At 41.2% G+C, this 144,179-nt stretch overlaps 3 protein-coding genes across 5 annotated transcripts; 2 read left to right on the top strand and 1 right to left on the bottom strand.

The window, feature by feature from the left end:
- Nucleotides 1–3,399: 3,399 nt before the first annotated feature.
- LOC142103585 (putative oxidoreductase YtbE) lies at nt 3,400–7,177 on the top strand. The gene is made up of 2 exons (XM_075187660.1): nt 3,400–3,476; nt 4,602–7,177. The coding sequence occupies exons 1-2, from the start codon at nt 3,461–3,463 to the stop codon at nt 5,459–5,461; spliced, it is 876 nt and encodes a 291-aa protein (XP_075043761.1). The 5' UTR covers nt 3,400–3,460; the 3' UTR covers nt 5,462–7,177.
- Nucleotides 7,178–13,366: 6,189 nt separating this feature from the next.
- On the bottom strand, nt 13,367–26,440 carry BAD (BCL2 associated agonist of cell death). Its single transcript, XM_075187659.1, has 5 exons — nt 26,149–26,440; nt 25,239–25,404; nt 17,314–17,486; nt 15,478–15,628; nt 13,367–13,934 (listed from the first exon to the last, which is right to left on the bottom strand). The coding sequence occupies exons 2-4, from the start codon at nt 25,402–25,404 to the stop codon at nt 15,503–15,505; spliced, it is 465 nt and encodes a 154-aa protein (XP_075043760.1). The 5' UTR covers nt 26,149–26,440; the 3' UTR covers nt 13,367–13,934; nt 15,478–15,502.
- Nucleotides 26,441–83,383: 56,943 nt separating this feature from the next.
- Nucleotides 83,384–140,405, top strand: KCNK4 (potassium two pore domain channel subfamily K member 4). 3 transcript variants are annotated; one of them, XM_075187656.1, is made up of 7 exons: nt 83,384–83,843; nt 85,376–85,695; nt 104,585–104,702; nt 107,975–108,135; nt 114,220–114,406; nt 138,470–138,609; nt 139,066–140,405. In XM_075187656.1, the coding sequence occupies exons 2-7, from the start codon at nt 85,507–85,509 to the stop codon at nt 139,558–139,560; spliced, it is 1,290 nt and encodes a 429-aa protein (XP_075043757.1). In that variant the 5' UTR covers nt 83,384–83,843; nt 85,376–85,506; the 3' UTR covers nt 139,561–140,405. The 3 variants fall into 3 exon arrangements, with proteins under 3 accessions (XP_075043757.1, XP_075043759.1, XP_075043758.1); XM_075187658.1 differs by lacking the exon at nt 83,384–83,843 and adding an exon at nt 84,172–84,229; XM_075187657.1 differs by lacking the exon at nt 83,384–83,843 and adding an exon at nt 84,240–84,354.
- The last annotated feature ends 3,774 nt before the right edge of the window (nt 140,406–144,179 follow it).

Here is a 144,179-nt window from a genome sequence, read left to right as displayed (position 1 = left end):
AAAAGTCATCCACATTGTCAGGGATAAGCCCTCTCTAACCATTCCCTGATTTCATATCTTATCATATATTCAAACAGTCATACAATATATCACCTCTATTTTGTCAAGAAACTGCTCCTGATCCCCTTTATCTGTCACAAATCACCTTCTGCACACTTGTGAATTGGAAGCTTACTGTAAGGGAACACACAGGATTCCAGCCTAAATCTCACGCTCACCTCTTTCTCTAAGGCTACAGATTTACTGGTCCCTTTCCCAACATGGATACCCGCTTTCACACCTCTCCGCAAACTGCCACCAGCCTGTAGCAAAGCTATGACTTAATTATCCAATTGCGCTTTGGTCTCCAAGATTCTCACCTAGGCATATGGCTCTCTCTAATTTACACCTAGTGGTTCTTTTGTGTTTACAATACCTATTGAAAGGAAGACAATTAGGAAGTGGAATACTTTATCAAAACATTGGATGTCTACGATCTGCATATCTTAAGCTGGTCTCCTCACAAAGGGTCTGCTCAACCTAATTACCTCCTAATGGGCTAATTGACCAAATGTTTTAAAAAGGAAACAGACATTTATCTGAGGGGAAAATCATGTTCACTTCTATCTATTAATACAATATTTTAATTGGGCCCTGACATTTAATATTCTGTTTCATCATATCAGATTTATGCTCTTATCCTGACAAACATAGATAACAATGATGAAAAGCATACCATCTATTATTTTGTGGTATAGACAGTGGTCAGACTCTGATCGTACAAAGTACATATCAATCAACATAGTGTATAGCTTGATGTACCAACATTGAACACTTTGCATCAAACCGCACAAAGATTTTTTTTTAGTAAACACTCTTTTCCTTCCTGAAACATGTTCTCATTATAATGCTCTGGAGGCTCCATATAGATTTCCTCAACTAATTCTCCATTTAAGAAACCAGCATCAAAATATAACTATAAGAGCAACAAATCATGCAACATAGATATAGCAATAACTAAAAGAAGTACTGTACCTTGCCACTGATGAAAAGGTTTCCCCGTAATCAATTCCGGACCTTTGAGTCAATACCTCTGCAATAAGACGAGCTTTGTAAAGGGCAATCGATTTGTCTGTATTTACCTTTTTTTTACAGAAAACCCATTTGTTTTTAATAGTTTTATGATGGCTTGGCCTATTGATACCAGTCCAGGTTCCGTTTTCATGTAATTTCTTTATTTACGGCTGATTTCCAATATTCCAATTCTTCAATGAATTTTGCTTCCTGCAGATTTAGTGGTTCTGAGAACGCAATATTGACATATTCCTCTCCTTGGAACTTTTCCTTTTAATACTTCTCACAGAACTTCTTTTCTCCTGCTCACTGTTAAAGTTTAAAGTCTCTGAAATAGATGTATTACTATATATTCTTGAGCATCACATTCTATTTTTCTACTGGGTGATGCTGTTTCATGAAATAAGATGTCTCTGGATTTGATAAGTTTCTTGTCTACAATGTCCAAAAGCCTGTAGCCTTTACTTTAAAGACAATATCCAGGCAAAATATAGTCTTGTGATTTAAAGCTAACACACAATAATTGTGGTGTGCAAGTGCAGTAGACATATCAGACAGACCACATTGCGTTTGTGTGGTAGACATCCAGACTGACTGGACGGCACCATGGACAACATGCAACACTTATGCATCTAAACACCAACCATTACCACTCATCATTCCAACAGTAGCACCAGTCACTAATGCCTGCTGCATTATTGGTGGCTTATAATCCTTCTGATATACAGTAGCCACAAGCACTTTCCCCATTAGCAGCTACAGTTGTTATTCTGTATCAATGGTTCCCAACACCTCTTAGGCTGTATGCACATTATACAAAATTTCTCCCAATGCAATATCCTTAACAATTTTATCAAGGACTACAAAAACAAAATCAAATTCCCAATCAGCATTACGATTCATGTGTACACACTAAACACATTTTACACGATTTACCTTCAGATCTGTGCTCTTCATCTGTCATAACTATGGGCTGAGAAGATTGTGACTCTACACACTCCCCTAGAGATCTATGTACACTGCTGGTCTGCAGTGCATACACACTGCAGAATCGGCACAACATCATTCCAGCATTGAACGAGATTTTCAGTCGAGTTTTCAAATCAAACCGAACGATACAATGTGCTTTGGAATGTTAATCGTTCATTGTTGGAGCGAACACTCCAATGCAATATCTGGCCAACAGTCATTTCTCATGTGATTGGCCAGATAATTGACTGAAATCCCTCTAGTGTGTACCCAGTCTTAGGGGCATATTCAATTAGCTTTTGGATTTGCGGTAACGCGCCGGAACAGCCGCGAAACGTAATACACGGTACCGCAATAACATGGATTTTCGTTCGCCGCCCATAGGGTTGCGAACGAAAATCCGCGTTAATGCGGTACCGTAATACCCGCAAGAACGCCCACTTTTCGCGGCAACGCGCGTTACCGCGAATCCAAAAGCTAATTGAATATGCCCCTTAGATTGTAAATTCTTGTATGCAGTGCCATCTTTACCTTTTTCTTCATGCCATTGTACAGAATTTGATTGTAAGATTGGCTCAATGCACTTTGACGTGTAATATAGTGGCGCTTTATAATTAAAATTAAAATAATGGTATCATGGAAGTGTATTTTTCATATATACATATTGTATTCAATATAGTATTAAAACAAACTCATATTTGTCTTGCTAAACAAAATGAACTTCTCATGACAATTTTTTTTTTAAATTTTGTTCCTGTCATCCACAGTGACTGGCAAACTGTGGCCGGGGGTGAAGGGGCCCACCCGTCACACACTATATATATATATATGTATATATATATATATGTATATATATGTATATATATGTATATGTATATATATATATATATATATATATATATGTATATATATATATATATATGTATATGTATATATATATATATATATGTATATATATATATATATATATATATATATATATATATGTATATATATATATGTATATGTATATATATATATATGTATATATATGTATATGTATATATATATATATGTATATATATATATATATATATATATATATATATGTATATATATATATATATATATATATGTATATATATATATATATATGTGTATATATATATATATATATATATATATATATATATATATATAATGTATATATATATATATATATCTTTGACAGACAGCCGCCTTGCTGGGCTGCACAGATCATTGTAATTCGATCTATCGCGCGGCACAGACCTGAGCACAAAGGGTTAACAATATACGTCATAGCCCCACCCAGAGGCGGACTTAAATGCTATTACCTCAATCCCTATTGGTCAGAGGTCATGTCAGCGGCAATGGAGGCGGGGCTTTGCACTTCAGCCGGCTCATGTGACTATCTCAAGTTTAGTGGTCAGGAGGAGAGATGGAGCAGCACGGAGGTAAGGCAGGGTATGGGAGCGTGTGGTCGGTGCCCGGTGCCCGGTGCCCGGTGCCCGGTGCCCGGTGCCCGGTGCACGGGATGTGGTTACTGATGTACTAGGTATAGTTCAGTACTACATGGTGACCATTGTATCCACAGCCTCATACCTCTGAGTAACTTAGTGTACACAGGCATCAGGTTACTGGGGCTGCAGTTACATGTCCTGTATGAACACTGCTTGTGCCTTGTTCCATGTCTTTTTAAAACTCTTTTTGGTGGGAGTCCAAATGTTACCACTGATTGTTGTGTGCTTGTGTTCTCCCTTTGGTGATGTAGCCCAGGTATGGGGACATTTGTCTGATGCAGATGTTATGGAGTAAGAATGGTTTGTCTTTGTACAAAACTGAGCTGCAGCTTGCTGATGGCAAAATACACATTACTTGGAATAGGAATGATTGATCCCTGTGGGGTACATATCAAACTCAGGGTGAATGTCCATCAGAGTTGTTAGTTAAAGAATTAAAGTGGGGAAATTACTCTGCCCTGGGGAACTACATGTGGCACTTTAACTAGTTCCTGCTCATAACTGGCCTAAAGGATCACAATACATTTTATTTTACAACTATTAATATTTTATAAGCATGAGGTGCTTTGTAAAGTTTATTTATTGGTTCCCACTGTAACCGTATTGCATGCTCAGAGAACTTGCCATCGAATATGAATAAAACCATACGTTCATGTTTTATTTGCATGGCCATATCCCCAATTGGGAGGATGATGATTATTACTTTTAATCTTTGACTATGGAATAATATATGTAATTAATCATCAAAGGGTTGAGCTCTAGAAAACAAATAACCAGCCAGTTATTAATAGAACATGTTAAGAATGTGAACTAAAAAAGAACATACTAGAATAATCTGAATGTTAAAATTTGGGAGTTTAGTGGCCTTTGAAGGCTCTTTAGTCTATCTCTGCGCTCTAACTGTATTGCATAAATGCAGGAGAAATAGCTCCATATAGATCATCATTTGTTATGTAATACTGATAATTACATGTATTTGATTGGACCAAGAACTCAAAGTAAAGCATCAGGACCAGTAGATGTTTAGCAGTAACTAACTCTAACTCTCTCTCTCTGCAGTCCTACAGCAAACTGTGACTCTTAACAATGGTGTGACCATGCCCCTCCTTGGTCTGGGTACATTTCGCTTGAAAGGACTAGAAAACCTGACTCGTGCTGTAGATGCTGCATTGGAATGTGGCTACCGTTCATTTGACACTGCCTCTGTGTATCGCAATGAGGGCGATCTGGGTCAGGCTTTACACCAGCTTTTACCTAAATATGGGTTAAGGCGCTCTGATATCTTCATTACCAGCAAGTTATCACCTGCTGATCTTGGCGAGGGGGCAGGTAAAGCTTGTTTGAGAAGCTTGACTGAATTGGGATGTGACTACTTTGACCTCTACTTGATTCATTGGCCAGGGAAGCAGGGCTGGCGGAGTGATGATTCCCGTAACAGAGCCGCTAGAGAAGAAAGCTGGAAAGCCATGGAGGACCTGTATCAGTCTGGCACTATTAAGGCACTGGGGGTGTCTAACTATACTGAGACTCATCTGTCACAGCTGCTAGGATCATGCCGTGTACCACCTGCAGTGCTACAGGTGGAGTTTCATCCATTGCTCCCACAAGCGGCCCTTCTCAGCTGGTGTAAACGTAATGGGATCCACCTGCAAGCCTACTCCTCCCTGGGATGCGGGGACCTTTTGGAAAAGGAGGAAGTGAAAAAAGTTGCAAACGTCTATGGGTGCACACCTTCCCAGATATTGCTTAAGTGGGCGCTCCGGCAAGGTGTGGGTGTTATTCCCAAAGCCTCTGCACCTGAGAGAATAACAGAGAATTTTAGGGTGTGGGACTTGGAACTGACTAACAGTGAAGCTGAGGATCTGAATGGGGATGGCACAGAGAAGAGGTACTGCTGGGATCCTACTGGAGTGGCATAGCTTTCTATCTTGATGACATTACCAAGCTGTAGTAGTTGGCATTCTATTATCCACATGCCAATTTATAAGACGTACAGCACTCATTTTATTTTGTTGCCTTAAGTAACATACTACCCTTGTTTAAGCATCTTTATCATGCTCTTAAAAGGAAAATAGTCCTCAAAACTTGTTTGTTTTTAACAAAATGAATAGCAAGTGAAAGTTGTAACTTATTTAACTACAAAAAAAAACATTGTTTTGGATATTGCTTTTGGTGTCACTCTAAGATTATATCTTTAGCAGCTCTTGCGCTGGGCCGTGGGTAGAATAGAGAGCCAGAGACCAAGAGGAAAACATGTAGCTAAATAGGCCCTCAGTTAGGCTACTTATTTATAATGGATACAGATGTTCAGCTAATGTTGCCAGCTTGCAAAAGCTGTGACAAACCTCTACCTGTTTATATGCCATTATTCAGAGAACAGATTGGATTTTCATAATTTCTTGTGCTACTCCAAAAGGATCAACGAGCCCAACCATGTGGTTGGTCGATAAGCGATTTGACAGTGTGTGGTCATTGGCTGATGTTAGAATTTGGACCCCATAAAATCCAATCCGCTTGCTTTGTCCAGGTTGGCTGTACGTTTGTGGCCAAACTGGAAATTGATCTGATCAGTCTATTGAATCTGCCAGTGTATGGGTACCTGAAGCTCGTTTCACGTTTAGATGTTTTGTGATGAAGGAGATTTTAGTGTGTGGGTCAGATGACTATGACTATAATTTGGGAGTACTTTATAGTGGTAGAGCCACTTCAAAGTTTTAACTCTGGCTCAATACGTAGAAGAATAAATATCTTTATTGATGATGCTACAAACCATGACACCGGCACATTGTAAAAATTTCTAAGGTAGAAGAAAGTATCATAATAAATCATTACATTTAATTTAAAATGATGCATTTTGTTACTAGTAAAGTTTAATTATATAAGGTATATTTTGATTGCTTCACGTTAAATTGCAGGATAAACATGTAAACAATGCTTTTGACACCTTTCATCCATGTTGTGTACCGGCACATATCTCCCACATGATCATCTTCATAGATCGAGCTATCAAAATTAATTTTACAATCTGTCATCATGTAAGCTTGTGCAGAAAATATTTAATTATTTGGATGACATAAGATATGCAAATGTGTGAGTTAGACAGACATTCTGTACTGCTTACTTCCCCATCCCACTTCCACTAATACTAGTCTTGAATTGCTCAGTATCATTCATGGTGTTTTATTAAAGTAGTTCACACTGCAGGATGCCCTGAGAGAAAATGTGACACTTAACTACTATACACAGCTCTCCTTTCATCCGCTCTTTGTGGTAACCCTTTCAGCACCAAGGATGATGTGCTCACTTCGTAGGCCAGACGCATTTTACACTTTCTAGCATTGCGTTGGTTTCAGGAATTGTCTTCTCCATAAGTGAATTTTCCATTGTTTGCACTTTTTATATACATTTTTTTTTTATTTAATGACTGACAGTACTTGGTAACATAGTTTGAAAGTGCCATTGGCTCATCCAATTTACACTTTGGTCCCTCTGGAAGTGATGAGAAGCAAACATAAACTTTGTGTGACAATCGAGTGTTAAAGGGTATGTCCAGCATTTCTACCCTTTTATGAATTCAGGTAGACCCAAACAGTAACAGTAGAGTGCCTCACATATTTCAGCCTCCTCTCCTCTCCCTCCTATTGCCATATGTGCTCTACATTCATCTGGTCCCCAGTACCACATCTCCTGGTGTCAGCAGCTTTCAGATTCCCAGCTGATCGTCCACCTGGTCCTGATGTAAAATAGAATATGTATACACACTCAACATCTTACATAACGGATGAAGACTGTTTAACGCTACATTCACCATTCTGTCAAAGGAGCGCAAAGCAGCATGAGATTTCAGTCACAGGTTACACCTCTTCCTAGAAAGTGGCAGCAACATCCTAGACACCCACACCCTGTAAATGTAAAAATAAATACTAAAAAAAAAAAAAAAAAGGGGCGAAAGTAACAATATAGATTATATAATAAATGAATGTAATAAGAATAAATGTATAACTAGCTAATAGTTTTGCTATTAATCCTGTGATAAACTACTTTTACTATGAACAGTAAGTCTAAAAATGCTTGAAAACAAATGCATTCTTTATATCTTCATTAATAATGTACTTTTAATGTATTGTACTTTTATCCATCGTACTGGTAGCAGACGTTAATAAATAGGGCCTGTTGCGTATTAAATTTATGAACACAATGGTGGAAATGCCAACCTTTTTAATGCACTATTCATGTGTTTATCAATATGGGAAAAGTGGCTAGAGGGAGCCTGAATTCTAGATCTGTATTGGCTTACTTCAATTGAGTAAACAATATGCATCTAACGATACTTTAACGTAAACAAAAAAAATGTTCTTCATTGTACCTAGTTACAGGGAAATGCTTGTTCATATACAGCCTGATTCAAGTCCGAATGCAAATTGGACAACATGTACGTGGTTAGAAAGATCATGCAAATAGTGTGTAATTCTGCTGTATTCAAAGCAAAGTGTTTATTAAGATACTTTAGGTTTTGAATATGGGTGGAAATATGCTCTGTGTAAACAGTACATTCTCCAGGTTTGCGCACATAACGGAATGAAGTATACACATTATCAGAATACAATTATCAGAACGCACATCCATCATAAAATAACAACTGCTAACAATATAACAAAGTATTGCAAATATATATATATATTTTTAAGATTAATACGTTATTTTACATTAAGGAACTAAAGAACGTTTCAATGCATACAGTGCATATAATGCATTTGAAAATTATTTTTAAAAGCACACAGTTCTGTGATTACCACTGAGCCTCATGCGTAATTTTTAAACCGTCTTGGTTATCACTATCATCCGGCATTTACACCTGCCCTGTAGCAGGTGTAGAAGAAACAGACCTTGCGCCAATGAACTCAAGTGCATGCAATTAATGTCTTAGGAGGCGGAACAGGGGAGGGAAGAGGCAGATGAATGTAGGCCATGTACAGTAATAAGGGCATGATGAGGCAGATGCGGCAGATTCAAGTCCTGTGTGTCTCGTAAATACTACAGGGCAGGTGTAAGTACGTATGTGTGCCTATACGTATGTATATGTGCCTATACGTATGTATGTGTGCCTCTAGCTAGCACAGAACATGTGAATGCGAGGAAGATGGACTATATTATACTGTTAAGAGTTGTTCATTTTATTTTATAACGTTCCATTTTTTTTTGTATTTGTTCTGATGACCTTTTAGTGAACAGACGTTTGTGCATATACTGCAGTCTGTTGTGTGTAATAACATATGGCAAATAACGTTTAGGCAGAGTTTACTTTCAGATCGAAACATGTTGAGATACCTTTTGGATTTGAATACTGTCGCAACCACACCCAAGTTCTGTGCTATTTATTTAGTTTTATGAAAATCTGAACAAGAATCGGGCCCACAATGTCAAAATGAAACATGGCTTTTTTGTTGCAATTTTAATAGCTACATTTACACCCACTGTTAAATTATAATACACATATGTGCACACACATTGTCAGAGTCTTGCTTGGGTTGTCAGTTTTTGAAAGACTGAATAAGCAGCAGCTGTCTCTATCCTCCTTGCCCATTTTTCTTTTCTGTGCCAGGCTCCAAATCGCTGCTCAAGTGCCAGTAAAAGGCCTGGTTTTAAGAATAACTTTGCTTTGCACATGATTGTTAGTTAGTGAACTGTTTAGTTAGAATGGCTCCATTCCTGACTTTCTATCACCATGAGGTGATAATGGGTATTATTTTTATTAAATATGAAAGCACTTTGTTTAATACGTGGTTTTAATATGCATAAATGCATTTACTGATTACATCAATAGGCGTATAAAAGAATGGTACTTTTTTAATATAATACGCTCTTGAACAAATGTATAAGCTGATCACACACACTCCCTGTGCTTATGTCAGAGGACGCACCAGGGCAGCTAAAGGATGCTGTAAGTTGAGGATGGGTTCTTCCTTTACTCCCAAGTGCAGCAGCCCCCGCTAAAGGGTTGGAGGCCTTGAAAAACATTTTCACTCTCTCCTGGGTGCCGGCAGGGGCAGGAAATGTGCTGTTATGTGCCACAACTGGTGCATCGTTGGAGCCTAAAATCATAGCTGCCTACTCTCCCGGAATGTCCGAGAGAGCCCCGAATTTTTAGGAGTTCTCCCGGACTCCCAAGAGAGCAGGCAAAAATCCAGGATCCAGATTTCCGCGTTGTTGAAGAGGGTGGGCCAGTGCTGCGATTGGCTAAAATTGCCTGAGATTGACAGAGGCGGAGCCTAACGGTGCCCCCCCCCTCGCTGGACCCCCTCCCGGAAAGCTGCCTGCAAAAGTAGGCAAGTATGCCTAAAATACACTCTAGATAAATTGTCTGTTCAAAATTTTCACATGACTTTATTTGTAAATGTGTTCTCCGATATAAATATAGGACACATTCTCTCATTAAGTAATGCAGTAAAAGAAAAAACTAAGCTTTGCAAAACTAAAAATTATGCCAAGTAATACCGTACATAATTATGTTTTTACTTGCATGCCGTTTTTTGAACACTATTTCTTCCACTTCAGCTGGTATTGAACTGCTTGACCAATAACTAATTGTCCTGTAAAATCATATATATAAGTGTGTTTTTGAAGTAAAAAAATAAAATATAAATATTGAATGTAAGGACATGAGGGGTTAATTTGACAAAATTGCTACTAACTGTAGTCAATATACTTTTTAGTTCTTTTGTTCCCTAGATAAGTGGGTACCAGCAAGGTCAATTATTATTTATTTACATACAGCCACCATATTCTGCATCACTGTATAGAGAATATTTTTTTATTCACTTCTGTTCCTCATTGAAGAAGTCTATTTATGAAGCTGGGAAGAGCCTATAATCTGTCAAAAGTGCCAGAAAAAGGCGTTCACCGATTCATCCCATTTAACAGGCTTAATTCTGAATTCTCAGGCTTTAAGCAACTTTCATTGGTTTAGCACCATCCTCGTAGACCTCTCTGGGGATGGTGAACTGAATCAATGCATGAAGCGGTGAAAAGCTTTTTACCTTTTGCACTGAACTTAATGCACAACTTACCTTTCCAATGGAGTGGGGTCTCGCTGGAGAGGATCTTCTTCGCAGGCTGCATGCTCCTCCCCTTCGTAGTCCAGTAGTTGGCATTACTCAGCATGCATGACAAAACATCTGTGAATGTGCAGTAAGTCAATTCTGTTCCTTCAATGAAGCCAGATCCTTTCGCAATAACAAGACTTTCGTTGCAGAGAGCATTTGTCACCACAGATCACACTGCATGTATGTGTTCTTGAATAGCAGTGGTACATCTATCTGCATCGCTGCGAGCAGCAGTGATACAGAGCCTAAAGTATTGCTGCCCTCTCATGATAAATAGACCCCTAATTTCCCTTACAGACGAGGGTCCATTTTAGTCAGCAGAAAATTAGCCAACTCGTATGTTTTTGGAGATTGTGAGGAAACCTAATCCACACAGATAGGGCCATGGCTGGAATCGAACTTGTGATGTCAGTGGGGCCATGACTGGAATCCAACTTGTGTCCTCAGTGCTGTGGAGCAGCAACGCTAATCACTGTTGTCTGTCAATGATGGGTAATACTGTCGGGACTCATTCTCCCTAGGATATCCCCAGTTATATGTATTAAGTACAATTTAACCATTTTGTGTACCTGGGCACCATCTTTTCAGCCTAGAACAGGGTGAGCTCAGCCTGTCCCAGTGCTGTGCTAGGTCCAGCCGCTACCGCTAGCTGGGTCAGAGCTGATTCCAGACTAGAAAGCAACCATCTACAGGTCGACAACTGAGGAGTTAGCCAGAGAACGATCATCTGCAGACCAGTACAAAGTAAAAAGCAACAGAAAACATAAGGCCTTCCCATTTCAGTTATCTTGATCTCCTCACTCACACTCAAGTGAAGTGAATCCTTCCTGGAATTACAGGGGAGAATTAAGTGGCACCTGTAAAGTTAAAAAGTACCAATTTTGTCATGTGAATTGACATATTTTACTCATATATCCTAAATTACATGCCTATGTGTGAGATGGACAGTTGGTCACTTTTAGGTACTATGCCCAGCAGATTATTTAAATCTAGAATGTACAAATTACTGATTAAAGTCTACTAGATGCAATGAAAAAACATTTGCAATTACAGAAACATTGAGCTCTACCACTATTAACCCTTTCAAGGTTTTGCTTCACACCAGGCTGGAGGGGGTTAAGACTTACTGGTAGATTTACTAAGCCTAAAAAACACAAAGTGAAGGTGTTGCCCATAGCAACAAATCAGAGTTTAGCTCTAATTTATCTAGTACATTCTAGAAAATATCTAGAATCTCCACGTTTCCTAGGTTTTACTAAAGCTGCTCCTTAGACTGCAGTGCTCAGCGACATTCTACTTTTTATGATTTAGTTACTTATATCATAGTCTAAGGGAGATAATGTCCTGCTAAAAAGGTTGTTTTTCTGCCAAATTTGTTTTTAGCAGACTGCAACAAGCTGACTTACAATATTTCCCTATACTTTTATTTGATGATGCCTTTTATTCTACCAAGATCCTATTCCTGAGAATCATTCTCGCCTTTCTTCGTTGTCGGCATATAGTTTAGGGGGAGTTTGATGCTTGGACCACACACATCTATCAGTACCATTTTGTAAGTTCAGATTTTGATAATCATTCATTAAAAATGTTTTTACATTTATTTTCTTGGAGGTAGTTTTTAAATCAGATATAAGCAGAAATAAAAATGTGAAAGCTTATTGACATCACATGGAATGTACCTGATCAGTAAACTGTGCTCTTCTCACAGCAATGGATCTGGTGTATACCACAATAAGACAACACTAACCCTTACAGCTCTATCACCAATCTGCTTTATCGAGCTGTAAGGATGGATCTAATTGGGTTTTCACCGTTTCCTGGACTTCCAGTTGATGTAAAACAGCAGACAAAATTAAGGCTTTCCCAATTCTCCAGTGTACCAATTGCAATTTTTTCTGCAAAACCTCAGCCTTGGGCATTCTGAAATGGTTTTTTCTGCATCAATTTTTATTAGGCTGTTAATTTTCCGACTGTAGGCACTCTGTTACTTTGACAAGCAGTGTGAGCCGTTAAGGCCCTTTTCATCATAGGTATGTCGGACCACAACTGTAGATCTGCTTTGAAAGTCTAGGTGCTGAATATAATATATTAGTTATTCCACACAAACAAAGCAATGTGATGACTTATGTATAGGGCAAAGGTCACACTAAATATTATGATCCATATTCACAGGCCCAATACAAGAAACAGTTCTTGAAGGGCTACATCTAAATCCAATGGAAAGTCATTCTCTGATGACATGACTGACACAAGTATATGTCAGCATATCATTATCTCGGGCAAGGATATATATTCAGGCAAGGATTTAGGACTATAGGCCATTCTCTCTCTTTCATCTCATCAGGCTTACAAGCGTCAACAAGTTTCTCCATCACTTGATTATTTATGTGATTAGTACTAAACATGCAGTAGAATAAGAATCAATATTTGTATAATAGCACTGGTCCAGCGCCGGGAGCAGAGACTAGCCATGTATCATAACAGATTGTAATAAGTATTGTATCGGGGACATTGTAGATGACCATGGTATACCCATTATAGATATACTACCATATTAGATTAATGCACAAGAAGCATAGCTAGGATCAGGCTGAATAATGAGTCTGGAATGGACGTGATCATTGGTGTGGATAAACTACAGGACAACATCGCATACCATGTCCACATAAAAATAAGATACACAAAGAAACACTAGTGTAAACAAATATACACAACCATGAATTCAGCAAATTGCTTATTTTTATTGTTATTTTATCAGAGCACCACAATGGGCAAATAGGTTATGTGGCAGAGCTTCATATAGCAAGAAAATGAAGTCTGACTTGTGTCTATGGCTCAGCTGTGTCCAAGTATATTTTATGTTATACAAAACTATGATTTTTCCCTTATTGTTTTAAAAAATAAAAAAAAGTGTACTTAATAAAATCGATGAGTTAATTTCAAATGAAAACAATAAAAAAAAACCTAAGTCACATTTCATTGTATAGTTCCCTGCACCTACTTTTAAAAATCAGTTTTGTTCTTATAGCATCCCCCGCCCCCACCCCCCCCCAGAAAAAAAAAATTGTAAATATCTTTTTAAAAAAAGTGGCACATTAGATTCAAAGACTTCAGGGTATGTTCTCCAGTGATATCCCCCACAGTCTTGCAGACATCGTGCAAACAAAGTTCTCATTTAGTAGTGCAGTCCATATTCTGTTCCTTAAAATGACAAAGTGCAGCTGTTTAAAATAAATTGGTTGCCATTTTGTGTGGAGTAGCAAAGAAGAGCACATTCATTTTAATGCAGCTGTAAGACAAAGGGGAAAAAAAATAAAAAAATACTTTATTATTGGTACAACCGACACGAAACAGATTGCGTAGGTAAAAATGAGTATTTTCTTTACAAAATCTGTACATGGAATCTGTAATGCTGAACTAAAAGCACCCTGCCAGGCTGTAAATAAACACCCAATACACTCGCTCGAGAGATACAGGGGAGCATATCTTCAATGTGCTTTTCAGGTATGTTTTGTTTGTGTGCCAAATCAGATTATGATTGGCTCTCATTCTAAGCTCACAGGTTGTCCTAATGCAGCTGAGAAGGTAATTGGTGGAAACCCAAAGAAGCTGACTTAGAGTTTGTTCAATATGTTGTACTGCAAGAGGTGCAGAAGCAAAAAAACTATTTTGCATGCAGGGCAATTACTGCAAGCTGCCCACAAATGTTTGCCAGCTTGATTTTTACACTGTTAGGCTGTACCCTTAGCACAACTGTTTTGTGCATTTTAAATATCTCTTTTCAAAAGGTTTTCCCCATGTTCACATTTTGCACCCAGTACTTGGATTTGCTCCTAACTCACAATCAGCCCCAAATATAGCAGCATCTATTTCCTCCATGTAAACACAATGTTATTATCATTTATTTCTAAAGTGCTGACATATTACACAGCAGTGTACATGAAGGGGCTCATAATACAAACAAATGACTTACAATGACATGAAACAGAAAGTAAAGATGTTCCTGCCCAAATGAGCTTACAATCCAAGTGGTGTGGGGAACAATTGCAGCTAATGGTGAAAATAGTGCACGTGATTACAGTAATGGAGAAGAATTATTTGGCATAATATTATAGCAGCCATTGGCGACTGACATTTTTGGGGAGTAGCAAATTCTCAACACGTGGATTAGAAATTGTCAAATTAGGTTTTAACAAATCTATGTTTGCAATTCGGTATGGCATAATGATAGGGTTTGTTCTAAATGCTACTTTTCACAACCTTAAATGTTTTATGTGGTATATATCTAGTAATGGAAAGATGGACATGCTATTTAAAATAAAATATACCAAGGCTTATATAGTTGAACTACTCCTACATCTTATAATAGTAAGTTTACTGTAAAAATCCCCACCACAAAAAGTAAAAGGAAAAAAATAAAAATAAAAAAAAATCTTCCTCTGGTTTCAAAATGTGTCCCCCATATTCTATTTTTGGAAAACACAAAGGGGTATATTTACTAAACTACATGTAAAAGTGTAAGATGAAAAAGTGGAGATGTTGCCTATAGCAACCAATCAGATTCTAGCTGTCATTTTGTATAGTTTGCTAAATAAACAATAGCTAGAATCTGATTGGTTGCTATAGGCAACATCTCCACTTTTTCAAACCTGCAGTTTAGTAAATATACCCCAAGGTCTCCTGTAAAAGCAAGCACACAAGCGATTGGTGTGGACACTGCACAGAAAAATTATAGATATTGAAGTTGGAATGTATGCATAACCAATGTAATTAGTAATTCCACTTTTAAAAAAAAAAAAAAAAAAAAAGTGTATAACACCAAAGTGACATACCAGATTTTGTTCTGCCACAAAAAGCTTAATGCGTTTCGTCTTCACTCCTGTCTTTACTTTTCCGTCGCAATAAACTCATAAGCATTGCTCCGAAGCTCTTGCTTTCGGTCATCTTAGCTGCTGCACCTGCACTCTTAGGACGAGGGAGACCCTGTAGAAATGTGTTATCAGTTTGACACTTTAATAGATAAATCAAAGAATAAAGATTTACAAGAGTTCAAATAATTAGATGGAGAACATATAAAAACAGTGCACGCATGGAGTAATTACATCATTTTACACTAACCTGTTTTATTAACCCACTTAAAAGAAAGCCTAGCCACACCACTTCTAGAATTATAATTCAGGCTTTGTTCCCATTTTATATAGAAAAACACAAATCAATGTTTTACAGATTTTGTATTCAGTATATAATCAGTTTTAATGATGTAATTCTAAATAGGTTTGTCTATGTACAAGTCCTCCCACTTACTTATTATCTGTTACTTTGTATGATGTCATTTATGATTGTGGGAACACAAACTGCTTACTACACCTGCATCTATTATAGGATTTATCTGCACCTAAGGGAGGATTTCCTTCCAGAACTGGAAATCCTACAGCACTATCCAGCTGTTTACACTGGTCATTGACATTATTGACACTTATGCCATTTATTGCTATGGCGACTATTGTGACTCCGTTCACTATGTGATCATATGTATTTTCTCTGATTGTCATCTGTTTTATGGGTCTGGCTAGACCACGTTTTTCTGTTGTGTACCAATAAACACACTATACATTTTATGTTTTAGCGCCGAGGTACTTTCTATTATATCCTAATTTGTCTAGGGATAGGGGTGCCCTATTTCCCTCTGGCTGCTTGCATTCCACATCTGTGTTGCCCTATACTTTCTATCTATACATTGTAATGTTTTATCTATTTTACAGTGTGGTTTTCCCCGGGATTATCACTGTGTTATTCAGACACCTCCCCCTTACTGGCTATGCAATAGTTACTTTTAAACATTTGTCCAAGATATATTGATCATGTAAGTTGATCCAGTTTTCTCCAACAGTACAAAAACATACTGCTCAGTTAACGAACTGAAAAGGAATCCTCGCCTCCTGAAATTCACATTGTGCATCAGATAAGTAGAATTTTAATTATCTTTTGGTACATGGTGACTCATTATAATAAAACGTTTACATATTACACTAGGTTTGGCACTTCTGTTTTTTTGTTCTATTCTCTAGGTATTGCACTGACAAACATGTACTTAAAGGATAAGAAGCGGCCTTATTGTATGTTTAATTTCTAATGTTTCTGAAATGCACTGATCTCTTGGGTTATTTACTAAGCACCTAGAGCGTATATTTTCTATTTATATGTCCAACATATATCTATCATGTAAATTGATCCAGCTTTCTCCAACAGTCCAACAACATACCCGTCAGTTACTGGTGGAGTGTGTAGGTTTGTTAGTGTGGTAGAGAATTTGGTCAGTATGCTCCACTGGGGCAGGAACTGATACGAATGATTGGACATTCTCTGTAAAGTGCTGCTTAATTAGTTGGTGTTAGATAAATAATGGTTAATAATGAGATATCTGGGCTGTAAACACCCCAATCAGCTACTTAGTGGTAATATAGCCATCTCAATTAACAGCATGGTAAAAACGAAATTTTATTTTCAGCTTCATCTATGCAAACAGGATTCACTCAGCAGTGTACTTTGATTTATGTGGAAAACGAGGAACTATAATAAAGTCACATTTTCTTCCAGTCCTCATTTACAACTGACAAAAGTTTGGTCTACAGACAATGGTGATACTTAGCGGTGCAGGAAAAGATTACCGTGAAGATTTGGTCAAATTCGTCACTCATTCGCCTTAGCTCTCGTCCGTAGCGGGCAGCGACCATTAGGGAAGATGGAGCAGAGCGAGAACGTGAACGGAACTGGAGTTCACCCACATTGTCAGTCTCCAGGGCTTCTGAAGCAGACTCTGTACGAGGGCGAGGTTCAATTCCTGTAAGGGGAGGATACAAATACTATAGATTTCAGGTATTTCATATCTATATTAATAACAGAGATAACAAGGAGGACATGCCAATTTCTTGCTGATTCAAAAAGGAGTTGAAGCAAATTCAGAGATATTACAGGGCCAGGAAAGAAACACTATATCATCATCATCATCATTTATATAGCGCCACTAATTCCGCAGCGCTGTACAGAGAACTCATTCACATCAGTCCCTGCCCCATTGGAGCTTACAGTCTAAATTCCCTACTATAGACACGCACTCACACACAGACAGACAGACAGAGAGAGAGACTAGGGTCAATTTTTTTTTTTTTTATTGCAGCCAATTAACCTACCAGTATGTTTTTGGAGTGTGGGAGGAAACCGGAGCACCCGGAGGAAACCCACGCAAACACAGGGAGAACATACAAACTCCACACAGATAGGGCCATGGTCGGGAATTGAACTCATGACCCCAGTGCTGTGAGGCAGACATGCTAACCACTACGCCACTGTGCTGCCCATGCCCACTATATATAAAATACACCATAGTGGTTTAGGATGCCTGTAATACTCCCAGCTTCAAATACGCTCCAAGGAAGCAAGATGTGTTTCAGGTACAGCTCTCCTCCACATACTCTTAACAACTTCTGCTCACTACATCAAATCTGCTAAACATGGAAGTTGCCTCATTACCACCGCACTTCCACTATAGCCTGCAGAGAGTAGCATTCCTGGTAGGGCATCAGACTGCCCGTAAAATATGCAGGTCTGCAAATGTTTATCATCCGAGCCAGTGTCGGACTGGCCTGCCGGGGAGCCTGGAAATTACCCGGTAGGCCCTGATGTCAGATAGCTCTGCCCTCTTAAAAAGGTTGGGCGGAGCAAATTACAGCTGGATCCTTCGCTCCCTCCCTGGTCTATCGGATTAGATATCACATGGGTGCACGGCATGCGACTAGTGCTGTCCCATGTGAACAGAGAAGAGAGCGCGACTAAAAGGTAAGTGTCAGGGCTGCAGAGGGGGGGGGCTGATGTCTATGGAGTGTGTGTGAGGACAGGGAGGGCTGATGTCTATGGAGTGTGTGTGAGGACGGGGGGGACTGATGTCTATGGAGTGTGTGTGAGGACAGGGGGGGGGAGGCTGATGTCTATGGAGTGTGTGTGAGGACAGGGAGGGGGGGGGGCTGATGTCTATGGAGTGTGTGTGAGGACAGGGGGGGGGGCTGATGTCTATGGAGTGTGTGTGAGGACATGGGAGGCTGATGTCTATGGAGTGTGTGTGAGGACGGGGGGGACTGATGTCTATGGAGTGTGTGTGTGAGGACGGGGGGGACTGATGTCTATGGAGTGTGTGTGAGGACAGGGGGGCTGATGTCTATGGAGTGTGTGTGAGGACAGGGGGGGGGCTGATGTCTATGGAGTGTGTGTGAGGACAGGGAGGGCTGATGTCTATGGAGTGTGTGTGAGGACAGGGGGGCTGATGTCTATGGAGTGTGTGTGAGGACAGGGGGGGGGGACTGATGTCTATGGAGTGTGTGTGAGGACAGGGAGGGCTGATGTCTATGGAGTGTGTGAGGACGGGGGGGACTGATGTCTATGGAGTGTGTGTGAGGACAGGGGGGGGGGGGGCTGATGTCTATGGAGTGTGTGTGAGGACAGGGGGGCTGATGTCTATGGAGTGTGTGTGAGGACAGGGGGGCTGATGTCTATGGAGTGTGTGTGAGGACAGGGGGGGGGGGGGCTGATGTCTATGGAGTGTGTGTGAGGACAGGGGGGCTGATGTCTATGGAGTGTGTGTGAGGACAGGGGGGGGGGAGCTGATGTCTATGGAGTGTGTGTGAGGACAGGGGGGGGGGGCTGATGTCTATGGAGTGTGTGTGAGGACGGGGGGGGACTGATGTCTATGGAGTGTGTGTGAGGACAGGGGGGGGGGAGCTGATGTCTATGGAGTGTGTGTGAGGACAAGGGGGGGGGCTGATGTCTATGGAGTGTGTGTGAGGACGGGGGGGGGGGGGGGGAGCTGATGTCTATGGAGTGTGTGTGAGGACAGGGGGGGGGGGGGACTGAAGTCTATGGAGTGTGTGTGAGGACAGGGGGGGGGGCTGATGTCTATGGAGTGTGTGTGAGGACGGGGGGGGACTGATGTCTATGGAGTGTGTGTGAGGACAGGGGGGGGGGAGCTGATGTCTATGGAGTGTGTGTGAGGACAGGGGGGGGGCTGATGTCTATGGAGTGTGTGAGGACGGGGGGGGACTGATGTCTATGGAGTGTGTGTGTGAGGACAGGGGGGGGGGGAGCTGATGTCTATGCAGTGTGTGTGAGGACAGGGGGGGGGGGGGACTGATGTCTATGGAGTGTGTGTGAGGACGGGGGGGACTGATGTCTATGGAGTGTGTGTGAGGACAGGGGGGCTGATGTCTATGGAGTGTGTGTGAGGACATGGGAGGCTGATGTCTATGGAGTGTGTGTGAGGACGGGGGGGACTGATGTCTATGGAGTGTGTGTGAGGACAGGGGGGGGGGCTGATGTCTATGGAGTGTGTGTGAGGACAGGGGGGCTGATGTCTATGGAGTGTGTGTGAGGACAGGGGGGCTGATGTCTATGGAGTGTGTGTGAGGACAGGGGGGGGGGGGGGGGGGCTGATGTCTATGGAGTGTGTGTGAGGACAGGGGGGAGCTGATGTCTATGGAGTGTGTGTGAGGACAGGGGGGGGGGGGAGCTGATGTCTATGGAGTGTGTGTGAGGACAGGGGGGGGGGGGGCTGATGTCTATGGAGTGTGTGAGGACGGGGGGGACTGATGTCTATGGAGTGTGTGTGAGGACAGGGGGGGGGGGGAGCTGATGTCTATGGAGTGTGTGAGGACAGGGGGGGGGGGAGCTGATGTCTATGGAGTGTGTGTGAGGACAAGGGGGGGGGGCTGATGTCTATGGAGTGTGTGTGAGGACAGGGGGGGGGGGGGGAGCTGATGTCTATGGAGTGTGTGTGAGGACAGGGGGGGGGGGCTGATGTCTATGGAGTGTGTGTGAGGACAGGGGGGGGGGCTGATGTCTATGGAGTGTGTGTGAGGACAGGGGGGGGGGCTGATGTCTATGGAGTGTGTGTGAGGACAGGGGGGGGGGCTGATGTCTATGGAGTGTGTGTGAGGACGGGGGGGGGACTGATGTCTATGGAGTGTGTGTGAGGACAGGGGGGGGGGGGGAGCTGATGTCTATGGAGTGTGTGTGAGGACAGGGGGGGGGGGCTGATGTCTATGGAGTGTGTGAGGACGGGGGGGACTGATGTCTATGGAGTGTGTGTGTGAGGACAGGGGGGGGGGGGAGCTGATGTCTATGGAGTGTGTGTGAGGACAGGGGGGGGGGCTGATGTCTATGGAGTGTGTGACGGCGGGGGGGATTGATGTCTATGGAGTGTGTGTGTGAGGACAGGGGGGGGGGGGCTGATGTCTATGGAGTGTGTGAGGACGGGGGGGGGACTCATGTCTATGGAGTGTGTGTGAGGACAGGGGGGGGGGGGGGGCTGATGTCTATGGAGTGTGTGTGAGGACATGGGAGGCTGATGTCTATGGAGTGTGTGTGAGGACGGGGGGGACTGATGTCTATGGAGTGTGTGTGAGGACAGGGAGGGGGGCTGATGTCTATGGAGTGTGTGTGAGGACAGGAGGGGGGGCTGATGTCCTATGGAGTGTGTGTGAGGACAGGGAGGGGGGGGGGCTGATGTCCTATGGAGTGTGTGAGGACAGGGAGGGGGGGGGGGCTGATGTCTATGGAGTGTGTGAGGACAGGGAGGGGGGGGGGCTGATGTCTATGGAGTGTGTGTGTGAGGACAGGGAGGGGGGGGCGCTGATGTCTATGGAGTGTGTGTGTGAGGACAGGGAGGGGGGGGGCGCTGATGTCTATGGAGTGTGTGTGTGAGGGACAGGGAGGGGGGGGGCGCTGATGTCTATGGAGTGTGTGTGTGAGGACAGGGAGGGGGGGGGCGCTGATGTCTATGGAGTGTGTGTGTGAGGACAGGGGAGGGGGGGGCCGCTGATGTCTATGGAGTGTGTGTGTGAGGACAGGGAGGGGGGGGGGCGCTGATGTCTATGGAGTGTGTGTGAGGACAGGGAGGGGGGGTTGATGTCTATGGAGTGTGAGTGAGGACAGGGGGGGGGCTGATGTCTATGGAGTGTGTGTGAGGACAGGGGGGGGGGGGGGCTGATGTCTATGGAGTGTGTGTGAGGACAGGGAGGGGGGGGTTTGATGTCTATGGAGTGTGTGTGAGGGACAGGGAGGGGGGGGTTGATGTCTATGGAGTGTGTGTGAGGACAGGGGGGGGGGGGCTGATGGTCTATGGAGTGTGTGTGAGGACAGGGGGGGGGGGGGGGCTGATGTCCTATGGAGTGTGTGTGAGGACAGGGAGGGGGGGGTTGATGTTCTATGGAGTGTGTGAGGACAGGGAGGGGGGGCTGATGTCTATGGAGTGTGTGTGAGGAAAAGGGGGCTGATGTCTATGGAGTGTGTGTGAGGGCAAAGGGAGCTTGTAGCAATGGACTGTGTGCAATGGCAAAGAGGGCTTTTGGCAATGTAATTTGGGTGTGAGGTAGGCGTTTTCCAATTAATGAGTGCTATTTTGCTTGTGGGGTGATAATGTGGCAATTTAATTTAATAGTGGGGCCTAGTTATTTATGATGGGGTGATTTGGAGGCTTTTATTGAATGTGGGGCTTAATTTGAGGAGCATGAGGTCTATATTAAATGTGAATATGAATTAGTTAATGGCAGTGACGGTTGTGGGAAATTGGTATATTTATTATACGTAAATGCTATTAATCTATTGCTGGGGCTGTTTTGCGGGAAGGAAAACAGTATTCCCATTTAATAAATAAACCTATTACTTTAATGTTGGGGCTGGAGGAAGTCCGAAGTATTAATCGTGGGTCATATTGATTTAACGCCAGGCTGGTTGGAATTTTCTAAATGTACCTATTTTTTTTTTCCCCAAATAGGACCCCCAACATTCCAGGATCCAGACAAGCCACAACTAAAGAAACCAGCAGCCACAGGTGGTAAAAATAACAAGAACAGGTAGGACAGTCTGTCAAATGTTCTGATTCTAGTGGGAAAATCACGATTTTTGGTGCCTGTTCTACCCAATCTAAGGGGCAGGTCAAGACTGTGTACTCTTTATATACACACTACATTCCTTATATACACACTATGGTGCTAGCTGTCCTTCTTGGGCTGACCACTCCCCGTCTAGTCTCTGGTCTCGCCACTATGATATCTGGCCACACCCCCTCTGGTGGGACCTTCATCTCCCAGTCCGACATTGCTCCGAGTGCTGCAACATGCTCCGATGCCTGTCTGTTCCTATTCACTCACATTGTTTTATCCAGTTTCAATCTCAAAACCATATAGCTTATTTAGACTGTGTTTGCCATATTTAAGTATGTGAGGTTTTGATACAGTGAGACATACATACACTAAGTTACCAAATACTCTAAAGGAACTATAACAGATGAAGGAACAAACAGGAAGGTCTAGGAATAAATGTAAACCACAGCTTTAACACAAAATGGCTTCTGATTGGCTGTTTGCAACAGTGCATAAAACTAAGATATATGGATAGGAAGACTAACATATACAAAACAAGAAGGACTGGAATGTGCAGTTGGTCACTATAGAAAATGAGCACTTCCAGTATGGAATTCATACTAAAACTGAATTAATAATATTCCCACCCAAAAACAGAAGCTTCCTGCCTGACATTTCTATTTCTGGTGATAACATGATCATAAATCCCACCCCACAAGCTCGCTGCCTAGGTGTCCTTGACTCACAACTATCATTTATTCCCCACATTGACTCTATATTTAAATCATGTTACATAAATCGAAACAACATTTCCAGAATACACACATATCTGACACAAGACACCGCAAAAACCTTAATTCATGCACTCATCATCTCCCGCATCAACTATTGCATTTCCCTCCTTACTGGTCTTCCCAAAATCAGACTCTAGCCCCTACAATCTATTTTGCACGCAGCGGCTAGATTGATTTTCCTTGCAAACCGTTCTTCCTCTGCTGAGCCACTCTGTCAGTCTCTACATTCGATTCCTTTATTTAAACAAATCCAATATAAAATTTTTCTACTAACATACAAGGCAGTCAACAAAATTTCACCGACATACATTTCCTCACTTGTCTCAAAATATCTCCCCACTCGACACCTCCGTTATGCACAAGATCTGCTTCTCTCTTCCACTCACATCACACCCTCCCATTTCCGGTTACAGGATTTTTTCGGGCTGCACCCACTTTGTGGAATTCCCTCCCTCACACAGTAAGACTTTCCTCTAGTTTTCAAACCTTCAAGCGTTCTCTGAAAACCCACCTCTTCAGACAAGGTTATGATATTCCTCAACCAGCATCTTAATCTCCCTAGGTTACCCTATTACCACCCTCTACACAGCTAACACAAGACAACAACCCTCTGACCAACATTGCTGTGTGACTGATCACACAGCCCACTGAATACTTTTTACCTTTGCATTCTATCTGGACCAATGTGCAATATGATGTAGCACATGCCCTTGTGTTTCAAACTCCCACTGTCCCATAGATTGTAAACTTGCGAGCAGGGACCTCTTACCTCTCTGTCTGTATGTATTACCCAGTATTGTCTTATAAATGTTTGTTCCCAATTGTAAAGTGCTACGGAATTTGCTGGCGCTATATAAATAAATGCTGATGATGATGATACACACCTGGATACAAATGGCTAAATGGTTGCACAAACACACAGCAATACATCCTTTCATTCTTACAATACAAAAAACAGCCGCTTAGGACACATTTACAGACAGTTCTCTACACCATAGTTTAAAACAACTTCCAATGTTCTCCCTTCAAATTTGTGCCAGTCGGGTGGCATTAACAAGCAGCGGGGTGAGGGCAGTGTAATACTTTGCAATAATAATGAAAAATGCTGAAGGTTATTACCCACACCTGCCAGGACTCGTCAGGCTGGTGGTCAGTGGTTTAACACACACTGCTGGCTGTAGTGCTCACATAGTGGCTGTTATAATATAATATGAGAAAAAATGGTTTATTCTAATAGGACTCTGTTAAGCTCCAAGTAAAAACAGCCAGGTGAAGCACCCTAGAAATAGGTGCCGAGAAGAACACTGAATTTCACACCAGGCAATTGCTAGGTCACTTTTGTTACTGTACTATTAGAGAGAGGAGAATATTAAATAGCTTATAGAAAAACCATACAACATCCATAAACAATGAAGTACAATTATGGGATCTCATCCAGAAAGTCGAGAAATATGGGAAAGACAAAAAATAAATTATTGGTGTGTGTGTGTATTATTTGCAGACACCACCAAATGTGTTTTTTTTTTTTTTTACTTTTTGTTACTTTGAGTACCTCTGCTAAACAATTTAATGGATAATTTAATAAAGAGGAATGCTTGGACAGTTTGGGGAAGGACATGGTATTTTAGGCATGGTGCTCCAAATTACAAAAAAAAACAAGTCATCATCATTTATTTATAAAGCACCACTAATTCCGCAGCGCTGTACAGAGAAGTCACTCACATCAGCCCCTGCCCCATTGGGGCTTACAGTCTAAATTCCCTAACACACAGACTAGGGTCAATTTGTTAGCAGCCAATTAACCTACCAGTATGTTTTTGGTGTGTGGGAGGAAACCGGAGCACTACTACATAAGAGCATCCACGGTAATATTTTATTTTAATTGTGTACCTCTTGCAGCTGCACGAGACTTAATTTTGCTCAGTCTCAGGTTTGGAGAACTCTGGTGTTCTGTTGCTCCCCGTGTAGATGGAGGATTTGTTTCAGGGAGAGTTGCTCCTTGTTGATCTTGGGGGAACTCTCCTATACTAAATATAGAGTGAGGAGAGTCTGCCATCTGCATAAAGGTAAACAAATAATTAAAAACTTAAACACTATTAAGCTAAGTGTAATCAGTTTTATTTCTTCTATCTAGTAATGTAACATGCATGTGAACTAAATGAACTGCAGCCATGAAACCTGTACATGTCAAATGCGTCAAGATTAGTACTCATCTGCTAAACTTACCCACAATAAGATTTTGATCACTACAAGACTGAGGTACCTCACACACCAGAGGCACCACCTGAAGTGGGCTTCATATATTCCTAAGCCTCACAGCACTGGGGTCATGAGTTCAGTTCCTGCACATGACCTTAACTGGAAGGAGTGTGTATGTTCTCACAGCGTTTGCGTGGGTTTCCTCTGGGTGCTCCGGTTTCCTCCCACACTCCAAAAACATACTAGTAGGTTATTTGGCTGCTATCAAATTGACATTAGTCTCTCTGTGTATGAGTATGTTATGGAATGTAGATTGTCAGCTCCAATAGGGAAGGGACTGATGCGAGTGAATTCTCTGGACAGCGCTGCGGAATTAGTGTCGCTTTATAAATATCTGATTATGATATATTGTAAAACATATTTCTCAATCTATCACATTGATGTTACTCTTCTCAGTGCAACCAATTGTATTCCTAAATATTTATTAATCACCTCCTATATCACATTTTCATCACCCCCCTTCATATTTATATACAGCTCTTCATCCCTCCCAAGTCCAGCTTCCATATTCTATGTACCACCCACCAGACAATGGCTTTACCTCTTGAGCAAGTCACTGTCTCTCCAGCCGAGCTCCCTCTTATCTGCCTTGAAATGTGACCAGCACTTGGCCCCTTGTGTATATTGCAGCAGGGATCACTTGCTCTGTGTCTTCCGTCCAGTCAGCACCAGTACCTCTTAGTTCACCCCCCTGGTACTGAGCAGACCCCGGCTGACTGTCTGGGGTCTTCGCCGCTCCCCTGCCCCCCACAATCTGTTTATTTTCTTCTATCCTTCCGGAGTCCTCCTGCAAGCCCCGCCCTTTTGCTCTGTTTCCCGTGTAATAGTTACTTCATCAACCAATCCCTGCCTGAAGCGCCGCAAAGCACCGCCCACCAAATCCGCAGTCCGCTCTACACACGTGACATGTATACAGTCCGTTTCTATGACAACGGGCTGCCAGCTGTCCTCTCTGAACGTCAGAGTGATGAGATTTCCCGTGCAGCTCCGCGCGACAGTTACGCAACGTGTGTATCCGATTCCCAGAGGCAACCATGTGTGAACAACAAGTGTGACCCTCACTGCCCGCACTTCAAGACGCTGTATCTTTATTAGTCATGTTGTGAACACACCAGTAAAGGCCGGTCACAGTCATGTGGGAACAGGCAGATACACTAGGCTGAGGAATAAGAAAGTCCTTGCTGTTATTTCTTGGCTTGTTTTCACGATTTAAGCCACCATATTGCATTAATAATGGGTAGGACAACATAAAAGAGTAGGAAGTGTTCCACAGGAACTGGAGCATGTTACTAAATTGTGGCCACACGTGCAAATAGGAAATATTGGTAGTTGGCAACATTTTAAAATACACACAACATTTTTTCCCCCAGCACACTGCTATAGCCAGCAACAGATCTGCCATTTCTACTGGAGATAAAAATGCAAAAGTCTTTGTTGCACACATTTGCAAATGTATGTTAAAGCCACCCGCCACTCCATGGCGCTTTTGATAATAGGATGGTCCTACTCTAAACAATGAGAGTCCCTATATTTGGGCCATACATATGTGTTTTTAAATTGAGAGCTAACTTACCAAAGAGGTACCCCAGAAGCGTGGCAGGATGGCTTAAACATACATTTGCAAATGTGTGCAACAAAGACTTTTGCATTTTTATCTACAGTAGAAATGGCAGATCTGTTGCTGGCTATAGCAGTGTGCTGGGGAAAAAAAATGTTGTGTGTATGTTCCTTGCAGGATAACCCCACCCTTTCAGCACCTGTTATGGCCTATAAATTGATTTGAGCAACTTCCACTTTTGTAACATTTTAAAATAGTTACCATGTTGCTGCTGATCTGGATGAGTCTGAAGTTAGCTTCTTATTCAGACTTCAGCTGTATTTTTAATGATTAAATCAAGATGAATCGCTGATTAAACCTAAGGAAGAACCAGGCGGGTGGCGATTGGGGCAATCGCTTCCCCCCCCCTTAGAAGGGGGCGTCTTGTCTGTGGCCACACACTGTACAGGTCCGTGTCGGCAGAGACAGTCAGACAGAGAATCCTGCCCGGCTGCTCTGATTGTGTTTTAAACCCTTTCAAAACTAGAGCTGCTTGCTCAAAATGATACATTTGGGTGACTGTACCCACTTTGGGGCACATTTATCATTCATCGGCAAAAAATGAGAAATAGTTATCAATCCTTATCGCATGGATAAGGATTGAACTATTTCTCAAATTTATGAACAACGGATCACAGAAATAGCAGTTTCGAAAAACTGCTGTATCTGTGATTAAAAAAAAAAATCGTACTTACCCCCCTCTTCGGAAGTGCTGTCTCGGGATCTCCTCCAGGTGTTCTTCATCCTTCAACTGCGCATGTGCAGTTCGAAGAGCTGCACATGCGCACAAAGATCCCCTCTCTGTCTTTGCAACTATCGTTGCAGAGAGAGAGCTGTGAGTGACAGGGAGGGATCATGTGATCCCTCCACACATGCGCAGTCCAGTTCTGCTCTCCGGAGCAGAGCTGACAGCATTGGATTTTTTCATTTATGATAATGTACGCCAGCTCCAGCTGGTACATTATCAAGACAAGTTTCCGAAAAAAATGTTTTTTCGGAACTTGTTAGATTTGGGCTGGGAGCAGTCACCATACTGTTGAATGGTGACTGCTCCCAAAAACGAAGAGGGGTGCAAAGCAGCAGATATCCACGATATCTGCTGCGATGCACCTTTAATAAATATGCGGAGGACACGGAGGCACCTTAATTACCCGGTAAGAGCACTATCGTGCTTTCTTAAATATGCCCCTTTGTCACCTGATATCATGCCCAAAACAATGTTTGGCCAGGCAAAAAACAAGTGGTTTGCATGTAACTGACCACCCTGTGTTGATTCCCACTATCAAATGTGTGGCACAACGGCATTTAACCCTTGCAAAACTACAGCTTCTGATTAAAAATGGTAAAATGGGATGACTGTGCCCACTTTGCCACCTGATTTCATGCCCTAACCCATGTTGGTTCAGGATAAATTCTATTGCAATTTGTGTAAGGGAGCCTCGTTAGTGTTAATCTAATGTGAAATCAGTGATCCATCTTGATTTAATCCTTTAAAAACGCAGTTTTCTGAATAAGAAGCTGCAACCTGAATAAGAAGCTAACTTTAGCCTCGTCTGATCTGGTGCATCCAAACACATCATGCACAATACTTTTTCTAAGGCTCTTGGAGTACTACAATGCTCTTCATGTCCTTTTTGCTGAATTTGATTACATGTTTTATGTAAATATTTATTAGATTCTATAAAAATGTTTAAGGTAAAGAGAATAAAACTGGATGATAAAATTTGTGTCTTAACATGGAGAAAAATAGGAATTTAACTGCATTTGGTCAATATTGAAAAAGTGTGACATGTTCAGGGATATGTATTTAAAACCTGGGACTGTTTCTGGAAATTGGGTACAGTTGGCAGCTAGTTAATTTTGTTTAACACTGTCAGCCCTTAATATACAGGGTCTTAAGCTTGCAATGTAAACAAATTATAAAAAAAAATGTAACACAAGACTGTTAATTAAAAACATACATTTAATCATTTACAACTTGTATAACAGCAATGAAGATTAAAATAATATAAACCATCAGCCAATTGATGTATGTCTGATGCAGAAGATCTTGTTCAGTAAACAGCTCAAAATGTGTAATTTCCTCATTTGGTTATTTTCTTTCACCGTAATCATAGAATACAGAATTGGATAAAAGTGACCAAGCTATTTTAGTAAGGAACATCTTAGTCCCATCAGGTGAAAACATTTAACCTCACCACGTTATGACATGTTTTAAACCTTTCTTCGCTCTATGGTTTAAATTTGGCCCACATTTTTCTAGCTTGGCAGAGTTCAGAGGTGCTACATTAATGGAAATTCTCTAAAACATTCATTTTAGTGTGAACACAGTACAATCCAGAGGACCTCATTTTGGAGGCACATGCAGATATATTGTGGGGAATTGCTTTGGAACAAACACTTATTAGGCCCATGAAGGCTCACAACTGTAGAATAGCAAACTCTGCCTAGGCCTGGGCAAAGACACATTTAGTAAAGAAATTATTTCTGAGGCCTACACTTTTATGCTGCAAAAAATAAATAAATCTAATACTAGATTAGGAAACCAAGATACTTACATTCTTGTTCAGGGGCCTGTGATGGGCTGCCTGCCTCCTCCAGCAGGGGCTCCATGGGGTCCTCGACAATGACGAGGGGTCCCTCCTTGAACTCTTCCTAGTCTTACCCCAGGATTTGGGAAAGAGGTTGCCCACTTGATGTTGAGAGATCTCGGTGTATGTTACACTTTGGAACGCACATAGCTACTTCCAGTCTGGAGTGTGCTGTCCGCCCAACGCGTTTCATGTCACTATCACTTCCTCAATGGAGATCATGTGTGTTTTTTCAACTTACAACAATCTGCTGCTAACATCTTGGTGTCAGATACCATAGGACACCTTTAGACGTCTTGTGTAGTCCATGCCGTCACAGGTCAGAGCTGTTTTGGCAGCACACGGGGGACCTACACAATACTAGGCACGTGGTTTTAATGTTGTTGCTGATTGATGTATTTGTATGGTACACAGTGATGTGAATTTTTTTTTGCCCACTTCTTGTTTCTTCTATTTAAGCATATTTGTTACACTTAATTGTTTCAGATCAAAATTGAATAAAAGACAACCTGAGTAAACATAAAATACAGTTAAATAGTCATTTCATTTATTGAAGGAAAAGTCATCCAACACCTATATCGCCCATGTGAAAAAAATGAGTTGCCCCCCTAAACTTAATAACTTGTTGTTCCACCTTTAGCAGCAACAACTGCAACAAAACACTTCCGATAACAAGATCAGTCTTTTGCATCACTGTGAAAGAATTTTGATCCACTTTTTTTTAATTTAATTCAGCTACATTGGAGGGTTTTGGAGCATGAACTGCCTGTTTAAGGTCCTGCCACAGCATCTAAATTCGATTCAAGTCAGGACTCTGACTAGGCCACTGCAAAGCCTTAATTTTGTTTCTTTTGAGCCACTCAGAGGTAGACTTGTCTTGTGCTTCGAATTGTTATCTTGCTGCATAACAATTGCACATGAGCTTTAGATCACAGACTGATGACTGGACATTCTCTCTCAGATTATTCTGCTAGAGAGCAGAATTCTTGATTCCATCAATTATGGCAAGTCACCCAGGTCCTGAAGCAGCAAAGCAACCTGTCACACTTCTGTGCTAAAGGCTGGAATTGACAGCTATGGAGCCCAGAGTATAGTAAAAGCGTAACAATTTATTGAGTAGACATGGTCCAGAATAGTGCAGGAAAAGGTACAAACCAAATATAGCTGAGACTGAACAATGGATCTCTAGGTGAGGCTGAAAGCAGGTAAATAACAGAGAATCCGGGTGGTGCAGGTGAACTGGCTGAGTAGACTGAAACCAGGAACAGGGCTGTTGGCTAGCAGCTTTCAGTAGTCCAAGGGAACAGGAGAAGTAACAACAGCAACAATGAGAACGACAACATCAATAACCAGCAAGGTGAACTGAGAGAAGCAGGCATAAATAGGGAGAGAACAGGTGCAATAATTAACAGGAGCAGCAGGTTAACCCCTGCTAATGGTGGAAGAGACAAGGGTACAATAGCAGCACCTCTTGTGGGTCAGAGGTACTGCAAGGCACATACAAATAATATCAAGTCCAACATTGTCTAAGAGACAGGAGCTGCTGAGGTAAAGCAGCATCTTAAGGTGATGCTGCAGTACAAGCAAAGGCAGATCCTGACACAACCCCATACCATAACACTAGCACAACCATGTTTGACTGTTGGTATGATGTTCTTATTGTGTAATGCTGTGTTAGCTTGACGCCAGATGTAACAAGACCCATGTTTTTCAAAAAGTTATATTTTCTGACTCATCAGTCCACAGAACATTAGCCCAAAACACTTGGAGGGCATCAATGTGTTTTTTTTTTTGCAAATGTGAGAGAAGCCTTTATGTTCCTCTTGGTTAGCAGTGGTTTCTGCCTTGCAACTCTCTTATGGTGGAATCATGAACGTTGACATTAACTGAGGCAGTGGAGGCCTGCAGTTCCTTAGATGCTTGTCTGGGTTCTTTGGTGACTTCCTGGCTCAGTCGTTGATGCGGCCTTGGAGGAATTTTGGTAGGCCGCCCACATTTGGGAAGATTCACTAGAGTTCCAAGTTTTCTCTATATAGAGATAATAGATATGGTTCCCTTGAGTTCCAGAGCCTTAGAAATGGCTTTGTAACCCTTTCCAGACTGATATACAGTATTTCAATAACTCTCTCATTTCAACTGGAATTTCATGTGATCATGGTTTACTGTGCTGCTTGTTGAGACTTTTTAGCCAACTTCACTTTGCTGGAATGATTCTATTTTAGTGATGTTTAGATTCAACAGAGCTGGTAGTAATCAAGCCTGATTGTGTCTAGTCTAAATGAACCCAGTTATCAATTCAGTTTGATTCATTGGTTAAATAAGTAGCTAAGGGGGGAATTACTATTTTGCACAGGGCCAGTTGGTGTTGGATAACTTTTTTCCTTCAATAAATTAAATGATCATTTAATAACTATACTTTCCGTTTGCTCAGGTTGTGTTTGTGTCACGATTCAGGAGTATTTCTTACTGGTTTTGGCACTACTCACCAAAAAGGCGCGGAGTCTAACGTGGTCTAACAGCCAAGCTGCATAGGCTCTTCCGTGGAAGATAGGGGATTTTGAAATTGGGGGGCCAGTCGAGGGGTACATCTTGTAGAGGATCTCTCTGAAGTTCTCTCCCTGAAGCGAAGATCGACCCTGATACATAGAGAAATAAGAGAGTCCAGTTCCGAGGGGAGTTCTCTAGTGACCAGTTCATCTTTGATTCGGTCAGTAAGACCCTGCCAGAAGGTGGCAATGAGGGCCTCATTATTCCACCGAAGCTCAGAAGAGAGAGTGCGGAATTGTAGCTCATACTGGCCGACAGACATGGAACCTTGCCGGAGATTCAGGAGACTGGAAGCAGCAGAGGAAACCCGACCTGGCTCATCGAAAACTCTTCGGAACATGTCAATAAAAGTAGCCGAACTCTCCAACAAAGGGTCATTGTGCTCCCATAGCGGTGAAGCCCAGGCCAAGGCTTGCCCACTGAGAAGAGATATTATAAAGGCCACCTTGGTACGCTCAGAGGAGAAGGCTGAAAAGTTGCACTCAATGTGGATGGCGCACTGGTTGAGGAACCCTCTGCACCTCTTCGGATCTCCGTCATACTTCTCCGGAGCAGGAATTCTAAGCCCGGTAGATGAAGTCAGGGAAGGAGATGGAGCTACTGTGGCCGCAGTAGAGAGAGAGGAAGCAACGGAGGGTTCAGCCGGGGGGGTTTGACCGCCTGTAAGGTGTCGAGCCGTGACATAATTCCTTGGACACACTGGAGTAAACGAGCTTGGTCCGCCTCCTGCTGTTCCACTTGGCGGCCCAGATGGATAAGGAGATCCCGAGCTGAGGGCTCACCTGTTCCATCTGACGTCATGGCCAGAGTATACTGTCACGATTCAGGAGTATTTCTTACTGGTTTTGGCACTACTCACCAAAGAGGCGCAGAGTCTAACGTGTTCCAGGTCTTCACCAGGAACCCCCGCAAGGAAGTATGGTCTTAGCTGCGGGAACACGCAGGCCGAGGTCAATTCACAGGGAGCACAGAATAGGAATTGTCAGGAATAGCCGGGTAATACACTGGAGTCACAGATAGGATGCAACAGGAACGCTGGAGCAAGGATGGGACCTAATACTCTGGCACTATCATGTGCCAGAGTCAGCTTTTTATAGGGGGAGACAGGGGGCAGGACTGCCTACGGCGGTAGTGACGCTGAACACCACTGCCGGATACTGTGGATCGCGGCAACGGGACGCGCGGCTGCCGGGACCCGGAAGTGATGACCAGTTGCCTTGCAACCGGCCGTCTAATATCGGAAGAAAGCGCCCGTCCCTGTACGGAGGATGAGACACAGGGACGGCGCGTGACAGTTTGTCTTTTATTAAATTTTGTTTGAAAATCTGAAACAATTCCGTGTGACAAATATGCAAAAACAGAAGAAATCAGGAAGAGGAAAAAAGAACACTTTTTCATACCACTGTCAGGGCCGCCTAGAGGGGTGGGGCTCCGACTCGTTCGTTGATGGGGGGAGCAAGATAGTTAAAAAAAAAATCACACTCGCTTATTTGCAACGCCGGCGTCCCTCCTCTTTGCTCCGTTCACACTGAATGTCGGGTGTGACATCATCAAGTCACACCCGACATTCAGTGAGGAGTAGGCGCAGAGAGGACCAAGTAAGAAGAAAGAAGAGATGAAAGAGCTAATAGAAGGTAAGTAAAGGAGCGGAGAGGCAAGGGGAGGAAAGCAGAAAGGGACAGAGGCACAGAGTGATAAAGAAAGTGGTGAGAGAGAGGCACAGAGTGATAAAGTGGTGAGAGAGAGGCACAGAGTGATAAAGGGGTGAGAGAGAGGCACAGAGTGATAAAGTGGTGAGAGAGAGGCACAGAGTGATAAAGAAAGGGTGAGAGAGATGCACAGAGTGATAAAGAGAGGGGTGACAGAGGCACCCCCCTACCCCCCACCCCTAATAGCGGTCACCCCTGGGTGGGAGAGAGGCACAGGGTGATAAAGAAGGGCTGGGAGAGAGGCACAGAGTGATAAAGAAGGGGTGGGAGAGGCACAGAGTCATAAAGAGGGAGTGGGAGAGAGGCACAGAGTGATAAAGAAGGGGTGGGAGAGAGGCACAAAGTGATAAAGAAGGGGTGGGAGAGGCACAAAGTGATAAAGAAGGGGTGGGAGAGAGGCACAGAGTAATAAAGAAGGGGTGAGAGAGAGGCACAGTGTGATGAAGAAGGGGTGAGAGAGGAACAGTGTGATGAAGGGGGGTACAGTGTGATGAAGAAGGGGGGAAAAGCATCATGGAGGGGGCAGTGTGATCATAAGGGGGCACAGCGTGGTTGTGATGAAGGAGCACAGTAATGTGTATGTGATGGAACTTGTGGCAATGTAGGGTGTGTGAGGTAGGTGGCTGCTAATTAATGGGTGCTATTTTGTTTGTACGGTGGTGGTGGGGCAATTTAGTAGTGGGGACTATTAATTTAAGATGGGCTGGTTTGGGGGCTATTGAATGTGGGGGTGAGTTTGGGAAAAATTAGGTCTCTTTTTTAAATATGAGTATGAATTATTTAATGGCAGTGATTGTTGCGGGAAACAGGTATATTTCTGAAATGTAAATACTATTAATTTATTGCTGGGGGCTGTTTGCAGGGAGGGAAATAGGTTTATTTATTAAATGGGAATATTATTATTTTAATGGGACTGGAGGAAGGCCTAATTATTACTTATGGGTGCTATTGATTTAATGCCGGGGCTGGTTGTAATTTTCTAAATATACCCATTTTCTTCCAAATCGGGCCACCAACATTTCAGGATCCCGACAAACCACAACTAAAGAAAGCAGCAGCCACAGGTGGTGAAAGTGAGAATAACAGGTAGGAGAGTCTGTCAAATGTTGTGATTCTAGTGGGATAATCCCGATTTTTGGTGACTGTTCTGTCCAATCTAAGGGGCAGGCAAAGACTGTGAACTCTTTCTGTACACATTCTTTCTATACTACACAATGGTGCTAGATGTCTTGAAAGTCAGGAGTGCTGGGATATATGTCACACTCCGGCAAGTGGGCACTGCACCCTTGTGTCAATGGTATACACAACAATGCAGGGTTTTTTTGTGTAGGAGGGTGACCTAGCACTTTTCACCTGCTAGCCATGCCCCAATGAAGCATTACCACACCCCAAATAGTATGACCACACCTACATTAACTTTTTTACGTGCTCAACTATAAGGGGGCCCCCATGAAGTTGTTGTACATAGGCCCTGAATTCCTCTTGGCAGCCCTGACCACTGTATATACATATATCTTCTTGGGAAAGGTCTTCTGATGAAAAGTTGGCTGGGCAAAGCCAATCCTTCTCCACCAAGCCTGGGCAACCTAACTTTGCCCAACAAAAGGTGGACATTTTTGTGCAGCTGGTGGTGGGGAGGCTGCACCATACTAAACTGCAGATATCCACTCCAGCAAAGAACCGCATTTGGCAGGACATCACGGAGCAGGTCAATGCTGTGGCTCCTATTTGGAGGTCTGTGATCAAGACACACTATGCGAGCGCACATTTTTGAAAAAAAAAAAAATATATTGTGCTCTGAAGAAATTCTTAAAATATCCACCTTCTTTCAATATTGTCAAATGCACAAATGTTGTGCAATGGCATGCCAATACCAAACCCAAAACCTTTTCAAAATATAGCAATTTATAGATTTTCAAGCTTACATAAGAGTAACAAATTATTTATGGTTGTGTAGCAGTCTGTGATTATTGTGTGACCTTTAAAAATATTACATTTATATCTATATGTATGTATGTAACAGTATTTTGAACTTGTTTGTGTCAGTATACTTAGCAACTTTCTTCACTTTGAACATTTCACACAGGTGGCAGGACTTTAAACATTGTTTAAAGTACAAACTTAGAGACCACCGGAGACATGCCAGGGGGACAGGTGGTGGTCCCATGGTATCCTTACACCTTAGTCCTCTGGAGCACACAGCATTGGCCTGCATGGATGACCAATTGGTGTAAGGTGTGGGACGCATCAATCAACTGCACAACAATCCCCTCCAGGTAAATTTCATATCAGAATACATGCATCAGCTATTCAAATGACTGTAATGTTGTAACTTCATCAGGAGATTAGGGTAATCCTTATCCTCCTGATGAAGTTCCTAGATGGAAAAAGATATCTAATGTGTATTTGATGTGTTTAAATTAATTTGCTGAATATATATATATATATATATATATATATATATATATATATATATATATATATATATATATATAATATATATCTTTCAAAACAACTACTTTAAGCTCACAACAATTGTAAATCTGTTATAATGGTTTGTAATCAGAGAAGTGTGTGCAGGTGTATAGTCAGCTGTGGTTATGACATACTGAGAGTGACAGAGCTGTGTTTTCCAGCGGTGCGAATGGTGCTGTGGACCTAGACATGACCCTGAGCTGGTGCAAGTGTTACGTGTGGTTTTACTTAAATTGTTGCTTGCAGAAGCGTATTAATCCAACGTATCCAGGGGTAAACGTCTACTTTGAGTATGTCCCAGTGGTGTCTGCCCATCACACGCCCCTTTTTTTTCTGTAAACATAGGGTGTCATAAGTAGTCCTTATGCACATTTCCTCAAATACTTTGCTTGCTCGTGCATCCGTATTTCAGTGTTTTTCCTACATAACTCCTGGTTCTGGGCATGTGCATGCTGGACCCGACGCCTGTATACTGTAATCTAGGCATCGGGTCAGGCCATTGCCGCTTTAAAAATGGCAATTTCACTCTGGCCATTGGAGAGGTTTTACACAGTTGCATTTTATATCTAGCGGAAAGTAAGCGTGAAAGAAAACTTCAATGTCATTTATATAGTAAGTCTATTTTTAATCCAGGCTGAAACTATTCGGAATATTTATGTTGGGCTAACTCTTGTCGGCATTATTGCAGCCATTTTCATTCAGCTTATATTTACATGATCTTGCGGGGCGCCATGGCTCCATGCTATAATACTTTTGTTGCTTCTGAGACGCACATGTAAAAATTTCACTTATATTTTTTTTTTTAAAGATTTCATTTTTGCAAGGTCATGATATCATCATCATCATCATCATCATCATCATCAACATTTATTTATAAAGCGCCATCAAATTCCGTAGCACTTTACAATTGGGAACAAACATTCATAAGACAATACTGGGTAATACATACAGACAGAGAGGTAAGAGAACCCTTCTCACAAGCTTACAATCTATAGGACAATGGGAGTTAGAAACACAAGGGCATGTGCTACATCATATTGCACACTGGACCAGCTAGAACGCAGAGGTAAAAGTATTGAGTGGGCTGTGTGTGTAGCAGTGTTGGTCAGAGGGTTGTTGTCTTGTGTTAGCAGTGTAGAGGGTGGTAATAGGGTAATCTAGGGAGATTAAGATGGTGGTTGAGGTCATAAACTTGCCATACTTGATGATACAAAGTACAACCAACATTGGGGGGTAAACACACATAAGCATGAGACAAAAGGAGTATCTACTCCCAGCGTAGAAACAGTAGAATCCAACATAGGTGTCAGATAATCCTAGACACAGTGACTGACCAGGGTTTTTTGTAAATTAAAGAAAGAAAGAGAAGGAAAAGAAGAAGTAAGCAGAATGGGAATAGGGGCAAAGAGAAAGAGTAGTGGCTAATTCCCCATTAGGAGATGAAAGGAACAAAAAAGAAAAAGCAGAGAAGAGGAGGACAAGCTTGGAAAAAAGAGAGCCACGGATCTTGATGAAGGATCTTGATAAATTACGAATAACACTTCCTGTATTACATTCTCTGTGTTTGCTAGACTCTATGGGGGGTATTCAATTGTTAGCGTTAACGGGAAAAAACGAGCGCTCAAAAAATATTACCGTTTATATGGTAATATTGCGCGTGAAAAGCGTTAATACGGTAGTTTACTCACGGAATTTCAGAAGAAAAAAATTGGGTTCCAGTGGCACATAAATCTGAAGAATCAATTGAATCAAGTGTTTGATATCAGCAACAGAAACGTGTCAGTTTTGGACACATCCACCATATGTGGAGGAAAGTGTCCTCCTGGGAGCACCCCCGCCAACAGAGATCAGAAGAGTCAGAGAGGATCTTATGAAGATGCGATGGCACATAATACCAGCAAAACAATATATTATAGACGTTCTCTTTTATATTAACACAGATGGAACTGGAGGCAGCATTTTCATGAATCTCAGACAATTTGTCATGTAGTAAAGTTTCACCAAGGTCTCATTCCCATGCAGGTTTGTGGGTATCCCTGAGGCCAGAAGAGGGTGGGGTGAGTTCTTAGCATAGAGCAGAAATGAGACCATTCATAGGTGTATGATGCAGACAGAGGGTTTCAAAAGTGGTAAGAGAAGGAGAGGGGCGATTTAACTGTATTATGGTAGTGACGTAACTGCAAGACTTGTCGAAGTGTTTGAAGGGAATGCGAAAGCGAGTTTGAATTTCAGGAAATTGAGGCAATGTCATGGTACAGGTTATATTATTGAGATATCTGGCACCCCGTAACTGCCACAGCTCAAACAGATTGGGAGTGGATCCCGTAGAAAAAGAGCTTAGAGAGACACAGATGTGAGAGACAGGCTGAGAGAGAGACAGGCTCAGAGAAAAAGGCAGCTATAAGACAACCTGAGAGGTAAAAGAGAAACCGACTGAGACAGGTTGAGAGCTTAAAAAGAGACAACTGTGAGAGACAGTCTGAAAGAAAGGGGCAGCTATTAGAAAGACAGGCTGAGAGGTAAAAGAGACAGGAGAAAGAGGCAACTATGAAAAAGACTGGCTAAGAGACAGGCTGAGAGGTAAAAGAGAAGCAGATTGAGAGCTTAGACAGCTGTGATAAAGAGAGATAGGATGAGAGAAGTAGCTATGAGAGAAGCAAGCTGAGAGAGACAGTTTGAGAGCTTAGAGAGACAGCTGTGAGAAAGACATGTTGAGAGAGACTGAGAGCTGAGGAAGGCTGAGAGAGAAAGAGACCCCTGTGAGAGAAACAGGCTGAGAGACAGAACAACAGAGAGAGAGAGATGTACTCAGAGCTGTTAGAGAGACAGCCGTGAGATGCAGTATAAGTGTTGAGAGACAGGCTTTGAACTGAGAGAGAGACCCCTTCTTGGCTCTGCTGAATATCTCCCAAGGAGCACTGCATAGAAACACCTCTCCAGCCCCAACTCTTCCTACGCCAGCCACTCCTGTCTCAAACTTATTCCCAAATTCCTGCACCAAGGGGCATCCCCCACAGAAGAAGTTCCAAGCTGCAGATTCCCCACTGCCTCGTCCTGTCCGGCAGCCAAGAAGGGAAATTCTCCAGAGTAGAACTAACTCACTCCAACAGGTTGCTTAGTTAAAGCCTGACCCTCAGCAATAACGGGACCTCCACCACCGCTACTGTGCATTTAGGTCTCAAGAAGATGAGTCCGTGACGATAATAGAGATCTCAATGACCAAGAGCCTGCACATTGTATACATGAAAATACTGACATCTTAGTCCCTGACCCTTTACCTGGTGTATATATAAAGTGCATTTTATGGAGGTCATTGGATGCTCTCTGTACGGTATATCAGTAATTTGGATGCTCTTTGCATTGTATGTTGGTCACTTCGATTTATTAACATTTATTTTATGCTCTCTGTATTGTATGCCGGTTTTTAGGATGCTATCTGTATTGTACGGTGGTCACTGGGATGCATGCTGTATTGTATATCAGTCTCTGGGATGATCTCTGTTTTGTATATGGGTAATTGGGATGCACTCTGTATTGTATATCAGTCAATAAATGCCAACTGTATTTTATATAGGTTCCTAAAATGCCTGCCTTGTATAAAAGTCCCTAAAATGCCTTCCGTTGTTGTGACTCTGCCTACCATTGCGTGTTGCATTGGCCTTGTCTACCACCGATGTGGCTAGGGATAATGGTTTACTAACCATGCCTAGTTTTGGATTGGCCCCGCCTAGCATTTATTTGGACCCGCCTTCATGAGGCCACTTTCAGAATTTTTTCCAGGGCTACTTTAAGTTCCCAATCTGCCCATGTTTCTCTGCATGCCACTTTCCATACATATTTGTTATATTATTCCAAAGTTATTACCACGTGACAATAGCGGGTTATAATGGAACACTTAGATCAGTGTGTGGCCTGTGTATATTAGCTGAGTGGTAGCTGCCCTGTTGATTTCTCTCATAGTAGGCTAGTATTATCATTTATAAGCTGAAAACAAAGAAATGGAAAGGTTTTTGCTCTTGGTTCCATTTGTTACATTTTTCAGATAAACATAATAAAAATAAAAAGGTTATATGCAATATACATTACTGACACACACTAATTTATCTATGATGATGATGATCATGATGATTCAGTTGGACAACCTTTCTCAGAAATATGGTAGCAATCAGTGAGCAATGTACAATTTTAGGCATTGTAGTTCACTATCTATTATCACACTCTTTGTAAACTTTATTTTCTAGTTGAAATTTTGAGACAGCCAAGTGGTGTAACATAACGTATTTCCCTCACAGTCAAGAAACTCTTGTTAAATCTGACATCCAATAATTTTGACCCCTGATGATGTAGTTTGATGTCACAGTCACTCAGATGTCCTTATGTTTCTGGGCTTTATGACATCATCCATTATCCATACCATGATAAATACTGAGTGAGCTTACTCATCACTCAGTTGATCTCTAGAGACACATTCTCATCATGGAGCACGACATAAGCATGTTTTTTAGCAATGCAAACATAGAGGACACCAAAGAACCGGAGGTTTGGTATGAGATTGATTTAAATGACGATAATGAATGGAATGATGAACCTAAAGAACATGAGCCATGGGGAACAAGATTTAGAGGCTGGATGAAAAGTCTGCGAGATATCATTCTATCGTTTGCCCGAAGGGTTGCCGAATTTTGCTGCTTTAGATGCTTCGGTGCTTACAATAAGCAAGAATAAATTATATTTTATATAGATCTTTTCTTGGAATGTTTTTTACTTTTTCACTTTTATTGATTCATGCAACATTTTAAACTTGTGATTTTAAACTTGTAAAACTCTACATGAAAACCAAATATTGATTATATATATAAATTCCTTTGTTCTGTGTAGGGTCTTTTTTGAAGACAGTAGTATTCATATTTGTTATCTTTACATTTAGTAATATGTGGGTATATAATTCATGGGATAAACGTGCTTGTATCCTGCCGTTTCCTTCATGCGGTTTTTGTGTGGGTAATAAAATGTGTCAGAGGCAACTATGTCATTGTTGCATCTTAGGGGGACACAGCACATACAAATCCCACCATGCACATACTGGGACTCAAATAGCCCTTGGGCACATATATCTTCAAAGTTGTGATGTGTGATCCAAACTACTGTCTGTAAAATAACAGTAATTAAATTATATAATTGAAGCAGAAATGTATTATGTACAGAATTCTAATTCTGTTTTTATTGAAAATGGGCTTTAACAACTATTTACTGTTACGGTACAAGGGGGATATTTCTGATAACTGGTGCACAAATTGCAGACAAAATAAACTTCTATAGTAATTGACAACAACCAATCAGTCATTTGCTTTCATTCTCTCACCTGTACTAGAATAATGACAGTTTTAATGTAATTGGCTGCTATGGGGCTACACACCTCTAATGAGACATTACTACAGACAGTGGGATAATGTAAAAATGCTCCTTGGTATGTTTATTGAAGGTCAAATTGTACAATGTTGAGAATAATAAATTAACTGGCGGTGAGGTAGCAGACGGGTCCACTATATAACATTTTGAACAGTGCGATTGAGAAAGATCATCAAGAGTACAATAGAATAGCAACATTCTCAAAAGAACAATAAGGTCTGCTCTGCCTCTACTAGACACAACACACTGCAGGAGTCGTCCAAGACCTATGTGGAATATAAACTTTCAAAAGAGCGCACAGAAACTATTCAGTTAATGTCACCTGTTAATAATATAGCCATTAATGTTAAAACATTAAAATATAACATTTATTTTTTGGTTTTTTAATATTTTTTCCACCATGAAATATGTTTATTACTATGTTATTATTGTCTATTGTCATAAAATACATTTTTACAGTTGCTCCTGGTTGCAAACACATGTAATATAATGTATACAGTCGTCATCACTGGTAATCGGCACTTAGACTAGACCTGTAGCTGGAGCAAGTGATATGGCTGAAAAACAAGTACCTGAGAGATGCTCAGAGCTTGAAAAGGACACTGTTGGTTGAGTTCAAGATTGTCACGCTCCTACTGTAAATTGACTATGGGCAAATGTCACAACCTCTGTTCTCTCCATGATATTGTTGGCTATAGTAAGTGTCCTTTGCGCTCGAAGATTAATAGAATGTGGCTGCGTTCTGTGGTTTATTGTCTGGATCTGGGAATCGTCACAGTAATTGTGTGGATTATGTACACAAAATCACAGTTTACATCCCTTGATGAATCAGGCACACAATCTTTCCTACTCAGGTTAAGGGATAGAGCTGAGCAGCACAGCTCACTCAGTAAACCCTTCTGTCCATGGAGCACTATGACGTTAACCTATATTCCACATTAACAATCATGTCAGGACACGGTGTCACACTGGCTTGTAAATGCAAACAATATATATTAACTATTAATGCTGGGTACTGTTGGTGCACATTAGTTGTTAACAAGAATAACAAGCGAATCACTGTGATGGAAGAGCAATCTTCAATGCATTCCACACTAAGGCCTTGATGGGATCACAACAAAGACATCCAGTTTAAAGACTACCTTTTTCAACAAAATGTTTGCTTACTACCTTAATAAGTTTGTTGGGCATACCCTGGACCCTGAGGAGTCCCCAGTCCCCTTGGTTTTCCAACCACAAAGTCTCCTGAGCGCTTTATTGTCTGCTGTGAGAGAAGAGTTACCGTGTCCTGTATGAGGCATCATAAAAGCAGCTGGGATAGGTGGAGGGGCAGTGGCCAGAATCCGGGTACCCTGACTGAAGGAGCCGTTCTGCAGACCTATGAATAAATAAACCTGTTGCAGCCAATCACTAGGCTGCCTGTTGCTGTATGGGGTCCCACAGTGCTGTGCTGCAGACAGGAAGTCTCACTTCACTTCCTGTTTGCCTAATCTGAGGAGTGACGCTGGCCAGAGCAGCTAAAGGTAAGTGAGGGAGGGGGCTGCCTATACTAAATTATAGGGGGGGCTGTCTATACTAAACTATAGGGGGGGCTGTCTATAATAAACTATGGTGGGGGCTACCTATACTAAATTATAGGGAGGTGTGGCTGCCTATACTAAGCTATAGGGGGGGCTGTCTATAATAAACTATGGGGGGACTGCCTATACTAAGCTATGGGGGACTGCTATACTAAATTATAGGGAGGGGTGTCTGCCTATACTAAACTATAGGGGGGGCCTGCCTATACTAAACTATGGGGGGGAACTGCCTATATTAATCTATAGGGAGGAGGGGTGCTGTCTATACTAAATTATAGGGAGTGAGAGGGGGGCTGCCATACAAAATTAGAAGGAGGGGGCTGCCTATATCAAACTATAGGGAGGGGGGGCCTGATATAATGAGGGGTGTATGTTGCTATAATGTGTGATGAAGTGGGGGATCTTGATATATTTTGTGAAATGAGGGAAGGGAGGGAGCTGTCTTAATAGCACTTCGGTGGGATGTAGGCTATTAATTTAATTGTGGAGTTTAGGTGGGGACTAATTATTTAATGGGTGCTATTTTATTTGTGGGGTGATGGTATGGGAATTTAATTTATTGGTGGGGCCTATTAAATTAAGATGGGGTGACAGGACCTTTAATTTAATGCTGAGGTGGTTTGGAGCTATTGATTGAATGTGGGCCTGAGTTTAGGGAATGTGAATATTAATTATTTAATTCCATGAATGTTTGTGAGAAATAGTTATATTAAACGTAAAAGCTATTAATTTCTTGCTGGGGGTGTTTGGAGGGAGGGAAATAGGTTTATTTATTAAATGGGAATACTATTACTTTTATGTCAGGGCTGGTTGGCGGGAAATAGATCTATTTATCAAATGTGAGTTCTATTATTTTAATGTTGGTACTGGAGGAGGCCTAATTATTAATTGTGGGTGCTATTGATTTAATGTTGGGGTTGGTTGGAGTTTTCTAAATTTCATTGACCCATTTTTTTCCAAATAGGGCCTCCAGTATTCCAGGATACAGACAAGCAGCAACTGATCTAAAGAAACCAGCATATATAGTATTGTGGTGAACCCTCTTATTAAATGACGTTGTAGAAGGGTAGCTAGGGTGTATAGAGTTTTAATCTCCCTAATAGTCTCACAAAATGTATGGACTCATCACAAAGATAATTCTGATTTAACCTAAGAAATATAATTCTTATTTTCCCTTAAATCCACAAGACCAAAATTAATATAATAACTTATGCTTATCTCTTCAAGAAAAAACACACACATGATATAGCTTCATTTAAAACGTGTTGTATTATCAATTGACATACCAATTGTAAAACTTGTATATATTATAAAACAGTGTAAAAGTGTAACAGTATTTTACACAAGCTCAACAGATTTTGTTTACTGTTCTAAAATAGGTGGTATAGCATGGATTTCCGTACAATACATTAAATTGCATGTTTTATAAATATACAAATCATTGTGTTTTGACCAACTGTAATGAGAACAGAATGGAGGGGGCAATTAGTGAAATATGAGGGTAACAATAACAAGTTTTTCTTATGCCCTCCACTTTAGACCACAGGCAGAACCCTTTTTTAAGCGCCCCCCAGGCATAAATCCAGCTCTGGGAATGGGCGAGGTCACATTATTTTCATTACAACAACAAACCAGTTTATTTTTTTTCTATATAAATTGTTCTGTTCAAAATATAGGATGTCAGTGGTTAATATCCCGATATTCACTTGCAAAATTATTTAAATCAACTTAATATAATCAAGATGGTTTAGTACTTTGTCCACATAAACTCATTTGACTGGACGCATTGTGAAAGGTGTTTACAGTATATAAATTAATTTGTGATCACTGTTTAGCAGCTTAAACCACTGGTTATATTTTTCCAAGGCCTCACAAGAAGCTCTTGGTACCACAAGGGTGCTACACTACTTTTGTGAAGAAGTGTCAGATCACATTATTAGATCAGAGCACCAGCACTGTTTACACCACCTATAGAGTAGATTAACCTATGGATGATGAGGAGACATCACAATCCCAGGGGCGAACGGAGGATTGTCGGGGGGGAAACCCCCCCCCCTTCCCGCGAGAGCAGCTCCGTTTCTTCAGCGCTGTCCTATACAGCAGCCGCGGCGCTGTCTAAGAAGCGTCCGCGGCGGTGCAGTATACACTACAGCACCGCCGTGGACGCTTCTTTGACAGCGCCGCGGCTGCTGTATAGGACAGTGCAGCTATAGCGGCCACTTAGTTAGCGCAGGGGGGGTTTCTGGAGACTCAGAAACCCCTCCTGCGTGCGCCACTGAATCCCTTATAGACTAAACCATAGACTATGTGAATGCACTGCTCTCACTCAGTAAATGGAGTCCAAAGGGGAAAAACGACTCTGGTCAGAATGGCCTCAAGTGATTATTAGCAGTCTGCAAGAAACTTTGAGGTCAGGTTACTTTTAGTATTAAACATTATGAAATTATAAGCTAAAAAGCTAATTTTCTTGTTGAAAATTCAACTTATAAAAATGTGCATGTTCCTTTGTTACATTTAGCCAACAAGGGCAAGGCACACATTTGGTATTGTGTGTGTGTGTGTGTGTGTGTATGTATATATATATATATAACTTCTACAATTTGTAATAAATATTCTCCATTTGACTATGGTCAAACGTGATTATCTTTTCTCATTTTGCACAGCTGGAAAGACTTTAAGCGGAGACTAAAAGACAAATTGAGGGACCGCAGGATACACGCCCAAAGAACTGACGGCGTTCCACCCTCACACCTTCAGCTGACTCCCCTGGAGACCACGTCATTAGGCCTATATTGATGCTGAGAGCATGCAAGCGGTGGGCCGCATTGACACGGGCTGCAGCCCATCCCTATTAGAACCTCTTACTCCGATGGGTACATGGTAATTGTTTAGACAGTGAGTCAGATATGTGTCTGTTTTTCCTAGAAAAATCTAGCCCCACCAGCATTATCTGCTGTATTGATACATTTCTACTATACATAACAAATTATTGCTACTTCTCCTGGAGCATCCTACTGTGCATTCAGTCCACAGTGTTTAGCATTAACAGAAATTTAAATTCTAAATTATATCCGGGTCCAAATGATGCATATTTAAAAAACCACCACTCATGTGCTGGTTGATATAGTGTGATTTTTACTTTTGCCCCCCAAAATAGGAGGTTAAATTAAAAAAAATAGTACACATCTACATGGTTTGCAAACAATTGGCATTGTTTTCCATGGAGTAAATATTGGTCTGCTTGGCAATAACTATACATTTGTCTATTTCTTCTTTTTACAGCTCAGGATGGCGAACAGGAGGAGGAAGACACCCATGAGGCTGCCTATGATCTGGAGGACCCTCAGAGGGAGGAAGCAGGGGCCATTCGGCAGCAGACACTCGTTCACTTATACGAGCACCTGTTTTCTATCAAACACACACATTCGAAGAATTACCCAGGAGATCAGCACTACCCTTATCCGTCTAGAACATAAGTTGGACATAAATCTCACAACCCTTAATTCCACCCTCAATGACATCCGCAACATCTTTTCACATTTCACTGACCTTGTTTCCCAACATCTCACTATCACCCTTCCTACACAAATGTCCCAACTTTCCATGCCTTCCCCATTATCCTAATTGTTCACTCCTATCCATCACCCTAATTTTCCCACACCTCGACCCCCAGGCCACTCTGCATCCCCACCAGCCACATCTCGGCCCCCAGCCCACTCTGCATCCACACCAGCTACATCTCGGCCCCCTGCCCACTCTTCATCCACAATAGCCAAACCTCGGCCCTAGCCCACTCTTCATCCCCACCAGCCAAATCTCTGCCTCCTATACCTACCCTTCTGCCTTCCCACCTGCCTACCCTCCTGCCTCTTCGGCACACCCTCCATCACTCTCTGACCCAATGACCTCTGCTTCTTCTCCCAAGCCTTCCAAATCACGGGTGACCAGAAACCAGACTAAAAAAATCAGCACACTCTACATCCCCACCAGCCAAATCTCAGCCCCAGCCCACTCTGCATCCACACCAGCCAAATCTCAGCCCCAGCCCACTCTGCATCCACACCAGCCAAATCTCAGCCCCAGCCCACTCTGCATCCACACCAGCCAAATCTCAGCCCCCAGCCCACTCTGCATCCACACCAGCCAAATCTCGGCCCCCAACTACTCTGCATCCACACCAGCCAAATCTCGGCCCCAGCCCACTCTGCATCCCCACCAGCTACATCTCAGCCCCCAGCCCACTCTGCATCCACACCAGCCAAATCTCGGCCCCAGCCCACTCTGCATCCCCACCAGCCTCATCTTGGCCCCCAGCTACTCTGCATCCCTACCAGCCTCATCTTGGCCCCCAGCTACTCTGCATCCCCACCAGCACGTCTCAGCCTCCAGCCCTCTCTGCATCCACACCAGCCACATCTCAGCCTCCAGCTACTCTGCATCCACACCAGCCAAATCTCGGCTCCCAGCCCTCTCTGCATCCCCACCAGCTACATCTCAGCCCCCAGCCCACTCTGCATCCACACCAGCCAAATCTCGGCCCCAGCCCACTCTGCATCCCCACCAGCCTCATCTTGGCCCCCAGCTACTCTGCATCCCCACCAGCCTCATCTTAGCCCCCAGCTACTCTGCATCCCTACCAGCCTCATCTTAGCCCCCAGCTACTCTGCATCCCCACCAGCCTCATCTTAGCCCCCAGCTACTCTGCATCCCTACCAGCCTCATCTTAGCCCCCAGCTACTCTGCATCCCCACCAGCCTCATCTTAGCCCCCAGCTACTCTGCATCCCTACCAGCCTCATCTTAGCCCCCAGCTACTCTGCATCCCCACCAGCACGTCTCAGCCCCCAGCCCTCTCTGCATCCACACCAGCCACATCTCAGCCTCCAGCCCACTCTGCATCCCCACCAGCCAAATCTCGGCCCCCAGCTACTCTGCATCCCCACCAGCACGTCTCAGCCCCCAGCCCTCTCTGCATCCACACCAGCCACATCTCAGCCTCCAGCCCACTCTGCATTCACACAAGCCAAATCTCAGCCCCCAGCCCACTCTGCATCCCCTTCAGCTTCATCTTGGCCCCCAGCTCATTCTGCATGCCCGCCAGCCACATCTCCGCCCCCAGTCCACTCTGCATCCCCACCAGCCAAATCTCGGCCCCCAGCCCACTCTGCATTCTCACCAGCCTCATCTTGGCTCCCAGCCCCCTTTTGTGCAGCAAATATGGCAACTCGCTCCTTCCCCGCCCAGTTTACTCCCTGAAGTCGTAGCCTGTCATAGGTGCTTCTTACGCTCACTTTCGCTCGCACTTTACTTGCATATACAGCCTTATCTCTGTGTTTCTTGCCCGTAACTCCTTGTTCTGGGCATGTGCAGAGTAAATTTTAGTACGATATGCTCAAAATCGTCAGATACATGCACTAATGAATCAGGCTGTAGTCTTTAATTGTGCTTATATTCAGGCCTATTGTATTTAACCATTTGAATGCAATGTAACATTAGTGCTCCCTTTATTTTATGTCTATTGTTATAGTAATTATTTAGTCCATGGGGGCAGATTGGCCATAGACATTACCACGAGACTTCCCGGTAGGCCGATGGTCCCCATAATATTATGGGGCCACTTGGGGCAGGGTGGGCTGGTCCAGTACCAAATACAATGATTTGGGCCGGCATCTTTTTAGGCTGGACAGTGCGCTGCCTGTTGCATTAGAGAGGCAGTGCGCGGCCATTTAGACAGGCAGAGCTGCCTATTGGTATGTGCTTGTTTGTCCCCGCCCCAGCTACTGCTAGCCCTCTATTCTGCTCCTCCTCTTCCTTCTAGTGGTTTCCCCCATTGGCTGGAACTTTGCACCGCACGGTCCCAGCACAAGCAAGAAGGCAGAATGCAGCATTCACTGTAAGTAGCTTCCCCTTTACTCCCCTGCCCACACCAGACTCCATTTACCACCCATGTTTGTCTTACCAATTGTTTATGTCTGTGGCTCTCAGCGCCCCCCTCTGTTTGTCTATAGCTATGTCCCCTTTGTTAGACTTTCTGGGCCTGAGTCCTGAGTTCTCCGGGACAAACCATGTTACAATGCAAGGGGTGCAAATTAGTTTATTATTTTGCACATAAGTTAAATACTGGCTGCTTTTTCATATTGCACACAAATACTTGATAGCTTTATTATTACACTGAAATTTAAAGTTGATCTAGGAAGTGCCCTACCCATGTACATTTTTTTTAAAAATATGTCATAGGACCCCCACTAGTTGTTTTTTGACCATTATTACTGACAGACTGGCCAGCTAGCTCATATTACTTGTATGTTTTATGGCTATCTTACTGCTGAAGCTTCGGTTGCTAGCCTCTCTGTCTGAAATTTCCTCCCTATCTTTGAATTAAGACAAGATGATCATCAGACTCTAGGATTTACATTAATTATGCTTTTAGCTACTTCTTGTCCCTTTGATGAAGACAGATCACCCAGCCCGAAGGACTTTCAGTAGTATTACATGATAATGGGAATGTCAGCAACATTTTAAACCCTGATTTGTTTCCATTGCAGAGTGTGCAAAGCAGATGTCATCTCAGAAAATGTGATTAATATAATGCTATATCAGTGAAGTGAAATTATTTTCTTTTTCTGCAGCAGGAGGTCCATCAGTCATGGTAAAATTCTGTAGATGGCTCAGGCTTAAAACAGTTTGTGTTTGCACTGGAAACCTGAATTCTTTGTCTAAATGATTTTGCTGTCTTGACTTAAGTTATAGTCAATTAGATGCCTTATATAGTCTATCAGTTGCATCATTGGTGCATATTTTTGCATGTGTATTACATGTATGACAATTTTCATTCTCATCTTTATTGTGCTCAGTCTAATATGGTGACGATAGTGCTAGCCTCTGCACTGTGCAAGCCAGCACCTCCTTAAAGCTTAAATTGGAATCATCCTGACTTGACTATTGCAACCTCCTGCTATCTGTCATACCAGACACCCATATATCCCCACTTCAACCCATTCTAAATGCTGCTGCAAGACTGATCTTCCTCTCTCACCGCTCCACATCTGCTGCACCACTTTGCAAATCTCTACACTGACTCCACATGTCCTCCAGGATCCAATTCAAATTACTCACCCTTACCTACATAGCCCTCAACAACACCACCCCTTCATACATCTCAAATCTCATATCAAAATTCTCTCCCTCTTAGATCTACATCTGACCTGCACCTTGTCTTGCCTCAGGTAACCTCCTTTCACTCCCGCCTACAAGAACAAACCACCTGTTGTACTGTTGTACTTACCTAATATTAATTGAAATAGAAATAAAAAGTGCGGTCCAAATATCAATCAAATAATTTAAAATACACACACCTCAAAATGATAACTAGATTAGACGTAACCAATTTTTATCATCTTTTCAAAAACGTATCAAAGTTTTTATCAAATTTTTACTTACATATTTACAATGTTGCAAGATATCTTTTATATACTGAATTATCTCGTTTTTAAGGCTGCCTCAAGGGTTTCAGTTCTGTATCTACAAGTTGTATTATGCAATAAATTCTGTGAGTTAATGCAATCTTTGTAACCATATCAATTCATTTTGAGAGAGCTGCCAACAGTTTGTTTTGTTTGATGCGGTCTTGTATAATTTCTTCTGGTGTCAATTGTGGGAGCTGTTATTGCCACTTGGCGAGGCCTGCAGCTGTGGATTCCAAGCCAGTATGAATCATAATAACACTTCAATTGGTTTTATAATGTGCAGCCCAAAGAGTTATTCTAGTCTTGTCTTTTCATTTGTTATTATTTATTTGCTTTTGTAGAGCACACTACAGTATATTATAATATGCTCTGTAACTGGGAAGAGACTGTATGTTGTATGCTTATTTAGAATTATGAAACTCAGATTTCTGCTCTTATTATTTTGTTGTCTGGCAATATGTGCACAGTAAACTGGTTATTTGTTCACATTATAAGAATTACCAAATCAGTGACTCCTTACTCTGGTCTTCTTAACCAGTTGCTGTTTTATTTTGTTACAACAACAGTATAACACAATCATCAAATGTTCCACGACTTCCTGACAGTAGCTATCACCATCCCTAGCTATCGTCCTGCTGCTATTCAGCGTTGGAATCCCCGCCCACTAAATCACACAATCCTATTATTCTTAAAAATACACCTCAGCAATCACATCCATGTCGTGCACCTGTGAGTAAAATTTCCACAAAATGCATAGCCCCTTTACTTATTTGCACCTTTTGCTGGTTATACATTGATTGGTTGCTTTTTAAAGCTGGAGTGCACACTAGGTTGGTAGATGATGATAATGAAAATAATAAAGGGATGACCTTAAAGCACACACTAGTGTTACTAAGTAAAATGTTACAGTAAGGTAGATAAGCAGTACTTTTAGTTGCTAAATTTTAGTAAGTTGACCAACAGTAAAAAAAAATGAGTTAAATTTGTCCCTGACACTAAGAAAAATGGAGAAAAACATATGACAACCACTGACAGTACTTATTTTCCAACTTTTTATTTTTCCCTCCAGGAGATCCAGGAAGGGGGTAAAATGAAAGTGTGGAGAGAAGGGGGGCTCTGCGAATCGTGTCACTTGACCAGTGGCCAAAATGTTGTGATTTACGGTGAATCGAGCCATCAATGTCTCTTGGTCATTCAAGTAGAGTGCGTAAGTATCTTAATGTTACATAGCATTCACTGCACCAATTTTGGGTCTGCATAGTGTTATGAGCCCCCTTTTCAGTACCTGGACCCATTAGTATTCCTGTGGCTCATTTAGAATCAATTGTTGACCATTACAGTATCCAGTTTAACATTTAAATTGAGCTTTTCCTCTCTCACCTCTGAGCGATGTTCATTTCTAATTTTATATCTCTTGTGTTTTTGTGTTTTTTCTTCAAAGCTAAAACAGTGAGGGGCCGATTTTAATTTGAAGAGATGTGCCACGGAGTGCTTCTGGAATGGTTGCGAGGGCACTCCATGGAATGGTTGCAAGGGCACTTCACGGAATGGTTGCGAGGGCACTCCGCGGAATGGTTGCGAGGGCACTCCATGGAATGGCTGCAAGGGCACTCCACGGAATGGTTGCAAGGGCACTCCACGGAATGGTTGCGAGGGCACTCCACGGAATGGTTGCGAGGGCACTCCGCGGAATGGTTGCGAGGGCACTCCGCGGAATGGTTGCGAGGGCACTCCGCGGAATGGTTGCGAGGGCACTCCGCGGAATGGTTGCGAGGGCACTCCACGGAATGGTTGCGAGGGCACTCCACGGAATGGTTGCGAGGGCACTCCGCGGAATGGTTGCGAGGGCACTCCATGGAATGGTTGCGAGGGCACTCCGCGGAATGGTTGCGAGGGCACTCCATGGAATGGTTGCAAGGGCACTCCGCGGAATGGTTGCGAGGGCACTCCACAGCGCAGATTTTTCCTCGCACACACAGAAGTGCACAGAAAAATCTACGACGTTGAGGTACCGAAGTACCCGGAATGTGCACAACCAGACATTGTGATGATTTAAGAGATTTAATTTGCACATGCACACTCCTGCTCACTCGGAATGCAAGAACATTACTCCTGCATGCAGTCCTTTGTATGTAAACATCACAGTTTCAATGTTTGTGCCATTTCACTATGAACAAATGCAATAAGGACAGACGTATTGTTGTATGAGCTGTGCTGAATGTTTCAGTAGCTTATTAGGAGCAATAAAAGAAAGTGTAAATCTTGCTGGAAAAATTACATTGTAATAGTCCAGATGTGAAGGCACAAGGCATGCATCAATGTATGGGAGAGGGGGTGAGAGCCAGGGGGTGCTGGGAGAGGGGGTGAGAGCCATGGGGTGCTGGGAAAGGGGGTGAGATAGCCAGGGGGTGCTGGGAGAGGGGGTGAGATAGCCAGGGGGTGCTGGGAGAGGGGGTGAGAGCCAGGGGGTGCTGGGAGAGGGGGTGAGAGAGCTGAAGGGGGTGCTGGGAAAGGGGGTGAGAGAGCCGAAAGGGGTGCTGGGAAAGGGGGTGAGAGAGCTGAAGGGGGTGCTGGGAAAGGGGGTGAGAGAGCCGAAAGGGGTGCTGGGAAAGGGGGTGAGAGAGCCAAAGGGGAAGGGGGTGCTGGGAGAGGGGGTGAGAGAGCCAGGGGCTGCTGGGAGAGGGGGTGAGAGAGCCAAAGGGGAAGGGGGTTCTGGGAGAGGGGGTGAGAGCCAAAGGGGAAGGAGGTGCTGGGAGAGCCAAATGGGAAGGGGGCACTGGGAGAGGGGGTGAGAGAGCCAAAGGGGAAGAGAGCGCTGGGAGATGGGGTGAGAGCCAAAGGGGAAGGGGGCGCTGGGAGAGGGGGTGAGAGAGCCAAAGGGGAAGGGGGCGCTGGGAGAGGGGGTGAGAGAGCCAGGGGGAAGGGGGCGCTGGGAGAGGGGGTGAGAGAGCCAGGGTGGTAGGGGGTGCAGGAAGACATGTGAGAGAGCCAGGGGAGTAGGTGGTACAGGAAGATGTGTGAGAGCCAGCGGAGAAAGGAGAGAGGGACAAAGGAGAAGATGGTGCAGGGGCATAGGTTAAAGAAAGTGTAAAGGGAGAGACATCTTAAGAATTCGAATGTCAGGGATGCAGCTATCATAAAACACAAGTAATAATGAAGAATGCAAATGCACAGAGGGGACAAGTGTTAAAAAAAATAAAAAATCAAGCCTTCATACTCCATTCACTTATATTTTCTATACCCCCACTCCTAACTTTCTGCTTCCACCACTGCCCTCTATTCCTGCTCCCGACTGCCTGTGTGAGCTGACAGCTGCTGATCCCTCCTCGCCCAGCGCGCCCAGTAGGAGAACAGAACACAGGATGCCATAATCAGGTAAGTTCATATATTTTCTCGTGTGCAATATGTTTTTAACCATCCTTTCTTGAACTGGGGACACTCCAGCGTATCCAATAATGTTTAACACTATGTATTGCTAATTATTGCGCTGTAATGTTTTTTGCATATTTATCTGTACAGAGATTTTTAATTAAGAGGAAAAAACATTGCTTGTCATAAATTTTATCTGTAATTGTGTCAATATATCTATTTTTGTTTGCATTGTAAATGATGTATTAAGCTGCTCTTGGGACTCACACTTAGTATCTGATATGCTGAACCAATTTTTATTTGTGAATGAGTTTTTGTGTGAGCTTTACTAATGATTTGGGGGCACTACTATGGCATAATGTTATTTGGGGTCACTATTGTGCATAATATGATTTGGAGGCACTGTTGTGACATAATATGATTTGTGGGCACTACTCTATGTTATATGTTTTGGGGGCACTACTATGCCATAATATGATTTGTGGACACTTCTGCATGACCAAATATGAATTGAGGGTAATACTATGTGGCATAATATGACCTTGGGGCACTACGATGTAGCATAATATGAACTGGGCACACTACGGTGTGGCATCATATGAACTTCTGCCAAAGGCAAGTCTTTCATTGTTGAATATGATGGGAGCCCAAAGAAGTTGCTGTATCGGGGCCCAAAATTCCTCTTGGCAGCCCTGCCTGTGAGTCAAGGGGGTAGACGCCTCCAGGTAAATAATCTAAATGTTTCCTATCTAATCAAACTGATGGATCACATCCAATTATTTCTCACCCACCTCCTCTATCCCCCTTAATTTATATACTGTGTTATTTAAAATGAATAGAAAAGACGCATATCCAATTACTGTAGTAAAACAAAAATATTTTTCTCTGACATTTTGCTGTAGATGGAAATACTTTTAATGCGGCCGTGTGGGTTCAACTGATCATTCAATAGTTATGTTTTTTTTAGATATATGTTAGTTTTATTTCATGTGGAATGATTCATGAAAATTCTGCCATTACTATTTAATTGAGGGAAAAGGGTACCTGTTACCTATATGTGTGTGTAAGTACTCTGTTCGTTGTTGCTATTTTGTGGGAGATTTGAAAAAAGCAAAACATTGTTTCCTACAGTGGCGTCTGTATAATTGGTGGTATTGCTGTAGTATGGGGTGGCGAGGTGGTGGCAATGTTGTAGTGTGTTTGGTGCTTAGTATTGCTAATAAGTAGGAGAGGGTATTGCTATAATGTGGGGGGTGACTCTGGACGCTGTAATGTGGGGGGTGATGCTGGACGCTGTAATGTGGGGGGTGATGCCGGTTGCTGTAATGTGGGGGGTGATGCCGGTTGATGTAATGTGGGGGTCATGCTGGACGCTGTAATGTGGGGGGTGATGCTGTATGCTGTAATGTGGGGGGTGATGCTGGATGCTGTAATGTGGGGGGTGATGCCGGTTGCTGTAATGTGTGGGGTGATGCTGGATGCTGTAATGTGGGGGGTGATGCCGGTTGCTGTAATGTGGGGGGTGATGCCGGTTGCTGTAATGTGGGGGGTGATGCTGGTTGCTGTAATGTGGGGGGTGATGCCGGTTGCTGTAATGTGTGGGGTGATGCTGGATGCTGTAATGTGGGGGGTGATGCCGGTTGCTGTAATGTGGGGATGATTGATGTAGTATGAGTGTGTGTGGGGGGTTATTTATTGCTGTAATTTGGGTACTAATAATGTATTGTCATGGTATTTATTGATGTAATTGGGGTGCTAATAATTTAATGTTGAGGGTCATTAGGAGAAATAAATACCCCCCCCACACACACACTCATACTACATCATGTTGTACTGCGCCAGCATCAGTGTGCAACAATATAGTGCATGGAGCCCACAACACGTGGGCCTGTGTGCTTTAAATGCCAGGGCTGATTTTTAGTCCCAGTCCGGCCCTGGTGGTTTGTAAACTGTGACGTTTACTAAAGACAAAGTTACACATCAAATAGCATAAAATAAAACTGCAAGGTCTCAATACGATTTGGAGACTTTGCCGGGATACAAATCGTCCCATTTATTACGTGTCGGTTTGCCAAACCTTATAGCAAACAGCCACTGAATGGTTAAAAAAAAGACGTGGTTGTGACAGACTAGATAGTATGAATCACAGCTTTTTGAGCTATATCGCCTGTCAGAAAGATGAAAAACAGCCCAGCCGGCTCAGCACCAAACTTGGTCCTTAGGAATGGGCTCCAAAAAATTGATTGTTTCTTTTAGAGAATACCAGCCAAATGCCAACTAGTACAGGATGTAATATGTTTTTTTTCTTCTATTGTATATATTAATTTTTTTTGCCTTAAGGATTCCAATCTTTCCATTGGAATTATGAGGAACAACAGAATAAGATTCTAGGTTAAGTTTTTATTTGGGGAAATAATCTTATTTTTGGGGGTCAGCTATTATTGGTCACACTTGGCGCACTACATGTGCAAGTATGCACTTGTATCCATGTGCACACTGGCGCTTGTAGCACTACAAGCACCAGCATTCAATAACAGTTCTGGGCTGTCAGCGCATGAGCAGGCTGGCCATTTAATGTAGGGTGCCCGTCCGGCTTGTTAAGCCAGGCACAGTACATCTCGGCACATAGGCAAACATCACAGTAAAACAAGATGCGGTTTAGGGGTTTACAAACTGCCACACTTCAAACATGGTTTGACATTCACCTTTCAAAACATAGGATGAAAAAATCCATATGGCCTATAAACCAAATGTTGGATTTTAGTAAAGAGATGTTGGGGGATGATTCTGTTTCCAAGATTTGCCAACGAGGCAGCGGGCAGCAGTGAGAATATGAGAAGCCAGCTTTGCTGATTGGTTGTCCGCATCCTGGAGAGGGTAATAAAGGCAAAATGACCAAGGGTCTTTCCGGACAGGGCACGGGAGGAAAGAGGATGGTCTTGACCTTGTCTAATAAAAAAGATATCTTTGGGCACCAGATATGTATAAAAGTTCCTCTTTGAACACGGCTCCGCCAGAAAGCAAAAGAGTTTGGTAGATTTTAGCAAGTTTTTTGGGAATGAGATGCCATCTAAATTAGACTCCTCCTTAATCAAGTGGTAATTGAGCTAGAGGCCACCTGTGTGCTGATAGTTTGCCAATGATATTCTTCTGGTTGGGGGCCTCTCATACCTGTTCCTGGAGACCAGCAAACTGTCAATGAGAATGTTATAAAGAGGGGAGACCATACCTCTCCTCAAGGGTAAGGTGAGACAAATCCCCTGAAATGGAGATATAGGGTGAGGGGCCTGTTCAACAGGAGAGACTGCACAAAATGCTTAAGTTGCAGATGCTCAAACTATTTTGGTTTGAGATCAGGATATTTGGAACAGAGATCTTTGTAGGAGAGCAAGGTCCACAATGCATTTTTATAGCCTCCTTTACCTTAATACACATGTTTTTTCCTATTTAGTGCATGTATATGTGTAGTTTTTAACACAAAGATGATGCCGTGTCAGTCATCACTATCATTCAACACTTAAACCTGCCCTGTAACTGGTGCAAATGATGGGTGGGGTACGGCTTAATGGTGCTGACTACACCGACAACACTTACCCCGACATCTTTAATCCGGACGGCTGATCCCGACAAGGATCCATGAGGACTCTTCTGCGAAGCAACTTCAGCCAATCACGATGAAGGAAGATGCCGGTGGGACTTAATGACATCAGTCAGATAGGCAACGCTGTTAACGCTGCTCTTAAGGGGGTAATGTAAGTATGCGGCTACGTACAATGTACTTTAGAAAGGGTTGTACAGTGTACAGTCCCACTTGCAGAGAATGGGGTCTAACATTTGGAGCATCCGTTTTTTTGAGAATCGGTCACAGCTCCCTGGAATTCCTTCACTCTTACATCTCAATAAGACATCCATTTATATCTATCATATGGGTTTCAGTATATTTTTGGAAAGAGCACGTATTATTTGTCATTTGCAAGACAGTGATAACTGAGATCATTTTATTTATTTTTTTACATCACCCACAGTAAACATTTTAAAGAATAAAAAAAACAAACGTCTCTCCCTATCTGTAATTTATTTGATATAGAAAGACTTTTTGTCATGAAGTACAGTACATCCAGCACTGACAACTCCTATTCATGGCCTGTCAGTCTTGGCTCTCACCTCCCTTGGTAAGTGCTCGACAGGTTGATGGTCTCCCCCATGGCGCTCTGCTATCTCTATTTTCCTTTTTTATATATATATATATATATATATATATATATATATATATATATATATATATATATATGTTGTGCTGAAACTATAGAACAGTACAGCACAGTATTGAACAGTAAAATGCTTTATCAATGAGAGGTACAATAGAGATGCAAAGAGTTACATTTAAACACAACATTGATTTGCAACACAGTCAGCTTTTCATAATGCACCAGTCAATTCATGAGAATGCAGCCTATAATTCATTAAGAAATCCTGACATCACTGAGCCAATTTGCGACTTATATATAGGCAAATAGTAGGCACTGAATAAGCATTCTTATTCTCAATGGAGGATAGCTATTGGCGGAGACCATCATCGTCCACTATTTGCACCCGCCATTGACCACCTGCAAATAATACAGCTTTCTAAGGCGTATATATGTGTCAATTTCCCGGTCTGCATCTATTTGCAAATGCCCAAATATACCCTTACTGTACTGGGCCAACATCAGAATGCCACCGTCCCACTTTTCTGGGCACAGGCTGATGAAGGTGGCAGAGTCAAGCAAATCTGCATGGGTGATTATGTGTTCTTTCTCATAAGATACGCTATGCAAACTGGCACTGTACTCACTCTGCATTAGCCTCTATATCTTTAGATTGTTAAACAATATGTGACCTAAATTGATTTCCATGTGTAGCACTAGAACAGGCAATCACCAAGGACACATAAATATTGCCTCTTGCTCAGAACAATTATGTTGTCTGGTTTATCTGATTCTCTCTGTCACTGTTCACCCAAGATGTTTAGTCTGTTTCTCTTTATTCTCTGGATCATATCTCTCCCTGAAATTCTCCAACTCTTTATATTCACCAACCATTTGTTATTCTACTGGCATTGCATTTACTCTTGTCCTTTACCTCACTCTGTTCTTATGAAGAGCACTCCTTCATAAGAACACTAACTCCCCCCTCCACTTCCACACTAAACACACAAAAGAACTGAAGATGTTCTCCTGGCTGAAGGATGTTGGAAGAATTCTAAAATTGTAAAGAGTACTTCATACATTATACACTTGCCACAGTTTAGGAATGTTCTCTCCTCTACAAAACAAACCTATTTTTTCCTCTTTCATATCCCTTCTCCTTCCTCTCTTCCATGTCCTACGTGCTCCATCATGTCAGAGGACTTTGCCACTAATTTTAAAGAGAAAATTATCAAAATTAGACATGGGTTTTGACATAAAACCCTGTTGTTTTCCTAATCTTTTTCATTGCTCACACTAATCTTCTCCCTCACATCTTTCACCCTCATAACGGAACAAACTGTCCCCACCACACTACCTGTCCGTATTGTCCCATTCCTTCTCATTGCATTCCTCCTTGGTCCTCAAACGTTATCTCAATGTTATAATCTCTTTAGAAGTTATTCTTTTTACTGGCACCCAGGGGCAGGCTGAACTGGGGGGCAGGGGGATATCTCCCCAGGGGCCAATCCCATAGTGGGCTACTTGGGCTGGGTCACTGGGCACCTGCATTTTTTTTTCTTTAAAATGTTCCTAATACGCTGCTGAGCCAAAATTTGCTAGCGCTCGCCTGATGGCACCGTCCGATATTCCTTTAAATATGCTATCATTAAAGCCATCATTTAAAGCCCCTCTCTAGACCCATCATCCATGTTCAGTCTCACTACTCAGTGTCTCATCTCCATGAGAAGCATGTTCATTCCGAGTGGTCATCCTATCTTTCCTCTGCACAGTAACAACCTTTGTTAAAGTAGCCAATGACCTACTCATGGTTACTCCATACTTAATCTACTTGATCTATCTGCAGCCTCTAACACGTTTGATCTCTCGCTGTTCATCCAAATTATAATGTGAGAAGGTTATGTAAAATTGCTAATTATATTTATACACAACAGTGATTCCTTGCTGTGGTCACATTCTTGGATACATAATTTCACTTATAAAACATATAAAATAGCTAAATGGGAAATTGCTAATTAATTACACTAGAGGATTTTGTCACAATGGATGAAAGGAGATCAACATAAGAATTTTTTCCATCCTTGTATAAAGCTAGATGAAGAAATTTAAAAAGTTATTATGGTAAGATATTAATTTTCTATTTTACATAATGTGCAACAAAATTGAAGTAACAAGGACAGACAAAGGAGTGTGGGGGCTTTTTAATCACTCCCTTATTGTAAAAAATTGGATTAAATTTGGCAAGAGAGGTGCAGTCTAAAGAAAGACTATTAGGGGAGAAATTCCCCAAATAAGAGGATTAGGCTTAACAAGATTTTTTATCCAGGCATTAATAATTATATTGGGGACTCATTATTGCTCATGAAATAATTTTATGGTATTGTTTATATCATGTTTTATATTGTGACAGTTATTATATTCAATTATTTGTGTGTCTTCTTTGCACACCCATCCTAGAACTTAAAGGCGAATGTTTATTGTTAATCATCTGTATATACTTAATTTCTGTTTAGATTTTAAATGGTAATTTCTTAAAATTTGGTGAACCAGGTAGGGGGGTTTAATATGATGATAGGGTACATTGATATATGCATATTATATGACATTTTGATTCCAGGTACAGTCCAATTTAGTTAATTATATTTATTTCTGTGTGGTAATAATAAAATAGATGTTAACAATGGAAGAATGCAGGAAAAATAAATGGCAGCTGAGTGATAGCAGCCTTGGGGAATCTGCATACGTCCCAACTGTCCAGATTTCAGTAGGACAGTCCCGATTTTAGAGCTCTATCCCGCTGTCCTGCCCAATGACATGTTTGTCTCACGGTTGGGAATAGTTTGGGGAACGGGAGGTATGTAATAGGCAGCCTAGTATTTTACAGCACTAGTCTACCCTCTGGGGGTGTGTCCACACCCCCAGTGCAATGTGACCACACCCCTTTGGGACATGGCCACGCCCCCTATCTAAGACATGTTGAGAGGTATGAATGTGCTTGTGTGATCTGGCTTGTTGGTTCAACTATGCGCAGTGGATCGGGAAGCCACAGTCTCTCAGTTCCATTTATAAAAAAATAAAACAACTAAAAAAATGTAAAAATTAAAAAAAATATATTAAAATATATAAAAAAAATGCTGCAGATATTCTGATTTGAAAAAAATAAATTCTTTATTTGAAATCAATAAAGCATTTTTATATCTCCTGCTATTGCTATTATTCTTGAAATATGCTTCCTTAGCCAGAGATGGACTTTTCTCCACTTAATAGAGACCTAAATGAGAGTACAGTCGTTTGTTATATTATTATGCCTTCTCTTAACAATGCTGTAAGGGTCAGCTTACAAATGTTTTTTTTCATAGACCCTAGACCCAAACAAGGTCTGATAAAGTAAGTATCACAAACGTTAGGTATAGAGGAGACTGACCACCATGCAAACTTTGGGAGCTATAGAAAGAAAGGGGATTCTGTACAAGGGGCGGCAGATACTATTCATGTTGTACAAACTCACCCTCCCTAATGGAAGACAGGGCAGCCAAATGGTGACATTTACAATAGAGCTTTGTTAAAACGAATTTTACCTGACATGTGTATATTTGTAGGATTATCTGTGTCTACTAATTATTAATTTACAAGGAAAGAGCAAAATAACCATAGCAAAAGCAAGGATTGCTGTTGTAGAAGGCTCCAGCCACCCTCATAAATACCCATTTATAAGCTCTCAAATAAATATCAAAAACCCACATAAAGGGCAGAAGCCTTAAATGTTACAAATGGGCCAAGTCTCCAGACACTGTCCTTTTTGTAGGACTAAAGCACCTACAAGTTCTGTTGTTCCTACCTACAAGGATCAGAATTTACAATGACCAGAAATAGAAAGCAATAAAATGACTAGTCAGATTGCTGGTACTAATTCCTCTATCGGCCCCAGTATTTCTGTGGTTCTTAATGGTTAGGTATAAGGAGTTGTAGTCTCCATTTCTCCAATAGTGGCGCTCAGGAGAGATGGATGTGATAGACCCATTATAATAGCTGCTGTAGAAGAAGGCCCTCAGCAGAAAATGTTAATTGGTACATTAGTCTCCATATCAATAATACATATGTTACAATCTCACACCCAGCCTTTATCTATGGGAAAAATACTCGGCTCAGCGTTTCAGGGACCACATGTATGTCACGTGAAATTGCGAAAAAATTTCATATTGCAGTGAAACCTTACCCTATAACTAAAGCATGGGCTGCGTCTACTCAGTTAATTGTCTTGGATTCAAATCAACTAATTCTTATATATTAATGGAATTACGGTATTATTATTAATATTATTGTTTATCTATATAGCTCATACTATGCAGCATTGTACAGAGTATATGTACTTCTTAACAGTCCCTTCCCCATTGGAGCTTACAATCGAAATTCCCTAACACACACACTAGGGTGCATTTTCTCAGAAGGCAATTACCCTACCAGTATGTTTTTGGAGTGTGAGAGTAAACCGGAGCACCCGAAGGAAACCCACATAAACACAAGGAGAACATACAAATGCCACACAAGGCCCTGGTCAGAATTGAACTCAAGACTCCAAGTACCGTGAGGCAGCAATGCTAACCATTGTGTCACCGTGTTGTAGGTTCTCCAGTAGTGTGTATTCCTTCAGAATGTGCAGATTCATTTTTTCTCATTTTTCATTATCATTCAGTAGGCTTAAATATGGGATATACCAAGTGCTTGCTTATTGCCATGCAGCTGGTATACCAAGCACTGGTTCTGTTTCAAAATATTGCCTTATGTTGCCTTAGCAGCTATCCATCAAGCCTATTTAAGGCACATTTGGGTGTGGCTCACAAGCCAGCCCTTGCTAGATGTAAGCCCTGATACCTGGGAGGTGAGTGTATCTGATTTTAACTGCATTTTAATGGTGTTTAAAGCATATAGGTCAGTGTAGGACCTGCATATAATGAGGTGCCCTTCAAGCTGGGATGTAGGCTTAAAAGTTTTGATCAAAATATGAACTAATACCTCATGTTTTCATTTTCCTAGACACACACAGATATGTAGTGTTAAGGATAAATGATTTCAACTGTCTGTGTTTTGTTAAAATTCATTAGTGGCCTTCAATTAAAGAAGATGTTTTTTTATTATTTTATGTTCATTCTTTTTATATCAAAGTCACTGCTTTGTGCATATCTCAGTTAAAATATTGGTGGAATATCTACATAAATGCTTATATTGTAACTTTTTTGCATGTTCCAATCTCCTTGTTTTGTCAGTATGGATCTCGGGTATTGATTGTCATTGTGATTTGCAAGATTGCTATGCATTGTTCTGTTAGATTTGTTTTTGTTGTGTATATTTTGCAAAATCCAATAAAATAGATATGATTAAAAAACGAGAATGTTTATTTGAAATGTGTCCCATGTTTGCCTGTCTGCAATTGAGTCCGCTGTCCTCCAGAAACAAATCATTGCACCACTACCTGAGGACACATGGCTCCATATACAAATTAATGTTCAAAATCTGTGGTGGGTATACCTATTGTCTAGTGGTTATTGATTTATTTAGCAAATGGATTGAAACATTTCTAACTAAAAATGAAAATGCCCTCATGGCAGACACAATATCATGCTTGCCAACTCTCCCGGAATGTCCGGGAGACTCCCGAAATCCGGGTCAGTCTGACGGACTCCCGGGAGAGCTGGCGATTCTCCTGCATCTGGCCCATCTGCCCACTTCAATAAAATTAGATCTGGAATGAACGGGTGGAGGGGGCGGGGCTTCACGATTCGCGTCATGTTGGCCCCACCCCAGTGATGTAATGCTTGTTTGGGGTCTTTTTACACTGTACACTGTAAAAAGACCCAAAACAGGCATTATGTCACCGAGGGCGGGGCCAAAATTACACAAATCATGAAGCCCCACCCCCTCCACCCAGACACCCCTCCTGACCTCAAGAATCTAGCGGACCCGGCCAAGATAAGGTTGGCAAGTATGCACAATATTACTTTTTGAAGTATTCTCTAGATGTGGCTTATCTCATGTGGTTGCCAGTGATAGGAGCCCATGCACAGCTTTCTTCAGAGATAAGAAATGCTACCCATTTTGTGGCAATTGAAATTGTAGCTCAGTAGTGATGTTAAAGTCCTGCTGCTACTACCAGGAACACTTGGGCCCAGCATCCTCTGCCACAACTTTGTAGTATGAGTTTAAGTAGTATGGGGAGCACTGGAGAGGAGGTAATCCTATACATCAAGTGCGATTTTAAACAATATGATAACTAAAGATATGAATTGCACTTACAGGTTGTGAAGTGATTTAAGGCATGGTAAAACTATTGCCATAAAGATGTAGGTTCTGCTGGAAACTAAAGAGTTGTTGAGATAATTAGGTTACCTCCAACAGATCAAATGAAAGCAGGATTTGGTTTGGTAAAAATCAAAAAATAACTTCTCAGTATTCAAACTGTGTTTTGATTTGACAATCACTGATGCCGTACATTGGTAATGATTGGTCATCCTGTTATACTGTCCTCATATATATAAACACTGTGATTGCTATGTAGTAAGGAAACTATTTATAGATTCCTGATGATAAAGGTGTACAGTCATACAATAAAACAATGATTACATAATTAACACAGGACCCCTGAGGAACACTCCACACTGTACAGCTGGAGTGAGCCAGATCAGGCTGTGATAATATGCAGGTCTGGTCACTGCCCTCTATTACTCCTGTGATACAAGTTACAGAAACCAGGGTAAACGGTTGTAGATTACATACAATACAAAATCCAGGAAGCTCCAAAAAAAAGATTAAGTAATATTTTGATAGGAAGGTGGGATCCTTTGAACATAATGTTGTGGATTCAGTTATGATCCATGATTTATGTAAAAAAAAAGTACACGTGTTTATTCCATTTAAGGGGGAACATTTACCATTGTAGATAACTTAAATCTATCAGTTTATCTAATTAGGATGAGTGGATACAAATAAAAAACACTTCTTAAATGGTACCTTAATAATCAGCTGAATAGTGCATAAGTAATGTAATGCTTATGAGAATTTGATTCATTAGTTGCAGAAATTTAACTCTGCACTTATAGGAAAAGATGCAAAGCGCAATCCCAGGAAAGCCTGATAGGGAGACATATTTTAATCTAGTTAAGTGTAGTCCTAACCTTAATAATGGGGTGAGTGAAAAAAAATAACTGTAAGATCTGACGCAATTAACCTTCCTCTAAAACAACTTAAAAATATTTCAATCCAGTCTTCTTTCACAATGAAAGAATGGAAAAGGGGAAATTAAATAATAACATTATAGACTTTGTTACTTTGGGCATTGAGGAAATATCTCTAAACTTTAACTACACCGGGAATAGTATAAGGGGAACAAAAGATGCATGAGTCATCATACAAAGTAAAAGTAACTGTGCCATGCATGAATCTCACTGACAGAGCCATTTAGGGATATTTGCAGGAGACAGTGCACTTTATAAGACCACAGAAATGGAATAGGCTAAAGTCATTGAGAATTCATATAAAAGGAATGAAACATTTTTGATCCAGGATGGGCTGATAACATGTGCACTTGAAGATACTTAGATTGGATTAGAATTTGGAATTGAGTTTGGTAATATTATTTGGATAAAGAAGATATTGATAAATGTCCCAAAAATTATGGTCTGGTTGCTCAGACAATATATCAGGTACACTTTATAGCAATGTTGGGTGCATACATGCCCTGTCATTTTAGATTTCACTCATTGGTCAATCCCAAAAATTACTGTGTAGCCCAAAAAGCAACAGACAATTGTCACGCCTTTATGAGAGCTAAAATACTTTTATTCCGGAAAATAAATGGTATTTGGTACATTATAGCATGTTTTCCCATCCGACCTCAGAGAAAGGAGCATTTAGGGCATGGTTGGACGTAGGTCTGGACTATTGGGTGAGGGATGTCTCCGTGGCACATGGTGGCATATGATAATGTGAGATGCTGCATGGACCATTTACTGCATACAAAGCAGGAAGTACATAATACAACAAAGATATTCATACGCCTTTACATTATATACTTCCCCATGTCTATAAATGCCGGGAGAAAGTAGTTCCTATCAAATACACAACAGACATTGTATGAAAATACAGAAAAATTAAGGACTACCATAAATCAATGGGTGATGTTGCCAATAACTGATTCTCCGTTATCATTAGAGAATGAAGAAATGGTCACTATATACAATATGCACAAAATTGCTTTGTAATTCTCCCAATTACAAACAAGCTTAATGAGATGAGTACCTAACTCCTACACCTGTTACCTGGTTCTCCTCTCAATCTCGATTGTGTCCCTCCTTGAGACTGCGACCTGTGGTTAGGGAGCTGCAAAGTCCAAACTCCCTTGCGGGGGTCCCTGGCGAATACTTCCCTCCGCGCATCTAGGAGAGTAGCATCAACTCTAGCAGACCGAATGGGTCCTCCCAGACCCTTGATTGTGACACTTGGTAATAGTATATTTACTGGGAAATTTAGAAGGAACGGCCTGAGGTCATGATCCAACATTATGCAGGTGAATGGAAAGCACCTCACAAATCTTGTTACCTAATGAAATGTCTATAAATTGTCTGATACAATGGAATTTACTTGTTGATTTAGGCCAATGGCCACATAAAGGCAAAGGGAGAAAAGGGCAAAGAGAATTTATCCAAAATATGTACGAGACTGACAAAATGGCATAATGACATGAAAATAATTTGTTATGTGAATGATGAGAAATTCTCCATATTAGCGAGTGGCGCCAAATTACAGACTGTTGACCATGAATGTCTATACCAATGTCCATATGTATGCACATTTCTATGAATTAATTTGCACGCTGTGTTTCCAGTCCTAGTTTACAATAACATTTTAAAGATACAGCTGAAATTAATATATGAATTCAAAAGGTACGTTCCAGAATTTACCTATCACAACACTAGCGCTTCATCTACACATGCTATTGGAGAGATCTGCGTCTATTTTACAAATGAAATGTTCGATTTCAGAAATAACTAATATATCTTGGTAGAAATCAGTCTACAGTGTATCACACAACATGTATCACAACACCCACTTTTGTGACATTGAAGATGCCGTTCATCCTACATACACCAGGGGTGGACAACTGGGCTTAGCTTGAGGGCTTCACGTGTTTCCCTCCATCCTTCAAAGGGGCTGCACAGTGGAAGGAGGGAGTTACTCTGCAGATCAGTGGGTTCCGTTAGTAAGTGAAAGGCTGGTATTAGCCCTTTAGTATTAGCCATGTAGTGCATATTGAAACTCACACTTCAATCCTTCTATCTTTTTACATGTTAAAACAGGAAGTACATTTGAAGAGGAAAGAATCAATTATCTTCTTGCTTACCAGGTAAAAACTTCAGATTGGCTGCTTATGTAAAGAACTGAACTCCTTATGTGACAAATTAATGGTAATATACTGTCTCACTATGTCATAACAGCATCTACTGTGTGCCTGTGCAGATACCGGGATACATACAAGGGCAATCCTACAGTACCCAGTGTTATTAAAATCACTATATTGATTTGTCTATTTATACAACTAGAGTTTACAAACACACTAATTTACAGTACTATTTTATTCATATTTTAATCTATATTTATTATTTTTATTTATGAACTTTTTAAGAATGAATTAAAGTATATTATTATTATTTTATTTAATTATCACTTTTTATATGGCTAGTACTAATTACATTGATTAATTTGTTATACCAGGTCCACACTGGCCGGCATATCATTCCATTCTATAACAGTGTAACTGTCACATCATCATCTAGTAACCTGTCTCTGCCCAGGTTTTTCCTTCTATTACTGTTTGTTTATTCATTCCATTAACCGTGTATTTATTTCTAAGAACTTGTTCAATCCATTCCTAAATGTACCTTCAGCATCTGCCAGTAGCAGTTATTGTGGTAGTGCATTCCATAGGTTAACTGCTGTTACTGTAAAGAGCTGTTCACATTTGCAGATTAAATCCCTTTTCTTCTAACCACTACAGTGACCTTTTTTCCTCAGTATGGGCCTAAGGCAGAACAGATTGTCACTAAATTTTCTGTATGGGCTATTAATATATTTCTATACACTATTAATATCTGCCCACATAATCATGTATTTTCATGCGAGAACAAATGTAGTTGAGACAGTATTTCCTCACTGTTAATATATTATGTGTATATAGTAATTCTTCTAATTATACAGATTCTCCTGGAAGATCTACTACACAAAAAGGTTTAGAAAACATACTTATTTTCATACATATGTACTGATTGTACTATAATATCTCACACTTTTCAACAGTTCCCTGAATTGCTTATAACAATTTTCCATTGTGCTGCAGCACAATTACTTTGTTTTTAACACAGTTTGTTTAAAACTGGATCATGTATCCCTAACTGGTTTCTAGGCTTAAACCAGCTTCCATGTTGTGGGACTATGTCACATGGTCGCTAAATAAGGGGTGTCGCATACAGCACTCACCTAAGCCTGCATGATGTGAGTTACAAATGGTTAATCACAACAAAACCACCTGGTCTGTATACCAATGATTAATTTCCCCTTTAATTAATACTGCTACTACCAAGATTTGATTCCAAAGCTAATACTTTGGGGCCTTTTCAATTTGGCCGCGTTATTCTATGAATAACACGGCCTGCGCACTATTACTGTTACTGCGGTAAAAGTGTGCATTATTACTGTTAGTACGGTAATTTTAACGCTGATTTTTGCTCGCAAAATGTGGGTTAAACTTACTGTATTAAAGGTAATAGTATTAGCGCCACGTTATTCCTTCACTAACGTGGCTGACTTGAATTGACCCCTTTGAGGAAATTCTGCAGTTATTTCCTGACTTATACCCACTACAATCAAACTTAAATTAACCCAAACAATCCCCTGTATTTCAGTTCTGTACCATCTTTAATAACCAAGCTATTTTGCATTTAAATGTGTTAAGAACACAAATATAGAACATTATAAAAGGAGTTTCATTTGACAAAAAGGTTACAATTTTTACGGTATAAAGGATATAATAAAATGACATATAGTAAAATAATTTTCCAAGCATGTTTCTTAAAATAAGAAGGAGAAATGCAGAAAAAGATACTCATGTAATTTCTTGATATCTGTTGATGCTGCAAGCAGAAAGTATGGAACAATTCCTCAATAAGGCTAGGTACACATTGGAAATTTTTGTCCAATAATCGTGCTAATTAGCCGACAAACGAGCCGTTCAGTTGAATGTCTTGTTAGTGTGTTGAGTCACATGATGGTCGAAGTCATCCCAAAGTGCCAATTGGCGGCAGATTAGGTTGGTCCTACTGTTTAATAATCTCATTCCAATCACCTTCCGGTCATGTAGTGTGTATGAATTCACTATCAATTCCATGACCAACTGTCGATAGTTCCTCAAACTATGACTCTTTTCAGGGGGCGTATGTATGTAAACTTATGATGTCTGTAGCTGTCCCACATGGTGTGGTGTTCGCACGTGAGTCAATGGACATGTTCTGCCCTTTATTTAAATTTCTTGGCAATATCGCTGCAGGGACCTCATATGTCGTTCAGTGTGTACGAAATCAAAATCTTTTAACAACAATATGGCTGTGAAAAATCATTGCCTGGACTGGCGGTCTTTTGTTAATTGTTTAAAATGTGTCTAGTGTGCACGCATGAATCGCCCGAGCGATTAGACCTTCATTCATAGGTATAATCGTTGTAGATAACACGTCAGTTGGAAAATTCTCCAGCGTGTATCTACCCTAATACATGATCCCCAGAAAATTAACAATTTTCGCATATCATTTACCCCTATCTGCCCCCCCCCCCCTCCCAGGGACCTAGAGGAGGTGTGGTGGAAAAGCTGAATGAGTTTATGACCCTGGGGTCTGTTTTGTTCCAAACACATTAGTCAGAAACTTTTTAGAAATTAAAAAACTTTTCTTCAGAGAATCATAAAAACATAAGTTTACATTCAATTAGCAGAGAATAAATGAATACACACATGCATACCAAACATAAATATGCCATATTTATTATTTGGGACAATACTTAATTTCTATATCTTTGGTTTGAAGTTGATCTAGAAGCTTGACATATGTCATGGGCCTATATACACTGACCATAAACATATACAGAGATCTATGTAAATACTAATTATGAACACTATTTCTTTGATGTTTTACCTTTCCTGTGTGAATACATAAGACCAACTATACTAAGATCTAATATCTTTTTGGTAACTTCAAAGGAACCTTGCATCTGATTGCCCCGTGTTGTGCCATGAACAATATCTCCCAGGCTCATTTAATCTTGTATCTGGGGAATCTCAGGATTGGGTGCATATAAACAGAGCATCCAGCTGTGTGAGACACCTAGATTCTAGGTAACAACAATGTCTCCAAATATACACATTCAAGCTTCTGATGTAGGTAAGCTTAACCATCTTCTGGAGGTTACATTTATCACTATGAAGGTGTCCCACAGAGTCCAGAATAATGGTGTACAGCCATGTGGTTGCACACCTTAAGGACAAGGTTGCTCCTGGGACATCTTCTGGGACAGAAGGTTTCCGGGGACAGAACCCTTGAAAAAGGTACTCTCCCTGGAAAATGGGGACATCTGGTATCATTATACCGAGTGTTCACTTTTATTTAGTAATAATCATATCCGTTTTCCCTATACCACACATATCTAGTGTTAGGAACTCCTCCAGCCGGCACAACACAACCCAGAGTCTACTCTGCCAATCAGGTGTTCACTGGAGCCCCTGGTGGTGGGGACAGACTGGGCTGCAGACTGGCAGAGGGTCGTGAAGTGTGTACCAGCTGGGGAGAACCCAGGCAAGCGGAGTGAGGTCCACGCAGAGGTCAAGGGCCGGCAGCAGGTTGCAATACCAGTTAACAAGCCAGGGTCAAGGGTCACAGGCAGACAGGAGAAACGGTAAACAGGCCAGAGGTCAGGGTCACGGGATACACAGGCAAAGTCCAAATCCAAGCCAGGGGTCATACACGGGAGGTCAGCAGAAGTTCAAATAGATAGGAACAGGAACAGAGCAGGTCAGCAGACTGGGAAGCAGAAGCTATAGCCTTAAATACTGACCCCAACCAATCAGAGCCTAGCTCTGCAAGAATACAGCCCCCTGCATTAATTAGCCCACAGGCTACCTAGTTGCGCACGCGCCCAGCAGTTCTCCTTGCTGGGACACGGCGCTCTCTCACTCAGCGTCCCGACCGTTGCCTAGGCAACGGCCGAGACGAGCCCCTGGAAGTGACGTCCCGGTCATCATAGCGACGGCCGGGATGGAGGTAGGGGAGTCGCGGCGGCTGGGCACCGCCGCGGCTCGTAACATCTAGGATATATTTTTTCACTTTACCATGGTATGCACAACACCCTAATTATAGCCAACTTGTAGCCATGCTAAGACAGCACGTCAATTTATATGAGGTCAGCTGTGTACACTATTCTGATCTAAACCTTACTTACCTAAAAGAATCAAATTTTGTAAACACATATGAAGTCGCTATGTCTGCTGTGTCTGTATGTTAGCCTCCAGGAGTAGCCATCTGTTCAGTTTCCCTGCTGCTGTTGTGCAATCCAGAAAATAGAAAATGGTAAGATACTTTTTTTCCACCATAGGAGCCTAGCACACACATAAAAATATTTGCTTACTCAGTGTAGACAATGGAGGACGAAGTGTATTCATCATGTATCATAAAACGTCTTAGTTGTGCACTGGTGTGCCTTGGATGACCCACCTAACACACATCATGGTGTATGCCTAACCTCGGCTCTTAAGAAATGTCCTCACAACCTAGGAGATTGCCTAGTGGTACAGACAGGCAGAAAAATCTCACACACTGTGCAAATGTGTAAATGATATATCAAAGCCCAGCCATCTACCACTTTAGTACTACTCGTTTCAATAGAATAAACATTAACATTCTGTTCCTAAACTGCTGTTCAGTTTAGCCTAATTTATCACGTGAATTAATTAGAAGAGTAAGGAGACTTTGTTTACAATGAGCAAAGTTTATTGGAAAATGGAAAATGCAAAATGTGCCTCACTAACGGTATAGGTCGAGGTCTCTAACTCATTGCTGGTGCATAAATTAAGTGGTTTTTAGGCAATATGGCATTTTGTATGTGTGAAACTTTTCTTTTTTACATCACTTCTCTGATAAAGGAGCATAATGAGTCCCGTTAATAATATAGTATGAGACCCAAAGATCACTAGGTCTATGCCATACTGCAGGAGATCCAAGTGGGGGGTGGGTGAGCGGGGGTGGATCTAGACGAAGCGTGTCATTTTGATGACGCATTGATGCAAACTCATCATTTTACCATGGGGGCTGGCCAAAATGATGCGATTCCCATGGAGGCTTCAAATCTGCCCACTTGACTAGGAAGTGGGCAGATGCAGGAGAATGCCCTGCTCTCCCGGGAGTCTTGGAGACCTACATGGATTTCGGGAGTCTTCTGGACATCCTGGGAGAGTAGGCAAGTATGGTCTTTGCTGATGCACAATTCAAGTGTTTTTGAGGAAGGGAAATGGCTGTATGCCACTCTACACAGCAATGATCACCCCTAACAATGCACCCTGTGCAACCTTTATCTCATTTCAATTAACAAAATCTCAGCTCTGCAGTGCTCCACCTATTCTGTACTTTGATAGGGATACACTCCCTCCACCCAACGCCTCCCTTCAGCCAGTGAAATTTCTCCACAAGTGCCGCCACCTTGCTTTGATGGAAACCTAGGCACACAAGTGCACATTGAGACTCAAGGCACACTCACAGATGTTTTTGCACTGCACAGCTTATGTTTCTTAAATGACTTTTACTGTACTTTTTTTAATTTGTGCCCGCATGTGCCATTTTGTGAATGTTCATCTGTCTGGAAATGTAAGACATTTGAATATCTAATATTTCTTTGGTTTTCTTCCACAGATAAACATTTTAAAAAAAGACAAAATACGTTTCTAAACAATCCCAGTACCTCTGTATTATATTAATCCATTTAATAGGTTAAATGGGGTTTATCCTGCACAAATGTTCTAAAACCTACCCCATGTCCCTGTGGGAGAGCTGTGTTCCATGGATCACAGATTACAAAACTGAGGGATAGTGGACATATAAAAATGCTGATTATTTTTATGCTGCAGCACCATCTTCTGGCAGCTTGTGATCGTAGTGTTGGATACTGTTGTCATTTACTTTAAAAGTAGTCCACTTTTTAGTTTGTTAAATTTAAATATAAAGTATACAGAGGCCATTAACAAAGCAGATCCAATGCAAAATGCCTTGGATTTGCATTTGTGTGCCAGGATAGTCCATCATCATCTTTTATTTATTTATATAGCACCACTAATTCTGCAGCGATGTACAGAGAACTCACTCACATTAGTCCCTGTCCCAATGGAACTTACAGTCTAAATTACCTAACATGAGCAGACTAGAATCAATGTTGATAGCAGCCAATTAACGTACCAGTATGCTTTTGGAGTGTGGGTGAAAACCGGAGCACCCGGAGTAAACCCACGCAAACACAGGGAGAATATATTTATATATAATTATATTTTTTTATTTTTTCACAGATGATCATCAGCAGGAGCTATTTATATAGCACCACTAATTCCGCAGAGCTGTACAAAGAACTCACTCACATCACTCCCTGCCCCATTGGAGCTTACAGTCTATATTCCCTAACACACACAGACAGACAGACAGACAGCGAGAAAGACTAGGGTCAATTTGATAGCAGCCAATTAACCTACCAGTATGTTTTTGGAGTGTTGGAGGAAACTGGAGCACCCGGCGTAAACCCACCACACAAACACGGGGTGAACATACAAACTCCACACAGATCAGGCATGGTTGGGAATCAACCTCATGACCCCAGTGCTGACCACCGTGCTGCCCTGCCCCAACACATCTCAGTGGACACACCTATCCTGGGACCAAGGCTGCTTTGCAATGCACTGCAGATGAGGTGGCAACTAATTCAGTATCGCCTATACCTAGGCCTCTTGTCAATCATCTCATGCACAATACAACATACTATAATGACAGTAGAATCTTAACCAAAGTATGAAACTGTGAAGGGGCTCATCCCAAAGCATCTAATGCAAAAAGTCTGCACAAAGTTACAGTCTGTTTACCATTATAAAATATCAGCCTCCACCCAGCTATTTTGTCTCTTTCCTGGCAGTTGCCCAATAGAAAATTAAATGATTAAATTAAGGACCATTGTGGCAGAAACTGGATAAGATCCTGAAGTCCACTCTGCTGCCTTCTGGAGAGATCTGTCCAGATTTTAAAGAGTTTATCACTGTCTGTATTTGTAGGATGACTTGCACGAGAGGCAAGATGAGAAGCATGAAACAATCTGTATAAAGTTTATCAATTTCTACTTGCTCTTTGACTAAACACCCTATTGATATTTCACAATTTCCTACAATGTTTTACCATTCCCAGCTATTTACTATTGTATTTGACAAACAGGAATTATTCTGCATTGTTCCAGCATTTTGTCCAGCTGGGAAAGTCTTTATAGTCCGTCTCTGAGATTGTGTCTCTATCATGGTCAATCAGAAATGGCTAATTAGACAGGGATCATCTTCTAATAAGTATGTACTCTAGTATTCCAGTAATCTGTTAATTAGTTAATATTGCTACTACTTCTAAACCTTATGTCTAAGAACTTGTTGATTTTGCAGCATCCTTAAATTATCCAGTTTGCAGTTTTGTTCTTTGGAACCAGATTGTCTTTGTCATCAAGATGTGTTCAGTTGTCAGAAACTTCCACTGTCTATTGGTGATGATCATATGGAAGAACATATACTGAATCTGTTCCAGAGGCAAACGCAGGATTTGTAGATGGGGGTTTCCAAATGTGGGCGTGACCGGCATGCATGGGGCGTGGCTATAATTTTAGACAGTGCTTGACTGCTCTCCAACTCTTCCTATCCCCATAATGTACATGGGCAATGATGCGTGGACTACTGTTAGGTGCAGCAGCTCTCCCTTTTCAAGCAGAGCCGTGTGAAGCAGGGGCAGCGTCCAGCCACCTCAATTATACAGTGCCCCAGGCTTAGAGGGGGGTTTCCAGGCACTAGTTAACCCCCCTCGGTTTGCCTATGTGTTCATACTAGAACAGGTATCCAGAATGTTTATTCAGACGTCTGTTTTTTCCCCCCTTACCTGACTTCAAGTAGAGACTTCCTAGATTGATAGTTCTAGAACAACAAGCTAGAATGGAGTGGATAGGGGTAACAGGGATAGGGGTAACAGGGATATGAGTAACAGGGATAGGGGTAACAGGGATAGGGGTAACAGGGATAGGAGTAACAGCGATGACAGAAAACAAAATGCAAACTGGAATTAAACATGGCAACAAATCATGTGCTTGCGTTGTCTAATTTGCACGAGATGGAACAAAAGGTAATTAGTGTTTGAGTGTTATGATTACTAGAAAAACCAGGGCAGAATACTCTCAAAAGCAAGAGCACTTACCAGGACATGTCAGAAAACATAAATAAGCAAATCTTATTGAACATATTTACATTGAGCAGCACCCAGTAATGATACAATATTACTTATATTTTGACACTTGATACATTGGATACATTGTTATTTATTGGTGCCTGGTCTGACTTTTGTCTTATATAGTTGATGTGGTATACACTTATTGTATTTACTCTTTTTTTCCTAGTGTCACTTGTTACTGGTATTACATAATATCAGGATAATGTAGAAATCCACTGATAATAGGTTTAGTCGGCAGAACAACAAAATTTTAATTATGCCTTTGTTAATATAGTATCAATAATCTCAAATACATTTGTTACATGATTGCTCTTTTATTTGATACTAGCAGTTTTTATATATTAGCAACCTATGGTGGTAAATAGACCCAAAATGCTATTTAGAAAATAAGATGGTGATATATAGTGTTTAGAACCAAAAAACAATTGTTTTCCATTTTTGTTGCCTTGTCGCCTTATATATATATATATATATATATATATATATATATATATATATATATATATATATAGTGGCGTAGTGGTTAGCACTTCTGCCTCACAACACTAGGGTCATGAATTTTATTCCCGACCATGGCCTTATCTGTGAGGAGTTTGTATGTTCTCCCCTTATTTGCGTGGGTTTTCCCCCCACATTCCAAAAACATACTAGTAGGTTAAATAGCTGCTATCAAATTGACCCTAGTCTGTGTCTGTCTGTCTGTGTGTGTGTTAGGGAATTTAGACTGTAAGCCCCAATGGGGCAGGGACTGATGTGAATGAGTTCTCTGTACAGCGCTGCGGAATTAGTGGCGCTATATAAATAGCTGACGATGATATATATATATATATATATATATATATATATATATATATCTCTGTTCCAGCCCCACGTTTCTCTATCAGTCAGCAGATGGTACTGTAGAGGGTGTTGGTTGGAGTCAATCTCAAAAGTTTATCCTAAGCAAATAAGGTTGATTTTAGGCAATATCTGACAATGCTGATACCTGCAAGGCTACAGCAGGAACTTCTAAATTCCGAACCCAGTGGCCAAAAATCATTTGTAAGTAAAAGGCATGAGCACAGATCCTACCATACATACCTATGACAAGAGGAGGAAGCATCTTCAAAATAAATGCAGTGAAACTGGTTTATTTTACTAATGAAGTAACATATTTTGGGGTTGTTTTTGGCCAAACATAAATCATAGTATTCTCTTTGCTATATGCACTGCCTTTGTTTACTGTCATCTTTACCTTTTCCCCTCCTGACTTTCTTTCCTCTCTGTTATTTTTTTTTTTTTCCTATCTCCACAAGACGCTGACGTTGTTTTTATTTAATGACACCAAGGCAGGGATGGATCTCGTTAGATGCATTCACAGAGATGCATGTGACTACACTAGCTGACCACTAGCAACTCTACAAGATGCTGTCTGGCCAAAGAGAGAATTCATTTGAACCCTATTGCACCATTTCTAATCGTATCTGCTTTTAACTGTTAGATTCCCTATTGTAGAAGACAACAGCACACCAGCATTTTCCTGATTGGTATAGTAACACTGGGTATTTGAAAAGCTTCCTACTATCAATCTACTGAACATTGTGACAAATTCCATTTGTTTCATTCACAAAGGAAAATGTAAATTCCCATGTGAAGATGGTATTAAAAAAGTATTCAACGTTGTATGTGATCTTGTAAGCTGAGTGTAAGCTTTGTCCTCATCCTACAGAGCAAATTCCTCCTGCGCTAATTTACATGCAATGATTTCATGCAGAGTGCAAGGATTTTGCACATGAAAACAACAACATATCCCATATAGAAAAAAAATAAATGTAATCTTATGGTATGAGTGCAACGTTGCAGAAAACTTATTTAGGGGAGCATTGTCTATTTGTAGGGGGTTAAGGGGTAATTTTTTTCAACAAAATAACTTTACACATTCTTAGAGGTAGAGGAATCCAAACCTTGGCCTATACACAATGGAATAGATTTTTATATCAGCAGCTTATAGGTGACATCTCGTTTATAGGTACATTTCAACCACTATCTAGTTAGACCCACAGATGTTGCAAATAATACATTTTGCAGTTTGTAAATAAATATTTGTTTATGGTTGATCCCCAGATCTTCATTTTACAATACGATTGTGCACGACCAAATACTCAATAAGCATATTTTTAAAATTATTTTGTTCAGACCTACTGGAAAAAATACTCTAAAGGCCCAGGTCAATGGATCAGTGTATATACCATGGGTATGTTATTCTTTCACAGATACAAATATCTGATTTTCCAGAAGAAGAACTGATTCTTGAATGCAACCCTTATAGGCTGGCTATGATGACACGGTTTAAAACAGAATTTTTTTTAGACCAAGCTACCAACTTTGGTCAAACTCTGTATGTAAAATGGTCTTGTACCAAAAGTTAGTATTGCAGATAAATTGTTCTCATATCTAAAAGTAAAATATTATGTTGCAGGTGAGGTCTGTTGTAGAATTATAAACAAGCAAATAAATCAACTTCAATCATACAGTAAAAATGCCAAAAGATGGCGAATACAACAAAGGCACAATATGTGCATGTGATAGAATACTTGTGGCTACAGGTAAATAAATATACATATGTAAGAGCAATTAAATTTGAAGGGTTCATGTCTAAACTTAATAAAGATTCCCCAGGTAAGCATCTATGTATGTATCTATCTTTCTGTCTGTCTCTCTAACTACAGCTCAATGTCTCTCTTCCCATTCACCTAAATTATTTGAGTGGTTTGTCTATAGCCGCCTTACAAGCTTCCTCTCCTCTCATTCCCTCCTCGACTCACTCTAATATGGCTTTCGACCATTCACTCCACAAAGACCTGCCTTTTTCAAAGTCACCAATGATCTTCTCTCTGCCAAGTCTAAAGGTCACTTCTCCTTGCTTCTTCTCCTGGATCTCTGTGATTCTTTTGACACTGTTGACCACACTCTCCTCCTGCACATTCTTTTCTATATATTGGCCTTCATGACACCATTCTCCTGCTTCACTTCCTAGTTGTCTAACACACCTTCTATGTTACTGCCGCCTCCTCCCCTCTTCTCCTACTATCCGTTGGGCTTCTATAAGACTCTGTCCTCAGCCCTCTGCTCTTCTTGTTGTACACCTCCTCCTTTGGAAAACCTATTAATGCCCTTGGCCACCAATAACACTTCTATGCTGATGGCACAGAAATCTACATCTCCTCCTCCCACATCTCTCCTCCTCTCCTTTCTCATGTGTCCAGCTGTCCCCCTGCTATCTCCTCATTGATGACCCACTGTTACCTATAGCTCAACATGTCTAAAACTGAGTTCATCATCGTCCCTCTCACTAGGATTTTCAAACATTCCCACATCTCTCTCTCCATGTACAACACTACACTCCCCTCTGTCCCTCCCACTGCCTGGATGTCATCCTTGACTCCACCCGCGCATTCTATCTACACATCCAGACCCTCTCTAAAGCCTGTTGTTTCCCACTGCGAGGATTAGATCCTTCCTCACCCATGATGCTACCAAATCCACTTTCTCATCATCTCCCACCTCCTCACCTCAACTACTGCAACCAACACTTCTCTGGCCCTCATCTCACCCATATATCCCCACTCCAATCCATCCTTAACACCATAGCAAAACTGATTTTCCTCTTCTTCTGCCTCCCAGCTCTGTCAATCCTTTTACTGGTTCCCCATTCCTTATAGAATCCAATTCAAACCTACTCACCCTCACCTACTCCCCTCTTGCATTTCTGACTTCATCTCACTCTATATTTGTTCCTGCCCTTCCCACCCTGCAAATGACTGGCACCCTCAACTTCCCACTGATAACCACATACTTCCGACTCCAAGTCTTCTTCTGTGCCACTCCCCACCTATGGAATAAACTCTCATGACCTATCAGACTCCCCACCAGCCGCAAATCTATCTATGTGATATCTATATCATATCTATCCACCTATCTCATATCTAGTTATCTGATATCTATATAATATCTACTTCATATCTATTTCATATCTATCTATCTATCTATCTATCTATCTATCTATCTATCTATCTATCTATCTATCTCATATCTGTCTATCTAATATCTATCTCCTATATAAATCATATCTATCTATCTTATATCTAGCTATCTGATATCTATATCATAGCTATCTAATATCTATCTATCTATCTATCAAATATCTATCTCATACCTATCTAATATCTATCTCATATATAGATCATATCTATCTTTCTCATATCTATCTATCTAATATCTATATAATACCTATCTAATATCTATGTCATATATAAATCATATCTATCTATCTCATATCTAGCTATCTGATATCTATATCATAGCTATCTAATATCTAACTCGTATCTATCCATCTATCTCATATCTATCTATCTAATATCTATATAATACCTATCTAATATCTATGTCATATATAAATCATATCTATCTATCTTATATCTAGCTATCTAATATCTATATCATATCTATCTAATATCTATTTCATGTCTATACCATATCTATCTATCTATCTATCTATCTATCTATCTATCTATCTATCTATCTATCTATCTATATATCTATCTATCTCATATATAAATCATATCTATCTCATATCTATCTATTTTGATTGATCTGCTATTACATGTGTAAATATCAGTATATACCAAAGTACCCTGCCCTGTACCCAGACACAATGTGCTGATAAGATGGCTATTGATCGCTATTGATTGTTATCATTTACCTGCAAATGCTGATGGAGCAGGGAAGTGGTTTAACTCTCTATTATCCAGGTAATAGCTGAGGAGGGCAGTATGTGCAGCTGTACTTGTCTGGGTAGATCAACTATAATGTGGGCAGAGAGAGTTGATTTTGGGTTCTAGTATAAAAAGTGTTTGGCAGCGCACTTTTATAATAGCGTTCAATTGAGTTGTAAATGGAAAAGAGATAGAACTAAAATGATATGGAGAGGCTGTGGCAGAAGATGATCGCAGGACAGACTTCAGAATAAGAGAGGTTAATGTGTTTTGCAGAACACTGACCACTGAGCGATTAAATGGATGTTTATAAGTACTAGGAAGATCTTTCAGATGAAAAGTGAAGTAATGTTCTGCAGAGGCAGCAAATGGGTTAAAGCTGTTCTCAGCACTCTGATATTATATAATTTGCTTTGGGTCACTCTTTCTATGCAGACCCTGTGACAGAGAGATAGCAAAGATCATCGCAGAGAGTGCTGAACCTGAGAGGGAGACAGCAGAGCAAGTGAGAATGAGGCACATTCTGTGTCACTCCTTCTCTCACCCTATGTGTCACTCCTCTTACCCTATGTGTCACTTCTCTTACCCTATGTGTCACTCCTCTTACCCTATGTGTCACTTCTCTTACCCTATGTGTCACTCCTTCTCTCACCCTATGTGTCACTCCTCTTACCCTATGTGTCACTTCTCTTACCCTATGTGTCACTCCTCTTACCCTCAGTGTCACTCCTTTTTCTCCATCTGTGTCATTCCTTCTCTCACCCACTGTGTCCCTCTTTCTCTCACTCTCTGTGTCACTCCTTCTGTCAACCACTGTGTCCCTTTCTCTCACTCTCTGTGTCACTCTTTCTCTCACCCTATGTGTCACTCCTCTTACCCTATGTGTCACTCCTCTTACCCTATGTGTCACTTCTCTTACCCTATGTGTCACTTCTCTTACCCTCAGTGTCACTCCTTTTTCTCCATCTGTGTCATTCCTTCTCTCACCCACTGTGTCCCTCTTTCTCTCACTCTCTGTGTCACTCCTTCTGTCACCCACTGTGTCCCTTTCTCTCACCCTCAGTGTCACTCCTTTTCTCGACCTCTGTGTCCCTCTTTCTCTCACCCACTGTGTCACTCCTTCTCTCACCCACTGTGTCCCTCTTTCTCTCACCCTCTATGTCACTCCTTCTCTCGCCCTCTGTCTCCCTTTTTTTCTCACCCACTGTGTCCCTCTTTCTCTCACCCTCTGTGTCACTCCTTTTCTCGACCTCTGTGTCCCTCTTTCTCTCACCCACTGTGTCACTCCTTCTCTCACCCTCTGTGTCACTCCTTCTCTCACCCTCTATGTCACTCCTTCTCTCGCCCTCTGTCTCCCTTTTTTTCTCACCCACTGTGTCACTCCTTCTCTCACCCACTGTGTCACTCCTTCTCTCACCCTCTATGTCACTCCTTCTCTCGCCCTCTGTCTCCCTTTTTTTCTCACTCACTGTGTCACTCCTTCTCTCACCCACTGTGTCCCTCTTTCTCTCACCCTCTATGTCACTCCTTCTCTCACCCTCCTCTCACTTTTACTAGCTGTTACCACTCTAATTGATTACTTTTCTCGCTGACTTTCTTTCCCAACATCTCATTTTACCCTATTCCTCTCTGTACATATATCTCTGACTTCCAGTATGTGACGGTTACTGTCCAGTAATTGATTTACTTTCTCCCTTTTACTTGTTCTCATCTGTTATTTTCGCATGTCCTCCCACGTTATGTTTATTATTATTTTCCTCTTTATCCAATGATAAATATGATATATGATGTGATGACAATATACATTTCTTATCCCATGAGTCTGTCATTTATTCTGTAATCTGCTCATTCAGAGAATAGTCATCCCCAGTTCTCATTTAAATGGGATTAGTTGGGGGGAAGTATTCATTAATTATAATTATTACTGTCACTCCTTCACTTCAAATAGCTTATATAAAGCACAGGGACTTTCTTGTGTGTGTATGTTGTGCACAGGGACTTTCTTGTGTGTGTATGTTGTGCACAGGGACTTTCTTATGTGTGTATGTTGTGCAAAATGTATTTACACAAAATGCTTGAGCATAATAACCATTATGTGCACCAGAAACAAATGCAGCAGACGGAAAATAGAAACTATATTTTATGAGACTGTCACAAAATGCAGCATATGATAATTGACAATTGTGGTACTATAATAATGCTACATGGCATTATAAAAACATCTTCTACTGACACTTGTAGTCTGAATAACCTACTGTCACAATGTTTTTGGCTATCCCTGTCCTGTGAAGGGGTTAAGTATTGAGGTTAAGTGGCAGCTAATACTGTTAGTGATCTCTATTGATTGTCATCATCCTTTATGTGTGTGCTGACAGAGGGTAGAGTGGAATGTTAACCCCCTTACTGCCAGGGATGAGCTGATATAGTGGGAGGGGTTAAGTAACACTGCAGGTCTCTAGCAGCAGGATGCTCCCCTGTATTTTGGCAAGGCGGGTGGGGTTATTATGCATTGCTGTATGGCTCTAGCAGGCAAGTGGGTAATGCTTGGCAGTGTTGTCACATTAGATGATGCGATGTGGCTCCAAAAGCAAAAAGGGTTAGGAGATCGCTAGAGGGACCAAGTGGTGTTTGTGCATGATTTGTCAGGGGAGTGGTTCATTAATGCATGGCAGGCAGGGGATGGGTTAAGCAGGAGCCAGGGCAGAAACGAAATCCTGAGGGATGTGGAGGCAGGAGTTAAAAACTATTGTCTTATATGCCCCACAGGGAAAGGGTTAAGGTCTACATACAACAGTGGGATGGAAACATTTTCTGGTATAACAGGAGGTGACTTAAGGTGACTTTAAATGGCTATGATAGTGAGTTAAATAATGTTCCTGCATAGTGCTGGAAGAGCTAAACAAGGCCCTTCAGTGCACGTGCAAAATAAGCGTTACGTGAAGATCTGCAGGACCAGTTACTGGTAAGTTTACATTGGTTGAGCATTGGCAAAATAGTGGTTAACTTATGGTCTTTGCATAAATGATGTTGTGTACCTTTACAGCCTTATCATCTCTCTGTCTCATTTCTCCCTCTGTTAGTTTCTATCTCTCTGCTTTCTCACCATCTTCTCTTTCCATCTTTATTTTTTTTTATCTATGTTTCCATCTATCTCACTCACTGCTATCGTCTCTATTTCTCAAACCTCCTCTATCATCATCTTCTTCTGCCATCTGGTTCGATGAAGAGATCTGTGTTTCACTCCCTCTGGCTCTCATTCACTCCCTCTTTCCACGCCCATGCAGTGTGTCGATAGGAGGGAGTATTCAGTGTGGGTATCACTCTCCTTTTGGGCATCAGAAGCACAGGGTGAGCTGCAGGCCCAGCTTTTCAGGGTTCATACCTGTCTGAGTGTGTGGTGTGTATATGTCTGTCACTGTATATATATTTTTACATACCTGTGTTAACTGATGCCAACACCATATTCCGTCCTGGTAAGTGACTATACTCAAGTCCCCTTGCCCAAGAAGCTTACTCTCTCTTTACTTGTTTGTTTTGTTTGTGCTAATATTACAGCATATATAGAGAGCAATGTGTATATATACAGTATATAGGTGTCTTTATATATATAGTCTGATAATGTTGTTTCACGTATATATCTCGTTCTTACTGATCAATTCGTAACTTACAGTTTTACAAAGATTGCTATAATTGCAATATTGATGATAGCATTAGAATTGAATATCTTGCAATGCACATTTGTCGAGAAAATAGCAATAGTTAATGGAAAATAAATAAGCAAACTTTTAAAAATGAGAGTGTTGTATTATATGCAAGCATGCATACTACGTTGTATTTTAAGTTAATTAAACAATATTAATAATTGCTTCCATTTTTATTACCCCTGTAAATATCCAAAAATCAATACCGGTGAGGCTGTTTGTGAAACTTGGACCGTTTTTATCCAAAGCTTTATTAAATAGCTGATTTATAACTAAACTTATAAACATGTCATCCCTCATTTAACCCTGGCGTTGCAGTTTGGACTGCTAAAGGTATTTGTTTTTATTATCTGTTAGGGGTAATAATCAGTTCCATATGATTATTTGTGTGCAACAATTTAAAGAAACAATAATATTTGACCATATAATTAATAAGCCCAGTAGTTCTTTTTGCAGCTTTTATTTCCTTACGCTGCATAAATGTGGGTATAGAAAAATTATGTAATTTACTAATATAGGTTCAAAAAATGATGTAACCAATCAGCAATTGGCTTTATTTGATACTGTGAAAGTTATAATATAAAAGCAAGTCTCTGATTGGCAGTTAAGGGTTACTGCATTTTAGCACTGTAGTAAATAAACTATTCTGCATAGTTGCAGACATGGTTCACAATAACTGCTTAAATACCGGAGATCAAAGTTCTTCTGTGTCACTTTTTGTATGTTGTTGCATATTTTAATTTTTATATTCATTTTTTATACTAAAAGCCTTTTTGTTTTTCTTCCTCTGCAGTGTCTTGTCATACTCCAATAGGACACCTTCCAGGAGGCTTTCTGTACCCACTCTCCTGCTCATCCCAGGAGTCTATACTACTAGGAGACCAGGTTGTGGTTGCGGAACAGGTAGAGGAGACCAGTAACGTCATGAAGAAGAAGACTGTGCTGGCTTTGTTTGGCATTGTCCTTGGCTATCTGGTAACAGGGGCAGTGGTCTTTCAGATGCTTGAGCAACCCTATGAAGCTCTGCAGCAGAGTCTTCTCATGAAACACCGTAGTAAATTCCTTCTGGAAAACAGCTGTGTACAGGAGGATGTCCTGGACAACTTTGTGTTGGTGAGAGAGAATGCTTGTGTGGACTGCAGCTGAGGGTTCCAAACAATAATGCGATTGGTTTCATATGAATACACATAGAATCTGGAAGTTGCTTCCGTTGTATTTTTATATAGCTCTCGCTATAAAGCCTTATCTGCACAAAACTTATCAGAATCAGGTTGTTGTTAGTGGCAGTTATAACATGTGGTGTACTATATTCTCAGTACATCTGCAGCAAGTAGGGGATATACTAGAGGTAGAAGCATTATGGGCCTGAGTCATTAAGGAGAGCAAAGCAAAAAAAGAAGTAACTTTGCACCTTGGCAAAGCCATGTTGCTTTGAAGGAGGAGGTATATTTAAAATGTGGGGACAGATTTATAGTTGGGGTAGGGCATGTTCTAGATCAACTTTAAATTTCAATGTAAAAATAAAGCTATCAAGTATTTGTGTTGTAGATAAAAAAACAGCCAGTATTTAACTTACGTGCAAAATAATAAACTAATTTGCACCCCTTGCATTGTAACATGATTTGTCCGGGAGAAAATGTCAGGGGCACATGCAGGGGGGGGGGGTTCTCCAGAAACCCTTCCCCTCCGCGAAGAACAGTGTCCCTACATAGCGGCACTGTACAATACAGCAATGCCGCGGACGCTTCTTTGACAGCGCCACGGCTGCTGATCAGTGCAGTGTCACCGAAATGGAGCTGCTGCTCTCTCTATGTTTGTTTTTTTTTTGGGGGGGGGGGAAACCCCCCCTTAAAAATCCTGCGTGCGCCCCTGAATGTACACCTTTTTTTTGCCTTGCTCTCCTTAATGACTCAGGCCCTATATCTCCTAATAACAGAGGAGAATGCTGTATATTACTATAAATACCCCACAGGGCATAAGTCATAGTACTCCCTCCTTTATTATGCATCATTATGTGACTGGTACAACTGGTATGTTTCTGTATGGTTTGCCCATATTATAAATGTATTGCCATTAGGAGAGGCAAAGAAATATCACATCAAGATACTAAGATACTTGTGTGTTCTCTGCTTAGCATTGTCATTACACAGGGCTGAGCCATGGGTCAGGTAATGCCAACTCAGCTACTGCGCCCACTGTGATCCCTTTAGAAACCATAAACAGGTCATTTAGTTACTGTACAGTGAGGGGGTTCAGGACTTACATGGAATGCCTTAAGTAGACCTCCAAATATCTGAAACAGACAACCAGGACTCCCATATAATATGAATTATTCACGCCAGGATTTATATGCTACCTTGTGGGTGTAAAACCTCTACATTCCCAATTCCTTATTTTAATCTTGGACTTACCAAGTCTGAATTTTGGGTAAATAAACATTATGGGCCTCATTTAGGGGCGTATTCGATTGTTAGCGTTAACGCTAACAAACGAGCGCTCGAAAAATCTTAGCGTTAATACGGTAATTACTCGCGGAATTTCAGCTCGCTGCTCCCTGAGCTGCGAGCTGAAATTCCGCGAGTAAACTACCGTATTAACGCTTTTCGCGCGCAATATTACCGTATAAACGGTAATATTTTTCGAGCGCTCGTTTTTCAGCGATTAACGCTCACAATTGAATACGCCCCTTAGAGTTGATAAGATTTTGACTTTGGCGTAGGCACTTAAGTTTTTTGTGGCTGTATCTTAGGATATATGCAACTTTAATTCCAGCCTATAGATAGATCTCAAGCCAAATGTGTCCATCATGATCATCATCAAACTTGAACCCCGTCTATGGGAAATGCAATAATACGCCTCCTAAAATGCATACAGTAAATATTAGAGTAAGTCAAAATCGGACACATCTCTAAAGGGTATGGTTCACTTGCATCTACACGCCCTTACTGTACTGATTCTACAAGGAAGGTTCCTGACCTGCCTCTCCAAGCACAAGGGGCCGTAAGTACAAGATACAGACAACTAAAAATAAGGACGCAGGTTGTTTTAATGCACAGTGCGTTCAAGAAAGTCGCTTTGTTTGTGGAGCAAATGAACTCTATATCAGGCCATGTGAGTTCTAGATTCTCAGGGGTATATTTACTAAACTGCGGGTTTGAAAAAGTGGAGATGTTGCCTATAGCAACCAATCAGATTCTAGCTGTCATTTTGCAGAATGTACTAAATAAATGACAGCTAGAATCTGATTGGTTGCTATAGGCAGCATCTCCACTTTTTTAAACCCGCAGTTTAGTAAATTTAGCCCTCAGTGCCTAATCCTGGGTATTGCTTGTAATGACTATAACACATGGAGATGTATTGTGAAGGCAAATGTCATTCACAGATGGAATAAAGGGCCTCAATTAGCATTAGGAGCAAAGCAAAAAAAAAAGGAGCAAATTTACACCTTAGCAAAATGTTGCACTGTAGGGGAACAAATTTAAAATGTACGGACAGATTTAGAGTTGGGGGGGGCGTCTCCTAACTCAACTCTAAATTGTAGTGTGAAAATAAAGCTGTCCAGTATTTGCGCGCTACATGCAAAAGCAGCCAGTATTTTCCCTGCCTGCATAAAACAAATGTAATTTGCACTGCAGCATAGTTTCACCAGGGTAGAAATTTGCTTCTTTTTTTGCTTTCCTCCATACCCTACATGAGGCCGAAAAGTGTCACTTTAAAAACAAATTGATAAAATGCCCAGAAAATATAAAATGGACCTAGACAGTGCCAATAATGCTCACAGACTCGGCGCAGTGAAATTGTTATGAGAGGTACAAGCCAAGACCACTCCTATTTAGAAATGAATGTGTTTAAGTCAACTGTAGTCCATTCATAGTTATGAGCTGTTCAAAAGGTTTGAGGAGTTTATCTATTATCAATACTGATGGACTTTATTGTTCTGTGTAAAATCTGATATATGAGGGTAGCATGCATGGATTGATGTGTGAACTGGGTATCTGCTATGTCCATTAGACTTCATCGTGTTTATCAATCTGTTTAGAATATATATATATATATATATATATATATATATATATATATATATATATATATGTATTGTATACTTCTTTTTTTCCAAACATACCTATATTTGTCTGTATTTTTGTTGCATGCACTTGATCTAAGTATTTTGTATGAATATCATGACAGTATACATGAAGTCAGTGAGTAGGATTGACAGTGGTCAGATAAAGGGGTATAACATGCTATTTCCTCTTCAGACTGCATGGCTGCACTCACAAATGGATTAACCCTTAAACAGCTAAGTAGAGTAACAAAAGTTGACCCTCCGGTATAGGGTGTATATTGTGTGACTCCTCCTTTCTTTTGTTGTCTTTTTTTCTCTATCTTCAAAGCTGAGTAAAGTCAATTGTGGGTGTAGCGAGAGGTTTATTTATTATTATAAATATGCCTGCCCACCGAGAACAGGGGTTCTTCCCTGGGTCGTTCTTTTCTACCATTAGATCCTAAATTCACAGAAAGCTGATATTTTGTCTAAGGAAGAGGAAATTCAGAAAATACGCACACCCTCTGCCTCATTAAGCAATGTGTCCCGAGTACCTGATGTCAATTCCGGATCAGTACTCCTAGGTAGGGGCGTCTTTTACGGAGTTAGTTTAATTTGTTTTCCTTTTTCCCTTTTCCCTCTCAGTACTGTTTCAGAGCCTGTAGAAGGGAAAGAGATTAGCAGGACTCATAATCGCATTTTTGCAGCCAGTTATAAGGACCTATCTAATGATTATAAAGAAACTTTGGCTAATGAAAAAAGTTATTCTCCCTGGCGCAGATGATGTAGGGGTTGCAGAGGTAAGTGCAAGGCGTTTAAACACAAATGTGGTACAAACAATATTTATTCACAGTATTGATAAAATAAAGTATGGACAACGTCAATATCAGGTCTGGACCATAAGTATCAAACCAGATGAACATACAAGATGTAACCGGAATTGATGAAGTCAAGCAATGATGTATCGTAAGGCAGCATAATATCTTCAGTGTAAATACTGTGCCAATAAACAAGAACAGTGAAAAGACTGCAGTCTCTCAAATCTGTCACATAGTCCTGCTTGGTATAATATTCAAATCTGTCACATAGTCCTGCTTGGTATAATATTCAAATCTGTCACATAATCCTGCTTGGTATAATATTCAAAAAATCTGCGTGTACTATACCAAGCAGGACTATGTGACATATTTGAATATTATACCAAGCAGGACTATGTGACAGATTTGAATATTATACCAAGCAGGACTATGTGACAGATTTGAATATTATACCAAGCAGGACTATGTGACACATTTGAATAATATTATACCAAGCAGGACTATGTGACAGATTTGAATATTATACCAAGCAGGACTATGTGACAGATTTGAATATTATACCAATCAGGACTATGTGACAGATTTGAATATTATACCAAGCAGGACTATGTGACAGATTTGAATATTACCTACCTCTGCAACCCTTACATCATCTGCGCTAGGGAGAATACCTTTTTGCATTAGCCATTGAGGGTAAGGGCCCACCTCCACCCACTCTCCTCCCAAAGGCAGCACAACACACAATCAATCTCTAGGAAAGACTTCTCCATCTTTCCATTCTTTATAAAGAGACTTTGGGCCTGATTCATTAGGAGGAAGTAAGGCAAAAAAAATGAGTAAGTTTTCTCCTGGACAAAACCATGTTACAATGCAAGGGGTGCAAATTAGTTTATTATTTTGCACATAAGATAAATACTGGCAGTTTTTTCATGTAGCACACAAATACTTGCTAGCTTTATGCTTACACTAAAATTTAAAGTTGATCTAGCACATGCCTTATCCCAATTATAAATCTGCCATCGCGTTTTAAATTTACCTCCCTCTCTAATGCAACATGGTTTTGCCCTTCTTTGCTTAATGAATCAGGCCTTTATGTGTAAAACAGACCAAACTCTAGCGATAAGTATAGTGTCCTTAATATTAAATAAGCAAATCTGTGAGGTACAGAACAATGAGGTACAATGAGGGAAATTGCAATCTCTCAATTACAAAAGTACAAAGGAAAAAAATGGCCACGTTGAAATATAAAATAAATAAAAATAAAAGATGCCAGCATATAAAAACATAATAAAAACTCATAAAACATAGCAAGGATTATTCTCATAGAAAACCAATTAATATGCTGTTAAATGGTTAAATAAATACAACCATACATATATGTATGGTTTAGTGGTTAGCACTTCATCATCATTTATTTATATAGCGCCACTAACTCCGCAGCGCTGTACAGAGAACTCATTCACATCAGTCCCTGCCCCATTGGAGCTTACAGTCTAAATTCTCTAATATAGACACACACACACACACACACACACACACACACATAGACATATACATATACATACAGACAGTGAGGGAGAGACTAGGGTCAATTTTTGATAGCAGCCAATTAACCTACCAGTATGTTTTTGGAGTGTGGGAGGAAACCGGAGCACCCAGAGGAAACCCACGCAAACACAGGGAGAACATACAAATTCCACACAGATAAGGCCATGGTTGGGAATTGAACTCATGACACCAGTGCTGCGAAGCACAAGTGCTAACCACTAGGCCACTGTTCTGCCACCTCATCTACAGTGCATTGCAAAGCAGCCTTGGCCCCAGGATAGATGTGTTCCCTGAGAAGTGTTGGGGCAGGGCAGCATGGTGGCTTAGTGGTTAGCACTTCTGCCTCACAGCACTGGGGTCATGAGGTCGATTCCCAAACATGGCCTTATCTGTGTGGAGTTTGTATGTTCTGCCCGTGTTTGTGTGGGTTTTCGTTGGGTGCTCCGGTTTCCTCCAACACTCCAAAAACATAGGTTAATTGGCTGCTATCAAATTGACCCTAGTCTTTCTCTCTGTCTGTGTGCATGTTATCAAATTTAGACTGTAAGCTCCAATGGGGCAGGGACTGATGTGAGTTCTCTGTACAGCTCTGCGGAATTCATGGCATTATATAAATAGCTGCTGATGATAATGATGTGGGAAAAAAATAAATAAATCACTGATGGTATCAAATAGATCATTGGAGTGATAGTTAACAAGATTTCTATTTATCTATAGTCTTATGAACAATACAGCAGGTCCCAAAGCATATATTGACCCAAGAAAATAGATTTTGGTTGGCATACACTACTTCCACAGAGCAGAACAAGTGCGTAGAATGTAAAATAGGAATCTTATTAAGAGTGTCCTACAGAATATAATGAACAGAAACTCATAATCATTGGAATCCTTTAACCTTTAGTTGGGCAGAAGGCAGAAATCCCAATAATACAAACTAGGGCCGTAGGCAAAGTTCGCTGACAATCGGAGCCGACTGCCCCTGCAAATTAGCAGATGGATTATTTAGGCTACCGGTTGTAAGTACAAAGTGTCTGCTCTTTACACCTACATCCCACATACTATTTTCTCTCTGGAGAGTCATATCACAGAACAACAGCGATTGTTTATCCTACAGGATATTACTTTTATTCTTATGAGCAAATTATTTTTTATTTGATAAAGTATTTTATCTTCAGGTACTTGGCACGGTAATAGGGACCAAGTTCACTCTGAGCTTTGCTAATCTGTATATGGGCATACTTACTTATATATATTATACATATTATTTGGGACTTTAAAGTGAACCTAATACTCTATGGGAGTGTTAGGGCTGACACAAATTATCATAAACTTGTAGGACAGGCAGGAGAGGTCTTCACATATAGCAGCCGCCTTTCCCGTAGAGCAGAACGCGCTCACAGGTACTCAGATGCCCCCTGGTCTTAACTCAGAGTAGTACAAGTTTATAATATTACTGCCTGATGGTAGAAGGTAGCGGGGTCCAGAAACAGGCCGAGGTCAGAAGGGCAGCAGCAGAGTGAAGTCCAGGCAAAGGTCAGGGCCGTCAGAAAGTAACGTATTCGGAAACCAGGCAGAGGTCAGGGTCACAGGCAATCCAACAAAGTCCAGTAAGCAAGCCAGGGGTCATACGCAAAGAATCAATCCAAAATAGCACAGGAACAGGAGAAAGGAGCAGGTCAGCAACCAGTGACAGAAAGCTATAACCGGCAGTGAGGCTAAGCCCTCACTGCCTTAACTAGTGATGTGGCCCAATGAAAATGCAGAGTGCCCAGCAGTACTAATCAGCCCAGGTGGCTAATACAACACCATCCAATCAGCCATAGGAGGCTGAGCTATACAGACCTGCTCGCTCCCGCCCGGCTGTTTGACGGTTGGCCGGACGCAGCGGCAGGGAGAAACAAGCGTCCTGGTTGTTGCCTAGGCAACTGGGCCGAAGAGGGCGGAAGTGATGTCCTGGTCATCATGGTGATGGCCAGAATGCCCTAGCAGAGATAAGCGAGCCGCGGTCGGCCAGCACTAGAGCCGCGGCTCATGATAGTACCCCCCCTTGAGGAGGGGTCGAGGCACCCCGACATCCTGGTTTCCCAGGGAATTTCCTAAAGATGTCTTTAAGAAGTTTGTCAGCATGTAGATGTCTTTGTGGCACCCAAGAACGTTCCTTCGGGCCATAGCCCTTCCAGTGGACCAAAAAGTCGAGGATTTTTTCGATAATGAATTCTTGGTGTCCCTTGACTGAGACGGGATGAGGCCTATGGGCTTGATGTGGCCTGAATTTATGAGACCATGTAACAGCTTTGAGTAGAGAGCAATGGAAGGTATTCGGAATCTTGAGTAAAGGAGGAAGATTCAGTATGAAAGCCACAGGGTTAATCTGTCTAGTAATGACAAAGGGTCCAATGAATCTGGGATCTAACTTCTTGCAGGGCTGCTTGAGTCTGATGTCGCGTGTGGACAACCAGACTTTATCACCGACTTTAAAAGGGCACAGTCCGCGATGCAGATCAGCATAATGTTTAGACTTGAACAAGGCCTGCTTGAGAGTAATATGAACCTTTTTCCATATCCAGAAGAGATGAGCAGTGGAGTGATGAGACCTTGGTCTATTTGAAGATTCCAGAGCAGACAAAGAGTTGCACCGAGGATGAAACCCAAGGTTACAGAAAAATGGAGACACAAGAGTGGAAGAGTGGCATGAGTTGTTGTAGGCAAATTCTGCCCATGGAAGCAGAGTGGCCCAGTCATTATGGCATTTGGTCACATACAAGTGAAGAAATTGCTCAAGGGATTGGTTGATCCTTTCAGTTTTTCCATTGGACTGAGGATGATATCCTGAAGACAAACAGAGTTTGATTCCCAGCCTGGTGGAAAAAGCTTTCCAGAAGATGGAGACAAATTGGGAGCCACGATCAGAAACTATGTTGATGGGAAGTCCATGGAGCCTGAAAACATGCTGGATAAACAAGGAAGCCAATGTTTTGGCACATGGCAATCCTGTAAGTGGAATGAAGTGGGCCATCTTACTAAATCGATACACGATCACCCAGATGGTGTTAAAGCTGGATGAGCGATGCATTTCCACAAGGAAGTCCATGGATATGTGTGTCCGAGGTTTTACTGGAACAGGCAGAGGCATGAGGGGACCAGCAGGAAGGCTACGAGAAGACTTATTCTTGGCACAAGTTTCACAGGACAGGACGAATTCCCTGGTATAAGTAGACAACAAAGGCCACCAAATAGAATGAGACAGAAGTTCCATAGTCTTGGATACTCCAGGGTGACCCGAGGTTTTATTGTCATGACATTCTGTGAGAACTGTTTTTCTTTGATGATCTGGTACAAACAACTTGCCCACGGGGGTCGCCAGAGGTGCCAAATGTTGGAGCTCATGAAGAATCGTACAAAGACCATGAGTCAGGCCAAGGACAATGTCAGACTCAGGGATATTAGAGGCAGGTTCTGCAAGAGGAGGATGCGAGGCGATGAAGCTGCGAGACAAGGCATCTGCTTTGGTGTTTTTGGACCCTGGTCAGAATGTAATAATAAATTTGAAGCGAGTGATGAAGAGGACCTGGGCCTGTCTAGAATTTAAAGTTTTCACAGATTGGATATACTGTAAATTCTTGTGATCTGTGTATACCGTAATTAAATTGTTTGCTCCCTCAAGCCAGTGCCTCCATTCCTCAAATGCCCACTTGACTGCCAACAACTCCCAATTACCGATATCGTAGTGGATTTCTGCAGATGAGAACTTTCCGGAGAAAAATGCACAGGGGTACAGTCTGTGGTCGTAGGGATCTTTCTGCGAGAGGTCAACACCAGCCAAAACATCAGAAGTGTCTACTTCGATTATGAACGGCAGATCTGGGTTAGGATGTCTGAGGACGCGCACGGAGATGAAGGTATTCTTGAGAGCATTGAAGGAAGCCAAAGCTGCAAGAGACCAATTAGCAGTATCGGCCCTTTTGCGGTTAAGGGTTGTAATGGGAGCCACTAAATCTGAGAATGAATGGAAGTATCGCCTGTAATAGTTAGCGAATTTTAAAAATCTCTGAATGGCTTTCAGATGAGTAGGCCGTATCCAATCAAGAACTGCCTGGACTTTACTGGGATCCATAGAAAAGCCACTAGGAGAGATGACATATCTTAGGAACTTGGATATAATACACCAAAGATAAATCTAAGGTGCCCCCAGGAGCCGGGAATATAGCAGTGTACACAATTATAAGATGTAAACAATACAAAAAAACCATGCGTCTTTATAATAAAGTGTATAATAGAACACCAATCCATACAATAATAACTGATGTCCAAAATGAAACAGCATCATGCATCATGGTAGAAGGTAGCTGAGTCCAGAAACAGGCTGAGGTCAGAGGGACAACAGTAGGCAACAGAGTGAAGTTCGGGAAAAGGTCGGGGCCAGCAGAAACCAACGTATCCGGAAAACAGGCAAAAGTCAGGGTTACAGGCAATCCAACAAAGTCCAGTAAGCCAATCAGGGGTCGTATGCAATTAATCAATCCAAACTAGCACAGGAGCAGGAGAAAGGAGCAGGTCAACCAGAGACAAAAAGCTATAACCGGCAGTGAGGCTAAGCCCTCACTGCCTTAAATAGTGATGGGGCCCAATGAAAATGCAGAATGCCCAGTAGTACTAATCAGCGCAGGTGGCTAATGCAACATCCCCCAATCAGCCATTGGAGGTTGAGCTATACAGAACTGCGCGCACGCCTGGCTGTATGACAGTTGGCCGGACGTGGAGGCAGGGAGAAACAAGCGTCCCGGTTGTTGCCTAGGCAATCCGGATGAAGAGTGCGGAAGTGACCATGATGACCAAGTCACCATGACGACCGGGACGCCCGAGCAGAGAGAAGCGAGCAGGGGCGGCCAGCAGTGGAGGTGCAGCTTGTGACAGGGAGATATATTGATTTGTTGTTTTTTTTTATTTTGAATGGGGATGAAGAATCTATTATTCACTTTATTGAGCAACTTAATCACAATTCTTTTAATCTCACATTCACTAGCACATATCACATGTCACTGATTAATTATTTGGATATAACCGTAAAAATTGTTCATAATTCTATATTCTATCACAAGGATACTAATAATTATTTCGATTACAAAAGTAGCCACTATAAAAGTTGGCTGCAAAATATACCAGATCTGGAGAAACTATACAATGTATGATAAATTTATAGAACAAGCCAAGGAGCTGCTAACCTTGTTTAGAGAGAAAAACTCCCCTAATAGGATGCTTGAGGAGGCTCTGTCTGAAACTATACAATTAGATAGAGATAGCCTTCTGTTAAATTCAATACTAAAAGATCATTAGCCTTCAGCTAAACATAACATATTATTATTATTTATAACATATTATTATTATTTATTTATAAGGCACCACAGATTCCGTAGCACCGGATACAGAAGCAAGTAACAAATAGATGAGGTAATACATATAAGTAGCACAGATGAGTGTGAGTGATGCTATGGGGACTCACACGGAGTGCAGCAAAAGACGTGACAGGACGAACAAGGGAGTCAGACAGTAGACAGACGTGGGACAATAGGTAGAGGACCCTGCCTGTAAGAGCTTATATTCTATAGGAGGGGTGATGAGAGACAGTAGGACCAGCTGGGAGAAAATGGAGATGGCAGGAGAGAAAGAGGAGGTGGTGGATAAAATGGTTAAGAGGATAGACGAGCTTGAAACTGTGAGTTTTGAGTGAGCGTTTGAAGGACTGAAGGTTGGGGGAGAATCAAGTGAGACGGGGCAGCGAATTACAAAGATTAGGGGCAGCACAGCAGAAGTGTTAGAGGCGAGCATGGGAGGAGGTAATAAGAGGTGAGTTGAGGCGGAGGCTCAAAGGCAGAGCGGAGTAGCTTGCTAGGTATGTCTACCCCACCTCGAGACAAGGTCAGAGATGTAAGGGGTAGAAATGTTGGTAAGGGCTTTGTAAGTGAGATCTGAATTCTGAAATGGATAGGGAGGCAATGAAGGGATTTGCGCAGGAGTATCGAAAGAGGTGTGGTGGGAGAGGAAGATTTTCATGATGTTACGGAGAAGGAAGTGACAGGATTTGGTGAGGGACTGGATATGAGTGGTAAAGCTGAGGGCTGAGTCAAGGGTGACTCCAAGGCAGCGGGCTTGGGTGACAGGAGAAAGAGAGATGTTGTCAACCAAGAGGGAAATATTGGAAGGGATAGCAACATTAACAGGAGGAAAGATTATGAGCTAGGATTTGGAAATGTTAAGTTTCATCAATCGCTGCAAAATACAGGTAGTTACAGCAGAGAGACAGCTAGATACCTGGGTTAGGAAGGTGGGAGAAAGGTCAGGGGAGGAAAGATATATTTGCTTGTCATCAGCATAGAGATGGTATTAGAGGACAAATGATTAAATGAGTTCACGGAGAGAGGTGATGTAGAGAGTGGAAAGCAGAGGGCCAATGACAGAGCCTTGTGGGACTCCAATAGAAAGGGGAAGAGGGGGGAGGAAGAGTCAGAAGCAGACATGATAAAAGAGTGACCAGAGTGGTAGGAGGCAATCCAGGAGAGAGCTGTTTTGCAAAGACCTAGGGAGTAAAGAGTGGTGGTAAAAAGTGAATAATCAACAGTGTCAAAAGCAGCAGACAGGTCAAGGAGTAAGAGAAGAATTGACCTTTGGACTTAGCTGAGAGTAAGTAATTTTTTACTTTACTGAGGGCAGTTTGAGTGAAGTGGACAGAAGCCAGACTGGAGAGGGTCAAAAAGAGAGTGGGAACAGAGAAAGTGGGTCAGACGATTGAAGACAAGTAGTTTGAGAATTTTAGAAGCAAAGGGAAGCAGAGATACGGGTCAATAGTTGGAGAGAGAGAGGGTGGGTAAAGAGAAAGTTTCTTGAAAATAGGGGAAATGAGAACATGCTTGAGGACAGAGGGGAAGATACCAGTGGAGAGAGAGAGGTTGAAGAGATCAGGTTGACAACAGGCATTGGAAGAGAAGTAGTGGAGGAACTTGGAGGGGACAGGATTGAGAGGACAGGTTGTAGAAGAAGGGGAGGAGAGAATAGAGACGATACAAACAAATCCAAATAATTCAAGGAAATCTTTCTCTTTTATCACCCACCATTTAATAGACCCGGTTCTTAAGTCTAATTCTGACTTGCAGCATTTGGTTGTTTTCAAAAAGGCAAACAGCCTTAAACCTCTTACCTCTCTGTCTGTAAGTATTACCCAGTATTGTTTTATTAATGTTTGTTTCCATTTGTAAAGCACTACAGATTTTGATAGTGCTATATAAATAAATATTGATGTTGATGAAAAATATATTATTTACAGGTCTCTTGAATAGAAATGGTACAAAATCAGCTTTTCATGTATGCAAAGATTTTTTGTTAACACAATTAAAGGGCTGTTTTAGGTGCAACAGATCCAGTTGTGTCACTTTTAAGTACATCCAACATAAAACAGTTACATTTAAATCTAATATGACAAAATCCTCTTTTCCTATTAAATCTTTTATAAATTGCGGAACAAACTATGTAATCTATCTATTACAATGTTCTTGTCAATTACAGTTTGTAGGTAGGACAACGAGATTACTTAAGATTCGTTTCCTAGAACATAGGAGAAATATTCTGAAGGGTGTTCAAAATCATTGTGTTTCCTGACACCTCTATGAGAAACATGCTAGCGATCCTAAAGATATTCAGTTTATTGGGATTGAATTTATCCCACCTACCCCCAGAGGAGGAGACCACTACCGTAGACTATGCATTGTCTAAGGATGATGCATCCAGAGGACTTAAATGAAACCATTGAACTAGATTTTTTTTACTGCATCTGATTGGTTCTCTGTATGTTTGTATTATTTGTTTTTACAGACATAATGTTTTATTTTTTATTAAAAAAATTTTTTATTTGATTATGTATAATTAGCCTTTTTATTAATAATTTATAAAAAAAAAATATTTATTACTGTTGAAATTATTTTTTTAGTCTATACTTTTAATTTAAATATATCTATAATAGCTCTATATAATATATTATTACAAGTTCATGAATAGAGGATTTAAATTTTTTTTTTTACAACTACCCTTACATATACTATCCTATACATTTATATGTATATATTTTTGAAACACTACTAAATACTGTTACATATTTTGATAGTTAATGTAACACCCTATCAGTGTTGATTCTGTAACCATTTGAGTTGTAAAAAACTTTGCATATGTATCTTAATTCTTTTCTTAAATTTAAAATCTACAGTAATGTAACCTTTGCGCTCCTTAGATTGAACACATTACCCCTGTAACATGTCAGACCAGAAAACATTTAATTTTGTATTTCAAATTTGGGTCACTTTATTTTGTGACCATACAAAGGTACTGAAAGTTGTGTTATTTGAAGCCAGCATATAATATATAATGGATTTTATTTATGTACGTATATGTATTAACATTTACATATGTACATATTAGTTTTTGTTGCTATTTAAAACAAATGTGGGCTAATGAGCATTTTAAAATGATAGGCTGTTGGGCCTTTAAATGATTAGCAGAAGAAACTAGCTGCAATATGCCTTCTGAAGGAACTGTAGTTTGAACGGAGAAATGCGTTAAGATTCATATTGGATTGCTCTCAAATATTTATGAAATAATTATTTTTATCTTATGGAGCTGTGTGACTTTTTTAATATTCAACACGGAGTACTAACATCTGTCCTTTATTATGTACACTCTGTGTGGCTGCTATATCCATTACTTATTACCAACTAAAGGTACCAATGCAGCTGGGGATTGGAAGTGCGGCATTCCTGTGTGGGAACTGACAGTATCGGCTGCTCATTATTATAGATCTGCAAAAATCTTATATATTTACAAGCAGCAGCCTAATAAATCCATCTTCAGAACTGCAGGGGAAGATGGCTTTGTTTGTGAGTGAACTTTACTTACAGCACTGATTTGTACTATTGGAATTCCTACCATCTGCCAAATTAAAGGCTAAAGAATTCCAAGGATCATCCACATAACACTTTGTACTTACCTGCGGTAGCCTAAATAATCTATCTGCTGACTTGCAGGGGCAGTCGACTCCCATTGTGAGCGAACTTTGCCCACAGCACTGATTTATTTTATACAGGTGTTTTGAGCCACGGAGGCTCGGCACCACCACGACTCACTCTGAACTCTCAGACGCGTCTTGGCCATCACCATGTCAACGGCAGGGACGCTCTGCACATACCGCCTCGACCCGGCTAGCTGGGCAGCCGGGGACATGCGCAATCTAGGAGCAATTAGTCTCCAGTTGGGGCTGATTGTCCTCATCTGATCCTCCAGGTTCTATTGGCTCTTATTTGTATTTAAGGCAGGGAGGGGTTAGCCTGCATGCTGGTTATAGCACTCCGTTCCTGCTGCTGACCTGCTCTGTATTCTGCCCCTGTATTATTTGGATTGACTATTCTGTGTATGACCCTTGGCTTGCTTACTGGACTCTGTCTGATTGCTCGTGACCCTGACCTCTGCCTGTTCTCCGGATATGTTTTTTCTGCCAGCCCTGACCCCTGCCTGGACCTCACTGCTGCCTGCTTTTGCCCTTTGACCTCAGCCATTTCTGGACTATGCTATCTTCTGCCATCAGGCCCTTGCCTGCACTATGGTAAATATATAAGCTTGTACTACTCTGAATTTAAGACCTGGGGGCATCTGAGTACCTGTAAGCGTGTTCAACTCTATGGGAAAGGTGGCTGCTATAGGTGAAGACCTCTTCTGCCTGTTCAACAAGTTTATGACATTTGCTGTTAGCCCTAACAACAGGTTCCTACCATCTACCCAACTAAAGGCTGAAGGATTACAAGAAACGTAAGTTTTTGTTCATTTTATTCTGTATGGCATCCTTAATAAGATTTTTATCCTACGTACCTGTTCTGCTGTATGAAACTAGTGCATTCCAATCAAAATCGGTTATCTTGGATGAATAAATGCTTTGGCATCTGTTGTATTGTGCCATAAGACTAGATAATTAGAGAGCTTGTTAACTACCACTCAGTGGCACGTTTGCCCAGCGATCTATTTGATACCACTAGTGACTGGTTTATGTATTTGATTCATATATGTATTTACAATTGTACTTAGTTTACCATTTAAGAGCATATCAATTGGTTTTCTAAGAGAGCAATCCTTGCTATGTTTTTGCGAGATTAAATTAAGTGTTATTCTGTTTTTATATGCTAGCTTCTGCAACATTTTATTTTTATTTCCAGTTATTTTACTCTTCAATGAGATACATTTAGCGTGGTCATTTTTTCCCTTTAGATTTTATGGGGGGAATTGAATTAGCTACGATGTTCTGAGGAACATTGCAGTTGCACATTTTTACTGTTAGTACAGTAAAATCTAATTTTTCCTTGCACCTCTATGGGGTGCGGAAACAAATTCTGTAAAACTCTCACGGCCGCGATGTTATGAGGAACTTGGCGGATAATTGGCTTCCCCCCATATGTGTGGACTGTATACCTCATACAGAAAATTCAATGCAACCCCCAGAACAATATGAGTGATTGATTAACTGGATTATGAAATATTTTGTATCAAAAGAAGACTTTCAAGCATGTCAAGGTGTTAAAATGATCAGGTCTCATATGTGTATAAACTTGAATAGTATACAAGAGCTTTTCTCAAGTGGATCTATAGCGTCTTTTGGGGCAGACTTCTCTGATATTGAAGTGGAATATAAAGAGGAAACCAAATTATGTAACCCTGAAATGATGGTTGTGCTAATTAAACATATTAATTAGACTATGGGAATACAGGATATGACAGTCCCATCTACCTTGCAGGATGCGTTGTTTTGGAAATAAGCAGCACAAATGTAGAGTCTTCATAATAGACTGGGTGATTAGAGAACTTCTAGATAAGGAATGGGATCAATTGAAGAAGCACCAATCCAATTTTAAAAGAATCTGAAACCATTAAGTGGGACTCACTAAGAAGGTTGATGATGCAGTGGCCCGTCTTTCTAAATAAAACTGCTATTCCATTAGAAAACAGAGATTCATTGGTAGACCCAGTGGATATAAAGATGGAGAAATGTTTTAAAAAGCTTCAAATCTCCTCAGGGACGGTAATTAAAGCTGGAGTTGCCAAGGTTCTCAGTCTCCAATGCACTCAGAATTTGGATGGATAATCTGTATTAAGACATTCAAGAAAAATTAGGTAGACAGCACATTGTTGAAGTATATGAAAATGATGAAAATAGGAATTGATTTCCTCTGTGTAACATACAATATTACCTTCTGCCAAAAGTGTAGATCAACAGTGTTGACTAGCAGAGCCCTTTGGTTGTGTCCCAGGGAGGCAAATCAGTGGTCAAAAAATGTCTTAACTATGCATCCTCTGCTGTTTGGTGACAAACTGGATATAATGATTCAGAAAGTCACAGAAGATAAATTACATAATTTACCACTGGATTGTAGAAGAACATATTCTGCTTCTTCCTCAAGACAACATTTTAAAGGGGCCCCAACCTATCGTCCTGGCAACAATATGCCAGACAGTATGTGACAGATATGTGACAGATACAGCCAGACAGCTCTTTCTTTCCTTTAGAGGAAATGAAAGAAGAAGACAGAGAAATGACTACTGGCCAATACACTCTCCAGGAGGTTTGGTGGGTGGCAGGATTGTGAGGCATGTGGAGGCCTTGATGCTTACTATGCAAGATCACTTGTTTTGTGACATTATAAACAAAGGGTGCAAAATGTTGTTTTGAGTGATACCCAGAAAAGTGTTTTTGTAAAATCAAAGACACCACCATCCCCTGTGAAAATGAGCGCATTACGCAGTAGAGTTTACAGATGTTCATGGAAAAAAAGGTAATTTCTCTAGCACCTACTGCTCAGAGAAGTACTGGCTTAGACTCCAGACTCTATCTGGTAGAAGGAGGATTGCGGACAGTTCTCGGTCTAAGAAATCTAAAACAATTTGTGCCTTCAAGACATTTCTGCATAGAGTCTGCAAGCTCTGATCCTTACATCATTATATGTGCAGGGTGCCTATCTGCACATCCCAATAGCAGTGTAGCACCATTATTTTATCAAACTCTATTGCCTGGGGTACCATTTCCAGTTTGCCATTTGGCCTCTCAATATCTGCCAGAACCTTTACCAGGGTTCTAGTGGTTCTTAAGGCTGTTCTCAGGAAGCAGGTGATTGCAGTTTGGGCTTATCTGGACAATATTCTGGTACTAGGGAAATCAGAGAACAGTGCTCAAAACAAAATACTCTAAGTAATCTCTTTTCAACAGGGCCATGGCTGGATCTTAGATACAGTGAAGAGTCCTTGTGCCAGTTCAACAGTTGCAATATCTGGGAATACAAATTGACACAGCGAAAGACAAAACCTCAGTGTCAGAAGAAAGACTTCTGAAGATTCAAAATCTGACTTACCAAATTCAGTAAGGTATTGCCTCCGGCTTTAAGACTATTTTCGTCAACCACGAGTATCCTTCCATGGGCAAGATGACATATGAGGAATTTTGAACTAGAAGTAATCAATCAGTGGGATCGCAGTCCAGAATCTCTGGATCAGACTATAAAACTTACACAGAACACTAGGGAGTCTCTTGACTGGGACTAGATCTACTATTAAAGGAAAGGAGAGTACTCCTCTGAGAACCAGAATGGACTGTGTTAATGACAGATTCAAGCTCCAAAGTTTGGGGTGCTCATCTGCACATAAAAGTAGTACAAGGTGCATTGCGGCAAAAGGAGAAGAAACTGCCTGCAAACTTTTTGGAAACAACATGTTTTACCTCAATTGCAACAGAAACATCTCAAGATGTTTTCAGACAACTTGACAGTTGTGGCTTTCATAAATTGACAAGGAGGCACCAAGAGCTAAACCTTGATTACAGAGGTATCAACAATCATATCATGGGCAGAAAGCAATCTGAGGTCTCTGTCAGCCCCTCTCATAGCAGGTAAAGACAACAAGATGGCAAATTATCTCAGTCGGCATCAAATCCACCTCCTTGTGGATATTACACAAGGAGGTGCTTAAACAATTATTCACCCAAATCCAGAAACTTTATCCCTAATGGTGTAGAGACTGAGGGGTCACTGCTCATAGGTAAAGGAATGTTTGATCAATAAAATATTTTATATGCATTGATTGATCAGTGTTGACTTGAATTTGAGGACCCACCCTGTGTTATTGTTTGAGTACATCCCAATCGTGAGGGCTGCTACAGAGCCTAAATAGCAAAATAGCAAATTATATCCACCAATAATTTAATTTCCTCTAAGTACTCCACAGATGTCTCAATATTCCAGAGGCATCTTGGGATGTTACAAAGGAAATAGTAGTCGCACTATATACCTTCCAGGGGTGTCAACTTTTGTTCACGTCTCAACCCTGCTCATTAAGGATTAACCCATTTGTGAAGGTTGTAATGGAGTCTGAAGCGCAAATAACATTGAAATGGAATGATCGGTGAGCATAGTTTTCCCTTATTCCTGTGCAATGTTTTATGTTGTTGAGGTGGGGGAACAATGTAATGACAGTATCACGCACTGTGTAGGTTACATGAAGTTACTGTTTGTCTCTACAGGAGGTGAAAGAGGCGCTGGGTTCTGGAGCTGACGTTGCAGCGAATGGCACCAATGTCACCACGCACTGGGACATTGGGACGTGCTTCTTCTTCGCAGGAACTATCATCACCACAATCGGTAATGGTCATGTGTACTATTCATCATATATTGAGCAGTAAAATCATATTTACAGAAGTAAACGCACAGTAAAACCTGATTTATTTTTCTAATCTAAAAATATATATGTGATAAATTACTGAACTTATAGTTACAAAGTTGTTAGAGGGGGCTGGTGTCATTATAATAGCCAGGGGCTACTGGCTGTGCACAGAACTTTGCTGTCATGTTATTATTATTTACTATTTTGTTCTAAATAGTACAGTGATTATAGCAGTATCAAAATCAATATTTACTAGATCTATAGATAGATATTGCACATATGACAGTAATATACAGTATCTATAGACTACTTTCATTATTATTACAACTAAATTAGGTCAGTTTGAAAACCACAGGCTCACATGAGTAGCCCTCCTCATTGTATTTGTCTGTGTACCACCCACGTCATCCCAAACCTTACTATGGAAAAAGTAAGAGTTACCATAGGACATCAGGGGGTAAATGTATCAAGCTGATAGTTTTCCTGCGGGTTTGAAAAACCAATCAGATTCTAGCTATCATTTATTTAGTACATTCTACAAAATGACAGCTAGAATCTGATTGGTTGCTATAGGCAACATCTCCACTTTTCAAACGTGCTGGAAAACTCTCAACTTGATACATTTACCCCCATGTCTTCTCAAAACTGTCCTAACTTTTAAAAATACAGTATATAAGGATCTCCAGAACTCTTTTGAAACTCTTTTTAGCACTAAAACAAATAGGGCCTGATTCATTAATACACACAAAAAGGAACGTAAATTGAGGTTTCTTTAAAAAGCGCATAAATCGGGCATACGCACGTCCGTATTCAACTAGGAGCAGATCTTAAAACACCTTTGTTGTTGAATACGGGTCTAGGTGCTCTGCTCTAACAGGCAATACACTGCAGGATACATCCAATACATATGTGAAATATAAAGTCCCAAAACAACACACAGAAAAAAAATCAGTTACTGTCACCTGTTAATAATATAGGCATCAATGACAAAACATTAAACAAAATACATTTTGTTTTTCATCCCCCCATTAAATACATTTATTAGGATGCTAATAATGTCTACTCTACATAAAATGCATTTTTACAGTTGTTCCTGATTTCAAACACATGTTCTAGCATACATATGTGACTGTCATCACTAGCAATCAGTACTTACACCCAACCTGTAGCTGGTGGAAGTGACACGTACCTTTCAGGTGCCCAAGGCTGGGATGTTGCTGCATGTGCATGAGCTCGTCACGCCTGTACTGTACATTGACTACGTGCATACACACAGTCCCCTTCCTAAATCGTATGCTGCCGTAAGGGTCCTTTGTGCTCGAAGATGAATTGGGTGTTGCTGTGTTTACTACCGTATGGTCCTGATCTGGGCATTTTACCCAAAACACGGCAGGTATTGGCATTTACACTCCTTAATGAATCAGGCCCATAAATACAAATATATAGTAAATTGGATTTCTGTGTCTTGTACTAAGCCTTTAGATCTGTCCCTTCATGATATCAGAAAACTCCTTATTGATGTCTAATATGTTTAATATATAAACTATAGGGGACATTATTCATTTTGTAATCTCTCTCTGTTTAACACATTATTACACTGCTAATACATTGTCTTATATGTATCCAATTGGCCATCTGGGTGGGCATATGTGGTCAGGCTGGAAGACAGGACCACATGAGCTCCAATAAGTGCAATTGGCTGATGACACACTTCGTACATCCTTCAGATTTTCCTGTACTATAGACTGGATATTAATCAGGACTTATCGATTTGGTCCCATATGTGAAGCTTTAGAGTTACCGTATATACTCGAGTATAAGTCGACCCGAATATAAGCCGAGGCACCTAATTTTACCTCAAAAAACTGGGAAAACTTATTGACTCGAGTATAAGCCTAGGGTGGGAAATGCAGCAGCTACTGGTAATTTTTGTAGATTTATTCATTATTATGTTTTTTATTTACATCTGTATATGCATTTTTATTTTACACATTTTTATATCATGTGTGTTTTTGATTGATTAGCTACTGATATAAGCTTGCCATTTTAGTGAAGCCCTGACACATTTCAAAATGGGGTGCAGGGGGACACTGTCAATAAATATCTTTATATATGTGTGCTTTAATATTTCCACACCCCCTGATTTGTTACTCTACTTTATTGATTTAATTTGAAAAAACTGTTTTATAAATGAATCGTATAAATTAGAACCATCAATGTACGGTATCCTGAATAATAATGTATTATGAGACCCAGCAAATGCCATATCTGAAATTCACCCCCAAATTCACCCCCAAAGAATAGGGAAATCACATTATGTTAATATTGGAGGGGGAGAGAGGGAGGGAGCGAGTGAGGGAGAGAGAACGAACTTACCTGGTCTCCGTTTCCTCAGCTCTTCAGTTCCGCAGTGGAACGCATGTGCGTTCCACCGACAGGAAGTTCGGCATTTGTGCCGAACTTCCTGTCGGTGGAACGCACATGCGTTCCACTGCGGAACTGAAGAGCTGAGGAAACGGAGACCAGGTAAGTTCACCCGTGTATAAGCCGAGTGGGGCTTTTTCAGCATAAAAAAATGTGCTGAAAACCTCGGCTTATACACGAGTATATACGGTACTTAAAAGTTATCATGGCATAATTACCCCATACTTTCTTAAAATATGGATTTGATGTTTCTTTTTTTATTTTGTACAAAACTGTGCTATTTGTATACAACAATATCATATTTCATTTTATTCCTATAAATCCTAAAATATCATGATATAGTTTGTGAATTTCTGACAGAGCCGGATTAACAATAGGGCTAAAGGGGCTACAGCGGCCCCAGGCAGCTGGGGGGCCTGCTGGCATTCTTCGGGTCGGGGGCTACGACTGTCACCTGTTCAAGGAGAATGGTAGGCAGCTAACAGTAAATGTTATGCTGTTAGCTGCCTGCTGTCACTGTAGGACTTACGCAGCGCGCAGTAATCTCCTTACTGAGGAGATCTCGTGAGACTGAGACTATAAGTCATAGTCTCACTCTCACGAGATCTCAGTAAGGAGATTACTGGGGGGGCCTCACAGTACCCTTAGCCCGGGGGCCTCCCTTCCATTAATCCGGCCCTGATTGCTGGTCATTTTTCAGGAATCGTTTTGCTGCAATGTCTGGCTTCTTGACTCTGAAAGAAAACATAGGATATGTTTAAAAAAGTAATTTCATTATTTTCACTTTCTTCAAATGATATTCTTTTCCGTATGTGATATGTTCCAGGATTTGGTAACAACTCACCTAAGACAGAGGGTGGCCAGATGTTCTGTATTTTCTATGCACTATTTGGCATTCCCCTTTTTGGCATCCTGCTGGCAGGAGTGGGCGACCATTTGGGATCTGCTCTCCGCAAAGGAATTGGAAAAGTAGAAATCATATTTTTGGTAAGGTCATGTATAATCTGTATTATTTTCGCAGTTAACACCAGCACCTTATAGAACTTCCACAAGTTACTGCCCCCACAGTTATTTCTAGACTATATCTGAAATTGATTTACTTATTGTCCAGTGATAAGTACTATTTTTTTTACTGTAGGGTAAAATTAATTCTACCTTTATTTGGGAGTGACCCATTTTTTCAGTATGTGCATGCCCAAATATTATTTCAGCAAATGTCAAGAGCAATCAGTCTGTCTGTCTGTAACTACTCATTAATCATGGTTGTCCTAAATTACATTATTCAATATAACATTGTAACACCCCGTTTTCCATGCCATGGGAATGGTGCATATGTAAACATATAACAGACACATCTGACTTTTTCTTCAGCTGTCAGTGCATCCCATGAGTCTTGAAATGTGGGTTATTAGGGAATGTCGGACTCCAGGGGGAGACTCAGGGAACCCCCTGTCTACCACTAACATATGCACTAGAATATCATTTGATAAAACAGGGTATACATTTTTACTTATGGGCAAACACATAGACTAACAAATTGCAGTATTGTAATTGAATGCAAATAAACAGTATAACTTTTGAGCAACACTCTATATACTGTGATGTCTCTAACTTATTACATTACAGTGCTGGATATATGCAGTTCACCTATAGCTCATAGCACACCCAAAGAGCATACAACATAACACACGTAAATTTATTGTGTTGGAGCTCAGTCTGCTTTTGTATCTTGTCCTCTCCAAATAGATGTCAAAGAGGCTGAAATATTAACTTTCTTCCACAAATAAATTGACTAGTATTTGTCTTTGTTTTTGTTGAAAGTCCGGGATCATGCTGTCAATCACCTAGTGCAAAAAAAAGTGCAAGAACACACGAAAGTGCACTGGGTGCGGATCTTGGGGCCCTCCTCAAAAGGGGAAGGGCCTCTTTATTCCCGACCCCCGAGACCAAAAGGTCCTTTAGAGGGCAAAGGGTCTTCAGAATCCCCATAGCTGAAAAACTAGGGGGGTCCCTTTTGCTCTAGGTTCAGCCGCGGAATTCCCCAGGACACCGGAAGAGGTGAATAAATAAATAAATATGTATCGGGTGATTATGGCTCTGGTCTGTGGCTGGGCTTAGTATAAGAATTGCTCCTTCCCAGCCAAAAGGCCGGGGCAAAGGAAGCAAAAGAAATGTTGGGAAAAACATGCTATGTGGTATACTCTTTCAGTGAGGTTTACCATCCCCCAATTATTTTTAGGCACCCCCTGGCTCGCTACACCAAGGGCACATAGATCCTGGGCTTTGTGAGCTCCCTCTACCTCAAGCCAGAGAACCAGGGTAGCCTGTCCATGATAAGAGGGCCTCTTGACATTGACTTGTAGTGCTACAAGCAAGTTGTACTAGAACTCCAAATTCAAAGCAACTAATACAATCCTCTTCATGTCTATTCTCCCTATCCCTAACTATTTACCCTATTGGCAATATATCAATCCATAACAATTATATTGACACAAAGCAGCGCAAGTTCTTCTGAGCTACCACCTCTATCCCTATAATCTTCACCCTACTGGCAATATCTGAGATCCTTACTCATGACAGTAGTGAAATAACCATTTATACTCACCTGAATTCTCTCCACCCTTTCTTCTGTTGGGCTCAACACCTCCCATCTCTCTGCAGCCGCAGCAGTGCTCACTGGGAGATGTAGTTTATCATTCGTATTGGCGCATGCGTCATTGACCAGCAATGCCGTCATTACAACGTGTTCCCAGTTTTATGGATAAAAGGGGCACCTATGGGAATAGGGGGTTTCTGCATCAGAGTAAAGGAGTGGAAGAGATAGGGGAAATTCTGTACTGAGTGAGATTGGATGCAAGAGTTTACCAGCATTTGCAACCACAGGCAAAAATGAGACTTCATGTTGATGGATGAGATGGGATGGGGCGCGTGCATTTAGCTTGAGTTCCTTGCCTTGTGAGAGGGTACTTTCATCCTGCAGAATGACTTATGCACCACATACAAGGTGTTGGAGAATAGGGTTTGTGCCATTCTTTTAATGGGGCACATTTTGCACCTTACAGTTTTACTTCTATGTGAATAAACATTTCTAGGCACGAGCAGTACCAAGTAGTATTTGAAATGCATAGTTTCATGCTATCCATGTATATCCATAAATATAAAAAGTCAAGTGCTGATTGATGTTTTGGGGGCAGTACTGAAGACCTCAATGTGCTGGGCTGTCAAGTAGGCACATGGAGCAAATAAAAAGCAGTGCAGGTCCACATTTTTTGTGGTTCATAATGAGCCTCAGGGGGGCAACTCAATCAAATGTGAATTTTAGCATTTTCGCCAGTGGGGTAATGTTCTGAGGACTTCACAAGGTTTTTTACTGCGCACTCTGAAGTTTATGTGCAATTCAATTGTAAAGCTCACTTAAACTATGTCCCGTGCGAGGCATGCAAGGTATATGGGCGAGCCATGTATATTAATTCATGTGTATGGCAAGGTGCTATCATAAACCTTGATAAAGTCCTGCCAGAGATATGCTGCTTCAGTGTTGAGGTTCAGCATATCACAGCAGACACGTAGACTCTATCCTGTGCATAACACAAGGAGTATGCAAGAGAGCTTACAAACAAATGTGGAGGAAGAGAATTATAATAATGGTAATATCTTAGTGGTATAATACAGGGCATGATGAATACAGATGGTAAACAAAGCTGAAGGCTTGCGTGCGGTTGATTGCTAAGTGAGATGAAGTACTATGGTGATCTTGGAAGACTGTAAAATAGCAGGTGATTATGGAAATGCACAGAAGTCAAGTAAGTAGGGTAGTTTTCATACCTGTAATGATGAAATGGGTATATTTTCGGACCACTTTCAACTCCAGTTTTAACTCCATCATATGACTTAAGAAGATGACTTTAAAAGCAGGACTTGCCATTAGCAGACTTGCTGAAACATTTAGTTATATAGCAAACAAACATTATGCTGATGGGAATCCACATAATTAGGACAACAATAAGCAATTTGCAGGAAGAGCGATCCACAACACCATGTCATTCAGTAATGCACTTGCATGCAAAGCAATATAAAACCAGCACACATTACTCATGCAGCTGATTTAGCATAAATGCAAAAGCAATAAGCATGTATGCAGTAAAAATGTTTATATGTTATAAGAAAATAAATAGGTATTTCTAGTTCTACCCTTATCTTTACAAACACCCATCTGTTTGATCTGTTTACCACAGCAGCATGTCTGCCCTCTATTATGCTTAAATAAGATTTGATCATGAATAAGCCATTTTCTGGCTAGGTGCTATGTTATTTTAATATAATAAAAAAAATTTTTTACCATTTTTCGTTCTAATGAGATGTTTATTAGCTGTTCTGTACTATCTCAGATCTTTCCAGCTTATAATTTATCATTTGCAAAACTTTTCACCGTCTTTGGAGGTGTGAACAAAAATGTGGGAATGAAGCATATTTTCACGTGTGATAATTACCGCACACTCGTATATTTTACACAGGAAAAATTGCACAATGCGAAAAAACGGAAAATAGCTTCTAACTGAATTGCCCAAATACCTGCATTACAGTAATACTATTTCCAATAACTTTTTCCCCCAAAGTCCCCTATTTCTTTGCAAGTATTACCCCATGTTTACTACACCGTATGAACTAATTGTTGAGTATTTATCTATATTTACATTGTGCCAGGAAATCTCTGACTTATGTACACTGAGCTTTTGTACACCTGAGTGATGGTATAGGTATGTGCGTCTTGTTGTTTAGTTTTACACACCCCTCCCTCATTTCACTGTCCCTGGGGGGAGTTGTATGGAGATACATTAACTCAGCCTTGTCTTGGAGAGAGCTCGTCCATCGATTTGCCGCACTGAAATTCAATTTTTTGTGCTTTTGAAATTAGATTTTGAGTTGAGCTTGGGACTCTGTGCAGACAGAAAATCACATGAGACGACGTATAAATAGTCTGTTAGTATATTAATTCTAGGAGAGTAGTCTATGATATAGAAGGATATGTAAAGGGAGAAACAGAATTTAATCTACAAGTCTATAGAAAGTCTGATAATACAAAATAACCAGTTGACCAATAAGTAACTTGCTAATTTTTATATCCAGTTAGAGTTTCTAGAACCATATAAGTAAAATGACAATGGGTATTGTCAAAATATTTAAAAGAAAATAACTGACACTATAGTGTGAGGACAATCTGAGACAATGAGGAGGAATGTTAAGCAACTACCTAGCTCACGTACTGTACAAATATTTACACGTCATGGCTCAAAATATGAAACGCTTTAACTACTAGTAGGAAGTTGACCATTTTTCCGCAGAGCAGGAGAGGGAACCCTACTTCATGAATTTTCAATGACTGTAGAGGAAAAGCCTTTCTCTGTGACTGTCAGTGGTATATAAACTGGACTGACCTCTGCTGTCACCCTGTTTATAGACCAACAAGTGCATCCAGCAAATGCCCAAGTGACATTTAGCAATACATGCTATTATACCCACAAAACCTGCAAACATACAGCAGATGTATGTCATGAGATCCAGGTATGCTGCAATGCTCCCCATTATATAATATCATAGCAAACTAATTAAGTGGTGTAGTCTCATGTTGCCATTCTGGCAGACACAAATCTGTCAGGGCACATACACATTATATTGTGCCTTGACCTCTTGAAATGTTGTCATTAATATTTTACTTTTTAGCCCGTCGTATATTATATTTAGTAAGAGAACTCTTCAGTTCAAAGTATTTATTGCTGATCTTTTGTACCCTCCATTTATTGAAGTAGACGGTTATTGCAGTATTGTATTTCTCTGGGAGTGAAGACACTGACGTATGTGTCTACTGTGGTCTTACACCCATTGTATCTTTCTGATGTTTTCACATGGGCCATATCTGTGTAGATCCTTCATCTGTACATCAAAGTACACAAGCAGCAGCTACAGACATGCATCTCCCAAGTGGCAGAACTACCATTGGTGCAGCAGACGGGTCATACCGGGGCCCATGGTGATAATGGGGCCCGCTGCACAGGGAACTAGCGAGCTGTAGGGCCCGATTCCCTTCTCCCCGCTTCCCTGCATCAGGGCCCACAGCTCGCTGCTTCCGCCTCTGCACCCCCCCCAGTATCATAATTATAGATGAGTCAACTCACAGATATTAAATTGCTTCTGCATTACATTATTTATTATTTCATTAGATTATTTTATTATTATTCATTGAATTTATTATTTTATTTTATTTTGGCAATCTGTAACAGAACGACACCAAGTAATCCCCTTCTATGTGGCGTAAGAGAGGAGGAGCTGCAGGATCAATAATGGATAACCAGGGTTACAAGCACAATATTTCTAATTGATGCAATATGTACTAATGAATATTCTCATGTACAGTGTTCTGCAAATTAGTTTGAGGCCAATCGAATCACACAGACTTCTGCAAATTCCAAATTTGATCCCATCATTTAGCTCATTTCTCATCATGACATATCTGATAAAACTTCCAGGAAGTTGTCCTCTAATCTTCTTCTGTATTCTTATGTTAATGTGTTTTGTGTAGCACCAGCATGTGCCTGTATGGTAGGATTAACCAATCTGTCTTATTGCACACTCACATAAAGCCATTGTGTATTAGTAAGAATATAAACACCCCATGTATCGGCAGAAGCATGCTCACTGTGCTCCTGTGACATCAACTAACCCAGGGAAGTTTCCAACTATCAAGACAGGCTCCTTATGAGCTGTGAGAGCTCACCAGCATCTGGTGTCACAAGGTCTTCAGCCAACGCAGACTACTAGTTTGAATAATACCAAAGGCAATATCGCAGACAAAGAGGGAGGATTATTATGTTTGTAAGTAACTTTATATTGAAATTGCACTTTTGTTCAGTTCAGTCTATTATGCTTATATTAAATTTTTCAAAACTGCCTGACAGGTCTACTTTAACCAATATACATAATGGATGTGTTGCCTTTGGTGCAATTTATCAGTGAAAACATGCAATGAACCTATTTGTAAATGTCTCTCACCTTTCTCTTTTTTCCTTACCGCAGAAGTGGCGTGTCTCTCCCACCATCGTACGGGTCATCTCTGCGGTGCTTTTCATCCTTATCGGCTGTGTCCTCTTCGTTCTTATCCCCACTTTAGTCTTCCAGGAGATCGAGCAATGGAGCCTTCTGGAGGCCACTTACTTTGTCGTCATTACGCTGACCACTATTGGCTTCGGAGACTATGTGGCGGGTACACAGTATCACTATATTATCTGGTGTATTCAATACTATGAAATGAAGTGTTCTTCATATATTTTGTATTTTGTACCACAACATCTCTTTTCATCCTTGGCTTTTCTCAAAATATGGTTTTGAAAGATCATCACATCCAAAACAAGATTTCAGGATTAGATTTTATTTTCTTTGAATTAATTCTGAGGTTTGTTGAGATGTTTATTGGATTGTGTCCGGTATACTTTTATTATTGTGCTGAATGTTTTCAGTGGTTGGCCCAGGATAATAGGAAATACTGTGTCCAACAGAGAAAGAGCCAAAGGAAAAGTTTAAGGGCTATATTTACTAAGCTGTGGGTTTGAAAAAGTGGGGTTGTTGCCTATAGCAACCAATCAGATTCTAGCTATCATTTTGTAGAAAGCACTAAATAAATGATAGCTAGAATCTGATTGGTTGCTATAAGCAACATCCCCACTTTTTCAAACCCGCAGCTTAGTAAATCTAGCCCTAAGGGTGGAAAGAGCAGAGGTAGTTGATGATGCTGAAATTTGGTATCTGCGAAAAACATCAGTATATATGGAGACAATGCAGGCTGATATGTACTGTAAAGGAGGCATGGCTCAGTGGAGTGTTGTACAGAGAAGGACTTTAGAAGGGAATAATGCTGAGCCAAGTAGTCTTCTTGCACAGATGGAAATAGAAATGCTGACTTTAGAATGGACTGCTTTGTGCAGGAAACAAACCAGATTATAGAAAATCAAAATAGGTGGGTTGTGAAAAGATGATGGGCCCGAGTCATTAAGGCGAGCAAAGCATAAAAAAATGAGTAATTTTGCACCTGAGCGAAACCATGTTGCATTGGAGGGGGAGGTAAATTTAAAATGTGGGGATAGATTTATAGTTGGGGTGGGGCATGTCCTATCTAACATGCCCTATTCTAACTTTAAATTTCAGTGTAAAAATAAAACTATTAAGTATTTGTGTGCCAGATAAAAAACATCCAGTATTTTTACCTTATGTGAAAAATAATAAACTAATTTGCACCCCTTGCTTTCTAACATGGTTTGTCCCTAACAACATTTTCCCTTTTTTTTTGCCTTACTTTCCTTACTTTCCTTAGTGACTCGATGTGCGCATGATGATTTAAGTGGTTGCTGTAGATAGAAAAGTAAGAAATGTGACAATATCACACAGGAAATCACAGCAATGCCAAAACTGCATCAGAAATCACCTAGAATGAGAATAGAAAAATATATTATTTTGGGACATGAAAATCATCAATATCTTTACACCGCGTATTCAGCTGAGTTCTGCAATAAAACATATTGAAAGCATATGGCCATGGGAGCTTAGGTAGGTCTAGAAAAGACATTTCAGAAGTTTACAAGTCCTAAGTAGACTGGAGAGAGTGTGGAAGCGTTGGGGGTGGGGGTGAGACAAGTTCATAGTTTTTTAAGTATAAGTGTCCCACCTGCGTGCTTAATGGATGTAAGGGCATATAGGAATGAATTATGATGTGGATAATTATGATGGGTGAGATTCTGAGATAAAGCACTGGGTAAGTGAGAAGGGATGGTCATAGAGGAGGAAGGAAGGTTAGACACTTGTGACCTGTTAAATGGATTGATGCTTTAAGCAAATCAGTGAGTGCACTCGTATCTGTAAATAGAATAAATAGACTCCACTTTTCTTTGGAATCAGCAGGGCCATGAGGGGAGTACATGAAGGAGATAGAGGCAGCAGATGAGGTATACAGCATAGAGTCAGATATGGAGACAAAGCAATGCAGCTTGTTTTCACTCAGTAATTTTGTATACTACAGTTCTTTGCAGATAGAGTAGCTTGAAATAAAATAAAAGAGATAGATATTGAAAGAAATCTGCAGACCTGTAGAATGTTGCTAGTAATAGGTTATGTGAGACTGAGTCCAGGTCCTGCGTTCCCTCGTATAGGAGACCACACCATTATTACTGTCCAAGGAATAGTTTGATCTAAAACCATCAATGTAAGATGTATAGGAAACAGAAGAATACAAAGAGCAGTAGGTTTAGTTGCAGAGTCTACATTGCGTTACAGTAAGGGTCATTTATGAACCACAAAAGGGACGTCATATGCCTACTTGTGCACAATTGCACCCAGTTTTATGGGGAAGGTCATGGATTTGTGGGCCAAGATCGTGGCATCTGCTGGGGTACAAATGTTTGCAACGTCAAATGGGAGCATTTATTATTTTTATTATTATTATTATTATTATTATTATTATCATTTATTTGTTAGGCGCCACAAGGTTTCCGCAGCGCCGCACATAATACAAACAGTAGACTATACAGGGTAAGACAGTACAGAACAATAAACAAAAATACCAATACTTTAGAAACTCCAGGCAGGCTGCTGCAATAAGCATGGAGCGGAAGAACAGGTGAGGAGACAGGAGGGAGAGGGCCCTGCTCATTCGAGCTTACATCCTAAGGGAGGGTTGACAGACCAGGCACAAGAGGAGCTGGTTGAGGCAATGGGAGAGAGGGGAGAGTGAGTGGAGGAGATGGGGTTAAGTAGATGGTTGGTAGGCTTTGAGGAAGAGGTGAGTTTTGAGTGCATGTTTGAAGGAGCACAGAGTAGGAGAGAGGCGGATGGAGCGAGGGAGGTCATTCCAGTGAAGGGGGGCTGCACGGGAAAAGTCCTGGATTCTGGAATGGGAAGAGGTGATCAGAGTGGAGGAGAGGCGACGGTCATTGGCCGAGCGCAGGGAGCGGGCGGGAGTGTGAATGGAGAGGAGGTTGGAGATATAAGGGGCAGTAGAGTTGGAGAGAGCCTTGTAAGTGGTGGTGAGGAGTTTGAAAAGAATTCTGTAGGGGAAGGGGAGCCAGTGTAAGGCAAGACAGAGAGGGGAGGCAGAGGAGGAGCGGCGTGAGAGGAAGATGAGTCTTGCGGCCGCATTGAGTATAGAGTGGAGAGGGTGAAAAGAGGGCAGTTAGGTGCATGGAAATATTCATTGCCGAATACGGATTAGACACAGGAATAAGCCTACTTTGAACCAACATGCCAAAATGAGATTTCAGTTTCTGGGGCTGAGTTTATTTAAATCTTATAAAGGGGATGAGTGGGCACGTTTACAGGGGCATTCCCTGCATTGTGGGAAGTCTCACAACGTTTTTCTCTCCGCAAAAGGACAGCACAACCTGGTCTCATCCATTACTTTTACATTCTAAGTCTAGGTTTGTATTTATTCAGCCATCAGGACTGCATCGCTCATAAACACAGGACATCAGAAGATTAATAGTAGACAATAGTAGAAACTAGATTCTTGAATTTTCTCTTGTTCCTTTGATTGAATGGAGAGAGAAGCTGTGTATAAGAAGGGACACATGGGTAATTAATTAAAAAGAAGGGATAGTTAGGAAAGGCTATAAATGGAGATAGGATGAAGCCATTATATTTTTGTTTTGCCTGGGCTTTTGAACTTCCATCCGTGGGATCCAGGGGGGAATGTAAATGGCCTCTATTATTTTAGAGTTGCAAACCCTTTGCACCTTCATATTAGCACATGATGATACCTATTTAGTAGCGTTCGTATTTATATACTCCAATGTTATCATTATTACAGTAGAGAAGATCAAAGCCTGGATCCTGTGATAGCTGACAGCCTGTTATGTATGCTATGAGGTGATTACCTCTTGCCAATATGGCGCCAAGCGCCTGCCACTTTAGACCACATGCTGCTTTGTGCCCCCAGTCTCCTTACAGCACCAGCCTAAAAGGGAAACTTGTAGAAACACCTTATGTATGGATGGTGTGCAATATTCACAAGGATCTTGAAGCTTGGCTGTTGAATTTTTTGCTTATGGGCACTGTGTGCGCAAATAAAATAATTTTCCTCCATTGTTTCTCAGTGATGGTGCAGTTCAGGTATTTTTCCCATTTAGTTGTATAGGAAGGTTAATTGGGTGAATCATGTATATATATTGTAAAGCGCTACGGAATATGTTGGCGCTATATAAATAAATGATGATGATGATATATGGTATATTCCATGATAATGCATGCTTTGTTGTAGCAGGACCAAAGCAGAGGCGCTGAAAGAGGGATAAGAAGTAAAAATAAGTGAAATAAAAGTGGTTTACCTGGAAGTGATGTAAAGATATTGTTTAATCTCCATATATAAATAGAAGGCTGGTAAACAGCCTTGCGTTTCCCACTTTCTAAAGGGAACCTCAGGAAGCCCAGGTGGGAAGAAGGAGTTGCTCCAGCCTCAGAAAAGCAGGGAAGGGACAATATATGTTGCCTGATTAGAGTATTCAATAGTTTGTGAATGAAGGACAAATCAGGGGATGTGTTTTGATTTGGGGTGTTTGATCATCCTTTAGCCATGATATTGTGTACCGGTGGAGTAAAATGTTTCTCTATTTGTAATTATGGTAATTTCTCCGTCTGGTGTTCTAAGTGAGGAGCTAACTGACAGGCTTGCTGGGTAAAAACACTCAGGTGTAGCATCAGGAAGTGGCTCCATCTTGGTTGGTTTTAGTTTGGGACTCTTGCATTCTGGGATATTTTTACAAACTGACAAAGTCAGGTGAGGTTTCCTTTTATGCTTGGCAGACCTTTAGCTTCTTCTGTTTCCCCAATGTTATGGGAAGTGGTCTACAGGTGATATACCTGTTAACATAGCTAGGTGAAGCCATGAGTTTCTATGTTCTCCGTCCTCTTGGATCTGCAATTTGCACCTTACAGTTGCACTTTTGTGGGAAACAGCATTGCTAAGCACACTTTGACCAATGTAATAATAAAATGCTTACTGTTGATAAAATATCCAAAAGACCTTAGTCTTAACCTTGACTCCGAAGTAATATATAATAAAAGACACCACACACCGACTTGTTGGCAAATAACTCTTATTTATTTAAATTAAACCGTAACTGCAATGGTGGCGGGAGAACACTGTAGTCGATCTTGTCCATCCATAAGCGCACACTGTTTCTTAAACTTAAAGGGACAGCCGTTCCCAGGCATCCTGGAACCCACATCCCTCTGGGCTAATCGTAATGCACCGCAAGTCAGCCCAGATGAGCTGGACTTGCACCGAACCTAAGTCGCCTCTTACCAAGCATCTCTTGTTATCTTCGAGGTTGATCACAACACCCGGACCATACCAAGGCCCATCGACATGTGGCACCAAGTACATCCAGAGCTGAACCATAGCCCGTACCATACCTTCGGCTGTCTCTCCTTGTTGGCCCAACATACCTCTGAGGCTGAACTACAGCACTCGTACCATACCATGGCCATTGCTCCCTGTTGTACCAACATACCTCTAGGGTTGAACCACAACACCTGTACCATATCACAAGCCATTGCTTCAATTGGCTCCTCATACCTCCGGCCTGCACCTACACTCCATCATCAGACTGGCCTCTGCATACCTTGGCCATTTGTACTGAAGCGTGAGATTCTGTACCTTTAGCAGGTAGCGAACACTTGAACCAGGACTCGGGGATGGGTGGGAGGGATTGCTGTCCAGTGGAAATAGCAGATAAACGTCGTATCCGCCGGCATTGGTCTTTTAATGTTGGCATTGTGGTTGTCGACATTGTGAATGCAGACAACCACACTGTCGACATTTTCAAGCTGTCCCCTCAGTGAAAGTGCTGGCATTTAGCCTGTTGACATTTTCAATAGACAGACATGTTGGAGCACATACAGGCAGTCCAATGCAATAGACAGACAAGTAGGTGCACATAAAGTATTGCAGGTCTGCACTTTACTAACAACTCTTGCACATAAATAAAAAACAAACAAACCGTATTACATTTTATTTTTATAGCAAAAACATATATGAGAGACAATAATAAGAATTATTTTACTGGAACTACAGTATATACATTCAAATAAATTTGTACCTGAACCCCATTCCTGGGAACATCTAATGATAAACTCTTCTTTACCTTAAACCCCATGTTAGGGGTGCCACTATTCAAAACCTCAATAGGAAAAATAGTATCCACTGGAGTTTAAAATGAATAAAAACTTATGGGAGTTTAAAACAAAATCCACAGTAGGAGAAAAAAATCCTGATGTAATATTAGCGCTCAGAGGCACTAAATGAGGTACGTTTGGAGGAGAGATTTTTTTATATACACTTCTCTAACTTCTGATTGGCTGTACCCTTTTAATGAATAGGGTAAATGGAAAATATGGCCTTAAGTGGGAATAGTAACAAGGATATAAAAAAAATATTGCTTCCGATTGGATGCCAAGTTGTACTTTGAACCAATCAAAAGTGTAGGAGAGATTTGAATCTATTGTCATGTTTCTGTTTTTCTGCTTATTTAGTGCCTTATAAGTGCTTGGATTAATATCAGATTTTTTTCTCCTGTGCATTTATTACTCCTGTGGATTTTTTAAATAATGTTTTAAACCCTGGTGGATTACTATTACATTTTTTTTAACCTTTATTGCTATTTGTCCCATCTGTTTTTAAAGGTGATCTCTCTAACTTTGGGGTTGAAGTTGAGGAACAAGGGCATTGTTTGAAAGCACCTGGTATTGGGTTCAGGTGAGAGATTATTTAAATTTATACTATGTATGAAGCTTAATTATAGGAATAAAGTTTGTAACGTTATGTATTTGTTAACTAATACTATGTATAGTCTAACTAATTAGGTAAATGTGGCTATTAGTGTAAGTCACCATGCTCTCAATTGCCAGTTCATTGCTTTATTACAAAAAAATCTTGAGCATTATGGTTTTGATTTAGAGTTGACGTAAAACTCACAAAATCTCTGGCGCTACAGTATTGGGTACTGATAATCAGTATAAGAAGTAAATTGCAGCAATTCAATGGAGATAGTGTCAAATCTCCTTTTAATACAATATAAAGAGAGAAAGAGAAAGAATGCGCAAATTCCCTTCTTATTAAACATATAATTAAAGTTTAATAATAATAATAAGTCATTAGACCATCATGATCTCACATATCTATAAATCTAAAAATATATCTATAATATAAATGTCTAGTGGCGTGTGTTAGTCTGTCTGTCTGTGTGTGTCTGTGTGTGGAAAAAATAAAACCAAGCTGCAGCACCACCTGCTGGGTGGAGTTATACACTGACCTACTAAATTCTTAGTGTGTGTGGGAAAAAAAATTCAGAAAGGGCTGAAATTTGGTACACTAAGATGTTTTTAATTTGTTAATTTAATTTGTTAATTGTTAAGTGTTTATAAAAATTAAAAAAAAAATATATATATTTCTTGAAGGAGAAGTGACAGCTGGGAGTGGTTGGTGGTTGCCGGGGGTGACAGTGGGGAGTGGTTGGTGGTTGCCGGGGGTGACAGAGCGAGAGGAGTGTGATACTCAGGACCGCTGAGAGAGATCCCTGTGTCTGGATAGACATCAGGATAGATGTGGCGATAAAAATGAAGGATGAGGTGATGGAGAAGAATGATGAGGTGGTGACATGTGGACAAAACCACGTTAAAAAAGGGCGCTTACGTCGGGAAGTAACGCTCTTCCCCTGAGGAGGCCTGGGCTAGGCCCAAATGCATGACAAGAACCTTTTTAACACCTTAAGTAGCTTGATTTGACTAGAATGCATGAGTATCATGCACGGGTTAACTTGTGTGTATATATATATATATATATATATATATATATATATAGACACACAGATCTCTAAATATATCCCTTTTAATAGTTTAAAATATATACACAGCATCCAATGAGTGCTCCTTAAGATCTGCAAAAAACAGACTCTAGTATCTTGACTCCGTATAATAATGTATAAGAAAACTTCTCATTCCATACAAGCAAATATGGTAAGATCCTGTATTAGTATGGATATATGCAGCGTCAATGTGTATCCTTAATGAATGAGAGCTCCAAATAACTCCACAGTTAATATAGACGTTATATCCGGCAGTGTGAAACTTGATATGAGTCAATTTATACAGACAGTCTTCCTCCGTATAAGAGGTATATGAAATCCCACTTGTTTAGCAGTCCTAAAGGTAATAGCCCACTATGTATTTTGGGCATAAATAGCTTACCCGCTTCTGGGAGAAGAGAATGGTATCTAGAGGTAATAGCCCAGATGTATTTTAGGCATAAATAGCTTACCCGCTTCTGGGGGAAGCAAAGGGAATCACTTGCCTCTTTACCGCTCCAGCGGCTCTTGAATTCGGCTGAATTCAAGACTGTCTGTATAAATTGACTCATATCAAGTTTGGTTGTATGGAATGAGAAGTTTTCTTATACATTATTATATGGAGTCAAGATACTCGAGTCTGTTTTTTGCAGATCTTAAGGAGCACTCATTGGATGCTGTGTATATATTTGAAACTATTAAAAGGGATATATTTAGAGATCTGTGTGTGTGTATATATATATATACTTTTTAGATTTATAGATATGTGAGATCATGATGGTCTAATGACTTATTATTATATTTAAAGTTTTAATTATATGTTTAATAAGAAGTGAATTTGCGCATTCTTTCTCTCTCTTTAGAGTTGACGTAAGTCCATTTGTGGCATGCAAAAATGCACATGTTCAACAATGTACACCCAAATTTATCGTATAAAGTAACTTGCACTTGTGACCCACTGTACCTGGAGAGGTGGAATGGGGGTGTTCACATGTGACTTCAGTGTAATAGTGGTGCGCACAAGCAACTCTAGAGACCTTAGCTGCGCCTGTTTTGTCTGCTGCCCAGCTAGACACCTTTATCTGTGGCGCTGTTCCTATGGTTGGTGTAAAGATTTTTTATAAAAAAAAACCACTTAGTTAATACCTTGAACTGCTGCTTACCAGTAGGGTCTAGCATAGGAAAACTATTGTGATTGGCTGAGCAGCTATCTAACTGCAACTTTATATTTTGGCTCCATCTATATACTGGATTTTAAATTGCAAGTATCTTAAAATGCGTATAACTCAAAATACCAGTGTAGAAATTTATGGCCTTACGTGGTTAGCAAAACAAAGGGATTTAATACAGCATGCTCTTTATGCTTAATGCATTATGATCTAGCTTTTTCTATACATCACACCAAGCGAGCTTTAGGTATAGAGAAAGCCAGTTCAAGAGCAAGCATAGGGCAGTCAAGCTATCTCCATGCAGAGCTTGCACCTCATAGCTCTCCAGCTATAAAGAGTAAAACACACTGGCCTAAGAATAAAGGTGCCTAGTACAGTTAGCGCATCTTCTTTCTCAGGAAAGCAGGTCATTAAGGAATGCATTATTTTGTGGAACTATGTTGTACAGCAATAAGATGGCTATGGAAAACTTGATGACAGCTGTCCTTTAATTAGGTTGTTGATATAGATATATATATATATGCATGCTCCAAGCATACGGAGAGTGGCAACCTCCAGCTCACCTGCACTTAATATCCTTTTCCTGCTGCAACTGTGGATTTCGAGAGCATAGGAAAACAATATATTAGTGATGCTCTGGACACTCATCTACAAAAAGGGGTTCTTGAAATCAGAATCCCATCCGCCCTATGTGTGTGTCACTGCCAACAGAACAAGTTGATGACTGTTATTACAGTTAATCACAGTTTCTGCTAAAAGAAGTTTAGTCTAGGATCATGTGCCACTAGCCATGGTACTCACAGTGGAAGCCAAGTGGAGGCAGGTCTGTCTATGGGATCAATGGCCTGTTATAAGACCAGCAATGATCACTCACACTGAAATGTAAGTGGTGGAGAAGCATAACAGAATTTTGAAACAGTACGTTCCTCTGACATTGGAAAGTGGCTGAGAGAGAGTGGAAGTGTATTATAATTGGCATTGGCTTATTGCATGGAAATGTAATAAGGCATAGACAGATTATTCTGTTATTAAAATATTAGATTATATATTGTCCCTGTTTTTGAATATGAGTGTAACTGTTCTATTCACTGCAATGACTGTTAACATGTTGCAGTACTTACTGTGGAATGAGTCTACAGATCACTAAATCTATTATTTATAATATATGAAATATGAATATAAAATATGTTTCAATGTTAAAAAGTAAACAGCAAAAGGTGCATTCCTTACAGTGCAGTACTGGGATAACTTATTCCCTATTGTAGATCACAAAGATATTTGTAGTCAAAGACAAGTTCTGGGAACTGAAAAATTCTACAGCCCAAATAATGCAACATTGATCAGAAGGGAGAGATTCTGAGACGGTGTTCTCTTTCACTTAAGAAGCCACTCAATTTCCAACATTAGTGTATGTAATTGAATCAATGCTGGGTTTATGACACACAGGGCATTTGCCCTGGTCCTGCAACTGTCCAGTGATGTGAAAATGGGAGGTTTGAAATTATTGAGATATAGCAGCAATGACCTCACAGGGTCCCTTGGAATATTGTTTGCTCTGATTCCGGTAAAACTTTCATATTGCAGCACTAGGGAGGTTTTTTTTAAGGAGCCAAGTGAATTAGACTGCCATGGTCAAAGTTTTCACCACCAGTCTTCCAGATTTCTTGACAGTAGGAGAAAGTGGGTGAGGTCACAGCCATTGCTACTTCAGTAATATCAGTAAAGAGATGGCACAGAGTAGTATAACAGAGACAGGTAACAATTCAGCTCAGTCCAAGGAAAATATATGTTTGTGCAAGTTAATAGAAAAAGCAGAGGAATACATAAGGTGCTCTGGCTTGGTGGTAAGGTCACCACCCAGAAATAGGTCCTGAGTTTCAAACCAGACAGTTTCTTACAATATCCAAAAGTTCTTTTTGGTCTGGTAAGATAAAATCCTCTAGCAGAGAATGCATGACTGTTCTTATGTCAAATTGGAGCAGCTATTAAGAGCAGAATATTTAGCTCACAAAACAGAGAACACTGGGATGGGTAGCCCTTATAATATAATATAATTTGCTGACAGAGTGTGTCGATACTGAATTTCCACCAGGGTTGGGTCTCTCTGCTCCTCCTCACCTGCATAAAGGCACAGATAACGTCTGAAACACATTTTGTCCCAGATGGTTCTGCATTCGCACTTCACTGCTAACCATTCCATCCCCAAAACTCAATACTTCCAATACCTCAATGTTTGTTATTTTTTCTCCATTCTGATTGCCAAACATCTGTGTCAGGATAACAGGGATTACAAGTGTAATAAATAGCAAATATATACTGTGAACACATTAAATTAACACCCAAGTGATCACCGCACTTCAAACAACACCCAACAACATCCCAGTGTCTTTCATCCCTCAATTGCTATATACCAGCGGTTCCCAAAATGTGCGCCGCGGCTCCCAGGGGTGCCGCAGCGCTGTCACAGGGGTGCCGCGACCAGCCAGAGAAAGAAATAACAAAAAAACTTACCAATCTGCGCGGCGTCGGGGACCCAGCATATTCCTCTCTCCCGCAGCGCTCCCGACATTCAGTGACAAGCTGCGGGAGAGAGGAGAATGCTGGGTCCCAGGCGCTGCGCAGATTGGTAAGTTTTTTTAAAATTTATTTTATTTTCTCTGGCTGACCGCAGCAGAGGGGACAGCATGAGAGGGGGCAAAGAGGGCAGAGTGAGAGGAGGCAGCGTGAGAGGGCAGAGGGGGCAGTGTGAGAGAGGGCAGAGGGGGCAGTGTGATAGGGGGCAGAGTGAGAGGAGGCAACGTGAGAGAGTGCAGAGGGGGCAATGTGAGAGGAGGCAGCGTGAGAGAGGGCAGAGGCGGCAGCGTGAGAGAGGGCAGAGGGTGTAGTGTGAGAGGGGGCAGATGGGGCAGCGTGAGAGGAGGCAGAGGGGGTAGTGTGAGAGGGGGCAGTGTGAGAGGGGGCAGAGGGGGCAGCGTGACTGGATGCAGAGGGGCAGCGTGAGAGAGGGCAGAGGGGGCAATGTGAGAGAAGGCAGCGTGAGAGAGGGCAGAGGGGGCAGCGTGAGAGCAGGCAGTGTGAGAGGGGGCAGTGTGATAGGGGGCAGAGGGGGCAGCGTGAATGGATGCAGAGGGGGCAGAGTGACTGGATGCAGAGGGGGCAGAGTGTGTGGAGATGAAGGAGGTCACACTGTGTTTGCTGTCAATTATTCTTTGACAGAAATATAATTGAAAAAAATATATAAAAATATTATTTTTCCTTGGATTTATGTGTATTATTTTTGCATACAACTAAATAAGTATTTCTGTCCTGACCTAAATACTTATTACTACTTCTAAAACAGGACTGTTCGGTAATTTTTTTGGAGGGGTGCCTTGAAAAAATGATGGAGACTCTAAGGGTGCCGCGAACTGCAAAAGTTTGGGAACCACTGCTATATACAATACAGTCTATAATTAAACCGGGCCAAGCTGTTGTTTAATATACAGTTCACTATAAGAACACACTATACCTCAGCTGCTATTAGAGTCTATGGGGAATCTGGTTTGTCCAAGCTGCAAAATTGTTGGTCTGTAACTGTATGCTTTTTACCCTAGGTACCTCCAGTAAACTCTGGTATTGAACACTGGAGCCCTTTTTTTTTTACTGCCGAGTTGAGCAAGGGTAATAACCTGGAATATCCAGCTAAATTGACTTGTAACAGCTGAAGTCCCCTCTTCTTTTTCCTAGTTAACGTTTTGTCCCTGTTGTTTTGGGATTTTGACATTCTAATCTCTGGAAAGTCTGTTTTTTCTAGGTTAGTAGTGCTCAATTGATGTTTCAGGGGTACTAAACCAAGCACAATGCTGTTTAGGAACCCTTATATCCAGGTTTGCTAGTAAACTGCTTGAAGAACTCCTTGATAAATCTGACAGCATATAAATGCCTCCACGGAATCCAGGATTGTTCCTCCGGACCGTAGCCCTTCCAATGCACCAGAAAATGAACTTGCCCTTGCACTCTCTTGGAGTCAAGAATTTTTCCATCACAAACTCCTGATTTTCATCAACCTTGACAGGCCACTTCAAGCTAAACTTGCTTAAAGTGGTGGCAGGCTTAAGAAGGGAGCAATGCAATGTATAAAGATTGACCTGTTTAATGATGGTGAAAGGTCCAATGAACCTAGGACAAAAGTTCCTACAGGGTTGCCTGAGCTTGATGTTCCAGGTGGAGAGCCAGAGTTCATCACCCACCTTGAAAGAGCAAGTTCTGCAGTGAAGGTTCACAAAGAATTTAGACCAGAAGGAGGCTTAAAGCAGTGCGGAGTGAACCTTCTTCCAGATGATTCTGAGATGGGAGGCAGTATGACGTATCCCAGGAAGGACAGAAGGGACGAGGGAGGGCAGAGAAATAGATCTGGGTTGAAAACCGAGGTTGCAAAAGAACAGCTATGTGCAGGTGGAGGAATGGCAGGAGTTTTTATAGGCAAACTCAAATACAAATAAGGGCATCAATTGAGGGACATATTCTGGAGGACTTGCTCCTAGTGTACTCTGTGCAAGAGAGGATAAAAGAAGGCCACCAGACAGTATGTGAGAGGATCTCAAAGGTCTTGGAGATACCAGGGTGTCCAGAGGTCTTGCCCAGATGGGATTTAGGAAAAACTGCGTTCCTAAGATGAACTGGAACAATTAATTTGTCCATAGATATTTCCGGAGGGGCCAGATTTTGGAGATGGCAGAGGGTTGTACCCAAATCTTGAGCCTGTCCAGCGAGAATGGAGGAGGACAGAATAATCGGCAGAGGTTCAGCAGCAGGGTAATGAACAGAGATGAAACTACGAGACAATGCATCAGCTTTGGTGTTCTTAGAAACTGGTTTAAAGGTATGACAAACCTAAAGTGGGTGCAAAATAGTGCCCAGTGTGCCTGTCTGGAATTCAGCCTTTAAGCAGATTTAATGTATACCAGGTTTTATGACTGGTGATAACAGAAATAGTATGAACAGGAATAGCCTCTTCTAGCTAGTGATGCCACTCTTCAAAGGCCCATTTTATAGCCAGAAGTTCTTGATTGCCAAATCATGGTTAGCTTCTACAGAGGAGAATTCCGAGAGAAATATGCACAAGGATACAGTCTGTGATGACGGAGCTCCTTCTGGGACAATACAGCACCTGCACCTACATTGGAAGCATCCATTTCCATCACAAAAGGTATGTCAGGGTTAGGATGTCTCAGAACGGGAGCAGAAATAAAGGCTAACTAGGGCCTTGCAGGAGGCTAGAGCATCCAAAGTCTAATTGACGGTGTATGTCCCATTGCTGCTTAGGACAGTAATCGGAGCCACCAAGTCAGAAAAGGAACAAATAAATCTTCTGTAATAATTAGTAGAGCCAAAAATTCTCTGCATGGTTTTAAGATTGGTAGGGTGCACCTAATCCAGGATGGCTTGGACTTTGCTAGTATCCATAGAGAATCCAGCGGAGGATATGACATATTCTAGAAAGGAAACCTTCTGGACTTCGAATTCACATTTTTCATGTTTGGTGAAGAGATGATGTTCTTGGAGTCTTAGGATTATCTGCTTGAAATAAAGACGATGCTGTGCCAGGGACTGAGAATAAATCAAAACGTCATCCACAATGAACATGACGAGGAAGAACATCATTGATAAAATCCTGGAAAACAGCGGGCACATTACAGAGGACGAAAAGCAGATAGATGTTTTTTAAGAGTGATCTTAGTAAGACGTAAGAAGTCAATATAAGGTCGTGGACTTCAGTCCTGCTTGGATACGAAAAAGAATCCGGCTCCTACTTGGGACTTGAAGGCCTAATAAAGCCTTTCTGAAGATTTTCCTCCACATAATTTTCCATCGCCTTGTTTTCGGGGACTGAAAGTGAATACAATCTCCGCTGGGGCAACTTGGATACCAGAATAAGGTCTATGACGCAATCATAATCCCGGTGAGCAGGTAAAGAGTAGACTGCTTTTCCTGAAAATACATCATGAAACTCACGACAAGGTGATGGAAGCTGTTCCAACAGAGGCTGTAGTAGTTGGAGAGGCAGGGTCAGACAAGCTGATGAGCAGGATGGACTCCAGCGGATGATCTCCCCCTTGTACTAATCAATGACCTTGATCAAAGGCTGGTTATAATGTTACGGTTATCGGCTACTAACATAAACTTTTAGAATAGATGGTAAGAGGTCTTCACCTATAGCAGTCACCTAGTCATGGTCGCAGGTGCTCGGATGCCCCCAGGTCTTAAGTCTAGCGTATTAAAAGTTTATGTCCGGCTAATGTAGCACAGAGGTAGGAAGCAGATAAGCGGAACAGATATCAGGTACAGGCCAAAGGTCCTGGGTCAGTAGCCAGCAGGTTTGTCTGGGACAGTCCAAAATGTCAGGGCAGGTTGCAAGCAGGAAGAATCCAATAAGACAAATGCAAAGGTCAGAGGCATTCAGAGTTCAAGCAGGGTCCAGGGATCACAACAGAAATCAATCAGAAATTTGGGTAGAGTATCCACAGAAAACTGGAGAAGGTCAGCTAATGTTTTGCACAAACGCTAGATCCGGCAAGGAAGCTAAGTTCTTCCTGTTTTAAATACAGGAATGAACCAACCACAAGCAGGGCCTTCAAACTGCAAAAATCAGCCTCTGTTAATTAATTGTACTATACTGCATGTTCACACCTGGGCTCAGCAGCAGTGAAGAGAGCATCCAGGGTGCCCTGACAACGGCCAGGACGCTGACATCGGATGTGACATCCGGGTGCCAGGGCAACAGCTGGGATACAGTCAGGAGGGGAGACAGAGGAGCCTAGCATGGTGGCTCATGACACAAAGTAGTTTTTCTCTACCCTCTCCCAAGATAGTAGCTGGGCAGCTGTGGATAACTGTTAGTTAGTAGGAGCAACAGAGTAATTGAAGAGGGTGCAGTTCATACTAAACAGGGGGAAGTAAACATTTCTAGATTAGTACTTGCCTCAGGAATGTCACTTTGAGAGTACTTTTGATCACTATCCTCCAATTCAGAAAAGGGAACAAATGGCCCAGATCCTTGTGGTATTGTGAATAATAACTCCTAATATCTTTATTGTTTTACTGGCCTCCTTCAGATTAGCAGGCTGTGCAGTAATTTTTCAGAATGAGAAAGAATATGTTGTAATTGGCACTTGTCAACATTCACTTGATAACACTGATCCTAGCACATCTAAGTATCAAATAATCCTTGCTGCCATACCTCATCTTCATCCTCCTCAAAACTCTGTTGCAAACTTTGCATATATTCCCAGATTGTGAAAAGTGGACCAAAAGTGAGAAACCATTTCCAATAGACACTGAAGTCATGGATGGGATTCTCCTAATCTTTTAATAGACATTGGAGGTTCTCCCTCTGGGTGCTGTACAGATACAGAACGGCTCATATCTGGCATTCCACTATTGATTCTTTCTTGTTCATCCTTTAGAGCGGGTCACTGGAATCATCTGATGGTGATTATTCAATAATTACATTTGCAGGGGTCTCATCAGACATCTGCCTGGGTTGCAAAAGTCCATCTTTGTCTTTGCTCCCTTCAATCTTAATAGCCAGTAGCATCCCATACTGGGTCTGCTGGTTATCTTGGTAGCTGGGTTTTCTCTGAGCCAGAAGCTGCATCGTACTGATCACATCATCAGTATATCCTCCCAATCTGGCTCAAGATTTTAGTCACTTGTCTCACTTTTACGCAATAGGAATACATCCAACCGTTTTTCCAATTTGTGCTGTAGACTGGCTTCCTTCCACATAATGAATTTTGGACACTCCTTGTCCCAATAATACAGAATGTACTCCATTGTGGTAGGGTGGTGCAACACATCCATCTCCACATCCTGCAGACACTACAACAGTCCTCCAACCCAGGAAATCTTTTCTTTGGATGCTGTCTCATCCTCTTCTTTGGTGTGAAATTTATCAGTGATCTGTGGTCTATTTCCCTTCTTCTTGGACTCACACCCACTTCACTTCTTGGGACCACCTCACTCTGGACTTCCCTTCCTGAGACACGGCTCCATTTTCCATTCTCCACTGGTGGTGTGTGGCGCGTCTTGTCAAATTTCCACTTAGGCAGCATCTTCCCTTGCATTTTGCTCCTCACACTTGTGATTACTTTTGTCTGGCTAGCCATCATAACTACCGCTTGCTAATGGGCTTACTTTTGAAGTTGGTGTTGGTTTGACTATTGCCCTCACTCTTTGCAAACCCTTGGGTATATCAGCATGTAAACCCTTGTACTCTCCTTCCACATAATGAATTTTGGACACTCCTTGTCCCAATAATACAGAATGTACTCCATTGTGGTAGGGTGGTGCCCCTTGTACTCTACCTAAACATCAGGACTTTGTGATTCCACTGCTTCCATCAAGTGTCAGAAAACCAGGGTGTTGTGGTGAGATAACGCCAGATAACCCTGATATCAGGGGTTCAGAATCACACAGGCAAAGAGAGACAGATGCTAGAAAGGTATCTTTATTAAAGATGGCTGAAACAACTGTAATTAACAGCAAACATATACTGTGAACACATTAAATTAACACCCCCACTTCAAACAACACCCTACAGCATCCCAGAGTCTTTTGTGCCTCAATCACTATACAACAATATTAAAACCATGCACAAGTGAAGTGAATAGCATTGATTATTTTGTAACAATGGAACCTGTCAAGGGGTGGGATATATTATGCAAGTGAACAGACAGTTCTTGAATTTAATGTGTTGGAAGCAAGAAAAATGGGCATGCATAAGCATCTGAGCGACTTTGACAAGGGCCAAATTGTGAATGCTAGATAACTGGGTCAGAGCATCTCCAAAACAGCAGGTCTTGTGGGGCGTTCCTGGTATGCAGTGGTTAGTACCTAAAGTGATCCAAGGAAGGACAACCAGTAAACCATTGACAGGGTCATGTGCATCCAAGGCACATTGATAAGGAGCAAATGCTAGCCATCTGATCCAATTCCGCAGAAGAGGTACTATAGCACAAATTGCTGAAAAAGTTAATGCTGGCTATGACAGAAAGGTATCAGAACACACAGTAGATCGCAGCTTGCTGCGTAGCAGCAGAGCTGTCAGTGTTCACATGCTGACCCGTGTTCTCTGCTGAAATCGGTTAAAATGGGCACATGAGCACCAGAAATGGAACATGGAGCAATGGAAGAAGGTGGCCTGGTGTAATGAATCATGTTTTCTTTTACATCATATGGATGGCCGAGTGCATGTGCTTCATTTACCTGGCGAAGAGATGGCACTATGGGAAGAAGGCAGCCGACGGAGGCAGTGTGATGCTCTGGGCGATGGCATTCATGTGGTTGTTACTTTGACACGTACCACCTTATTGTTGCAGACCAAGTACACCCTTTTGGACAACGGTATTCCCTGGCAGGTCAGAGCTGTTTTGGCGGCAGAAGGGGGACCTACACAATATTAGGCAGGTTGTTTTAATGTTATGGCTGTATATAACACAACATGAGGAAGCACAGACTGTATACAAATGCTTTGTATACTATGCTTTCTCATTTTGACAATGATGATGTGTAGTTTTGTAGTGCAAAAAATATATTGAAACAGTATATAAAGCATAAATATACTGAGGTGCAACTTTCCACACTGTTCACTTTGACACTGAATTTAGTAGTAGAAACATAGTGGTACTAGAAATAACACTTAAATCATTCTTTTACAAAATATCAATATCATTGTTCAATGCTGTGTATTTATTATAATTACTGTAAGATTCAATATATCTTAATTCTATAAAGCAACTGTGATGTTAAATGTTATTGTTATTATTATTATTATTATTATTATTATTATTAATAATAATAATAATAAGCATGTGCTTATATTATGCAGGGTTTTACAATTAGTAACAAACACGGTAATAAAACAAAACTGGGTATTTACAGACAGATACAGCAGTAAGAGGGCCCTGCTTGCAGGCTTACAGTCTATAGGGCAATGGGAGTTTTATGCATGAGGTTAAGTGCCTCAGATTACATATTGGTCCAGTCAGATCGCAATGGGAAAAAATGTGTAGTGAGACTGTGATCCATTCACACAGCAATGTTGGTATTGGGATAAAAAAAAATTGGGGTGTAGAAGAATAAATGTATGTTTTGAATGAACAGTTTAGAAGGGTTTCCTCCAGGTACTCCAGTTTCCTCCCACATTCCAAAAACATACTGGTAGGTTAATTGGCTGCTAACAAATTGACCCTAGTCTGTGTGTATGTTAGGAATTTAGGGCCTGATTCATTAAGGATCTTAACTTAAGAAACTTCTTATTTCTGTCTCCTGGACAAAACCATGTTACAATGCAAGGGGTGAAAATTAGAAATTAGTTTTCTGTTTTGTACATAAGTTAAATACTGACTGTTTTCTCATGTAGCACACAAATATCAACTTTAAATTTCAGTGTACAAATAAGCTATCAAGTATTTGTGTGCTACATGAAAAAACAGTCAGTATTTAATGTATGTGCAAAACAGAATACTAATTTGCACCCCTTGCATTGTAACATGATTTTGTCCAGGAGACTGAAATAAGAAGTTTCTTAAGTTAAGATCCTTAATGAATCAGGCCCTTAGACTGTAAGCCCCAATGGGCAGGGACTGATGTGAGTGAGTTCTCTGTACAGCGCTGTGGAATTAGTGGCGCTATATAAATAAATGGTGATGATAGTGATGATGATGATGAGGGGTGGTATTTGGGTAGAATGTCCTATTGTGGATAGAAGGTGGTTTATGAATTTGATAAGTTTACCTAAAGAGGTGAGTTTTCATGGACACTTTAAGGTTTGGAATGTAGGGGAAAGCCTTAAAACTGTCCTGTAACCAGGATTGGAAGCAGGTAATGAATGTGTATGAGGGGCACAGATCTTGGGCAGAGAGGAGAGATCAATTTGCGAGTTGACTCGAAAGGAAGTAGATAAAGAATACCCTAAAAAATCCTGTATCCTTGAAAATGTTTTAAGTTTTAACAGATGAACATCTTAGGGGCTGATGCTGAATTGAACACCTATGCATCTAAAAACAAACTACAATAAAAATAACTGCACATAAAGATATTATAATTTATTTAGAAGACACCACAGATTCTGTAGCATCAGACAAGTGAACAAATACAGATAAGACATATAATACAGCGAGTAAAATCACAGATACTTGAAGCAGTTATGCATAGGTAGTACAGAAAAGTTGGAGTAAAACTGTGGGACTTACACAGAATGTAGCAAAAGACAGAACACGACCATACGAGGGAGACGGACAGTAGACATAACTGTGACAATAGGTAGAGAGGACCCTACCTGTGAGAATGTGTGCTTTTATGTCCATAGTGTATTTATGTGCATATGCTGAGTTGGAGGCATCTGAAGATGTGGCCAGTTCTGCACTAGCAATATATATGCCAATTATTTTACTTCACATACAACACGTGTTGATTATCACGTACTTATTTTCACCCATTCACATACAGATCCATTGTTTGCACCAGGGATTTTTTTTTATTTAAATCTGCCACTTTGGGAGTTCAAGGTTTCTTCTCCCATTGTCCTCTTTTTTTCCATATTTGGCTGCACCATTATACATCCCCACTAGGGACCTGAGTCATTAAAGGTAAGGCAAAAAAAAGGAGTAAATGTTCTCCGGGATATACCATGTTACAATACATCATCATCATCATCATCATCATCAACATTTATTTATATAGCGCCAGCAAATTCCGTAGCGCTTTACAATTAGTTTATTATTTTGCACATAAGTTAAATACTGGTTGTTTTTCATCTAGCACACAAATACTTGAGAGCTTTTTTTACACTGACATTTAAAAGTTATCTAGGACATGTCCTACCCCAATCTGTCACCCAGGGGCGGGCTGGGCCGGGGGGCAGGGGGGCGGGCGGCCCTAGCAGCCGTGATTCTGAGCCCCCCGGCCCAGCCCCCCGGAAGTAATATAAAGTAATATAATCATTGATGACGCGGCCGCATCACTTGTCATGTGATGCGGCCGCCTGTGCGGCGTGTGCCCGTCCGTCAGCCCGCGCCTGCTGTCACCACATTTTAAATTTACCCCCCCCCCCCCGCTCCTCCAATGCAACATGGTTTTGCCCAGGTGCAAAGTTACTCCTTTTTTCTGCTTTACTTTTCTTAATGACTCAGGCCCAAGGACTCCTTATTGTATTTAATTAATGAGAAATGGAGAAAGCAATATCAGCTTCAAAAGTCAATCTGCAACCAGCCAATCAAAAGCAACTAGCTAGTACTGGTGCCCGTCATCATCGTCATCAGTGTGTAATTGCACCAGACTTCAGACACCTGCAAGACAGCCTTAGTTGCAGTTACATGAACATGCCCTTACTGTACTCCCACTGCATTTGCCCTTCCTTCCCCCATTCAGGATCTCAGGGTGTAAGGAGTCGCAAGTGTTAGATGTGAACAAATCTTCATTTGGGTGTAGGCATATGTTTTTTTTGTGGGCGTGTGCAGTACCAATTTGCGTATTTCACACTAACCCAAAAGATATACAACAAACTCAGCATCACCCCCCTAGTGTTAACAAAGAGTGGTTTGTAAAAAAAAATATTATAATATTACTAAATATTACTACAGTTTGCAACATATACATCCATAATACATGGTCAAAAGTATGTGGACATCCCTTCTAATTAGTGTGTTTGTTCATTTCAGCCACACCTATTGCTAACAGGTACCATGCATAAAGCCATGCAATCTCCATAGTCAAATATTAGTAGAGATGAGCGGGCTCGGATATCTGAAATCCGAGCCCACCCGAACGTTGCTGATCCGAGCCGAATCCCAGACAGATCCGGGTATTCCCGCCAATTGCAAAACTGAAACCGAGGCTCTGAGTCATAATCCCGCTGTCGGATATCGCAATACTTGTATTCTATAAATTCCCCGCTAGCCGCCGCCATCTTCACTCGGGCATTGATCAGGGTAGAGGGAGGTTGTGTTAGGTGGTCCTCTGTCCTGCTATATCTCGTGTTGTGCTGTGTTGTGCTGTTCAGTTCTGTGCTGTGCTGTGCTGTTCAGTTCTGTGCTGTGCTGTGCTGTGCTGTGCTGTGTTCTGCTCAGTCCAGTGGTGCTGTGTCCTGTGCTCTGTCCTTCTAAGGACATTGTTATTTCCCCATTATTCCCAAGTTATAAAAAATTGTAAAAAAAGTTATAAAAAAAATAAAAAAAAAATAATTATAAAAAAAATAAATTAAAAAAAAATATCCAAAAACAATCCTGCAGTATAAGTCCATTGGTACTGCAATATTACAAAGTTCACTGATTCAGCAGTATAAGTCCAGTGGTACTGCTATATTACAAAGTTCACTGATTCTGCAGTATAAGTCCAGTGGTACTGCTATATTACAAAATTCACTGATTCTGCAGTATAAGTCCATTGGTACTGCTATATTACAAAATTCACTGATTCTGCAGTATAAGTCCATTGGTACTGCTATATTACAAAGTTCACTGATTCTGCAGTATAAGTCCATTGGTACTGCTATATTACAAAGTTCACTGATTCAGCAGTATAAGTCCAGTGGTACTGCTATATTACAAAGTTCACTGATTCTGCAGTATAAGTCCATTGGTACTCTCCTGTGCCGCATATAATTTTTAAAGGCTTTGCCGAGTGTGTGTGGCTTAGGGGTACGCTCTCTTGCGCTACATATAATGGAAAACAAAAATTTGGAGGATAAAGTAGGGAAAGATCAAGACCCACTTCCTCCTAATGCTGAAGCTGCTGCCACTAGTCATGACATAGACGATGAAATGCCATCAACGTCGTCTGGCAAGCCCGATGCCCAATCTCCTAGTGCAGGGCATGTAAAACCCAAAAAGCCCAAGTTGAGGTGTGAGGTGTTCAGAATAGACTGGGAATTAGTGGAAATGATTGTCATTGAATGTTATTGAGGTTAATAATAGCGTAGGAGTGAAAATAAACCAAAAAACTTGTTTTTAACACTTTTTATGTTTTTTTCAAAATAAATCCGAATCCAAAACCTTAAATCCGAACCAAAACCTTTCGTCAGGTGTTTTGCGACACATTTCCGAACCCAAAACCTCAAGCAAATCCGAATCCAAAACACAAAACACGGGACACCAAAAGTGGCCGGTGCACATCCCTAAATATTAGCAGTAGAGTATGTCGTACTGAAGAGCTCAGTGACTTTCAACCTGGCACTGTCATAGGATGCCACCTTTCTAAAATACAGTTTGTCAAATTTCTGTCCTGCTAGAGCTGGTCAACTGTAAATGATGTTATTGTGAATTGGAAACATCTAGGAGCAACAACAACAGGCGTGAAGTGGTAGGCCACACAGATCACATAATGTGACCGCCTAGTTTGACATCAGTTGTAACACTATCAAGTTCCAAACTGCCTCTGGAAGCAATGTCAGCTCAAAACCTGTTTGTCGAGAACTTCATGGATTGGGTTTCCATAGCTGAGCAGCCGCACACAATCCTCAGATCACCATGCATAACATCAACTGGAGTGGTGTAAAGCACACCAGCATTGGACCCTGGAGCATTGGAAACATGTTCTCTTTACCATCTGGCAGTCTGAAGGCCGAATCTGTGTTTGGTGGATGCCAAGAGAATGCTTCCTACACAAATGTGTACCGGCAACTGTAAAGTGGAGTAATAATGGTCTGGGGCTGTTTTAATGGTTTGTTCTTAGATCCAGTGAAATGAAATCTGAATGATACAGCAAACAGTGACATTCTAGAGAATTGTGTGCTTCTAAGTTTGTGGCTACAGTTAGGAAAAGGCCCTTTCCAGTTTCAACATGACAATACCCCTGTGCGCAAAGTAAGGTCCATAAAAAAACTGGTTTCCCGAGTTTGGTGAGGAAAAACTTGACTGGCCTGCACAGGGATCTGACCCCAACCCCACCAACCACTTTTGGGATGAACTGGAAAGCCAAGTGTGAGCCAGGCCTTATCGCCTAACATCAGTGCCCGACCTCAATAATGAGAATACCCAAAGCCAAGTTCCAAAATCTAACAGCAAAGAGGACACCAACTTCATATTAGGGCAATTGGTTTTGGAATGAGATGTTCAAAAAGAATATATGTAGGTGATGTCGGGTGGCCACATATTTTTGGCCATGTAGTGTGTGTATATATACACATTTGTTGGTGCTTATTCGCCACTCTTTTTCTCTTTTTATAGATAGCTGCATTTATATGGTGTGTAATATCAAAGTGTAGGTGCTGAAAGTTCCCATGTTGCTTTTCAGGTGATGGTGCTGGAAATGAGCACACATGGTACAAACCGCTTGTCTGGTTCTGGATATTGCTTGGCCTTGCATACTTTGCCTCCATCCTGACAATGATTGGGAACTGGCTGCTAGTCCTGTCCAGGAAAACGCGAGCAGAGGTAACAACACCCAACTGAATTATATGAGTTACACACTTTTGTACAACCCCTGCTAGCTAGGCACACCTCCCCCAATATCTATTTATATATCTGTTAGAAGTGACGTGAATATATGGTGGAAATCTAGATGTTCTTGCGGAAATATTGGTGCACAGGGTTTTGCACTTTGTATATATGTCTAGTCCTAAAGATCTTGCCATCACCCACAAAGAGAGGGATAGCAAGCTGAACACATATGCCATAGGTAATCAAGCCCCACTAGTGCAGCCACACTTCAGTATGTGAGAGTCTCAGCGTAGAAGCAGTATTTCTTGTTGCACAATCAATTTCTATAAGAACACTGATGATAAGTAACAAATGGGTTAAATGTATAACCAGAGGCAGATGAGGCAAATGCAGGTGTTTCATGCAGTTGAAAAGACTTATGAAAGCCCTTTTAATTACATTCTTTTGCAGATGGGTGGCCTAACAGCACATGCAGCAAACTGGACAGCAAATATGACTGCCGATATGAAACTTCCCCACCGTGGGATTAGCCTTAACTTTCACGAACGAATGTTGCGGCAGAAAGGGGTACATGAGCCAGGAGCGGAACAAAAAGATGAAGACGACGAAGATGAGAATGAGGAGGGCAGAGATGAGTGGGAGAGAGAAGATGAAAAATCCCAAACACCTCCCAAATCTACTCCTATTACCACACAAACACCACCACTTACTCCTGCTATCAAAGCAGAGGATGATGGGAAACGAGTTATGGAATGGGGTGAAAATATGGCTTTCATTGATGAATCATCTGATACTCAGAGTGAGAGGGGGATTGGAGAGGGAGAGACAGGAGATGAGAAAGGGAAAGTACCCAGAAGCAAGAAGAGAAGGAGGACAGGTGGAAGGGGAGTCAGGGGAGATAAAAATGCAGCCCCAAGGAATCGAGATAAAGGGGAAAGTGGATAGAAAAGGAATTCACCTTAATCTTAAAATTCTGATTTAATACATTTCAATCCTACCAAAGTGCCACTCCTACACTGTACTACCATACTCCCCATCAAATACTTCTTCTGCAGGATATATTCACTTTTTGGCTCATGTTTCTGATGACTTTTGCATTAGTCACTTGGATATTGTTGATTTATAAACTGACCTTATCCAGATCATTTTGATATTTAACTGGCTATTTTCAATAAGAAACTGATTTTCTACTTTCCCTCAATACATTTTCAAGAGGTAATGTTGGCTGTATCGGTGCCAGGCACTCACAGAGTTACTGCTGCACTATGACACTTATACACTATGCAAGTTCCACATAAACACACAATGCCAATCACAGTAGTGGCAACCTTATCACATGACTTGTATATAGATTTCAAATTACTACAGCATGTTATATTAACACAATTCTTGCAATGCTGGGCCCCCTTCACAAACCTGCACTGCTACTGCAACATAACTAACTACACAGGAGGACAATCTCAAACTCCAGATTTCAGAAATGATCACTACATTGAGAGGTGTTAAATGACAAGCATACTGATCATAGCATATTTTTAAATGCCCACTTTTTTCTTTATCATACAATTGGCTTGCAAAGCTGGTGCTTGTGGGTGGACAGGCAAATGTGATTAATAAATGGTCTGTAATAAAGAGGTTTAATGAGCTGTCTGTGCGGCTGCAGATTAAATGCTGTTTGTCTCATGTGCTGCCAAGGTCTGCAATTTGTATTCTAGAAACAATCTTTGCTGCAGCCACTGCTCTGCTTCCCATTATGTCTCTTCCCGCACCACAATAAAATTTGGCATCTATTCAGATATTCTTTCCCTATCCTCTTCTCACATATTTTCTCAGCACTGGATCAATTTGTGAACTGCATAATCTCTTATTGCATACTGACTTGTCCTCAAGCACCCTTAACATGACAACTAAAGGGTCTAGATCACAAATGAACAATTCTGAAGACACTGCATAGTCATGTACTTACAATTTATGAACTAAGAGTAAATATGTTTTAGCAGTTGGTCATGTTTGGTATGTGTTCCATATATTGTTACTTTGTTAACTATTTTCCTTTTGCCAGTCTTCCTCCTCACTTGCTGACAGCCTCTCTCCAGTACCTGTGTAAGTAAACATTGAACACTTCAATTCATGTTAAAGGAAACTCACTGACAATGTCTCATCTAAGCTGACTGATCTGGGAATGAAAGAGTTAAAGCTTAATCCAATGAAGATACAATGAGAAAGTACTGCATGATTACATTTCTAAAGCTGGCCACCCATGGGACCATCCTGCAGTTCAGCATGAGTGGTAGGTATGAATGCTAAATATGGCCAAACATGTAGGTGGCCAAATTGGATGAGAACCAGCTGTTTGGTCTTTCAGGGCAAGTGGCCAGTGTTTAACTCAAGAACGATAAAATGTGGTGACAAAAAATTGGTACAGATTCAAGCGATATCAGTAGAGTTAAGAGGATTATGGGTGGGGTGGGGTGAGTGTGGTCATCAACCGTGGTGAACCAGGGAAAGGAGGAGCCTCAGAGGTGGAGGAGAAGTAAAGGTTGTAACACAGTGCAGGAGAGTGGTGAACAGAGATGGTAGGTAAGGAAGAGGCAACGAACGTGGAACATTACAGATATAACCAGGGAGCCCAGATTTAGTGAAACTTATCTTCTTTATCTCGCAGGTGGGAGGTGATTTTCTCCGTGTTAGGCATGTTAGCAGTAAACCATATGTAGGTTTTTAGAGAAGAGAAACTGCAAGGTTCTGCACGTTTCCACTCTTTGGCTATCAGGCCATCAAGACTTCCAAGGCCAGTTTCACCGAGCAGGTGTCGGTGTCTTGTATAGGATAGCAAAGGAGGAAGGACCAAGGGTCTTTCCTGATAGGGCATTGGAGAAAGGAGGACAGGAGACCAGTAACTATATCCCAGAAGGAGGAAATGACCACCAGATGTATAAGAGGGTACATCTATGACTGCAGTCCAACAACAAGCAGGGGAGGCAGCTGGCTACATTTTAGCAAGTTTATCAGGCGTAAGATACCATCTAAAGTACATCTTGTATGAGTTTTAGTTAATCTTGGTAGATATGGAACTGGAGGCCACATTCAATCTGATGGTTTCCCAGCAGTCCTCCTCCAGGGAAGGACCCAAGTCCCTTTCCATTCCCTCTCATGGCCATTCACATGGACCAGCATATCATCTTGGAGTAAGTTATAGAGAGAAGAAATCATACCCCTTCATAACGGGGAGGAAAAACAGAGGGTTTCAAATGGGGAGATCAGAGAAAGGGGGTTACCCAACAGGAGAGAATGGAGGAAATGTCTAACCTGTAGGTATTGATAAAGGGGCAAAACATGGTTGTTGGAGTGGAGGACGTCAAAAGTCATGGGCTTCCCCCGGCCCAAAAGGTCCCCAGCAAAGTGAATACCCAAAGTGGTCCAAGCCCGAGTGAAGGACCGATGCATACCAGAGGGGTTGGGGGAGCAGAGAGATGGTGCTTATAGGTCTCCCAGGTCCGAGCAGCATATAGTAGGGAATCACTTAATGAGGGCAGCCCTGGAAATTTAAGGTAGGCTCCAGATGCTGGACAGGTCTGACAGAGAAAGCTAGCAGCTTCACTATCCGCCCATGAATGGGAGGCTAGAGGAGCAAAGGAGGTCACCACAGAACTGAGATGGGCTGCCCAGTAGTAAGCCTTGATGCAGGGAAACCCTCTACCTCTACGGTTTGTGGGTTTATTTAGCAATGCTAGATGGATCCTGGGAGATCTACCCCACCAAACAAATTTAGCTAAGTGTTGTTGCATAGGCCAATTCAGAGAGAGGAACCTTAATGGCTAGTGTCTCAAATGGGTAGAGAAGTTGAGGGAGAACAGTCATTTTAACATCAATGATCCTGCCCAGCAACAAGATAATTAAGGAACGCCAGGAAAATATATCAGATTTAAGTTTCAGAAAGAGAGCCGGGTAGTTCTCTTGGTATAGGGACCCATAGGAGGTGATAATGTAGATCCCAAGACACTTAAGCCTTTTCTTTTGCCAGTGAAAGTGAAATTAGGAGGTGATATCTTAGCAATCACGGGAGGGGAGATTAAGGAGCATAGATGTTGTAATATTAATTTTGTAGCTAGAGATATTTTCATATTGTGTCATGATATCAAATAAGTTGGGCAGAGAGGTTCTCAGTTGCTGGTGGTTCAAAATCACGTCATCAGTGAAAAGAGAGCTTGCTCTCCTGGTCCCCCGTGTTCACACCCCATATATCTGGGAAGACTCATTAGTGGCTGTCAGGGGTTCACTGACAAGGGTGACAATCAGAGGGGAGAGGGGCGAATTCCTGGCACGTACCATGGCTAATAAATATGGGATCTTAAGGAGAACCCTTGACCATAACTCTGGCAGAGGGATGAGAATACAAGGCCTGGATGCCAGACAGGAAGTCCCTGGATAGGCCAAAGTGCTTCAGCGTATGGGTCATGAATTGGCAGGAGATCATATCAAAGGCCTTTTGGCATCCATAGCCAAGATAATTGAGGAAGTTTTCTTAATGTTGAGTATATGAAAAAGGTCAATGTTTTTTCTCGTGTTATCCTGGCTTGTCAACTGGGGAGAAAGCCCACCTGGTCATAGTGGACTAAGGTAGGGCACATGGGATTTAGCTGATTAGCGAGGATCTTGGCGTAGAGCTTAATGCCTTTATTGAGGAGGGATCTCGGGCGCTAAAAGCTATGGGCATCCTTACCTTCCTTATGGATAAGGGTAATCCTAGCCTCCAGGGATTCCTGAGGTCAAAAGGTTCCTTTGAGAATGGAGTTAAAGAGGGTGCCAGAGATGGGGGACTAGCAGGGCCACACACTTCTTATAATAAGCTGACAAGAAGCCATCAGTGCTGGGCGCTTTGCTGGCATTTTTAGCTTTTATGACCTGTTCAACCTTTTCTGAGGTGATGCATTCACTAAGTTGGGCCGCCAACTGAGGGGACACTTTAGGGAGGTGGGCAATCGCCCGAAACTCCTCTATAAACTCCTCCTGTTTCTGGTGGGCAGGAGTGTCAGGGGGTTCCTGGAGAAAGACTAGAGGGTAAATGTATTAAAGTGGGATTTTCACAAATCTCCGATATTCAGCATTGCCGGCTAAATTTAAAGCGGCAATGTGATTAAAGGCAAGCTTTGCCTTTAATCACGTTGCCGCTTTAAATTTAGCCGGCAACTTGTGAAAATCCCACTTTAATACATCTACTCATAGGTCTCCTTTAAGGGTCTGTAGGGACGGATAGAGCTTGCATTGATCAGAGTATTATGGGGCGCCATGTTCGCTTTAGGGCTCACATGCTGTAATATTGCAGTGCCTGTGGCATTACTGTGATTTCCTCGCACTCTCTTAGTGAGGATTTGAAGGTGGATAGTATGTCTTGAGACCTGTAAAACAATGAAGTTCTGTTTGGATTGAACTCTGGTGGATAGTTCAGATGAACTTGCCAGAAAGGACTTGGATTTCACTGACTCAGAGCAAATAGAAATTATTTTAGTCATTTTTAAAGGCAAATTCCATCAGGGGTTTAAACAGCTTTTCCTCTGCCTAGG

The sequence above is a fragment of the Mixophyes fleayi genome, chromosome 10 (genome assembly GCF_038048845.1).
Source record: "Mixophyes fleayi isolate aMixFle1 chromosome 10, aMixFle1.hap1, whole genome shotgun sequence".
Taxonomy (NCBI): domain Eukaryota; kingdom Metazoa; phylum Chordata; class Amphibia; order Anura; family Limnodynastidae; genus Mixophyes; species Mixophyes fleayi.
The sequence above is the reverse complement of the archived record's forward strand: the minus strand, read 5'-3'. Positions and strand labels throughout refer to the sequence as shown.

Excerpts from the sequence above, each read along its gene's own strand:
- BAD (XM_075187659.1), bottom strand. The coding sequence starts at position 25,404 with ATGGCAGACTCTCCTCACTCTATATTTAGTATAGGAGAGTTCCCCCAA. Across the intron at positions 17,487-25,238 it reads GTCTCGTGCAGCTGCAAGAG|GAATTGAACCTCGCCCTCGT; the intron begins GTACACAATTAA and ends CTCCCCTTACAG. Across the intron at positions 15,629-17,313 it reads AATTTGACCAAATCTTCACG|GGTCTCCCTCGTCCTAAGAG; the intron begins GTAATCTTTTCC and ends ACATTTCTACAG.
- KCNK4 (XM_075187656.1), top strand. The coding sequence starts at position 85,507 with ATGAAGAAGAAGACTGTGCTGGCTTTGTTTGGCATTGTCCTTGGCTAT. Across the intron at positions 85,696-104,584 it reads TCCTGGACAACTTTGTGTTG|GAGGTGAAAGAGGCGCTGGG; the intron begins GTGAGAGAGAAT and ends TTGTCTCTACAG. Across the intron at positions 104,703-107,974 it reads AACTATCATCACCACAATCG|GATTTGGTAACAACTCACCT; the intron begins GTAATGGTCATG and ends GATATGTTCCAG.